General features: G+C 45.0%; 5 protein-coding genes across 12 annotated transcripts; 2 read left to right on the top strand and 3 right to left on the bottom strand.

The window, feature by feature from the left end:
- Positions 1-601: 601 nt before the first annotated feature.
- RNF168 (ring finger protein 168) lies at positions 602-25870 on the bottom strand. 5 transcript variants are annotated; one of them, XM_065556236.1, is made up of 9 exons: positions 25351-25480; positions 16491-16598; positions 12538-12881; positions 10394-10475; positions 8706-8782; positions 6736-6912; positions 5910-6034; positions 4607-4694; positions 602-3890 (listed from the first exon to the last, which is right to left on the bottom strand). In XM_065556236.1, the coding sequence occupies exons 3-9, from the start codon at positions 12643-12645 to the stop codon at positions 2805-2807; spliced, it is 1743 nt and encodes a 580-aa protein (XP_065412308.1). In that variant the 5' UTR covers positions 12646-12881; positions 16491-16598; positions 25351-25480; the 3' UTR covers positions 602-2804. The 5 variants fall into 5 exon arrangements, with proteins under 5 accessions (XP_065412308.1, XP_042709337.2, XP_065412309.1 ...); XM_042853403.2 differs by lacking the exon at positions 10394-10475 and adding an exon at positions 21171-21325 and having other exon boundaries at positions 25351-25428; XM_065556237.1 differs by lacking the exon at positions 16491-16598 and having other exon boundaries at positions 25351-25585.
- A 4150-nt stretch (positions 25871-30020) lies between these two features.
- Positions 30021-53073, bottom strand: SMCO1 (single-pass membrane protein with coiled-coil domains 1). Its single transcript, XM_005303623.5, has 3 exons — positions 52871-53073; positions 34319-34468; positions 30021-30922 (listed from the first exon to the last, which is right to left on the bottom strand). The coding sequence occupies exons 1-3, from the start codon at positions 52924-52926 to the stop codon at positions 30499-30501; spliced, it is 630 nt and encodes a 209-aa protein (XP_005303680.3). The 5' UTR covers positions 52927-53073; the 3' UTR covers positions 30021-30498.
- A 2441-nt stretch (positions 53074-55514) lies between these two features.
- On the bottom strand, positions 55515-68236 carry WDR53 (WD repeat domain 53). Of its 3 annotated transcripts, none has more exons than XM_042853405.2 (3): positions 68096-68236; positions 63679-64174; positions 55515-58551 (listed from the first exon to the last, which is right to left on the bottom strand). In XM_042853405.2, the coding sequence occupies exons 2-3, from the start codon at positions 64156-64158 to the stop codon at positions 57964-57966; spliced, it is 1068 nt and encodes a 355-aa protein (XP_042709339.2). In that variant the 5' UTR covers positions 64159-64174; positions 68096-68236; the 3' UTR covers positions 55515-57963. The 3 variants fall into 3 exon arrangements, with proteins under 3 accessions (XP_042709339.2, XP_005303676.2, XP_005303677.2); XM_005303619.4 differs by lacking the exon at positions 68096-68236 and adding an exon at positions 67475-67818; XM_005303620.5 differs by lacking the exon at positions 68096-68236 and adding an exon at positions 65989-67451.
- On the top strand, positions 67866-74618 carry FBXO45 (F-box protein 45). Of its 2 annotated transcripts, none has more exons than XM_042853406.2 (3): positions 67866-68263; positions 69447-69874; positions 72005-74618. In XM_042853406.2, the coding sequence occupies exons 1-3, from the start codon at positions 68012-68014 to the stop codon at positions 72006-72008; spliced, it is 684 nt and encodes a 227-aa protein (XP_042709340.1). In that variant the 5' UTR covers positions 67866-68011; the 3' UTR covers positions 72009-74618. The 2 variants fall into 2 exon arrangements, with proteins under 2 accessions (XP_042709340.1, XP_005303737.1); XM_005303680.3 differs by having other exon boundaries at positions 67870-68263; positions 69447-69803.
- Positions 74619-108560: 33942 nt separating this feature from the next.
- Positions 108561-119738, top strand: NRROS (negative regulator of reactive oxygen species). The gene is made up of 3 exons (XM_042853407.2): positions 108561-108822; positions 112162-112285; positions 116057-119738. Exons 2-3 carry the CDS (start codon positions 112178-112180, stop codon positions 118028-118030), a joined length of 2082 nt encoding a protein of 693 aa, XP_042709341.2. The 5' UTR covers positions 108561-108822; positions 112162-112177; the 3' UTR covers positions 118031-119738.
- The last annotated feature ends 2158 nt before the right edge of the window (positions 119739-121896 follow it).

The raw sequence follows: 121896 nt of genomic DNA, 5'->3' as shown, positions 1-121896 counted from the left end.
CTGATAACTCAGACTATGGCTATGTCTAGATTACGGAGGCTATTGGCATAGCCCCTTAGCCTAGATGCAGCATATACCAACAAAAGTAGCATTTTGGCTGATGTAGCAACACCACTTCCCTGAATGTTAGCTATGCTGACAGAAGCCCTCTTCTGTTGGCATAGCTGTCTCTCACACTGGTTGTTTCGTCAGCATAGCTATGTCACTGGGGGGGGTATGGTTTTTTCACATCCCTGACCAATATAGCTATGCTGGTGTACATTTTTAATGTAGATCAGGCCTATTTCATCGGCAAAGCTAAAAAGCACCAATGGAGACACAATGCTGTAACCAAAAGAGAACAAGGGAACAATAAAGTTGCAGAAACGCCATCAAAACTGGATAAAAAAATTTGCCAAGGCAGTAGAGAGCTAGACAGGAAACTTCTTTTCTGAACAAAGTCAGAAGGAACGGAAACAAAACACTGCAGAAGGTATTAAGGCATAGGCAGTTGGCCTTCAAATGGAGCTGAACTACCAGTGCCTCAAAGAGAAAAACATCTTTTGAAAGCTGGAGGAATTACGGCTTGTGCATGCTAGGAAGAGCAGGAATCCAGTCAACATTTTGTTTTTAGAGAAAAACATTTTAATGTAGGAAAGGGTTAACAGCTTTGGGCAAAGGTAAGATTAGTAATAGAGTAAATACATATCTAATAAGTATAAAAGTTGAAAGGAAAAATTAAGGACTGGACTGGGATAGAATATAAGTTATGGTATCTGATAAAGAAAAATATAGTGAGTGAAGGCTTCTGCACAAGGGCTGAGAAAGCAATAACCTGGGCAAAGTGGCGAAAAGTTTTGTTTTGGGTCTGGTGTTTTTTTGTTTTTAAATGTATCATCTCACTTATTGTCTTTGTTAGACTGAAAAGCTCTTCTGGGAAAGTACCATTTATGCATGTAATGCTCATACCATGCTGCTATTGTTATTGTCATAAACATCAGAAGACAAAAAGTCATGCACAGGTTTTTGGCTTGTCCCACTGCTTATGCTTTCCAAAAATTACTTTAAAATGCTGTTTACACCAGGGGTTGTTTCTCAACCAGGGGTCCAGGGCCCCCTGGGAGGCTGTGATCAGGTTTCAGGGGGCCACCAGGCAGGGCCAGCGTTAGATTTGCTGGGACCCAGGGCAGAAAGCTGAAGCCCCACTGTGTGGGGCTGAAGCCCAGGACTCCCAGCCCTGCCACCTGGGGCTGAAGCGTGAGCAACTTAACTTTGTGGGGACTCCTGCAGTGTGGGGCCCCAGGCAACTGCCCTGCTTGCTACACCCTAATGCTGGTCCTAGCTTTTATATGCAGAAAAACAGTTGTGGCACTGGCAGGCCATGGAGTTTTTGTAGCATGTTGGGGGGCCTCAGAAAGAAGGTTGAGAACCCCTGGTTTACACCCAAAATTTAAACACAAGTATTTTTAGTCTTCCCTAGGAAAAAAATGGCAAAATAATTAATTCAAGTTACATAGTGATGAAAGCCATTTTAATTGATAGAAAGTCAGAAGAAACAGCAGCTGTATTGTGGCTTGGGAACGTCTCGCACTTAAACCATGAAAAGTGCTTGACCTTAAAGAATAAACTCAGAGCCAAAACACAGTTTTTAGTTTTTGTTTTGGAATTTTTCATTCCAAATACACCCAAACTAACTGTTGTTCAAACAAATGTACAGATCAAAATAGGATCCAAACATTTATTGTAATACTCATCCACTAAAAATGTGAATATACATAGAACAGCTTCATCAGTATTACTGTAGATTAACATTTAGGTTAACATTTGGCAAGTCCAAATAAAATAAAATTGTTGATTTTTGTTTCCTCACAATGCAAACAAAATAGTAAACTGGGAGTTTCAGAGAAGTAACGAGGAGGAAGCAATGTGGGCAAATGAGAACCCTTCATCTATCATTTGTAGCCTGCAATAACTTCTCACAGGCCTGAGGTTTCTCGCATTCTAGACAAAGAGCAATTCAGATGAATTATAAAGCTCTGATATTATTTGCTTATTTGAACAAAAATATTTAACATGTACCAAAACAGCAAAGCAGGAGGAAAATGGTTACTGACATAAAGGGATGATATCCTACAAAGATGACAAAAAGAAAGGGTAGTCTTATAACCAGACAAACTAACTCAAAACTGGGAATAAACGTAGTCCTTATTCACACTTGTTGATTCATTAATTATAACTTACTCCAAATTATAGTCTGTTTATCTTGACTTTTCCCGCCCCCTCCCCACCTCTTTTCCGGTCTGGTGATTTTGTAGATTATATACTTTTGATGAAATTCAACATATTGTTGTAGAAAAAGAAGTAATGCTAATTTAGCCAATATTTTCAATAGGAATCTAATTACAGAACTGTGAGAGGAAAAGAGTACAATAGACATGGTTAACGGTCATATCTTCACCAGCCAACACTAATCAAGCATGGTGAGGTTAGAGTCCAATCCTTCAACATAACGCACAGCAGCTGTGCTGATGGAGGCCTGTAGTGCTGTAGCCCTGCAGTGAGCAAATAATTGAAGATACAGACTCGTTCTGTATTTAGTTAAGAAATTAACTAAAACTGATAAGGTCTGGAGGAAAGAAAGGCATTAGAGGCTCCTTGGCTCAACAACACTGTATAATTCTGAGTGCATTTATGCTCTAAATTGATCCTCCCTTAATACAATCAACTTAAAACTAGCTGTTTACAACAAGCTTTATCTGATACAGGGAAGGATACTGCTTTATTTCCCATCCACCTCACTGTGCCTTCATAGTTCTACTGATCTTTTACTTTGAAACAGACCTCTTAAACATCTGAAGGATTGTCTTTTGCTTATTCTTGGTCAACAGTGATTGGATATCCTTTGAGTCACAGCTGTTGACACAGTTCAACACTTTTCCTCCTCTGACACTCGGTGATTTCATCTGGAGGTTGCTGGGAGGCTGCCAGTTCTCATTGTGGGAGCTTCTTCGCGGTTTCCGATGACTCGTTTCAGTCTGGCTCTTGGGAGATGGCGACTCACTTGCCATCTTATTACTACCTGTACCAGTTGGAGATTCCTCCAGACATGGAGATGCTTTAGGACGCAGAAGGTACTCATCTGGAGAGCCTTTCTTTCGGTTTAATGTCTTTTGCTCCCTGTTTATCTCTCTCTGAAGTTGCAGAGCCAGGAGCCTGTCTTGCTCCTCTTGCTTCCGCCTCTCATAAAGCTGCTTCTCCAAATCTATATGCATTTGCACATTAAGATCATTTACCTTCTCCTCTTGGTCTTCATAAGTTTCTGGAAAAGTTTTCCTCCTTTTATCAATCAAGCATGCATCAACTGCTGATTCAGTTGGAGATTCTTGAGATTTTCTTTTTGGTGTCTCCTTACTGTTCTGTAACACATTTTGTTTCTTTCCTTCAACTGAGCAGTTTGCAGCCACTTCCATGAGATTATGGGATGCATCCCTGTTTTCTAATTTGCCAGATGTCACAGAATCAACTGCTTCCTGAAGAGAAGAGCTAATTTCTGCACATTTTTCAGAGTCTATGTTTTCTGTACATGTAGAGTTATCATTTTCAAAGGCACTTCTGGCTAACTCTCCACTGGAAGAAGAAAGTCCAGTATCAGGCCTTTCCTGTTTTGTGACATTGCGAAGTGCATTTGTAATTTTATCTACCTTATAGTTTGCTCCTGACAGACCTTCCCACTCAATGGGATGAGACCCCACTACAGGAGAGGTATTTAAATAAGTCAGACATGATTCTAAAAATGAATCCTTAACATTTCTGTCTTGAACAGTGGAGAAAGTTTGTGGAGACAGTGTTGGCATTTCCTCTCTATCCTTTTCTTGCCACATTAAGATGTCATCTTCAGTGCTATTATTTTCCTACAGAAAAGATAAGGCAAAACTGAAAACAAACCGATCAAATACAGCTTGGTGAAAAGTTAATCTTCAATAAACTTTTACTTCTGTTCAGAAATGTTTATTGTCCTCTGATGAGCTTTTATATAAATAGAAAATTTGATAAAATAAAAAGCAAGCTTCATTTCTGTTGGCTGCATTAGCTCTGAAAGCTAGAGGGTATTAAGCTGGATTCTTTTCTGACCTGTGCACCAACTGTACTATTAACCAAGTCACCATTGTATAATACTTGTTGGGGATGATGCACAAGTCAAAATGTAAACAAGCTTTCCTTCCAGATGCCATATTGAGTTTGCAGTTAGAATATTTTTTTTGGTCAGAAAAGTAGAGGCCTCATACATAAGGAGAAATTACTCCTGCTTAGCAGACCTTAACAGTGAATTTTTTGGCTCCAATACTTGGTATCAGAGAATCAGAATACATATTCAGATCTTGCAATTTTTCACAGAGTAACAAAAATATATTTTGCCTAGTCAGTGATACAGATTGGATGAAATGCTTTCTAAGGCCATTTCTGAAATTCTATTTAAATACAACCTTTACCTTTTTAAGATGACAGTATGTTCATTTTTATGGTTATATAGGTACTTCCAGTCTATATACCCTCAACAAAAAGAAAAGAACATGCAGCTACTAATAAATAGTGCCATATATAACTTCAATATGGAGACATAGATTACCATAGAAAAGGAGTTATTCCTGCGTTTCTCTGCTTTTTTAGAGAGCGACATTGGTACCGAGGCACAAGGTGGCTTTGGAGATAGATACCTTAAGGAGGAAAAAAAAAAAAAAAAAAAAAAGCACATATTAAGACAAAACTTTAAGCATCAAATTAAAGTCTGAGAGTCCTCCACATTTCTCTGAACCTTCAGATCAGTGTAGGTGAGTGTCCCACTATTATCTTCCACATTATCCTGTGCTGAAATACTGTAACATTCAGTAGCTTCCCGTTACCATAGATTACTAAAAAAAAAAGAAAAAAAAAAAGTATGCCAAAAAAGTAATGCAGTTCACCACTTGAATCCAAAGATTAAATGATAGCTTATTTTACAAATGAAAAAATCATTTACGTATAGTTATTTTGAAGACGATTTGTTGCATCAACAAGAAACAAATGCTTGGTATTATACTTTCCAAGCCTCCTTGAAGCCAGGAGAAATAGTTCATATTTACTTTAAGAGGCAACAGTGATTACACAGTGTGGCTACCAGCCACAGCTGGAGGACCATAAAGGGTCAAGTTCTCTGATCCTAACTGGAAGACTGGATGGCATACAAGTCTATAAGGACTGAATAACACTTCTCTGAAAAAGTGAACTTAAAAAAGAAAAAAAAAAAGTTAACAGAAACTGATCTGCCAGGAACAGAACTAAAGTTGAGTAACAAGAGGGGCCACAGTGATTAAATTTAAAGAATATATCAACATAGAATAAATTCAGCCTAAATAGGCCAATGGGACAACAACAGGATATTGAGGCAGAACACAGTGATCTTAAAGTGAGGTTACAGTCGAAAGAGTCAACTATGCAAAGGCAGCACTCTTTATTCAATAGATCTACCTGTATATGTCAAATCTTATCTGTTTACTGACATTTTCACTATTTGCCTTGCAGCTACAGGAGAACAAGAATGATTCTATTCTTGGCCATACATCAACAGAATTACTAACTGAGCTCCAACTGCAGAATCTCTATTGCTGTGTCATCTCAGAGGAAGAACACAGCTTGACTTTCAGATTCCAGGTTGAATTTGCTCTCCTGACAATTAGAAAATCCATCTTTTTATCTGTTACCTGAGCAAGTTTGATAAGAAAATAGTTGAGAGAATCAACACAGAATGCCAGTGTGCTCTTTTACAGTGGTACTTTCCAAATTTTAGCCACACTTAGTTCTTCCCAAACTAAAAACCATATTTCTCCTTTCACATGCTGTGTATGTTGTGGAAGTGTACCAACAAATCTTGGACAGAAAGGTGGATTACTTACTTTTGGATGTCTCCAGAGTTGCTTGATTTGTTTTTTGTCTTGCATGAACTAATTGGAGATGGGCCAGACGTGCGACTGTTTGCACGTAAAGGAGTGCTGAACATGTGTTCATCAGTAGACTTGTTCTTTAATGACAGGAAACATACAGAAATTAGACAAAATTGAAAATAAGCGTGCTTCTATACACAGAATTAGTTATTTGCATGAATTCTTTGGAGCTAACAATAAGTATAGATAGGGAACTGCACTCAGCATGCATTAAATTTATCTGGAGGCAGTGGTATCAGGAGAAGAGTTTTTCATTAGTGATAAATTCATTGTTTTTCATTAGTATTACCACAAAATGGCAGGTTATATCAAATACAACAGAGCTATATACATCCCATATCTATATATATTTCAATGGTTAGGATTCTTCTATGTTACTCTTCCTCAAACATTGCCATTGCATTTTCCACTCCCAAGCACAGGCTACAGACATTAACCTCCTCCAAAAAAACATTTTTTAAATGATGGCAGAAGAGAGGAGCTCCTGATATCCAAAAAGGTGGTTACTATGGAGGAGATTTTAAATCAACTACTGGTAAACACTTCAAGTGTATTTTAAAAGTGGAAATTTTTATTTTCTCCTCTCTTTTGTTGGATTTTAAAACATAATGCTCAATAAGTTATTTAAGCATTGAATATTTAATGTTGGGTTCCAATCTAAAATTTGAAGAATTTTTTTTAAATTCTTCATAAGGATTTTTGCATATGCTCTGGAAGATATAAAGATCACTCACTTCGAGAAACACATTGCTCTAATGCCCCCTAGAGCTAAACTCACCAAATTGATACTCAGCTCCCATGCCAGCTCTTCATCTTGTTTAAGCTGTTCCTCCATCTCTCTCTGCCTTTCTTCTGCCAGCCTGTGCACTTCTTCTTCCTCTGCTAATAGCCTTTGAATGTACTCCTCACTTGCTTTGCTCTCCTCTTGTTCGTGTGCCCACCTCTCTGCCTTCGCCTATAAGAGAAGTTTTTAAAAGATCTCAAATTAAATTTCAAGTGAACCTGCAGACAACACATTATTACACTAGAACCTCTCTATCTTACACTTCATTAATATGAACATCCCGTAATTCACAAAAAGGCACTCTTCATGTTTCTCAGCAAAAATTTAATAGCAGAGTGCTGTGAAACTTCACTAGTAAGACTTCACTAAATTTAGCATATATACAGGATGCAATCTAGGATACTATTAAGTATTAAAGCTTCAGTAATCAAAAGAATAGAGTACACTAATGAGCTACCTTTTGATTCTTAGAAAACTGCATTTGTAAACTTGCTAATCTGCAAGATTCAGTGACTTGCAAAGGGTCTCCCAGTGAGTGTGAAAAGGTTACTTACCTGTAGCTAGAATTCTCCAACTATCTGTATCTACAGAGAACCTTGAGAAAAACATGTGCCCTTGATACAGCAGACTGGAAACCATCCATATTGCAATGACTGCTGAAGCTGTTCGTTCTCTCATACAGCTAATCATTTAATGCAGGGATATGGAAGACGGAATAGCACTCATCTCTTTCAATTCCTTTCTAACCCTTTAGAGCGTCAAAAAAACTAACATAGTAGGGTGGGTGAGTATGGCTCTCTTGATGCAATATACTGAGAACTCCAGTTATGGGTTAAAATCTTTTTTTCCTTTAGGAATTACCTCTCCAGACTTTCTTTCTTTGGAGATCAGCCAGCAGAAACCACCCCAGTCAGACTAAAGGCATTGTGATTGTTCTGCATTACCTTGACTACAGACTGGAAAAGCTTGAACTATAGAGTGGAGGTGTAGAAGTGGCCGAGGGAGGAATGTTTTAAGGTGCTCATGAGTGTCTGACCCTGGCAAACCCTCGCAGGGCTCTGGGCCGAAGACCGGTGGAGTGGGAGGGCCCAGGCTCCCCTACCACCCTCTAACCACTAGGCGCCATCTCTTTCAAGTGCCAGCCATTACAACCCTTCTCCATTCTTCCATCAATGTCAGCCTTGACATCCCTATAATCTCCTTCCACACATGCTGTAAGAGGAAGGTCACACATGATCACTCAACTTCCTTGTTACCGTAATGAAAAACAATGCAGCCACCAGGAAAAGGTGGTACAAGAGCATTCAGACATTGGTTCAAATTGAAAATCTATAAGCATTATTAGTACCATGTTTAATTCCATTTAGAAGGTTCCTAAAGTAGAGAGTAAAAAAGAAGCAAGTGATCAAATAATTCCTGCACTGATCCTGACAATTTGTGGTTGAACAAGAGCATGTCTTTAGAGAAACATCTAATCTTTATTGAAAGATGAAGAGTGAGAATTAGTCACATTCCTTGGTAAACTATTCCAATGGTCACCTACACTGACTTAAAATTGTACACCTTATTTCTTGTTTGAATTTTTATAGCTTTGACTTCCAGACGTTTGATATTGTTATGCCCTTGTGTGCTATATTAAAGAGCCCAGTAGTATCAAATGCCCTCTCCCTGGGTAGCTTCTTGTACATCATGATCAAGTCACCTCTTAATCTTCTCTTTAATAAGAAAAACTGAACTCAAGTCTCTCACTGTAAGGTGTGTTATCAAACCTCAAACCATTCTTGTAGCTCTTTCCTCTTCAATTTTCCAGTACAGCACTAAACTTACTTTCCTCTTTCTTTCTTTTAAAATAGAAAGTTATTCTAATTAAATAGTCAAATACTGGAGTCATTCTATACATACAAGATTCAAATAAATCCATACTCAAGGCAGTTACTACTTTAAACAGGATTTTCTAGACTTACCTTGCTAATCTCTGCCTCATATTCCTGTCTCAGTTCCCCAGGCTTGCTTAGCTGATGCAGTGGTTGGGATATACAAACTAATCCAGAGAAAAAGAGAAGGGGAGTGTGGGGAAAACAAAATGATCACTTTAACTAGCTCAGATTTGTATAGATTCTTTTCATACCACAGCGCATTACAATTTCATATTATCCTAGTTTAATTTAAACCTAAAACATGCAGAACACAACCATATCCAAGACTGCACCTTAACTCAATTGTGTCCACCTAGTGGGAACATGCAGTATGTTCCAATTCATTGAGAAAGCAAATGCATCTCTCAATCACTTCCAGCTTCCCTCACCCTCTATGAGGAAAATGACCAGGCTTCCTTACACTGTAGGATAGTGCAGCATGAAATGTAAAGATCTTAAAAGCTGACCTTCAAAGGAGGGGGGGAAAAAAAGTCTGTACTCTCTTTTGTTCTTTATAGTATATAAACAGCCTGAAATGTGTGTTGCTCTGTTGCTTTGAAGCTATTTAACAGGATTCTCACTCTTGGGTGTAAAAAATTCTTGACAGGATAGAACTCTCAAAGCTAATGTGTTGCAGGGCTTCACCTCCACATATCAACAGAGGGAACATTCCCATCCTGGACTGGCAGTGATACAGTTCACTGGTGTCCTCAGATGTCAGTTTCTTTTTCAAACAAATGGAAGAAATTTATCAATTCACAGCTGTACAAATAAAGCCACTCAAACTCTGATGATGCCACAGCACAACTGGTTGCTGAGTTCTGTGACTTTATCTTCACACACAACTATTTCAAATCTGATGACAATATATACCTCCAGACCAGTGGCACCGCTATGGGCGCCTGCATGGCCCCACAATATGCCAACATTTTTATGGCTGACCTGGGACAACGCTTCCTCAGCTCTCGTCCACTCATACCCCTTCTCTACCTATGCTACATTGATGACATCTTCATCATCTGGACCCATGGGAAAGAGACTCTGGAAAAAATTCACCATGATTTCAACAGCTTCCACCCCACCATCAACCTCAGCCTGGACCAATCTACACAGGAGGTCCACTTCCTAGACACCACGGTGCAAATAAGTGATGGTCACGTTACCACCACCCTATACCAAAAACCCACCGACCTTCATGCCTCCAGCTTCCATCCCGGACACACCACACGATCCATTGTCTACAGCCAAGCACTGAGATTCAACCGTATCTGCTCCAACCCCTCAGACAGACACCAACACCTACAAGATCTTCACCAAGCATTCTCAAAACTACGATAGCCGCATGAGGAAATAAGGAAACAGATCAACAGAACCAGACGTGTACCCAGAAGCCTCCTACTGCAAAACAAGCCCAAGAAAGAAACCAATAGAACTCCACTGGCCATCACATACAGTCCCCAGCTAAAACCTCTCCAACGTATCATCAGTGATCTACAACCCATCCTGGACAACGATCCCTCACTTTCACAGGCCTTGGGTGGCAGGCCAGTCCTCGCCCACAGATAACCCGCCAACCTGAAGCATATTCTCACCAGCAACCACACACAGCACCATAGTAACTCTAACTCAGGAACCAATCCATGCAACAAACCTCGATGCCAACTCTGCCCACATATCTACACCAGTGACATCACAGGACCTAACCAGATCAGCCACACTATCACCGGTTCATTCACCTGCACGTCCACCAACGTAATATACGCCATCATATGCCAGCAATGCCCCTCTGCTATGTACATCGGCCAAACTGGACAGTCCCTATGTAAAAGGATAAATGGACACAAGTCAGATATCAGGAATGGCAATATACAAAAACCTGTAGGAGAACACTTCAACCTCCCTGGACACACAATAGCAGATTTAAAGGTAGCCATCCTGCAGCAAAAAAGCTTCAGGACCAGACTTCAAAGAGAAACTGCTGAGCTTCAGTTCATCTGCAAATTTGACACCATCAGCTCAGGATTAAACAAAGACTGAATGGCTAGCCAACTACAAAAGCAGTTTCTCCTCCCTTGGTGTTCACACCTCAACTGCTAGAAGAGGGCCTCATCCTCCCTGATTGAACTAACTTCGTTATCTCTAGCCTTACTCACTCTTGCTTGCATATTTATACCTGCCCCTGGAAATTTCCACTACATGCATCCGAAGAAGTGGGTATTCACCCATGAAAGCTCACGCTCCTATACGTCTGTTAGTCTATAAGGTGCCAAAGGACTCTTTGCTGCTCAAACTCTGATGGCAGTGAATGGACAAGTGAGATTCCTGTAAGAATATTATTTTCAAAGAAGCAGAATTAAGCATGTCTCCCTCCTTCTTGATGAAGGATATGATGCCCAGATTACTTGTTTGAAATTTCTGGGATATCAGGCTCTGAAGGTTCTCAGAGCACTCAGAACTGTCCTTATTTTGCAAACACTAATGTGCAGGTTTTATCAGTGGAGCAAGTTCATACCATGTGCCTATAATTTTATCACTGCTTGATCTAGTGTGTATTGTTAGTCTTTTTATTAAAATGGGACATTTCTTGAGCTACTTACTTTCCAAAAGTAAGAGTCCTGTAATTTCCTTTTTTAAAGATACCATTATTATTATTATTATTTTTTAAAGCTACCGCTCTTGATTAAGTAGCTTAAGAGATGTCCTATTTAATAAAACATTCTCACTAGATCAGACAGTGATAAAATTATAGGCTCCTGCTCAAACAAACCAATTTGATCTTTTTAAATAAAGAGAGAGAGAAACCAGGCCCTTTCAACTGCATAAGGTAAATACAAATATTTCAAGGATACTCTACCATCACAATATATTTTCAAATTTGGCTCTCTCTACACTAATACTTTTAGTCGCAAAACTTTTGTCGGGCAGGGGTTTGAAAAAAAAAAACGCACACCCCTGACCAACATAAGTGTCAGTGGCAGAGCATCTCCTGCTGACAGCTACTGCCGCTTGTTTGGGGTGGTTTAATTATGCCGGCATACAGCGGCTACACAGGAGACCTTACTACTGTGCTGCTGTAAGATCTACAGTGTAGACATAGCCTTTGGCTCAGCTAGAGAAAAGACACTGACAGAGTGGGTTATGACAATATCAAAATTACAAACTCTATGTTGTAATAGAATCCTGTTGTACTGCATTCCAGACAGCTGCCCTAATTTGGGAAAGGTGTATAATATCTTATTGAAAGACCATCACTAAAACCAATCTGGGGCCACTGACTCAGAATAAACACTATGGAACAATGGTCTCTACACAAAGGTCTGCAAGGGAGGGGCCCAAACCTGAGAGTCAGATTTGGAGTTTCTGAATTTGAGCACATGGCACAGAGACAGAGGCCTTATTTAAGAGCTGGGTTCTGCTCTGAAGAAGGGGCTGACAACACATATGGAGGACTTACAGGAGAGGTGGCAGGAGGGACTCTGCCCAGCCTGAAATGCTGATGAACCATGGACTCACAAGGGGTGAACTCAGACTAGGGGCGAGTGCATCTCCATACTTTTGTTATTTTCAAAGATATGTAATGCTGGAGTGCTTTAAGACTAAAAGTTACTGTGGCTAAGAAATTCCTTTGCTAAGCTTGTTTTCTGCCATGTTGTCTTTGAAGAAGTTAAACTGGAAGCCCAGAATACCCACAGTCATGGAGTGTGTGTAAGCAACTACCTTACAAAGGTAGTAGCAAATTACTTTTAATTTACCAGATGATTCAATAATTTAGCTGCGCCAGCAATTATTTTATGATCTCACTTCATGACATCCAAGCTCACTAATACCAATTACTTTCCTACAGCACAAACAGATACAAGAGAAATGTCATTTTACTTACTGTCCTCTTCCAGATCCTGTCCATTAACTCTGCGCTGGCATTCTTCTGGGTAATTCTTTTGAATCCTTTCCCACAGTTCCCAATTGATAAGAGTATTTTTGCGGGCATTATATCGCGCCCAAGAAGAGACCCACCGGCGGCAAAAAGGGCAGTACAAACTTGCCTTCTCTACTGTCAACTGGAAACAAGAGTTACAGAGTGTGTGGTTGCATGGCAGGGTCACTGGCTCCACAAAAATGTCCATGCAGATCTGGCAAAGACAGTCAGTCAAGGAAAGAGGAGCCTCAGATTTCTTTGACATTTTGATTCCAAGCAAAAGAAGGAGGTTAATGCAGCATCAATACCTGCAGCCAAAACAAAAACCACATTTCTTACTTGGTTCTATCAAGAATACAATTTAACACAGAGTTTAAAATGTTTGCTGAATAATGTATAAAAAGGCTTGAGCTATCAAAATGTATGCTTAATCAGCTATTTCTGTTCATCATCCCCAAGATTCCAGATTTGCAGAGTAAATTAGAAATCCTTCTCAAAGTCATTTACTATCCTGAAATGACTAAGACTACATCAGCAATCCATGTTACACAAAATGCTTGGAAACGAACTGCAAAGTTTTGAACAAATCCTGAATGCTCTATTATAAAATTCCAAAGTAGGGGGGGAAAAAATGTATGCAGGGCTTGAAAATTTACATGCATTCACTAGCTAGGGTGAAAAATACCTTTCCCAACACACCCCTTTTCTCCTACAAAGATATGCCCCTTGCAAGCCACTTGTGGGATGGGGAGTATGCTTAACACGCAGGTGAAAAGCCAAGCCCATTGGCCCTATTTCCCCAGCCCGTCAGTTCAGGAACAGGGAAGGTATTGGGATTTCTACCAGAGTGATTCTTTTAATTAAATGGCAGATGAAATTCAATGTTGATAAATGCAAAGTAATGCATATTGGAAAACATAATCCCAACTACACATACAAAATGATGGGATCTAAATTAGCTATTACTAGGGCCCAACCAAATTTATAGCTATGAAAAATGATTAACGGACTGTGAAATATGATCTCCCCTGTGAAATCTGGACCCTAGCCAGCAGCTCCTATCCTGTGCAGGGCTCCAGATGCTCCCCCACCAGGGATTGAAACAACTTCTTCCCCTGCAGGGCCGCTCCCAGGGAAGGTCAGACACACCTCTGGGATTCTCCCCAGCTGCAGGAAGCACCACAGCTCCAGCTGTTACACCCCTCCTCCCTGCCCAAGAGGCTGCAGTTCTAGCTCTCACACACACACCCACACACCACCCAGGGAGGCTGCAGTTCCAGCTGTCACCATCCCCCGCCTAGGGAGGCTGTGGCTCCAGCTGTCACCCCTCTGTGTGGAGAGGCTGCAGCTCCAGCTGTCAGCCCGCCATGGGGGAGGCAAACTGCCAGAACCAGACCAATGGAAACTCACCCCCCAATACCGTGCAACCCTCACTTCTTTGCTGCTGCTGCTGGTGGCTTTAGAGATGGGTGCCCAGGCAACAGCCTTCCTCACTGGTTGCCCAGCTCTGAAGGCAGTGCTCCTGCCAGCAGCAGGGCAGAAGGGTGGCAATCCCATGATCCCCCTACAATAGCCTTGCGACACCCCCTCCCCAACCGCCTTTTGGTTTGGGACCTCCACGGTTACAACACCGTGAAATTTCAAATACAGTAGCTACTCGCTTAATGTTGTAGTTATGTTCCTGAAAAATGCTACTTTAAGCGAAATGAAGTTAAGCGAATCCAATTTCCCCATGAGAATTAACGTAAACAGAGGGGATTAGGTTCCAGGAAAAAAAAATTTCAACAAACAAAAGATTATTATTTATTTATACACACACACACACACACACACACACACTATAACTTTTAAACAATTTAATACTGTACACAGCAATGATGATTGTGAAGCTTGGTTGAGCTGGTGAAGTCAGAGGGTGGAATATTTCCCAGGGAATGCCTTAGTGCTGAATGATGAACTAGCACTCGGCTGAGCCCTCAAGGGTTAACACGCTGTTGTTAATGTAGCCTCACACTCTACAAGGCAGAACGAATGGAGGGAGGGCAGACAGCATGGCAGAGAGAGACAGAGACACACACAGTGTGTGTGTGTGTGTGTGTGTGTGTGAGTGAGAGAGAGAGAGAGAGAGAGGCGCATTGCCCCTTTAAGTATGCTGACCCCACTCTAAGTACACTGCCTTTTTAAGTAGATAAGCAAGTTGAGACAGCAGCTGCAGCCAGCAAGCGCCCTCTGTCCTGAGCCCTGTTGTGTCCCTCCCCTGCTCTGTGGAGATGGGGTAAAGGAGCAGGGGACAGGAGACGGGTGGAGGGGGACACCCTGACATTAGCACCCCTCTTCCCCCTGCACAACAAGCAGGAGACTCTCGGGAGCAGGTCCAAGGCAGAGGGCAGGCAGGAGCAGCACACCGCAGTGGGGGGGAGGGACGGCTGAACTGCCCGGCAATTGATAGCCTGTTGGGTGGCTACTGCACAAGGAACTTAGGGGAATGGGGAGCTGATGGGGGGCTGCCAGTCCACCCTGGTTCCAAGCCCCCATCAGCTAGCTCCGACGGGCTGCTCTTCCTACAAGCAGTGGACAAAGCAGGCGGGTGCCAAACAACGTTATAAGGGAGCATTGCGCAACTTTAAACGAGGATGTTCTCTAATTGATCAGCAACGTAACAACGAAACAACGTTAACTGGGATGACATTAAGTGAGGAATTACTGTATAAACACCTGAAAATGTGAAATTGACTAATTTTAAACAAACACACACACAGGCTCTGAAATTGACCAAAATGAACCTTGAATTTGGTAGAACCCTAATAATAAGACTGTAACTATCATAATGCCACTATATAAATCCATGGTACACCCACATCTTGAATACTGCATACAGTTCTAGTTGCCTCATCTCAAAAAAAAAATACATTTTAGAAAAGGCACAGAGAACTGCAACAAAAATGATTAAGTGTATAGAACAACTTTCACCTAAGGAGATATTAAAAAGACTGGGACTATTCAGCTTGGAAGAGATGACTAAGGGGGTGTATGATACATCAAGGGTTCTCAAATTGGGGGGGGGGGTCACAAGGTTATTACGTGGGGGTCGCAAGCTATCCGCCTCCACCCCAAACCACACTTTGCCTCCAGCATTTATAAAAATGTTAAATATTAAAAAATGTGTTTTTATTTATAAGGCGGGGGGAGTGTTGCACTCAGAGGCTTTCTGCGTGAAAGGGGTCACCAATACCAAAGTCTGAGAACCACTGAACTAGTAGGACTATATATTTGAAGCCACCTATTCCACACCATTATTGGAAAAGATGAGCATTCTCTCCTCCCTCTTGCTGTATTTCCAAGTTTCTAGCTGATGAGGTTGGTGATGGGGAACATTTCCAATACTGTACATATTTTCCAGCCTCTGGGTTGGGGTCCTCTTTCTCAAACACCTCCATTAACTGCATCATGAAATTAGTCCATTCTTGTCTGTTTAACTGTTACCGACATGATTCTGAACACTAGTAAAGAAAACTGACAACAGTCTGGTCAGATTTTACTGATTTCATCTGGCAAAGCTCCGAACAGAAGCATAGGCAATGGGATTATCGGTAGACTTAGGGAAGCAACACTATATCTAAGACATGTTTGGAATGTCATTTTCACAACTATAGAGAATACTTTATTTTGCAAAGTTTAGGGAACTCTCCTTGCTCAAGAAAGCTGGACGACTTTAAGTGAGGAGTTACTGTACAGGACCTCAGTTTTATTATCACCTGAAGTTAACCTTCAATATTGTTCTGTAGATCAACAGTGGTTCTTGCTCAAAAAGATAGTTTACTTGCATTCATCTGGTTGACTAACCTAGGGCTAAAAAGCTGAAATGAAGTAATCAAAACTGAAAAGCCTGAAAAAAAGTGAAATGATATGCTGCATACCTTTTGTTGTCCAATATGATTTTGTGATACTTTTATGGACCATCCCATACCTTCCTCACAGCATTTTCTGTCTGCTCTAGTAGTACCATGAAATACATTTCACAGGCCCTGATTTAAAAAAACCAAACAAACATATAGATAACTGATACTCAGACTCTGAATACTGCATACAGTTCTAGTTGCCTCATCTCAAAAAAATACATTTTAGAAAAGGCACAGAGAACTGCAACAAAAATGATTAAGTGTATAGAACAACTTTCACCTAAGGAGATATTAAAAAGCTCAGGAGCACAAGCAGCTCTCCTGCACCTCTGTGCAGCACATGATATTAAAGCACCATGTGATTTAATTATTAACCAATCAGGATGCACTTTTACTATGTTATTAACCAATTGCAGTTGATAAAATAATAACTTGGTCAGACATTTAGTTGTGAGAAAATATATCTATATATTAAAAATAGTAAATGAAATTCACACTACAGTGGCTCTTTTGGGTAATGCTGATTGCTAATTTGGCTCCTGAACCACTGAAGTCGGAGTATCACCGATATAGATCAGAGCAGAACAAGTGACAATATATAATAATGAATATGTATTTTGTAAATGCTCCAAGTTACAAAAGCTTAAGTTTAAGAAAGCTCTCCCAATGATCTCCTCAGAAATACAGGGAACATTTATATAGGTAATAGTTAACCTGTTCAGCTTGGATCCAGGACACTCTGGCAACTAAAAAGGAGCAGGTAGAGACTGTTGGAGTATGCAGTCCAATAACCAAGCTTTGGACATTCTGGGATGCATGTATGAAATGCAGCACTCACTTTCAGAAAACATTATTTCAAAGACATGGAATGGACAACGATGGAAGAGACTACCGACCACCTGACCAGGATGGTGATAGTGACTGCGAAATGCTCAGGGAGATTAGAGAGGTTATAAAAATAAAAACCTCAACAATAATAGAGGATTTCAACTATCCCCATACTGACTGATATGACATGTCACCTCAGGAGTGGATGCAGAGATAAAGTTTCTTGACACCTAAAATGACACCTTTCTTGGAGCAGCTAGTCCTGGAACCCACAGGATGAGAGGCAATTCTTGATTTAGTCCTAAGTGGAGCACAGGATCTGAACCGCTTGGCTAAAAGTGCCACCAGGGCTTAAAAAAAAAAAAAAGTAAAAGAAGCAGTGAGAGGCAAAAAGGCAGCCTTTAAAAAGTGGAAGTTAAACCCTATTGAGGAAAACAGAAAGGAGCATAAACTGTGGCAAGTGAAGTGTAAAAATATACACCTCTACCTCGATATAACGCTGTCCTCGGGAGCCAAAAAAATCTTACCGCATTATAGGTGAAACCGTGTTATATTGAACTTGCTTTGATCCACCGGAGTGCGCAGCCCTGCCCCCCCGGAGCACTGCTTTACCCTGTTATATCCAAATTCATGTTATATCAGGTCGCATCATATCGAGGTAACGGTGTAATTAGGAAGGCCCAAAAATAATTTGAAGAACAGCTAGCCAAAGACCCAAAAAGTAAGAATAAAACATTTTTTAAGTATATCAGAAGCAGAAAGCCTGCTCAACAATCAGTGGGGCTACTGGACGATCAAGATGCTAAAGGAGCACTCACGGAAGATAAGGCCATTGCAGAGAAACTAAATGAAATCTTTGCATTCGTCTTCATGGCTGAGGATGTGAGGGAGATTCCCAAACCTGAGCCATTCTTTTTAGGTGACAAATCTGAGGAACTGTCCCAGATTGAGGTGTCATTAGTCAAGGTTTTGGAACAAACTGTTTAATTTAACAGTAATAAGTCACCAAGACCAGATGGTATTCACCCAAGAATTCTGAAGGAACTCAAATATGAAATTGCAGAACTACTAGGTATGTAACCTATCATTTAAATGAGCTTTTCTACCAGATGACTGGAGGATAGCTGATGTGACACCAATTTTTTTTTAAAAGGCTCCTGAGGTGATCCCAGCTATTACAGGCCAGTAAGCTAACTTTAGTCCCAGGCAAATTGGCTGAAGCTATATTAAAGAACAGAATTGTCAGATTTCAGAGTAGCAGCCATATTAGTCTGTATCCGCAAAAAGAACATGAGTACTTGTGGCACCTTAGAGACTAACAAATTTATTTGAGCATAAGCTTTTGTGGGCTACAGTCCACTTTGTCAGACACATAGATGAACATAATTTGTTTGGGAAGAGTCAACATGTTTTTTGTAAAGGGAAAAAATGCCTCACCAATCTATCTGAATTCTTTGAGGGGGTCAACAAGCATGTGGACAAAGGTGATGCAGTGGATATAGCGTACTTAGATTTTCAGAAAGCCTTTGACAAGGTCCCTCAGCAAAGGCTCTTAAGGAAAGTAAGCGGTCATGGCATAAGTGGGAAAGTCCTTTCGTGGATCAGTAACTGGTTAAAAGATAGGAAACAAAGGGTAAGAATAAATGGTCAGTTTTCAGAATGGAGAGGGGCAAATAGTGATGCCCCCCAGGGGTCTGTAATGTGGCCAGTACTGTTCAACATATTCATAAATGATCTAGGAAAAGGGGTAAACAGTGAGGTGGCAAAATTTGCAGATGATACAAAACTACTTAAGATAGTTACGTCCAAAGCAGACTGCGAAGAGCTACAAAAGGATGTCTCAAAGCTGGGCAACTGGGCAACAAAATGGCAGATGAAAGTCAACTAAATTCAATGTTGATAAATGTAAAGTAATGCACATTGAAAACATAATCCCAACTATACATATAAAATGATGGGGTCTAAATTAGCTGTTACCATTCAAGAAATTGATATGTATCAAAAAAGTATTCTTGCCAGCAAGTTAAAGTAGTATGGATTGGATGAATGGACTATAAGGTGGATAGAAAGCTGGCCAGATCATCGGGCTCAACGGGTAGTGATCAACGGCTCGATGTCTAGTTGGCAGCCGGTATCAAGTGAAGAGCTCCAAGGATCAGCATCTTCATTAATGATCTGGATGATGGGATGGATTGCACCCTCAGCAAGTTTGCAGATGACACTAAACTGGAGGGAGATGCAGATAGGGTCCAGAGTGATCTAGACAAATTGGAGGATTGGGCCAAAAGAAATCTGATGAGGTTCAGCAAGGACAAGTGCAGAGTCCTGCACTTAGGATGGAAGAATCCCATGAACTGCTACAGTCTGGGGACCAACTGGCTAAGCAGCAATTCTGCAGAAAAGGACCTGGGGATTACAGTGTATGAGAAGCTGGATATGCGTCAACAGTGTGCCCCTGTTGCCAGGAAGGCTAACGGCATATTGGGCTGCATTAGCAAGAGTGTTGCCAGCAGATTGAGGGAAGTGATTATTCCCCTCTATTCGGCACTGGTGAGGCCACATAGAATCAATCATAGAATATCAGGGTTGGAAGGGACCTCAGGAGGTCATCTAGTCCATCCCCCTGCTCAAAGCAGGACGAATCCCCAACTAAATCATCTGGATTACTGCATCCAGTTTTGGGGCCCCCACTACAGAAAGGATGTGGACAAATTGGAAAGAGTCCAGAGGAGGGCAACAAAAATTATTAGTGGGCTGGGGCACATGACTTATGAGGAGAGGCTGAGGGAACTGGGGTTATTTAGTCTGCAGAAGAGAAGAGTGAAGGGGGATTTGATAGCAGCCTTCAACTACCTGAAGGGGGGTTTCAAAGAGGATGGAACTAGGCTGTTCTTAGTGGTGACACATCACAGAACAAGGAGCAATGGTCTCAAATTGCGGTGGGGGGGTCTAGGTTGGATATTAGGAACAACTATTTCACTAGGAGGGTGGTGAAGCACTGGAATGGGTTACCTAGGGAAGTGGTGCTATCTCCATCCTTAGAGGTTTTTAAGGCCTGGCTTGACAAAGCCCTGGCTGGAGTGATTTAGTTGGGGTTGGTCCTGCTTTGAGCAGGGGATTGAACTAGATGACCTCCTGAGGTCTCTTCCAACCCTAATGTTCTATGATTCTATGATCTTGGAGTCATTGTGGGTAGTTCTCTGAAAACATCCACTCTATGTGCAGCAGCAACCAAGAAAGCTAACAGAGTTGGGAATCATTAGGAAAGGGATAGATAATAAGATAGAAAATATCATATTGCCTCTACATAAATCCATGGCACACCCATATCTTGAATATCGCATGCAGATCTGGTCCCCCCTCCCCTCCCCCATCTCAAAACAGATATTGGAATTGGAAAAGGCTCAGAAAAGGGCAACAAAAATTAGGGGTATGGAACGGCTTCCATATGAGTAGAGATTAAGACTGGGACTTTTCAGCTTGGAAAAGAAACAACTAAGAGGGATATAATAGAGGTTTATAAAATCATGACTGGTGTGGAGAAAGTAAATAAGGAAGTGTTATTTATTCCTCATAACACAAGAACTAGGCATCATCAAATGAAATTAATGGGCAGCAGGTTTAAAACAAACAAAGGAAGTATGTCTTCACACAACACAGTCAACCTGTGGAACTCTTTGCCACAGGATGTTGTGAAGGCCAAGACTATAACAGGGTTCAAAAAAGAACTAGATGAATTCATAGAGAACAGGTGCATCAATGGCTATTAGCCAGGGTAGGCAGGGATGCAAACCACGCTCTGAAGTGTCCCTAGCCTCTGTTTGCCACACGCTGGGAATGGGTGACGGGGATGAATTACTTGATGATTACCTGTTCTGTTCATTTCCTCTGAAGCACCTGGCATTGGCCACTGTTGGAAGACAGGATACTGGGCTAGATGGACCATTTGTCTGATCCAGTATGGCCGTTCCTACATTCTTAAGTGCAAAAGATAATCTGCCAGATCTGCTAGGCCTCTTTTCATTCTATGATATACAAGGAGAATATAAGAATATATAAGAACCTGAAGAATCCCTACACTACCATTAGAACAGCATTGGAAAGCGCCTAGAGCAGTGGTTCTCAAACTTTTGTACTGGTGACCCCTTTCACACAGCAAGCCTCTGAGTGTGACCCCCTTCACACAGCAAGCCTCTGAGTGTGACCCCCTTTATAAATTAAAAACATTTTTTTATCTTAAACATTATAATAAATGCTGGAGGCAAAGTGGGGTTTGGGAGTGGAGGCTGACAGCTCGCGACCCCCTGAGGGGTCACAACCCCCAGTTTGAGAACCCCTGGCCTAGACAGTCCATAGGTCTTTCTGTGGTACTCTCAGCTATTTCACTTTTGTACACACTGACAGAAGCAATGTATTGTGAGCCTCAAAGCTTCACATCATATTAAATGTGAATTGTTATAATTGGCTTAAGCCTCTTCAAGCTGGTGAAAAGCTTATACCAGTGAGCAAGGACACTGTCTCCTGTCATTTGATTCTCCCTTTGTTAAAGGAAACAGATTTTGTATGTTTTTTCTAGTAAACAGGGCTGCATTCAAGTTACCTGGCTCCATCATCAATTTCTCCTCCTATCTGTAATAACCTGCAAGACCCCAAATCTTTGACTAACTGCTCGGGTCAAAAGGAGTAATAGAATGCTCAAAAAATGATGAGAAGAAAGGAAAAATAAGGTCGGAAGATTGTGCAAAACCTTCCCTGATGTGATGCCAGTGCACTTGGCACTGCACAAAGAATGCAGCCCTGGCTCCATAGATTATAATCTAAATCAGAAAAATAACTCAGCTTTGACTCAATACATAGTCTCACAGTGGCACTGATTAAAAATCCAAAAGTAGAATAACCAATAGAAGGCTTCAAAGAAGACATTTTAAGGAAGAATCAGAAAACAAAGGGAAGTAGTAGCTTGGCACATAAGGAGAGAGGAAGAGTTTTCTGAGTAAACGGAAGCTTAAAAGAGAGGGAAAACAAGGAAAGGAAAGTTGCTGTGCTGGGACTTGAAGAAAATAAGCTTGAACTTGATGCAGAATGTGAGAAAAGGACAGTGAACAGGGAAGTGACACAATCAGAGCAATGAAAGAAGTGTAATTTTCACAGCAGCATTTTATACAGACTGGAGGTGAACAAGGTGAAGTCTGGTGTGGAGACTGTAGCAGATGATGCAAGGGATAACCAACACACGGACAAGGGCTCTAACAGTAGGTGTTAAAAGCGACAAAGAGTCCTGTGGCATCTTATAGACTAACAGAAGTATTGCAGCATAAGCTTTCATGGGTGAATAACCACTTCATCAGACGCATGTAGGTGTTAAAAGATTTGAGAGATGTTGTAAAGGAGCTTAGCTTTAAGGATACAGATCCAAATATTTTGGGGACTGTTCATTTTTTTAGCAGGATAAATAACTTTTATTTGATCTTTTAAGTGCAAGCTGTATTTTATGTTCACGCTTCAATAGTTGAGCAGAGTTGTTGGTAACTATTCAGTTGATTCATTTACAGAAGACAGGCTTTAAGAGGCGTGTATGCACATGTTGCCATTACAGTGACTGAACTATTCAGTGCCAGGATACCTGAATAAATGGACTCTCTTTTCATGAATATTTAAATGGGCAAAGCAAGAGAAAAGACAATCTAGTTTTGGATTTATAAGGATTTTTCTACAAAAAGCACAGCTGTGTATCCGGTATGATGTTCAGATTTACAGGTGTAAGGCACAGAGGGGCACTTACACCACAGCACTGAGGGCTGCATTGGCATCTCACCAGCAGCTGGGGATCCGCTTTGCATTTTTCAGAACAAGTACTTGCCTGTATTTTTGCCCACATGAATAAGAATGGGATTTCAGCAGTTACCCATTCCACCCTCAACTGCTCCTCTTGCCCCCCCCCCCCCCCGCCTCATGCAGGGCCTCCTTCCCCCAACCTCAAAGTGAAATAGGGTTGCCAACTTTCTAACAGCACAAATTCGAACACCCTTGCCCTGCCCCTGAGCCCCACCCCTTCTCCAAGGTCCTGCCCCCAACTCACTCCATCTCCTCCTTCCTCCCCCATCACTCAACTCTCCCCCACCCTCACTCACTCGCTCATTTTCACTGAGCTGGGGCAGGGGGCTGGGGTGTGGAAGGGGGCAAGGGCTCCAGCTGGGGGTGCAGGCTCCAGGGTAGGGCCAGAAATGAGGGGTTCAAAGTGCAGGAGGGGGCTCTGGGTGGTGGGACCAGGGATGAGAGGTTTGGGGTGCAGAAGGGGGCTCCACACCGAGGCCAGGGGCTTGGAATGTGGGAGCGGGCTCCGGGCTGAGGCAGGGGGTTGGGGTGTGGGAGGGGGTATGAGCTCTGGGCTAGGGGGGTGTTCCAGGGTGGGGCCAGAAATGAGGGATTTAGAGTGCTGGAGGGGGCTTAGGGCTGGGGCAGGGTGTTGGGGCACAGGAGAGGGTGCGGGCTCCAGGAGGGGGCTCAGGGCTAGGGCAAAGGTGCGGAAGGGGGCACAGGCTCCAGGAAGAAGTTTGGGTGCGAGAGGTGGCTCTGGACTGAGGTGCAGGAGATGGTGTGGGATACAGGCTCTGGGAAGGAGTTTGGGTGCAGGAGAGGGCTCAGAGCTGAGGCAGGGGTTGGGATGCAGTAGAGGGTTCAAGGTGCAGGCTCCGGGCAGGCAGCACTTACCTTAGGAGGCTCCCCGGAAGCAGTAACATGTTCCTTGGCTACTAGGCATAGGGGCAGCCAGGGAGCGCTGCACGGTGCGCACTGCCTCCACCTGCAAGCAGCACTGGCCACAGTTCCCAGCCAATGGGAGTTGTAAAGCCAGTGCTCAGGACATGCCTGTCCCTCCACCTAGGAACCAGACGGACATGTCGCCGCTTCCGGGAGCTGCGTGGAACCAGGTAGGGAACCTGCCAGCCAGGGCCATCTCTACCAATTATGGTGCCCTACACAGTCCGAGCACTTGCTTTCCCTCCCCTCCCCTCTGAGGGTCTGGGCTGCGCTCAAGGCCTGGGGGACAGGGAGGCAGGAGCTGTGGGGGGCCACTTTGGGGGGCTCCACAGGCCCAGAATGGCCCAGCGGATTAGCAGGGGGCCTGGCGCGGGCAGCAGAACAATCCGGCATCAGTCCTCTCCGCTCCCCCCACCCCAGCCGCTTGGGGGAGGGGGACAAAACCCCCCACACACACACACTCACTGGCGAGAAGCGGAGCAACGCAGCTGGGAGCTGGTAGAGTGAAGAGGGCTGGGGCCGGGTTGCTCTGCTTCCCGCCTGCTGGTGAGTGTGGGTCAATGGGGGAAGAAGTGGAATGGGGGCAGGCCAGGGGCAGAACGGGGGGGGGGAGGGGCAGCAGGGGGATAAGGGCTGGCTGTCAGAGCTGCTGCCATGTATGCAGCACACAGCTGCCTAGGGCCCCATGAAATTTGGAGCAATTTGGTGCCCTAGACAACTGCATATTCTGCATATGCCTAGGGATGGCCCTGCTGCCAACCCTGCACCAACTGGACTTTTAATGGTCCACTCAGCAGTACTGACCACCAGGGCTAGCTTTATGAACTGTGGGGCCCGATTCAAATACCCGGCAGCACTTCGGCTGCGGGGGGGTCCACTCCATGTCTTCCTGAAGGACCCCCTGCCGCCAAAATGCTACCAAAGACCCAGAGCAGACCCCACCCCCGCCACTGCCAAAGTGCCACTGAAGACCCAGGTGAGTAAAAATACTTTAAAAAGGCACCTAAGGCACAGGGCCCAATTTCAGGGAATTGGCCTAAAGCCAGCCCTGCTGACCAGAACCACCAGAGTCTCTTCTCAACTGGGCTTTCCGGTCAAAAACCGGGCACCTGGCAACCTTAGCAATGGCTCCAGGGCCCAGAGCCCTCTTCCCCCAGGTCCCCAGGGCAGGGGCCCAGAGATCCCCCCCCTCAGGGCAGGGGCCCAGAGACCTGTTATCCCCAGGAAACAACATAAGCTGGGTCTGAGGCCTCCACTATCCGCCGCCCCAGAGCTACAGCCTGATACTCACCGCCCGCCTCAGCCCGAAGCTGCAGGACTGCAACGGATTCTTACCCCTCTCTCGGGGTCAACCAACTGACGTCATCACGTCAGGCGCGCGCGATCCGCACTTCCGGATCCCGCCGCTACCCGCCTACCCCTGGCGCGCCGGAGGGTGGGAGCCGCGGCCTGGCTTCCAGAAGCGCCTCACCGCTGAGACTCTGCGGCCGCCTCTCGGCAAGGGAGGGATGAAGGAAAAAGAGGCCAGGGCTATTGAGGGCCGGGCCCCGCCCTCTGCTTGCCTGGCTTCGGACGCCCAGCCCCGTGACAGGGCCTGGCCTGGCTGGCCCTGCCCTGCCTCGTCTTGCCTCGGCGGCGAGCAGAGACCTCTCATTCCAGGCAGGGCGAGCCCCAGGAAAGGGAACGCGGGGAGACGACGCGGGGCTGTTAGGTGCCGCTCGTGGGTCGGAAGCCTGCCCCCCGGCCGGCCCTGCCTGCTGCCGGGAGAGGCCTGGGCGCGGCTGGGAGCTACCTGCTGGGGAGGCACATCTGAAGGTGGCGGCTGCTGTTTGACAGGAATTCCCCTTCCTACACCCAGTCTGGGCCCTTAGCCTGCTCTCACACTGCTGGCCGGGGGGAGCGGAAGCCAGGCTATAGCTTGATTTTAGTCAGGTTTTTGGCGCAATCTCTCATGATATAATAAAGTAAATAAGTATAGTCATCACTGGTATCCTAACCTCCCTTGTAGTACAAGTACTACAAGTCCTCTACCGGCCCTTGCAACCCTAACTTAGGGTTACCATATTTCCACAAGCGAAAAAGAGGACACTGGGGGAGGGAGGAGCCCTGCTCCTGCCCCACCCCCATCCACTCCCTCCCATGTCCCACCCCCTGATTGCCCCCCTCAGAACCCCCAACCCCCCCGCTCCTTGTCCCCTGACTGCCCCCTCCTGGGACCCCTGCCACTAACTGCCCCCTTGGACCCTACCCCCTATCTAAGCCGCCCTGCTTCTTGTCCCCTGACTGCCCCCTCCTGAGAACCCCCACCCCATATTCACACCCCTGACAGACCCCCGGAGACTCCCATGCCCTATCCAACTGCTCCCCGCCCCCTGACAGGACCCCCAGAATTCCTGACCCATCCAACCCCCTCTGCTACCTGCCTGCCTTGACCCCTCTCCACACCCCTGCCCCCCTGACAGCCCCCCCCCCAAGTCCCAATCCATCCAACCCTCCCTCCCTGTCCCCTGACCGGGGCCGGCTTTAAAGAGCCCAGGAATCAGGCTGCACTCTGGCCGGGGTTGCGGGGCTTGGGGCTGGGCCAGAGGTGCTCGGCCGGTGCGCTTGGCCGGAACCAGGGCCGGCGCTGCTGGGGCCCGAGGAGCCGGGGCCGGCACTGCTGGGGCCCGGGCGGGGCCGGGGGTGCTTGGCCGGGGCTGGGCCGGCACTGCTGGGGCCCGAGTCGGGCCGGGGCCGGCGCTGCTGGCAGTCAGGCCGGAGCTGGCACTGCTGGGAGTCGGGCCAAGGGCTGGAGCCGGGGCCAGCGCTGCTGGGAGTCGGGCCAAGGGCCGGAGCCGGGGCCAGCGCTGCTGGGAGTCAGGCCAAGGGCCGGAGCCGGGGCCAGCGCTGCTGGGGGCCGGGCCGGGGGTGCTCGGCCGGAACCGGGGTCGCCGCCCTGGGGCCGGAACCGGGGCCGGAGCTACTGGGGCCCGAGCTGGGCTGGAGCTGCTGAGGCCGCCGGGCGTTGCTCGGCCTGGGCCGGAGGGAGCCGCTTGTCCAGGGCCGCGCCTCCCCGGAGCGCGCCTCCTCGCGCCTCCCTGCTCCAGCTTACCTGCTGCTGCCTCCCGCTTGCCCCTGCTTCTTTTCAGACTTCCCGCGAAGATCTGATTCGTGGGAAGCAGGGGAGGAGGAGGAGCAGGTGGGCGGAGTGTTCAGGGGAGTGGAGGAAGGGGAAGACAGCTGCGGGGCTGGACAGCGTGGTAAGGCTGCAGGGGATGGGGGGAGCCGGGAAGGGGCTTTGGGTGCCCAGTGGCGCTTGGCCGCCGCTTTTCTGTCTATAAATAACCGACCGGGGGGAAATCCTGGACATTTTTAGATTTTTAAAAATCCCCCCGGACGGCTATTTATAGACCGAAAAGCCGGACATGTCCGGGGAAATCCGTACATATGGTAGCCCTACCCTAACTACAAGGAAACTCTTCAATGCACCCCACACCCCCTGTTAACAGCCACTTAAAGTATCATCTTTAGCTGGAATTAGAAACTTTTAACATTAGAGATACCAGGGTATTATGATAATAATGCAAATTTTTAAATCCATGCGGAAAAACCCTGGCAGATTAAATTATTTTTCTAGTAATTGGCAAATCTTTAAAAAACCTGGCCATGACTGTCAAATACTGGCCAGATGTTAACCCTACCTGCAGGGGTCAGGCCTGGGTCCAATACTATTCAGTATTTTCATTAATTATTTGGATAATGGAGTAGAGAGTATGCTAATGAATTCTGCAGTTGAGACAAAGCTGAGGGGTTGCATTCACTTTGGAGGATGCGCTTACAATTCAAAATGAACTTGGCAAATAGGTAATTGATGTGAACTGGGATCAGTGCTATTAAACATATTCACTAATGATCTGTAAAAGGGGGTGAACAGGGCCATTTCAAATGACACAAAAGTATTCAAAATTTTTAAGTCCAAAGCTGACTGTAAATAGTTACATGGGGGAACTAACAAAACTGAGTGACTGGGCAACAGGGTGGCAGGCGAGCTTCAACAATGACAAGTGCAAATAATCTCAATCTCTCTCTATCTCTCTTTATATAAAAATGATGGCTTCTAAATTAGCTGTTACCACTCCAGAAAGATATCTTGGAGTTACTGTGGATAGTTCTCTGAAAACTTCAGCTGTGTGCAGCAGTGGTCAAAAGGGCTTACAGAATGTTAGGCACTATTAGGAAAGGAATAGAAAAGAAGACACAATATCATAGCACCAATATTTAAATCCATTGTGCACCTACACCTTGAATATTGTATCCAGTTCTTGTCTCCACATCTCAAAAGGGATATAGTGGAACTGGAAAAGGTTTGGAGAAGGGCAACAAAGATGATCAAAGCTATAGAATGGCTTCCATATCAGTAGAGCCTAAAATGATTAGGGCTGTTAAGATTAGAAAAGAGATGATTAAGGGGACATATGACAGAACTCTATAAAATAATGAACAGAGTGGAAAAAGTGAATAGAAACATGTTACCGTTTTCCACAATACAAAAACCAGGGGTTAGGCAATGAAATTAATAGGCAGCAGGTTTAATACAAACATAAGGAAGTACTTTTTCACACAACACACAGTCAGCCCGAAGAACTCATTGCCATGGGATGTTGTGATGGCTAAAAGTATAACTGCGTTCAAAAAAGAACTAGATAAGATCATGAAGGATATGTCCAGCAACTAGCAATGGCTATTAGCCAAGAGGGTCAGGGATATAACTCCAAGCTCAGTGTGACCCTAAACCTCTGAATGCCAGAAGGTGAAGACATGGGTGCATCTCTCCAAAATTGCCAGTCAGAGTCAGGATACTGTGCTATATGGACCATTGGTCTGATCCAGTATGGCAGTTCTTATGAAATCAACAAGATGACATTCAGTAAAGACAAGTGTAAAGTACTACCCTAAGGAAGGAAAAATCAAATGCACAACTACAAAATGGAATAACTGGCCAGGGTTAGTGCTGCTGAAGAAGATCTGAGGGTTATAGTGGATCATAAATTGAATACGAGTCAGAAGTGTGATGAAGTTGCAAAAAGGGCTAATATCAGTCTGGTGTCTATTAACAGGATTATCGTATATGAAACACAGGAGGTAATTGTCCTATTCTAGTCAGCACTGGTGAAGCCTCAGCTGGAGTAGTGTATCCAATTCTGAGTGTCACTTCATAAAAGATAGGGATAAACTGGCTCAAGTCCAGAGGTGAGCAACAGAAATAAGAAGTTTAGAAAACCTGACCTATGAGGAAAGGTTAAAAGAACTGCACAAGTGTAGTCTTGAAAAAAGACTGCAGGGGACCTGGTAAATCTTTAAATACATTAAGTGCTGTTGTAAAGAGGATGGTGATCAATTGTTCTGCATCTCCGCTGAAGGTAGGACAAGAACTAATAGGCTTAATCTGCAGCAAGGGAGATTTTAAATTAGATATTAGGAAAAACTTTCTAGAGTAGTTCAATTCTGGAATAGGCTTTTAAGGGAGATTGTGGAATCCCCATCATTGGATGTTAAATACAGGTTGGACAGACATCTGTCAGGGATGGTCTAAAGCAGTGGTCTCCAAACTTTTTTGATCGCGCACCCCTGTCAGTAAAAAATTTTTGAGCACGCACCACCTGCCGCGCTGAAGCAAAAAAAAAAAAGCCGCTCGGACTCCCGCCCGAACTGCCAAAGCAAAAAAAAAAAAAGAAGCCACTCGGACTCCTTCCTGACGAAGCAAAAAACAAAACAAAACACTCCTCCTGCCACGCACCCCCAAGGATCCTCTTGCACACCCCCTGGGGTGCATGCACCCCACTTTGGAGACCACTGGTCTAAAGTATGCTTTGTCCTGCCTCAGGATGGTGGACTGGTCTTGATGACATCATGATATCCCTTCCAGTCCTATATTCCTAGGATTCTGTGAAAATACTGATTTTCCACAGAGCAGTACACACATTAAATGATAAACCAAGGAGTTTTATTATAAGAAATTAGTTTAAGTTTCATACTACAGTTTACAGCTTTCATAGACATGCAATGAGAATACAAAGTACAGCAAAGCAGATTTTATGCTGGAAAATGTTGGCATTTTAACTCTTCAGCATTATGCAAGTGTCAAAATATTTTAGCTAAGAAACAGAAGAATCTGTGTGTCCCTCCCAGCAGCCTCTGGCTACACATTTGCATGTACGCGTGTACATGATGGTGATGAAAATCTTATATGACTGCTGTATTAATTCTGGGAATCTGCCTGGCTTTTCAGACTCATGATACACTTTAGTGTGTCATGGTTGAGAGCATTTGTACATATGGATCTGTGTGTTGATATACACATGCACAGGTATGTAATTGCGTCTTTATGTAGGAACCTGTTTAGGTTGTAAGCTTGTTTGTCCTAAGTGGGTAAGGGAGTTTAAGAAATCTGCCACATAAGTTATTTTTGGACAAGGGTTATTATCTTTTTTGGATCCCTCTGTGCTCTGCCATTCTCTACCACCTGGACAGCACACAGCAGGCTCTCTCGAAGGATCTGGTTCTTCACCACCTTGGTTATCATCGTGCTGATATCACTGGTGTACTTTTGCCTCTGGTTAGCTGGGTAATATTGTGCTTCAGAGCAATGTATGATGAAAAAGGTGCATAGAGCTAAGATATCTCCTTCTTGCAGCCCCAGCATCTCCAGCACTGCTTCCCACACCAGTCTAATTCTCTGGTTCTTGCCTTTGCGCCTCATGACAGAGGCTAATGTGGGGAGGCTTCCCACCAGATCTGGCAGCTTCACTCTGACACAGGAATGCAAGCAGCAAAGCATTTCACTGACATAGCTGTAGAAAAGATTTATCTCCACTGAAGTGAACCTGCCACAGAGATGGAGACAGAAACCATTTCTCAGACAAAAATACTTCCCGTATACTTCAGTTCATTCCCATTTAGGTAATAAGTGGAGAATTCTGGTGGTCTGTAACCCCAGCAATCCCTGGTAATGCAGCCATCACATCACAGTAAGCCTTCTACTTAAAAGGCAAACACAGAGTGTCTGAAGGGGTGTTGTCAGGTTTCTTATAGTGTAGGTGAACTTGAATTTGAATGAAAAAGTGGGTAGAATTTCCATTTCCCTGAAGTCATTGTTAAGGTCAATTTCAGGGATCATTAGTTCATTTTTCCCAATGTACTTTTTATAGCCTTTTACAGTTTGACTAAGAATCCTATTGCATCTAAAACTCCTGACCTGCGTTTAATTATTCAGCTGAGTCTAAGAATTAGTTGAATGAAGGCAGTCTTTTGAAACTAACTGATTGCTGCTGCAGCTGAGCTCTGACCAGATCAGTTACCACAATAAATGTGTATACCTTAGATGATTAGTGTACCTTTTCTAGTGTATACCTTAGACAATTTCCCTCAAGGCTTCCTGGAGGAAAAAGAATAAAAAAAGAAAGAAAAGATCGTTTTGCACTTGTGTAGTAACACTTATCTGAATAAGTGCTTTCACAGAATCATAGGAATGGAAGGGACCTCGAGAGGTCATCTAGTCCAGTCCCCTGCACTCATGGCAGGACTAAGTATTATCTAGACCATCCCTGATAGGTATTTGTCTAACCTGACCTGAAAAATCTCCAATGATGGAGATTCCACAACCTCCCTAGGCAATTTATTCCAGCGCTTAGCCACCCTGAGAGACAGGAAGTTTTTCCTAATATCCAATCTAAACCTCCCTTGATTCAATTTAAGCCCATTGCTTCTTAATCTCTGAGGATAGGACAAGAAGAACAATTTTTCTCCCTCCTCCTTGTAACAACCTTTTATGTACTTGAAAACTGATATCATGTCCCCTCTCAGTCTTCTCTTTTCCAGACTAAACAAACCCAATTTTTTCAATCTTCCCTCATAGGTCATGTTTTCTTGACCTTTAATCATTTTTATTGCTCTTCTCTGGACTTCCTCCAATTTGTCCACATCTTTCCTGAAATGTGGCACCCAGAACTGGACACAATACTCCAGCTGAGGCCTAATCAGCATGGAGTAGAGCGGAAGAATTACATCTTGTGTCTTGCTCCTGCTAATACATCCCAGAATGATGTTCGCTTTTTTTGCAACAGTGTTACACTGTTGACTCATTTGTTTACATATGTTTAGGGCCCTACCAATTTCACGGCAGTGAAAAACATGTCTCAGACTGTGAAATAATATAAAATGAAATCCATGAAATCTGATCTCCCGTGCTGCTGGAAGCACCCCAGCCAGGGGCTCCTAGCTGCTAGTCCCATCTGGCTGGGGAGGGACAGGATTTCCTCTTCCCCTGAATGGCACCTCCCGCTCCTGTTGGTGCTCAAGGCACCCATTTTTCCAGGGCCTCCCGAAATTGGTTGGGGCCCCTCACAGAGCCTGTGCATTAACCCACCACTGGCCAGGTCTAGCAGCCCCCGGCTAGGGTGCTCCCAGTAGCATGGGATGATCGTACCCACCTCCACCTCTGGGATCCTCCTCCAGGTGCAGGAAGTCCTGGGGCTGCTGCCCAGCCATGGAGCTTCCTACAGACTGGGGAGGTACCCGGAGGTGGGTCTGATCTCCCCCTAGAGGGGCCATGCAGGGAAGAGGAAGTCCTCTTCCACCCCAGCTGGCCAGGACTAGCAGCTAGAAGCCCCTGGCTGAGGTGCTCCTAGCAGCATGGGGAGATCAGACTCACCTCCACTCGCCGGGAGCCTCCTCTGACTACAGGAAGCTCCGCAGCTGCTGCCTTCAGAGCCCAGCTGTGCAGGCAATGCAGAAATGAAAGTGGTAATCCCGCCACCTCCCAACAACAGCTTTGCGGACCCCACAACCCCACTTTGGGTCAGGATCTGCACCACATTACCACACTGTGAAATTTCAGATGTAATCTGAAATTGTGAAGTTGACCAATTTTAAAATTCTGTCTGCAAAACTGACCAAAATGGGCCGTGAATTTGGTAGGGTCCTACATATGTTCTATTAAACTTAATACCACAACACCTAGAAGAAAAGAAAAAACAGTATTTGGGGGACTATTCTGGTTTTGTTTGGGTTTTTAGTTGATGTACAGCTCCTAGAGTAGTACATAGTTTTATTTCGGTTTCTGCAGTATCAGAATCATACACCCATTTTACTGATGGATAAACTGAGGCACAGAGAGGTTAAATTACTTGGCAAGGTTACACAGCAAACCAATGGCTGTCCGGTGTTCTCACTCAGCTCCAGTTCCTGTTCTAACTAAAGGCACCAACTAAGGGAGAGAAGCTTAAGGAACACTCCCTCCTAAAGGGACTAGAAAGTTCTGAAAAGGATGTAGAAGCTAATATTTTTTGTTTTACCTGATTTTTCTCCACCAGATCTATCCTGTTTCATCTAAAATCATTAGGTTCAAGTATGTGTTTTATGAAGTGCTATTTATTTTTGTTGCAGTTATTGATATTAATGTGATAGGCCTCCAACTAAGCAATTTGCATTCATTTTTGACTGCGATTAATTTATTTAGGCCAAGATTTTCAAAAGTGGGGGGGCCCAAATGTGAGCTCTGAAATCCATATTTAGACCCCAGTTCTGCAGAGGCTTAAGCATGTGTGTATTTTTACTCGAAAGTAGTCCCATTGAGTTCAGTGAGACTACTTATGTGCCCATAGTTACACAGCTGTAAGAGGCACCTAAGTAGCCTGTTTTTCAAAGCACTGTGCTCTTGCAGCTGTCGTTGCTTTCCATGGGAACTGTGAGTAGCTCGGGATCTTTAAAAAAAGCCTGTTATTTAGATGTCTAAATATGGTTATGGGAGCCTAACTTCAGGCACCAAAATGTGAAAGATTTGGCCTTATTTGCTAGCAAAACAAAACCAGGGCATTAATAAGATTCTGATTTTTACTGCTTATAGTGGGACACAGTTATCTGAAAGATTTTGAAAGAGCATACGGTGTCTCTGGTATTCTTAGAAATGGTGTGGGGTTTTTTTTAAGATATAATAATATTTAGTGCATATTTAAAATTTCTTTAGAAGTTTTTGCACTTGGAATGGAATTTGGCTTGCATTTGCTGAGATCAACAAACTGTATTCTCTTGTGGTAAAAGGCAATTCAAAGCCTACATCATTCCTGGATGTAGAAAGAAAGTTGTATTCTTTTCACTCAGTGTAGCCTAAACCCATTCATCTTCACCTGCACATATAGAATGTTACACAGGTTTCTCAATTCTCTAGTCTCCCAGCTGATACATGGAGGGGAAACAGCTGTTTTTTTTCTTCCGTGGCTCACCTGCCCTCCAGCAAGGATATCCACAACTCATCCTCGCCCATCTGCTTCTCCAGGGTTTTATCCTGAAACTGCAGTTTCTGTGTCAGTTTCTCCATGGCAGAGTTCAGCTCTTTGAACTGAGTCTCCACTGTCTGCAGCCTGTTTTCCACCCTGTGGAATATAAGAACCAGAGTCATTATTAGAATCAGCATATCTGAACTTCTGCACTGAAAGAGGGCTCCACTTCTGCTGCATTATGGCTAACTTCAGATCCAGTTTAAGATTCCTCCATTTTACTTGGAAGTCATTATGACTCCTTTTGAAGGTGTTTGCCAGTTGAGCTTCAGTTGCTTGATGTAGTCTGTGTACCTTTAGAAGTAGTCATCACATAGTCTTCTTCAAAGACAGTCAAGGTTATCTGAATTAGTTTATCAGACACCCTCATTCTTATCATAAGAGATTAAATGTCTACTAATAGTGACCTATCAAGCTCAGTCTAATCTCATTGAGAGTTTCATTTTAGGACCCAAATTGATCCTACATAACACTTAAATCAACCCTGTATAAAATCTACCACAAAAATATTATAATAGCTAATACTTACATAATACTATACTTAAAACCAGCCTTTTTCTTGCCTCCCTCAGTACCATGGCTGGTGACTTCCTAGTCCCTACTAACTCTTCCTACATAGATGCTAGAACTAGGAGTGCTACTACACCCCCTGGCTTAAAATGGTTTCCATCATATACATGATTTATAGGGTGGTTCTATGCCTCTCAGCACTCCTGTCTCCCTCTTGCAATGTTTTCCTTTTATAGGAACTTTTCCCCCCAGCTTTTCTAGAGACAGCTCTTTAAATATGGCAGAACCAAGTAGCTGCAGCACAAAAAAGACTATTTTGTAATTGGTAGCTGTATTGGTCTCTCTTCCAGCTAGTAAGTACTTATGATTTTCCTTCTGATTTCTAAGAAAGTAGTATATTTTCATATTTCCTATGAATAATATAACTAAATGAGGTATCATGATTTTGAAGTTTCTCCATGTGACCTCTATCAGAAAGTTTATTTTATTAGGGTTACCATATTGCAGTCCTGGAAAAAGAGGACACTCCAAGGGGCCCCGCCCCCACCCCAACTCCACCTCTTCCCCGCCCCAACTCCTTCCCCTCCCCTGAATGCTCCGCCCCCCTGCTCCTTCCCCTCCCCTGCTTCCCGTGAATCAAATGTTCGCGGGAAGCCTGAAACAGGCAGGCAGGCAGCAGGTAAGCTGGGGCAGCGGGGGGGAGTGCAAGGAGGTGCGGCCCAGTCCGGCACCCCCGGCCGAGTGGCTCCCTCCGGCGGCCAGCCAAGAGGCTCTGGCCCCAGCAGCTCCGGCCCGGCTCGGCTCGGGCCCTGGGGCGCCGGCCCTGGTTCCGGCCAAGCGGCTCCGACCCGACCCCGGCTGAGCACCCCCGGCCCCAGCAACTCCAGCTTGGCTCGGCCCCGGGGCACCGGCCCCGGTCCTGGCCGAGCGATGCCGGCCAGCGGCCGAGCACCTTCAGCCCCAGTCCCAGCGGCTCTGGCCCGGCTCGGCTCTGGCCCCGGTTCCGGCTGAGCGGTGCCGGCCGGTGGCGGCATCCAAGCTCGCAGCCACCTCCTCCCAGGCTCCGGCTGCTGCTGCGCTGGGGAGAGCAGCAGGAACCGGGAAAGTTGGAGCCCAGGGAGGAGGCGGTCCCCTTACCATGCCTCCCTATTTTCCCAGACATGTCCCGCTTTTTGGAAATTCCTCCTGGGCGGGGATTTGAGGACCAAAAAGCCGGACATGTCTGGGAAAATCCAGACGTATGGTAACCCTAATTTTATGAGGTGCTATTCTGTTGAATTTATGTCAAAACATGAGGAGGTAGGGAGCATGCTTTATACTCATTCACTGCTGTTCTGTAGATGTAAAGGAGTGGAATATGCTGGTCACTGTCCATTTTGATAGTGTTCCTCAGGAATAATTTAGGGTAATTTAGCTTAACTAAGATCCCAATTAAATTGTTCCCCTGAGGTGCAACTTTTGGGTAATTCTAGAATCTTGAAGCTGTTGAAACACTTTAGACTGAAAGGTTTTTTTGCCTAGGTTTCATACAGATAACAAGGGATCCCTGAATTGGCCAAGTATTGACTATAACAACGTTTAAAAGAGAACTGGATAAATTCATGGTGGTTAAGTCCATTAATGGCTATTAGCCAGGATGGGTAAGAAATGGTGTCCCTAGACTCTGTTTGTCAGAGGGTGGAGATGAATGGCAGGAGAGAGATCACTTGATCATTACCTGTTAGATTCACTCCCTCTGGGACACCTGGCATTGGTCACTGTCGGTAGACAGGATACTGGGCTAGATGGACTTTTGGTTTGACCCAGTACGGCCATTCTTATGTTCATCAGAAGGTCAGTTAGCCTTGATTTTTTTTTTTTTTTAACGGAATGAACTTCAGGCTATCTTGAAAAACTGTCTCTGGCAACTAACAGCTATTGAATTGCAAGACTCTGTTTCAAGCAGAGTGGTCCCTGGGTATTCTTACTACTGTTTTATTTGTTTTGTGATAGTGCTGAGGAGCCCAAGTCAGGGACCAGGACCCTATTATGCGAGGCACTATAAACACAGAATGAAAAGCCTGGCCCTGCTCCAAAGAGTTTGAGATCTGTTGCATTTGGTGAGCTTCCTAGACTAAAAGTATAATTTTTTGCCTTACAAATATTACATTTCCTGGTCTATCTTTTCATCTTTGTCTGATGTTTTTGAAATGCCAAAATATCCAGTAGTTTTCATGTCATTGGATAATCTCTCTCTCTTTTCACTTTAGATCGTAGGAACAGTGGATACTCAAACCTATTAAGAGCTGATTTCCACCCCCTTTTTTGCTGTAATATATAATGAGAATTTTTTTGGCGACTAACTTCAAATAACATTTTGCGTTAACCATGCTTACATCTCATTTTACCCCCTTGGGAATATTCATAAAAGTGTAAACACTTTCATATAAATGTTTGCCAAAAGGGAATTTTAGGCCAGTAACAGAGATTTGTTTAATCACAAAGGAAATTTGTTTAATTAGAAAATGAAATTTATGTTGGGCAGAAATAGAATTAGCTTACCAAGGTCAGTGTAACTCATTTCAGTACCGTGGATCTTTGGCCTGGTCTACACTACGAGTTTAGGTCGAATTTAGCAGCGTTAAATCGAATTAAGCCTGGACACGTTCACACAACGAAGCCCTTTTTTCAACTTAAAGGGCCCTTTAAACCGATTTCTTTACTTCACCTCCGACGAGGGGATTAGCGCTGAAATCGGCCTTTCCGGGTCGGATTTGGGGTAGTGTGGACGGAATTCGACGTTATTGGCCTCCGGGAGCTATCCCAGAGTGCTTCATTGTGACCGCTCTGGACAGCACTCTCAACTCAGATGCACTGGCCAGGTAGACAGGAAAAGGCCTGTGAAATTTTGAATTTCATTTCCTGTTTGCCCAGTGTGGAGAGCACAGGTGACCATGCGGAGCTCATCAGCACAGATAACCATGATGGAGTCCCAGGATCGCAAAAGAGCTCCAGCATGGACTGAATGGGAGGTACGGGATCTGCTCGTCATATGGGGAGATGAATCAGTGCTAGCTGAACTCCATTGCAATAAACGAAATGCCAAAACATTAGAAAAAGTCTCAAAGGGCATGAAGGACAGAGGCCATAACAGCAGTGCTGCATGGAAATAAAGGAGCTAAGGCAAGCCTACCACAAAACCAGAGAGGCAAACAGAAGGTCCGGGGCAGAGCCGCAGACATGCCACTTCTACGCTGAGCTGCATGCCATGCTAGGGGGTGCAGCCACCACTACCCCAACCCTGTGCTTTGATTCCATCAATGGAGAATCACGCAACACAGAAGCGGTTTTGGGGTACAAGGAAGACGATGATGAAAACAATGACGATAGCTCCCAGCAAGGAAGCAGAGAAACTGCTTTCCCCAACAGCCAGGATATGTTTATCACCCTGGACCTGGAACCTGGAACCCCCGAACTCACCCAAGGCATGCTCCCAGACCCTGAGGGCACACAAGGCACCTCTGGTGAGTGTACCTTTGTAAATATTACACATGGTTTAAAAGCAAGCGTGTTTAATGATTAATTTGCCCTGGCATTCGCGGCCAGTACAGCTAATGGAAAAGTATATGGGGATGGAGCGGAAAGCCTCCAGGGACATCTCCAGAAAGCTCTCCTTCATGTACTCCCAAAGCCTTTGCAAAAGGTTTCTGGGGAGGGCGGCCTTATTCCGTCCGCCATGGTAGGACACTTTACCACTCCAGGCCAGTAGCACGTAGTCTGGAATCATTGCATAACAAAGTAAGGCAGCGTATGGTCCCAGTGTTTTCTGGCATGCAGACAACATCCATTCCTTATCTCTCTTTGTTATCCTCAGGAGAGTGATATCATTCACGGTCACCTGGTTGAAATGGGGTGATTTTATTAAGGGGACATTCAGAGGCGCCTGTTCCTGCTCGACTGAACAGAAATATTCCCCGCTGTTAGCCACGCGGTGGGGGGGAGGGGTGAAATGATCATCCCAGAGAATTGGGTGTGAAGGGGAAGGGGGGTTAGTTGGGTTTGTGCTGCATGTTAACCCGGAAACCGCAGCCCCTCCTTTTACATTGCTAACCCATTTTAAATGGCCAACCCAACGGCCGCTTGGTATGGGAAATGAGGGCGCTGCTGTTTGAAACCATTCCCACATGTTATGAATGTTAAAAAAGCCAAAAGACTGTGGCTTACCGTGGCTGCCTGCAAGCCGAATTCTGTTGCCTGGCACTGCGTGAGTGATCTCTCACACCAAACCGGCAGGCCCTCAATATAAGAGGAAAAATGCGACCTTGTAACAGAAGCACATGTGCTGTGTAATGTGAACAGCAAAATTTAACGTGAAAGAGTGTACCCATTGTTCTCTAAAATGTGTCTTTTTAACCACCTCTCCCTTTTCCTTAACCAGCTGCAAATGTTTCTCCTTTGCAGAGGCTAGTGAAGATTAGAAGGAGAAAAGGCGGACTTGGGATGATATGTTCCCAGAGCTCCAGATGTCCTCCCATACTGACAGAGCACAGCAGAATGTGTGGAGGCAGACAATGTCAGAGTGCAGAAAAGCACAATATGAACGAGAGGAGAGGTGGCGAGCTGAAGAGAGCAAGTGGCGGGCTGAAGAGGATGTGTGGTGTCAGATTGCTGATAGAAGGCAAGAGTCGATGCTCCGGCTGCTGGAGCATCAAACTGATATGCCCCAGCGTATGGTTGAGCTGCAGGAAAGGCAGCAGGAGCAGAGACCGCCGCTACAGCCCCTGTGTAACCACCAGCCCTCCTCCCCAAATTCCATAGCCTCCTCAGCCAGACGCCCAAGAACGCCGTGGGGGGGCCTCCGGCCACGCAGCCACTCCACCCCAGAGGATTGCCCAAGCAACAGAAGGCTGGCCTTCAATAAGTGTTAAAGGTTTAAAGTGCAGTGTGTCCTTGTCCTTCCCTCTTCCCCCACCCCACCCGGTGCTTCCCTCCTCCTCCACCCCTCGTGGGCTACCTTGGCAGTTATCCCCCTAGTTGTGTGATGAATTAATAAAGAATGCATGAATGTGAAGTAACAATGACTTTATTGCCTCTGCAAGCGGTGATCGAAGGGGGGAGGGGAGGGTGGTTAGCTTACAGGGAAGTAGAGTGAACGGGGAGGGGGAGTTCATCAAGGAGAAACAAACAGAAGTTTCACACCGTAGCCTGGCCAGTCACAAAACTGGTTTTCAAAGCTTCTCTGATGTGCAGCGTGCCCTGCTGTACTCTTCTAACTGCCCTGGTGTCTGGCTGCGCGTAATCAGTGGCCAGGCGATTTGCCTCAGCCTCCCACCCCACCATAAATGTCTTCCCCTTACTCTCACAGATATTGTGGAGCGCATAGCAAGCAGTAATAACAATGGGAATATTGGTTTCGCTGAGGTCTATCCCAGTCAGTAAACTGCGCCAGCGCGCTTTTAAATGTCCAAATGCACATTCCACCACCATTCGGCACTTGCTCAGCCTGTAGTTGAACAGGCCCTGACTACTGTCCAGGCTGCCTGTGTACGGCTTCATGAGCCATGGCATTAAGGGGTAGGCTGGGTCCCCAAGGATCACGATAGGCATTTCAACATCCCCAACGGTTATTTTTTGGTCCGGGAAGAAAGTCCCTTCCTCCAGCTTTCGAAACAGACCAGAGTGCCTGAAGACGCGAGCATCATGTACCTTTCCCGGCCATCCCACATTGATGTTGGTGAAACGTCCCTTGTGATCCACCAGGGCTTGCAGCAGCATTGAAAAGTACCCCTTGCGGTTTATGTACTCGGTGGCTTGGTGCTCCGGTGACAAGATAGGGATATGGGTTCCGTCTATTGCCCCACCACAGTTTGGGAATCCCATTGCAGCAAAGCCATCCACTATGGCCTGCACGTCACTATCAGAGTCACTACCCTTGATATCACCAGGTCTTTGATTGCCCTGGCAACTTGGATCACAGCAGCCCCCACAGTAGATTTGTCCACTCCAAATTGATTCCCGACTGACCGGTAGCTGTCTGGCGTTGCAAGCTTCCACAGAGCTATCGCCACTCGCTTCTCAACTGTGAGGGCTGCTCTCATCCTGGTATTCTGGCGCTTCAGGGCAGGGGAAAGCAAGTCACAAAGTTCCATGAAAGTGCCCTTACGCATGCTAAAGTTTCGCAGCCACTGGGAATCGTCCCACATCTGCAACATGATGCGGTCCCACCAGTCTGTGCTTGTTTCCCGGGCCCAGAATCGGCGTTCCACGGCATGAACCTGCCTAAGTAACACCATGATTTGCACATTGCTGGGGCCTGTACCTTCTGTGAGGTCTATGTCCATGTCAATTTCCTCATCACTCTCGTCGCCGCGCTACAATCGCCTCATCGGCTGGGTCCTGGTTTTGCTTTGGCATGTCCTGGCTCTGCATATACTCCAGGACAATGCGCGTGGTGTTCATAGTGCTCATAATTGCCGTGGTGATGTGAGCAGGCTCCATGATCCCAGTGCTATGGCGTCTGGTCTGAAAAAAGGCACAAAACTATTGTCTGACGGAGGAGGGAGGGGCGACTGACGACATGGCTTACAGGGAATTAAAATCAACAAAGGTGGCTGTGCACCAGGGAGAAGCACAAACAACTGTCACACAGAATGCCCCCCCCCAAAAGATTGAATTCAAAACCCTGGGTTTAGCAGGCCGTTGATTTCACGGAAGGAGGGGGAAGCAAATGAATACAGAACAAATCTGGTCCATTTATTGTTTTGATCCACTCCATCTATCTTTTACATCTTAGGCTGGCAGCAGACGGTGCAGCATGACTGATAGCCATCGGCATCTTCTGGGTGCTTGGCAGAAGAAGTTGCATTACGATTGCTAGCCATCATCATCAAGATGGTGCAATAGGACTGCCAGCAGGACTGAGTCTCCAGGAGACAAAACATGTCTGCCCAGGCACCTCTGATCGAACTCACTGAGGAGTATGACGACGATGGCTACCAATCGTAATGCACCATCTGCTGCCAAAAGGCAAGGAGCTGCTGCTGTATAGCAATGCAGTCCCACATCTGCCGGCACCCAGATGACATATGGTGATGGTGAGCTGAGCTGAGTGGGCTCCATGCTTGCCGTGGTATGTCGTCTGCACAGGTAACACAGGAAAAAAGGCGCGAAATGATTGTCTGCCATTGGTCTCACGGAGGGAGGGGGGCCTGACGACATGTACCCAGAATCCCCCGTGACACTGTTTTTGCCTCATCAGGCATTGGGATCTCAACCCAGAATTCCAATGGGTGGTGGAGACTGCGGGAACTGTGGGATAGCTACCCACAGTGCAATGCTCCGGAAGTTGACGCTAGCCTCGGTACTGTGGACGCAGTCCGCCGACTTAATGCACTTAGAGCATTTTGTGTGGGGACACACACAATCGACAGTATAAAAACGATTTCTAAAAAAGCGGCTTCTATAAATTCGACCTAATTTCGTAGTGTAGTCATACCCTAAGTCTCCTTCTAGTGGCTCATTATCACACTTATTTCTTAATGTAATAGTCAGTACATCAGCTCCAGTAGTACAGACTCATGCTATTAGCAGTGAAGGTTCAAGAGTTCAAACCCTACTATTTATATGAAAGTATCAGGTAGAGAACAGGAACAATACTATGATTTAGTGACTAATCACACAGCTCACAGATTAGATACTCAAAGGAATAGCTGTCAGCAAACACTTTGTGTCTCGGTGGGAGTCACTGGTTCAATGCTCTGGAACTACTCCATATGAAGCCAGTCAGGACTCTGGGGGAGCATGCCTCCTCTCTCTGAGCATAATGTCTCCAGGACAAGAAGCTTACACAGCTTCGATCTTCCTAGGTCTGACCTTGGAGCATTCAGCATCCCCTTCCACACTGTGCGCTTCCCACAGCGAGTCTGCCCAGGCGGGGCTCCTGGGGAAGCCAGAGGGCCCCGCATCCCAACTCCGCAGTCAGATGTTACTCTCAGCCAGCCAGTAAAACAGAAGGTTTATTAGTCGACAGGAACACAGCGTAGGACAAAACTTGTTAGAACAGAAATCAGAGATTTTCAGCCAAGTGCATCTTGGGGGGAAGGGAACCCAGAGCTAGGGCTCTGGTCCTCCCCCTGAATCCCAAGCCAGCCAAGACTGACTCGTTTCCAGCTGTCTGGCCCCTGCCCTGCCCGTTGCTCCTCCTCCGGCCTTTGTCTCGCTTCCCGGGCCAAGAGTCACCTGGTCGCATCCCCCTTCTGGGTCTCAGGTTACAAAGGGGCGGCTATAGCATCGGTGCAAGCAGCTGGAGCAGCCTCCGCAAGTCACACCCCCTTATTCCCACCACCTAGACATTGGTGCAATACACAGGGAAACTCAGGTACACACACAGGGCTGGCACAATCCATTAGGCGACCTAGGCGGTTGCCTAGGGCGCTACAATTTGGGGGGCGGCAACTGCGGCGGTATTTCGGCGGCAGGACCTTCCGCCGCCTCTGTGGTGGCTGGCATTTTGGGGCGGGACCTTCCGCCACCTAGGGCGACAGAAAAGCTGGCAGCACTCCTGTACACACAGCATTCATGCAAAACAGTAAGACTCACACAGGCTCATATACAACATAACAAAGGAAAATCCCCACTTCATCACACTTTGTCAACTATCTACAGCCTGAAACTTATTTAGGTAACATTTGTTGGAAAAGATGAGCAAACATATTTGTAAGAGTCAGTTTTTGGACAAGTCAGAGATAAAAGGCTGAGTGAATTATTCATTACAGATTGTAATGGCTCATTGACCGAGCTGGGTGAATGAAGATTCATGGTTTGTTTTCACAAGCTTTCTTCTACATAAATGGTGAAAATGGCCAATAGATTTAATTATTGATGAAAATGGGTCACCACTGATGCAATAATTTTTCTCTGTTGCTTTTAATATTTAATAATGTTGCTTTAATATTCCCTGGCTTTTCCAGCCATTTTTGTTCTTGGGAGAAACTGCTCCCCGCCTTTAAGCTACTTGCAGATGTTTTAAACCACCTTCAAGCCAAAACTGAAACATTCACAAGTGTCCCCTCTGAAAATGCCAATTCACACTGCAGTGACCACTTGAAATTATGAAGTGGTTTTACAATATTATGATACATGGAAATGACCCTTCATTAATAGGAGCAAACCCCAGGAAAATTTTGCATCTTGAGCCTTTGGGGAATAGATTAGCTCTCACATTGCCCCAATATTCACTTTGCCAATGAAAATGTATTCCCCTCTCGTCAAAGGATGACGGTAGGTTATCTGACTTTTTAAATAGCTCACATTTCTTTGGGTTCCATTTCAAAAATAAGAATTATTACACTTACACAAACTGATGCAATTACAAATTTAGGCAAACATCAGGTTGGCATCCACATATAGCAAACAGGAGAGAAGTCCATTAGTGGCTATTATCCAGAATGGGTAAGGAATGGTGTCCCTAGATTCTGTTTGTCAGAGGGTGGAGATGGATGGCAGGAGAGAGATCACTTGATCATTACCTGTTAGGTTCACTCCCTCTGGGACACCTGGCATTGGTCACTGTCGGTAGACAGGATACTGGGCTGGGTGGACCTTTGGTCTGACCCAGTATGGCCATTATTCTGTTCTTAATGTAGGGCAGGATGGTCCTGTGTTTAAGACACAGGGCTGGCAGTCAGGAAAACTTGATTTTTGTTACCAGCTGTGCCGCTTTTTGGGCAAATAAATTAACGTTGTGCCTGTTTTTAATGTAAAATGGGAGTAGTTATATTTCCTAATCTCACTGGGGTCTTATGAGAATTTATTAATAATTGTGAAGCACTCCGATTATAGAGTAATAAGTTTCTTTACTTTTTAAAAGTGGTAACCAATGAGTTTACTACTAAATTAATACCACCTGTGACACACCCAGACCAGTGGGGTACAGGAGTCTGGTAGAAGGCAAATATACTGGTCACTGGATGAGTAGTTTTCTGTTCCCTGAGTGACCAGAGCAGGGGCTGCACTACAGTAATCAGGAACCTGCTAGAACCAGTTAAAGCAGGCAGGCTAATTAGGACACCTGGAGCCAATTAAGAAGCTACTAGAATCAATTAAGGCAGGCTAATCAGGGCACTTGGGTTTTAAAAGGAGCTCACTTCAGTTTGTGGTGTGAGTGTGAGGAGCTGGGAGTAAGAGGAGCTGAGTGAGAGGGTGTGTTGCTGGAGGACTGAGGAGCACAAGCGTGATCAGACACCAGGAGGAAGGTCCTGTGGTGAGAATAAGGAAGGTGTTTGGAGGAGGCCATGGGGAAGTAGCCCAGGGAGTTGTAGCTCTCAGGCAGCAGTTACAGGAGGCACTATAGACAGCTGCAGTCCACAGGGCCCTGGCCTGGAACCCGGAGTAGAGGGCGGGCCTGGGTTCCCCCCAAACCTCCCAATTGACCTGGACTGTAGGTTCTTCCAGAGGGGAAGGTCTCTGGGCTGTTCCCCAACCCACATGGTGAATCTCTGAGGCAAGAAAATCCGCCAATAAGCGCAGGACCCACCAAGATAGAGGAGGAATTTTGTCACACTGGTGTCAGGGGTGGGATCTTGGGGTGCACAGCACGGTGGAAGAAGGAGAGTGATTTTAAAAAAAACAAAACAGCAACAAAAACAGAGAGGGTTTATTTTTTTTCACCACAATAGGGGCACTGATACTAGCTACGGCGGCCCAGCAGGAGGCTACCTGTGTCCAGGCAGCTGCCCAACAGGAGGCAGTGAGGCTGCAGCAAGAGACTAATCGTGTGCTGATGGACCAGGCTGCTCAAGACCGAGCTATGTTGCGGGAACTGGTAAACCAGGTAAAGTCCCTTACAGAGCTGAATCGCAGCCAGGATGGGACACGGCTCATACGGGCCAGCCATTGGCTGCAGAAAATGACATGGGAGGATGATGTACAGGCATACCTTCTGGCCTTTGAGAGGACAGCCCTACGGGAGGCCTGGCCTCGAGATCAGTGGTCTGGCATCCTTGCCCCATTCCTGTGTGGGGAGGCCCAGAAGGCCTACCATGATCTGCCTGAAGAGGGTGCGGCAGACTACCCCCAGTTGAAAGCAGAGATCCTGGCCAGATCTGGGGTAACGACAGCAGTGCGGGCCCAGCAGTATCACAGTTGGAGGTACCAGGAAGACAAAACCCCGCGGTCCCAATTGTATGACCTCATCCATCTCGCACGAAAGTGGTTGCAAACAGAGTCCCGGAGTCTGGAAGAGATACTAGCGGTTCTGGTCATCGACTGATGCATGAGGGGACTACCACCTTCGTGCCTGGGTAAGCCAGAACGAACCCTCCACCTATGACGAGGTTGTCGCCCTGGTAGAGAGGCGAAGGACAGCGAGGGAGCTGACCTGACCAGTTAAGGAAGAGGCACCCCGGGTTAAACTAGCAGCACCAAGCCCTAAAGTTTGGGTGACTGGGCCACCAGGAGGGCCCAGGTGGAAAAAGAGAGAGGCTGAAGGCCCATCAGAGGCCACAAAGAGTCGGAGCACTGAGGGAGAAGAGGATCATGATGTTAGACTGCCCAAATCAAGAGCCCGGGAACACCTAGGGCTCCATACATATGTTATGCCTGTGGGGAGTGGGGACCAATAGCTGCATAGTGTCCCAATGCTGAGGAGCCTATGCAGTGTAACCTGGGGAACTGGGCAGATCCATGCTCCCTAATCCACCTTGTGGGGGGTCTCACTAACCCCACATATGTATACCAGACCAGTGAAACTAAATGGGGGTAGGGACCATGGCACTGGTTGATTCAGGGAGTGCTATCACGCTTATCTCAGGGAAGCTCGTGAAGCGTAGTCAGCTGCTACAGGCTAAACATACGGGGATAACATGTGTCCATGGGACAGTTAGTTACTACCCCACCATCCTAGTAAAAATCGAGATCCAAGGGAACACTACTGAGGTAGCAGCAGGTGTAGTCCCTAAACTCCCATACCCGGTGCTCATAGGGAGGGACTTTCCAGGGTTTGGAAACTTACTCCCAGTAGGGGGATTGGAGAAAGATGGGGATGCCTAAAATTAGTGAGGCATCCACAGCAGACTGTCAACCCCCAATCTTCTCTGAAATATCCCCAGATTTGTTCTCCACCCCCAGACAGGGTAGAAAGACAAAAAGGGAAAGAAGGGCAGCTAAGGCCTTGGGAACCCGAATACTGATCCAAAGCCAGAGGGTCGCTCTTGTAGGTAGGCGGACCTGCGCAGCTGAAGAGGAGGCCACGCAGGAGGGAGAAGCACCTGAATCTGACCCCCACCCTAATGCTTCTGAACCAGTAGAGGCAACAGAGACTGGTCCCCTAGATCTTGGGCAGATTAGCCCCGGGAGAGGAAATTTTGGACGGGACCAGGCAGAAGACCCAAGGTATGACAACATTAGGAAGGAGGTGACTGAAATAGATGGGGTCCCCGTGGAAGGGAAAACCCAGGGACCAGGACCCTACTTCATAATGAAGAAGGATCTCTTGTACCGGGTTGCACCAGTACAGGGGCAGAAGGTACAGCAGATCCTAGTACCTCAAAAACACCAGAATGCTGTATTAAGTCTTGCTCATGGTCATCTTTTTGGGGGGGCATTTGGGGGTAGAGAAGACCCTGGCATGAGTCCTACAACGGTTCTTCTGGCCCGGAGTACATGAAGAAGTGCGGAGGTACTGTGCCTCCTGCCCGGAGTGTCAGCTGCACAGTCCCCGTCCCCACTTGAGGGCACCTTTAGTACCCCTTCCCATCATAGAGGTCCCCTTTGAGCGAATAGCCATGGACCTAGTGGGACCCCTGGAGAAGACGGCTTGGGGCCACCAATATATACTTGTTTTGGACTATGCTACTCGCTACCCAGAAGCCGTCCCCCTGCGGAACACGACCTCTAAAACTATAGCCAAAGACCTGGTGGGGATCTTTGCCCGAATGGGGCTACCGAAGGAGATATTAACCAACCAAGGAACCCCATTTATGTCGAAGCTAATGAAGGACCTCTGTACGCTGCTCCATATACATACCTTGAGAACTTTGGTCTACCATCCACAGACTGATGGGTTGGTAGAAAGGTTTAACCGAACCCTCAAGGCTATGATAAGGAAGGTGGTAAGTTGGGACGGGAAGGATTGGGACACCCTACTACCCTACCTTATGTTCGCTATCCGGGAGGTACCTCAGGCCTCAACTGGGTTTTCCCCCTTCGAGTTATTATACGGGTGTCATCCCCGTGGCATACTAGATATCGCCAAAGAGATCTGGGAAGAGGACCCCAATGAGGGGAGAAATATAATAGAGCATGTAATGCAGATGCGAGACCGGATAGCCCGGGTTACTCCTATTGTACGGGAACATTTGGAGAAGGCACAGGAGGCCCAGCGAACCCATTACAATCGCCAGGCAAAAGTGCAACAGTTCCAACCAGGGGATTGGGTTATGGTGTTGGTACCCACAGCAGAAAGCAAGCTTCTGGCCCAATGGCAGGGGCCCTGTGAGGTGGCTGAACCCGTGGGGGAAGTAACCTACAAGGTGTGGCAGCCAGGACGCAGAAAACAAGAACAGATTTATCACGTTAACCTTCTGAAACCCTGGCATGCACAAGAGGCATGCACAATGGTCCAAAAAGACCTAACCCAGGAAAACAAGCTTTCCAAACAGGTGAGAGTGTCTCCCGATTTAACACCAGACCAGAAGAATGAGGTGTCTGAGATGATCTTCCGGAACCAAGATGTGTTCTCGACAAAACCGGGTCGAACAACCGAGACATATCACCACATCGTCACGAACCCTGGGGCCAGAGTAACAATGAGGCCCTATCGGGTGCCAGCGGCAAAAAGGGAGGAAATAAAAGCAGAAGTAAAAAAAATGCTGGAGTTGGGGATCATCGAAGAATCCCACAGTCAGTGGTCCAGCCCAATCGTGCTGGTGCCCAAACCTGATGGCACCACAAGATTTTGCAATGACTTCCGGCGACTAAACGAAGTATCCCAGTTCGACGTGTACCCCATACCTCGCATAGATGAGCTAATGGACCGTCTGGGTAATGCCCAGTACTTGACTACCCTAGACTTGACAAAGGGGTACTGGCAGATTCCCCTTGCAGAAGATGCAAAGGAAAAGACTGTGTTCTCTACACCAGAGGGTCTTTTTCAATATACTGTCCTCCCTTTTGGACTACATGGGGCCCCAGCTACCTTCCAGCGCCTCATAGACAAGCTATTATGCCCGCATAACAGTTATGCTGCTGCCTACTTGGATGATGTGGTCATTCATACCCCAGACTGGGAAACCCACCTGGAGAAGGTGGAGGCAGTCCTTGATACCTTCAGGTGAGCTGACCTTACAGCAAACCCTGCCAAGTGCGCTGTAGGGTTTACAGAAGCCAAATATCTTGGCTACATTGTGGGAAAAGGTTTGGTAAAACCCCAAGTGAACAAGTTAGAGGCCATCCAAAATTGGCCCCAACCAAGTCGCAAGAAACAAGTCCGGGTGTTCCTAGGTGTGGTGGGGTATTACCAACGATTTATCCCCCACTTTGCCACAAGGGCAAGCCCCCTGACAGACCTAGTGAAAGCCCGTGGACCTGATCTGGTGAGATGGTCTGACGCAGCAGAGGAAGCATTCACAGACCTACGGACTGCCCTATGCAGTAACCCTGTACTGATAGCCCCTGATTTCACCAAGGAGTTTATCCTGCAGACGGATGCATCGGAAGTAGGGTTGGGGGCCGTTCTATCACAGATGGTCGGGGAGGAGGAACACTCAATTCTATACCTCAGTCGGAAACTCCTTCCAAGGGAACGAAAATATGCAGTGGTGGAGAAAGAATGCCTTGCTGTAAAATGGGCCATGGAAACATTGCGCTACTACATGCTCGGGCGCAGATTTGTCCTCGTGACCGACCATGCCCCTCTTCAATGGATGCAGTGGAACAAGGAGAAGAACACAACGGTGACCAGATGGTTCTTATCCCTCCAACCTTTCCAGTTCCATGTGCAACACAGAGCAGGGAGCCGTCATGGTAACGCCGATGGCTTGTCACGTGTGCACTGTCTGGTGTCCCAAGCTGCCCAACCCCTTGGCGTTGAGCAGGGGGGAGGGATATGTGACACACCCAGACCAGTGGGGTACAGGAGTCTGGTAGAGGACAAATATACTGGTCACTGGATGAGTAGTTTTCTGTTCCCTGAGTGACCAGAGCAGGGGCTGCACTAGAGTAATCAGGAACTTGCTAGAACCAGTTAAGGCAGGCAGGCTAATTAGGACACCTGAAGCCAATTAAGAAGAAGCTGCTAGAATCAATTAAGACAGGCTAATCAGGGCACCTGGGTTTTAAAAAGGAGCTCACTTCAGTTTGTGGTGGGAGTGTGAGGAGCAAAAGGTGCAAGGAGCTGAGAGTGAGAGGGTGTGCTGCTGGAGGACTGAGGAGCACAAGCGTGATCAGACACCAGGAGGAAGGTCCTGTGGTGAGAATAAGGAAGGTGTTTGGAGGAGGCCATGGGGAAATAGCCCAGGGAGTTGTAGCTGTCATGCAGCAGTTACAGGAGGCACTATAGACAGCTGCAGTCCACAGGGCCCTGGGCTGGAATCTGGAGTAGAGGGCAGGCCTGGGTTCCCCCCCAAACCTCCCAGTTGACCTGGACTGTGGGTTCTTCCAGAGGGGAAGGTCTCTGGGCTGTTCCCTAACCCACATGGTGAATCTCTGAGGCAAGAAAATCCGCCAATAAGCGCAGGACCTACCAAGATAGAGGCGGAACTTTGTCACGCACCTCATGTCAATCTTGTTCTGTACAAGCACAAAACAAATCCTGATCCTTTACAAGAAAGCTTTTAAAATCTTCCTGCTGCTCTTCCTGTAAATATACAGCACTGCACTTATAACACATCCAGTAAAATCAGAGCTCACATTCTTATGAAGGTTATTGAACGCTATATGGAAAAAAGAGGCTTTTTAAAAATAAGTTATTTAATGCTCATGGCTTTTCTTTCCCTGAGTTTAGATCCTTTCCAGAACATCAGACACCTTCATTTTTATTACTTTTAGAGCTAAGCTATAAATGTTCATATTCCAGGTCATCACAGTCGCAAACTCGTGTATAACACTATGTCCCACACACCACCTCTTTATCCTATTTTCATGATACCAACCATACACTTATATCTTTCCTTTGCTTGCTCCTCACTTAAGACCTCAATTCTCCACAGGCTTCTAATCACCTGTCACTTTTACTGTAATGGGTAATGTTATTCACAGAACCATGGAACATCAGAATTTCCATACCAATCAGACCTATAGTCCAGTGTCTTGTCTCCAGTAGTGATTGGTACCATGTTTCAGAAGAAGGGCAAAATCCCCCATAATGAACAGTGGCAGAATACCCCACTCTAAGGAAAAGTTTCTTACCAACCCCATTATCTGGTGGCTGGTTTATGCCCTGAAGCACGAGGGTTCATAGCTCTATATAAATGTAAATGAAGTAAATAATTCCTAACCTTGTAAAGATTTATTCACACAACTCACAGCAGCTCCTTACACTTCCTACTGAAAAGTTACTTGCTCTTCTCTTTCCACATCATTCTCTGGTGTCTCTCTCAGCATGCATATTTCTCTGTATAGAATTTTATGTTAAGACACACTGTCCTCAGTCTTGTTCTTAGATATACAGGTGAATGCTGCCTTTTTGCTAATTTGTTACAGCTGATTTAATAGTACAGTCAGTGATCTTGTGTAGCAGGAAGATTGAAGCACTTGTTACAGCACTAGTTAAATCAGAGAAACTGGAGATCTCATGCTGAATTACCCAATTTTGCCAGTAGTGGCCACTGTGTTCTGTTCCTTTTGTTACCTCTTCCTCCCATCCCAACTCCACCTATATGTGTGTGTTCACACACTTGTGTCCTGACACGTAGACAGTCTTTTCTCCAGAGATCTGACAATCTTCTTTGTTAATTGTCTCTATAGTGTCTAGCACAGTGGGGCATTGATCTTTGGGGTTCCTTTCCTGGGCATTTCCATAGTATAAATAATGTGCATACAAATATGCAGATGTTGGGATATTAGAAATGTTAATTGAAATACTGCATCCCAGCTGCAATAATATATTTGTTTTACAACAGCCACTTTTACTACAATAATGTTTATTTAAGCAGACACCAGCTTTACACATACTCAAGCCTCCTTTGTTAGATAACATTTGCACAATAATGTCAGACCTGGGATTCCCGTATATATACTTTGTAGTAAAAAGGGACTATACTTTACCCATCTCCAGTAACTATAGGAGCATTTTCAAATCTTTTGCTTTCCTTCCCCTTTAATTTTAATATGAACTGTTAACTATTTAAATTAGAAAAATAGTCTGCAAATTAAAGAAAGTGGTAATATGTTACCAGGCAATTGATGAGAGACACAATATGAAATAGAGTTTCCTCTGTGAGCTGCCTTCCTTCCTTTCTTGTCTTTTGAATCCACTGGGTTCTAAGCTCTTTACTTCTAACCCATCCTGGGCCTGGGCTCACCTAAAAACACTTGTTCAGAACCGGACCTTATCAGAACATTAGCGTATGGTTGAATATGGAAACATTAGAATTTCCTGCTGGCCCATAATCAAATTGCAACTTTTTAAAAAAGAGATCATTTATGATTGGGGATCAAGTGGTTGCATTCAGGCTGATGGCAAAGCACTCATGCACCCGGGCCACAGGGCTAAATGCCTGCAAACTATACAAAGGCTTGTTCACAAAACAGGTGGTTGGTTGTTTTCAGAGATAAAGGAGAAACAAGGAGACTCCTTGTGATCTGAGACCCATCAGCCTCCAAGTTCATGTTTATACCCCCTCTATTTCCCATAAAGAATTAAGAAACAAGTACAGGCTCATCTAATATACAGACCTGTCACTCTGGTAGTTAGTTTCTTCCCTTGCCCCATCTTGCTATAGCCCCTTCCCAGCACAATGGAGCCTTGACTTGTTCCTCCTTGTAGTACTAACACATACAATCCTTTGTGACCTGTTTAATGTCTCATTCAGGGCGTGCAGAGATATGGCCTCTTTAGTCATCCTCATGGGGAACAAGAAGAGAAGAAATGCAATTTTAATAGGCTTGGATCTTCTCTCGTGGGCAGTCAGCAACAGCACGGACAGGAGATCTGACTTCTGCTAAAGGTCACTTTGCACTGAGGGCTTTTTATAGCCAGTACATCCAAATATAGTTCAGAAACACACAAACATATGTCCACAAACATGTTACTTAATGAATTATGAATTTGGTGCAGCTCCTCAAACATGAACACCCCACGTGTCTTTCTTTGTATATGAATTACTCTTATTTAAAGGTGATCTGAAAAGGGGCTTGTGCCCTGTTCAGCTTCTTCCTGATGTATTATTATTTGTATTACTGTAGCATTTATGGACGAGAACTCCATTGTGCTAGCTGGTGTACAAACAGAAAAAAAATACCTGGCTTTTATATAGAGACAAGGTGGGTGAGGTAATGTCTTTTATTGGACCAGCTTCTGTTGGCGAAGAGACAAGCTTGTCTTTTGCCAATAGAAGTTGATCCAATAAAAGATATTACCTCGCCCACCTTGTCTCTCTAATATCCTGGGACCAACATAGCTACAACAACACTGCAAATTGCTTTTATATAGTGCTTTTCCTATATAGCTCTGTAAGTGCTTTACAAAGGTAGTGTGATCAGCATCAGTTACACATGGGGGAACTGAGGCACAGAACAATGTCCCCAAGGTCACCTAGCAGGCCAGTAGCAGTGCCAGGAATAGCACTCAGGTTCCTGGGGTCACAGTCCAGTGCTGTTTCCACTAGACCCCACTGCCCCAAAGAGCTTACAAGCTATGTATCAGACAAGAGACAACAATGGATAGACAGATGGGGAAATACGAGACAGTATAGGTCAGCATAATAGGCGGAGTCTCAGCATATCAGCGGTCTAACTGCTGTCACGTTTTCTGTAGGCTCCATGACAAAAGGGAGTCTGACACAGATTTGGAGGAGGAGGACAGCTTTGTGGATGTTTACAGTGAGCTTCTCCCAAGTGTGAGGCATATCATAGGAGAAAACACAAAGGAGCTTTTTAGAAAATGAGACAGGTGGACAACAGGCTGGCATCATTGGCCAGCTGGGGGTGGGGATATAAAGAAGGCCTGAAATGTATTTACAAAACAAAGTGTGGCTTTATATCAAAAATGCACATACTATCTAGCTTGGAAAACTGATGACTGGATATCTAGTGAAATTTGACATCACAAGAATCAAAGGTTTGTTATTGCCAATCAACTTGTTAGCTAACATGTTTGTCCATGCTACTCTGGACACTACAAACATTTATGTGCTAGCAGACTAGCATCACTATATCTGAAAAAAAGAGAGAGAAATGTGATTTTTTTAAAATAATTTTTGATTAATCTCTGGCTCTCCTTTTCATCCTCAAACTGGAGGCTGGGCCCTACCATACCTGTCCCGCCAATGAACTGTGGTTGTGCAGAGAGACAGGAGGAGCCAGCATGGGGCTGGGTGAGTAAAGAGCCAGAAATGAACACAAATTGCTAGCCCTAACATTGTGCACCATTTCTTGCTCTTTTTCCTTTTCTCCTACCTGACTTTCATTGCAATGTCACTTCCTTTCAGTTTTTCTCCCTTTTATTTGGTTACCTCGTCTCTCCTCATACCACTTTCCTACTCCCCACCTTATTTCTTGTTCCCCCTATTCCCATAGCTTCCTATGTTGTCATGAGGGACTTTAACTCTATTTTTTGAAGTGGTGAGACACTTCCTAATTGTTAAAAAGTTAATTCCAGAAGTGTGTTGACTGTCTTTTTGCTCAAGATATGAGGATCACAAAGATGAGAGCAGCACAAAGATTCCCACTGCCATAGAGAAGTTACCCTTATACTTTGAAATGCACATCTGACAGTAGGCATTACTTTGTCACCATGGAAATGTTTGAGTGCTAAATATTCAAAAGCAGAGGATAAAAAAAACAAGATAAAGCATATACAATTGTAAGGAATCTTTTAATCTTTAAGTATCAGGGGGTAGCCGTGTTAGTCTGGATCTACAAAAACAACAAGGAGTCTGGTGGCACCTTAAAGACTAACAGATTTATTTGGGCATAAGCTTTCGTGAGTAAAAACCTCACTTCTTCGGATGCATAGAGTGAAAGTTCACTCTATGCATCAGAAGAAGTGAGGTTTTTACTCACGAAAGCTTATGCCCAAATAAATCTGTTAGTCTTTAAGGTGCCACCAGACTCCTTGTTGTTTTTTTAATCTTTACTGATGCATAAGTTGTTGTGATGGGTTCAGCCACAGCGACCCCCTTGAGACTGTCACCTACCTCTGAGCCTGTTTTCCCTGCCAGCTTGGGACTCCAGAACCCTGTCCTGTTGAGCCACACGCTACTCAGCTGCAACACAGACTCAGGGTCTGAACCACGCCCCCAACGCTGCAGACTTTAATCAAAACTGCTAAGCAGGTTTCCTATGTCCAGCAGCCAACGGGATCCAAACTCCCCAAATAAATCCGTTTTACTCTGTATAAAGCTTATACAGGGTAAACCCATAAATCGTCCACCCTCTATAACACTGATAGAGAAATATGCACAGCTGTTTGCTTCCCCAGGTATTAAGCACTTACTCATACACAAGTGATTTTATTTAGCATAAAACATGGGTTTTAAGTGGTTTCAAGCAATAACAGACAGAACAAAGTAAGTTACCAAGCAAAATAAAGCAAAACACGCAAGTCTAAGCCTAATACATTAAGAAACTGAATATAGGTAAATCTCACCCTCAGAGATGTTCCAATAAGCTTCTTTCACAGACTAGACTCCTTCCTAATCTGGGCCCAATCCTTTCCCTGGTACAGTTCTTGTTAGTTCCAGCTCAGGTGGTAAAAAAGGGGATTTCTCATGACTGCAGCCCTTTTATGGCTTTGGCACAAGGCGAGAATCTTTTGTCTCTCTGGCTCTCTACCCTTCCTTCTAAATGGAAAAGCACCAGGTTTAAGATGGATTCCAGTACCAGGTGACATGGTCACATGTCCTGTGATACCCCAAGCCTCCATTCTTTCCGGCCTGACTCTCATGAACACAGGAAGGCTTACAAGTAAACAGAGCCATTTACAGGTGATTGATTCTGAAGCACCTTAATGGCATCCACTTAACATGTTTACATCTTATTCTCCTAACTCGAAACAGAAATGATACATTCATACAGATAAGATGAACATACGCAGTAGATAAGCTTTGTAATGATTCCTTACAAGAGCATATTCCAGTTACATTATATTCACTTATTAGCATAATTTCATAAAGCATATGGAATGCAACATCACCAATGTACAGTGGATAGTTTTGGCAGCCAGAGGGGAATGTCTCCTAAGTATTTTAGTTATAGTTTGGCTCTTTTCTTACGATAAAAGGACAATCCATCTCTCCCATTATCTTACTGCTTGCCACCAAAAAAGCTTCTAATTGACAAACACAAATTAACTTTATTTTAGTAATGTCAGATTTAATACTTCAAAGTTCAGTGTTTTTGGCAAAGATCGCTCCTTTACATGTATAAACAATGAGAAGGAAATAATTTAATTGGTCAGATTAGTTCCCAAACTGTATAGTAGTGCACTTTTAGCACATTAGTGATACAGGACATCCTGGGAAAATAAACTTTCTGAATTATTTGCACATCCCATAAAAGCCGAGAGTTTATTAAATAACTTCAGAGGCACAGGATTCACATTTGGTCACCTCCCCCCACATTTGTAAGCTAACTCTCCACCTAGGGCAAGAGCCTGCTTTCCCTATTCATGCAAGGAGCCCTTGAAATCAATAATACTATGTGTGTAAGGAAGACAGCAGCATTTGGCCCTCTGTGTTTTTATTATTCTCTGCATTTAAGTTATAAAATCCTCAACTTCACATTTTTCACAGCATATAGGGTTACATAGGATAGTCATACAAGAGCTAGCAGGAGCACAAGTAGCACAGTGATGGAGAAAGCTTTTATTGAAACAGTTCTAAAACATTTTTTTCTTCTGACACATGAAATCAGAGGACAAGCCAAGTTAATAGCTGTTAACATTTCCCCCCATCCCCTAATGTTGTTCCAGTCTGAAAATCCCACTCAATGATGAACTTTAAATCAATTTAGCTATTTAACCCCTTCAGTAATTATTCTTAACTATATTAAATTAAAAATAGTTCAAACATGCTTGCAACCCACATTTCAGTTGTCACAGCTCAGATTTTTTTTTTAATTAATTAATGGAGATATCCCACCTCCTAGAACTGGAAGGGACCCTGAAAGGTCATCGAGTCCAGCCCCCTGCCTTCACTAGCAGGACCAAGTACTGATTTTGCCCCAGATCCCTAAGTGGCCCCTCTCAAGGACTGAACTCACAACCCTGGGTTTAGCAGGCCAATGCTCAAACCACTGAGCTATCCCTCCCCCCTAATAATCAGATAATCAGAATATATGTCTAATTCAGGCCTAAATTACCAGAAATGTTGAAATAAGGAAAGCAAAGAATTAAAAAGGGGAATTAGCAGGAAAATTAGTAGTTTTATTATTGTGCAGCGGTTTTGGAGGACTCCAGTCAATTACACCTTCAGCAAAGCTTACCACACCCATTGATTTAGTTTTTACAGAAAAGGCCACCATTTTTCTCCCAGACTGAATACCTTCTTATAATGTTTGCAGACTGAAACATAAAATGTTACAACCTGCAGCATGAGGCTGCCTCAGTGTCTGCTCATTTTTGAGCCTGCAATTCCTCTCAATCCATTTCAAACAAACTTACACCTGTATTCAAGATGCACCATCTTCCGACCCCACAAGAAAATATTTACAGTGAAGATGTGCCACGATTGAAAAAGATAAAGCATTGTTACTTATGTGCATAATGTGCCATAGCAAATTCCTGGCCACTTCTAAACATGCATGAGAGCTGGGAATTATTTAAGCTACAGGAAGTTTACTCTCTATGGTAACAAAGAGGAGAGTGCTCTGTAGGGAACCAGGTAGGCCAGCTCACAACAATCCAAAAAACTAGCTACTTGCCAAGATTTCCTTAAACAATGTGTCTAGGTTTCAATCAGAGGATATACAGATATACAGCTTCTCTGATCGGCAACTAATACCCTCCTGAAGCCTTTGACCTCTGCACATGAAATCCAGTTTACCTTCTCTCCATGTTCTATGCTTAGTTTTGGTAAAACTCTGGCATGTTCATTTGTAACCATTGCATTGGGCTCGCCATCTCTCTTGGTGGAAGCTGGTGTTCTGGCCTTCCTCCTGTGGATGGATTTCACAGGACTCTTCAGTTGCTTCCCAACTTCATTGCTGACATCCCACAGTAACACCTTCCCATCATTTCCTCCCGAAAGCAGCCAATATTCTTCTGGCAGAAAGAGGACCTGTGACACCCCCAAAGTGTGACCCTTAAACCCCAGCTCCTGTTCAAACTTGACACCTGTTACCCTGAAGATCCGGATTTTACCATCTTCACCTCCACAACCAAAGACGTTGCCACATGCTGCAACAGACAGAGAATGAGCTAGGGGAGGGTTAAAGAACTGGCCAGCTGATTGCTGTTCCGCTCCTTCTGCTTCGTTCTCCTGCAGGGTCATGGTCCACAGTGGGCGAGCTTTCTGCAGGTTCCACAGCATAACCTTCAAATCAAACCATAAAAAATGACTTAGCACTATAGCTGCTGAAACAGCCTTCCTATGGTTAGTTGAGACTCGACCCTTGAGAAGGTGGAAGTGGTGAAGAAACCACTCTGAATGCTTTCAGAGGCATCTGAGCAGCAGTAGCCATGACACACTGCCAGTTTTAACTATGTAACTGAAAAAGGAACACACCAGTGTAATGGGGAATGAGAACAGCATTGAGTCAGACACTTTCTCTGCCACCTTTGGTGACCCATTTTATTTCCTTATCTGTAAATGGGTAGAACGCCTACTTCATAGTGGGGGTTAATGACTTTTATAGATAATGCTGAACATTAAAACATTATATAAGAACTAACCAATTTTCATGATAACATACTAACAGTTCAGGGGAATCCAAGCCTCTGTGCTCTGGATCCCCAGGGCGTTTCAAGTTCCTGGAGCCTGAATGGAGTCCAGCCACTGCCCCAAATCTTTGAGTCCCTTGACCTTCAGGGTGCAGACCTTCTATCTGTCACCTCCTTCTAAGTGTTGGAACCTACTGTCCAGCTGCCTAACCCCTCTGGGTGCAGCACTGACCCTTCAGACCCCCTGATACTTAAACACACCCCTCTCCCAGAACTCGACCCAAAGTGTGAAGCTTCTGATTACATTTGAACTCTTCCAGGGGCAAAATTGTGAATACTTAACACATACTGGTAGACAGGCTTTGCACTGATTTTAGCACCATTGCTCTTTAACAGATAAAGCACAGGAGGCCACAGATCATACAAAACAAACATATGAAATGGCAAGATCCCTCACTTGCTATCTTGCCCTTTCCTTGGGGTACCACCTGGGTCCAGGAAGGCAGGGTGTTACAGAGTGAGTGCTCTCTCCCTCACAGACTACAGTAAATGGTCCCCAACCCCAGCTGAGCAGACCATCCTCTGCCCTTTTCAAAACTTCAGCCTCCCCCGTTAGGTAACACCCTTGCCAGGCAAACCCCTGTAAAGTGACTTTGTTGCTGTGACTTCCTCCGCTAAGCAGCTCTTCTGGGCTAGGACCAGTCTTTTGTCTAGAGTGAATAGTTTTCCTATTATTGGGTAGTCCTAAGTAGTCAACTGCCCTGTACTGTTGTTCTGCTCCCACCTTTGGAATTTTTAACCCAACATGGAAGCAAGTACACCATAGAGAAGTCAAAAGGCTGCATGTTCAAAATGGAGTTTGCAGCCTGACAGACACACAGGGTTTGTAATTTTACACACAATCCATGAATTATACAGATATATTCTCAATTTATCACACCACAGTATCTACAACCCTCAGTGTAGCACTGCGCTAGTGCATGAGACGTGAAACTGACTAGAAACAGGCCAGTCTAGTTTCACTAGCCAGGCTGAATAAAATATAAAAACGAAATATCAATTTTAACAGGTAGTGGCCCTTTAACAGTAACCTCCTAAATTTCCAAAACAGCACACAGGGATTTACCTGCATGGTTCCGATTATCAGTTGGGGGGAGAGGACCACAACTCAAATTCCATACTCACCTCATTGAACATTTGAGTTCACTTAGTTGAAGAGACAATACAAGATGCTTAGAACCGTTTCCTGTATTATCATAATCTGGTGAGAACACATCTCCAGATGATAAAACTTAGTAAGACTCTACCACCTGCAGAATCCCCATATTGCAATAAATATGCTTCCAAATGGAGCATTATTTGACTTCCAGTACTGAAAGTCAATTATGGATGAGTCACCCAACAGGGTTAGTGTGTGTGTTAGGTGGTAATTCAAACAAACGATGTTACTGAGCTACAGGAGCACAAGGAAGCTTCAGAAACTGTAAAACATCGATTCTCTTCCTCCACCCCACCCCCAGCATGTGAGGAAAAAGACACATAAAAGGACAAGACTTGGGCCAAAATTTTAAAACTTGGTGTGTAAAGTAAGTGGCCTGATTTTCAAAAGTCCTGAGTGCCTGCACCTCCCATTAACTTCAATTGATTTTTGGGTACTCAGCACTTCTGAAAATTATCTCTCCAAGTACCTAAATATAGATTTAGGAACTTTAGGCAACCAGGTTTCCAAATCTTAACCATTGTATAAAAAAGTCAGCCCTTACTGAATTACAGCTACATTATGAATTCTAAAATTGAGATTTATAATGAACACTATCACCTTAACTAGAACATGACAAATGGGACAGTGCTAGTGGGAATTAGTATATATGCAGCGGCACAATTATTTCAAATTTGGTGACAATATATACCTCCAGACCAGTGGCACCGCTATGGGCACCCGCATGGCCTCACAATATGCCAATATTTTTATGGCTGACCTGGAACAACACTTCCTCAGCTCTCGTCCACTCACACCCCTTCTCTACCTACACTACATTGATGACATCTTCATCATCTGGACCCATGGGAAGGAGACTCTGGAAGAATTCCACCATGATTTCAACAGCTTCCACCCCACCATCAACCTCAGCCTGGACCAATCGACCCGGGAGGTCCACTTCCTAGACACCACGGTACAAATAAGTGACGGTCACATTAACACCACTCTATACCAAAAACCCACCAACCGCTATGCCTACCTTCATGCCTCCAGCTTCCATCCCAGACACACCACACAATCCATCGTCTACAGCCAAGCGCTGAGGTATAACCGGATTTGCTCCAACCCCTCAGACAGAGACCAACACCTACAAGATCTTCACCAAGCATTCTCAAAACTAGGATACCCACATGAGGAAATAAGGAAACAAATCAACAGAGCCAGACGTGTACCCAGAAGCCTCCTGCTGCAAGACAAGTCCAAGAAAGAAACCAACTGAACTCCACTGGCCATCACCTACAGTCCTCAGCTAAAACCTCTCCAACGCATCATCAGTGATCTACAACCCATCCCTCGCTTTCACAGGCCTTGGGAGGCAGGCCAGTCCTCGCCCACAGACAACCCACCAACCTTAAGCATATTCTCACCAGCAACCACACACAGCACCATAGTAACTCTAACTCAGGAACCAATCCATCCAACAAACCTCGATGCCAACTCTGCCCACATATTTACATCAGCGACACCATCACAGGACCTAACCAGATCAGGCACACCATCACCGGCTCATTCACTTGCACGTCCACCAATGTAATATACGCCATCATATGCCAGCAATGCCCCTCTGCTATGTACATCGGCCAAACTGGACAATCCCTATGTAAAAGGCTAAATAGACACAAGTCAGATATTAGGAATGGCAATATACAAAAACCTGTAGGAGCACACTTCAACCTCCCTGGACACACAATAGCAGATTTAAAGGTAGCCATCCTGCAGCAAAAAAACTTCAGGACCAGACTCCAAAGAGAAACTGCTGAACTTCAGTTCATTTGCAAATTTGACACCATCAGCTCAGGATTAAACAAAGACTGTGAATGGCTAGCCACTACAAAAGCAGTTTCTCCTCCCTTGGTGTTCACACCTCAACTGCTAGAAGAGGGCCTCATCCTTCCTGATTGAACTAATCTCATTATCTCTAGACTGATTCTTGCCTGCATATTTATACCTGCCTCCGGAAATTTCCACCACATGCATCTGACAAAGTGGGTATTCACCCACGAAAGCTTATCTTACATACAAAAGTAGTCCTTTAACATCAAGGGCCTACTTGCATGAGTGAGTCTTTGCAGGACTACACCCTAATAAGCTATCAAAACCTGGGTATTGCAATGTTTGGAATGTTGTTTGCATTAAGTCTGTATGAGTCACCAGTGGATTATGCCTTCAAGAAAAAAAACAGACCCCGGCATCTCTATGCTCAAAGAATAACCTGAGTCATGTTTTACCATTAGAGGATTAGTAAAGGGTACATTGTCAAAGTTAGGGTATTCCCCAAAACTGACTTTCCTCCATCTTTTTGCAAAGTCCGTGTGATTCAGTAACATTTAAATATTTTTCATTAAAAAAAAAAAAAAAATCTAGTCCTAAATAGTAAACCTAAAATAAAAGTTGGAATTTGAAGTGAGGTAGAGGAAGGACAAATTAACAGAAGTAATTGATTTCATTTAAGCTTTCAAGAAGTTATTAAAGGAATAACACATGAAATTTTAAACAAACCTTATCATTGTACGTACCAGTCATAAATGTGCTTTTAACTAATCTGTACTAAATGTCAGAACAGTAATATCAAAAGTTAGCACTTTTTGCAAACCACTCACAACGTTCTGTTTGCAATATTTAATTGGTCCCCTGGGAAAAGTCAGAATGCATAAAGAAAAACAATAATAGTTGATGTAGTGCAAGCTTTCTACAGCTACCTTGTCATGATTTATCCCCTTTCTCCACACCAGACAGAATCTCTGAGTCTTGGCTAATTTAGGCTTTGGGTGATTTGACCTGTGGTCTGTTTGCTGACGATAGACTGAAGTTCTCAGCCACAACTATCCAAGGGCTGTCCCTCTCTGTCTTAGGCTAGTTGCTTCTTTTAGCTCTGCTGCCACTTCTCACACCACCCCCTTTGACAGAATACTTTAATTCAGTGACATTCAGACCCCAGTGGTTCAGGAGCCAAATTAGTGATCAGTTATGATTCTTTTGGCTAACGTAGTGTGAATTCATTATTTCAATTACTATAGTACTATATAGTCATATTTAAACAACATGATGGGAAATATTTTGGGTTTTTTATATATATATACAATTATCACAGCAAAATGAGAGACCAAGTATTATTTTATCAACTAAAATTGGTTAATAACATAGTAAAAGCACATCCTGATTGGTTAATAATGAAATCATAGTATTTTAATATGTGCTGAAAAAAGCCGCAGGGGCTGCATTAAAGAGCCACTTGCTGCTCGCGAGCCTCAGTCTGAGTATCACTGCTCTAATTCCTGCTTTCCCAACTCTTTTATAATAAAGGAAGGCAATAACAGAAACAATGTAACTGCTGTGCAGAAAACAGCATTATCGTCCTTAGGACACTGCTGGCTATTATGCTGGGGCCATATTAGGAGTGTTGGAGAGCCACATTAACTATCCTAGAATGGAAGAGAAGTATAGCAAATATCTAATTACTCATATCTGGTTGATATTTAAGTTCTCTAGCCATCATCCACCATCTACTATAAAAATCACCTTCATGTCCAGTCCACAAGACACAAGGCTTTGAGGGCGCTGAGGTCGAAAGGCTACAGAGGAGCAGATGTTTGAATGCCTCCTCAAGGACCGGCTGACTTTCTTGTTTTCCAAGTTCATAATTTTTATTGCCCCAGAGTCATCTGCAGCAGCCAGGACACTATCTGTCTCATTCACTGACAGGCAATTGATCTCTTCCTCATTCAGATGAAAGCATTCAACTGGCCCCTTAAGGGATCTGACATCCAATATGCTAATGGTTTCACCATGGGAGATGTATAGCCTGCTGGGGTAGGTGGGAGAGAACACAACACAAGTGACATCATCTGCCCTTGGAAGCTGTATCTGTCCTAAATGAATCCCTTCTTCATTCCAGATTGTGAGTTCTCCTCTCTCTGCTCCGGAAGCTACCAGCCCTTCTTTGTTTACATTCAAGCACAGTATAGAAGAGGAATGTCCACTAGTCCACTTGACTGCCATGATACTTCAAGGGAGTCTGTGAAGGAAAACAAATTGATGTTAGGGAAGGGTTTTTCCTACTACAGTAAAAAATTAAAAATGCAAGCACGCTTGGCTGACACAGTAACATGCAGTGGATGAGATGCTAGTGTCCCTAAGGTAAGACAGACACCTGTATAGGTAAGCACATTAACTGGGACTTGGGCTCAAACAGTATTGACATTTTGCATCATCCCCTTGCTGCTCTATTGTGAGAAGTGCTATGTCCGGTACATGAACTAAACTAAATCACCTTCTGCTAATCTTGAGTAGTTGTCTAGGTGGAAGTTACTTCAGCTGCAACCACTGCAGCAGGGACTGTCTTTTCAATATGTGCATACAGTGCTCATCACAATGAGGTCCCAGTCTCTGACAGGGGTATTTAGGTGCTCATCACAATGGGGTCCCAGTCTCTGACTGGGATATCTAGGTGCTATCACAACACATAAGTTAAACTTTCCATTGCACTTACTGAAAAGAGTAGGGGGGAAATTTCAGGGCTTGTCTATACTTTCAGAGCTGAAGCAGTGCAGCTGAACCACTGTAGCACTTAGTGAAGATGCTACCTACGCTGACAGGAAAGTTTCTCCCATCTGTGTAAGTACTCCACCTCCCTGAGAGGCAGTGGCTATGTTGATGGGAGAAGCCCCCCCGTCAACATAGCGCAGTCTACACTGGGGGTTAGGTCTGTTAACTGTCATTCAGGAGTGTGGTGTTATATTGACATAAGTTCCTAGTGTGACCAAGTCTTAATATCCTAGACAACAGTCCCTCTTCATAAAACAAATTCTTATGTTCCAAGCTGTGTGAAAAGCTACAATTTAGAGCATGACTACTTCCTCTGACTACACAGTCACTGAACTGCTTTGTAAATCACACCAATACCTAGAGTAAGAAAACTGCTCTGGAAGATAAAGTTCTTTTCTTCCTAAATAATAAGCTTATTTTGATAATGGTGGGGTTTGCATGAAGTAACATCATCACTGTAAGTAGAACAATGAAAATAGTTTAACTATATACAGCACTACCCACTTAAGCAGAAAGGAAACATACAAAGATGAGATATGGAAAAACTGAAATGAAAAGTAAAAAAGGACTCCACCAGGGGTGAAGGCAGAATGACGTAAATTGGTGGAGTTGGGAGGAACTGAGTTAATTGAGGGATGAAGTGAACAAGGTTTAAATATGAGATCAGAAGGGAGGAGGTAACCTGTGGTTCAGAGCATTTGAGAGAGAAAAGGTTGAGGAACTTTCTTTGGTGCTTTGACTCTTGCTATTGAATTTTCAGGTAAAAGAGACCAGCATCTAAAACTATAAAAATGTGATGTGCAAAAAACTGTGTTCAGCATTTTTCTAAAGTTGCTGGAAGCCCCAACAGAGGAGGAATTCAGCACTTGTGTAAGCTAAAACTTTTTGCTTGTTTGACCCTACTGATGAGAATTAGGTCCTAAAGTATGGATCCCACCAGTCCCCAGCTTCTTATGTGTGACACCACTGCCTGCAGTCTGCTGGTACACCTGTCCTGGAACCTCACTGCCAAATAATCCTCTCTATAGGGGCAAAGGAAGCCACTTTGAAAAAGTGTATAGTTTCTTTAAAAAAAAAAACTTGCTAGTATGGATAAACCCACACATTTTAAAAAAATGTAGGTCTGTAAAATATTTTACATTTTAGTATAATAGGATATAAAGAGAACTATAAAACCATGCTGAATTCCTTATACGTGGCATTTACTTTACTATGGGGTTGCAAGGAGGCACACACGTGCATGTGACGCTGCTAGCAGAATGCTTTTATGGACAATTCACATACCAGGAGTTGGAGATCTGTGGCTGGTCCAGACTTCTCAGGGCCTGAACTTTAATAAATTTCAAGTTAGCTAATGTGCTTGATGACCATGTTTCCCCTTATTAGTTGGGAGTCATCAGCAAGTACGTCTAAGGCTCTGCTCCAACAATTGGATCCACCTAGAAGGACTCTGGCACCTATGAGAATCATATTGTAGGCTGGGGCCTAAAATTGTTGAGGCTTTTTAAACAGCTTTACATGTTATGGTTGAAACAACACAAATATATTAAATATTTCAGCAATTTGGCATTCCAATCCAAAGTGTGGTAAGAAGCATTGCCTCTATTTTAAACCAAACATGATTTGTTCAGATTTTGTGGTGGAGGCAAGGATCAATGCTGTTAAATATATTAATGGTTTTAAATTGTAAACTCTTGGCAGGAGGGATTTTTTAAAAACTGTACAGCACACAGCACATCTAACAAAGCTCCTTATGTGCATGCAGAGGTAGGAAATGGCTGTAGTGCAGGTTTACAGTTGAGGGTGGCAGCCATAGGTAAAGCCCCCTGGTGACGGGGGGTGGGGGGAAGGAATGAGCAAGAGGAAGGATGGGCAGCTGTAGGCAAAGCTCTCCCCCACCTCCCCACCATGGGATGGGTGAGAGTGTCTTTGTGTGGAAGTGGCTGTAGACAAAAGCCTGTGGTGGTGACTGGGGGGGGGGGGATGTCGGAAAGGCCCAGGGGATAAGCAGGAAGAGGGGTGGCTGTATGAAAGGACCAGGCAGGTATGGCTGGACAGAAGATCAGGAAGGGGGGGTGTTTGGGGGTGGCTGTAGGGATGGCCCGGGGTGAGAGAGAGGAGGACAGCATGGGGGAGGTTAGCAGGGGGATGGTAGGAAAGACACAGGTGAAGGATTAGCAGGGGAGGGGGACAGGGTGGCTGGAGAGAAGGCCTGGGCAGGGTAGCTGGAGGGAAGGCCCTGAGGGGAGCAGGGGGAAGATGGCTCGGGGGAAGGCCCAAGCAGGGGTGGGATGAGTGGGGTGGCTGAAGGGAAGGCTCAGGTGAGGGGGAGAGGGCTAGAGATAAGGCCTGTGGGGCGGATGGGGAGGGATCGGGGTGGCTGGAGGGGACAGCTAACAGGAAGACCCATGTAGGGGAAGGGAAATAGCTATAGGGAAGGAGCGGATTAGGTGCTCATAGGGAAGGTCCGGGCAGGGGGCCTGAAGGGAAGGCCTGGGAAGGAGTGGGCGGCGCGCTGGAGGGAAGGCCGGGGAGGGAAAAGCAGGGGGTCGGGGGTGGCTGGAGGGATGAGCATGTGGGGCGGGGGTCTCGAGGGACTGAGCGCAGGAGGGGGTCTCGAGGGAAGGCCCGGAGGGGAATGAGCGAGGGGCGGGGTGTGTGCGGAGGGAAGGCCCGGGGGGGGGACTGGAGGGAAGGCCCCGGTGATAGGTAGATCCCACCGCGCCGCTCGCTCTCGTCCGTGCTGCGGGGTGAGGGGAGGGCGCGTTACCTCTGACCACACCAAGCACCCAGCTTCCCCGCGCGACCCGCCTGTTCCGGCGCAGCATAATGACATCATCTCAAAGTACTTCCGTGCGTCCTCTGAGGCCAAGCTAGCGTACGCTGGGGCGCATGCGCTCCCGAGATCCTATGCCAGCTCTACCCGTAACCAACATGGCGCTCCTGCTGTCAAGCTCTCCTCGTACAAAGTAGTAGTGACAGCTACTGTGGAGAAGGCGGGGTGGATGGTCTGGGCGTCGCTCGCGGCTATGTTCCCGGGGTAAACTGCGGCACTCTGGACTCTCAGCTGTGCCCCTCCCGCCCAACCGCAGAGCTCACTTCCGCCCGCACTTCTCCCCAGTCGGGGGAGGGCAAACAGCTCGCACCGCCCCCCGCTATACTGCCGGTTCCCGCGAGGCTGGGTAGTGTGGCTGGCGCCGCCTCAGGGGCTGGTACAGCGCCTCGCGCCGCCGCGGGGTCTCGCGGAGGGGGTGGTTGTTGCCGGCCGGCAGGAGGGGCGAGCGGCCGGTGCGCGCCGCCCTAGGCGATGGCGGCGGGCGGCGGCGGGGGTGCGGTGGGGGGTGCGGGCTGGCGGCTGCCCGGGCGGGTGCTGGAGCTGGTGTTCTCCTACCTGGAGCTGCGGGAGCTGCGCAGCTGCGCGCTGGTCTGCCGGCTGTGGCACCACGTCCTGCACGGCGATGAGAACAGCGAGGTGTGGCGCAGCCTGGCCGCCCGCAGCCTGGCCGAGGAGGCGCTGCGCACTGACATCCTCTGCAACGTGCCCACCTACAAGGGCAAGGTGAGCAGGGCCTCGCCACAGCTCCGGGCTGCTGAACCGGCGCCGCGGGGGGCAGGGCTGGCGGTCCCTGCTGCGCCGCCGGGATCACGGCAGGGCCAGGGCACCCCGCGCGGCGATAGCGACTGTGCAGGGCCGAGCGGCACCGGCCGGCGCTGTCCGCGCACCCGGGCATTGCGGGGAGGGACCCTCCTGCCGCAGCTGCCCTCCGCGCCCCAGCGCTGCCAGAGCCGTTATCTACTCCCTGAAATGACCCTTCTCCACCTTCGCCTTGACAATGGGACTGGCCTATGGAGAGCAGGTTTTCCCTGGCTGCGCCTCCCCACACCCACTGCCATGTTTTCCATCCCCCTGTTGGAGAATGGCAAGTAGATCTGGTGTTGCTGAACTGTCATCTTCTTGCAAGGAAGGCTTGTCTTAAGCTGCCGCCATCGGTCCTGCCAGCTGTTCAAAGCAAGTCTGGTCAACTGAACTTAAAATACTCTGCACAGCCAGCAGGCTGCCTTCATTGCTGTGGCCTGGGAAGCTGAAATCGGGTTGGCTATTTGAAAAATTTCCCTAATCTAGACTAGGCTTTTAATTGCTTGTTTTACAGGTGCCCTCCACTTCCTACCATTCCTCTCAGTCCTCTCTATTGCTGTCTGTCAGGGGCTCAGGTATTCTGGTTCGCTACTCTCTGGAGTCTTCAACCAGTAAACCCACTATCCTGCGCATAGGTGCTGACTCTGTGGGTGCTCTGGGACTGGAGCACCGACGAGAAAAAAATAGTGGGTGCTCAGCACTCACTGGCAGCCCCATGGATTAGCTCCCTCCCCTCCCCCACAGCCCTCCTGCCTGCCACAATCAGTTGTTCAGTGGTATGCAGGAGGCACTGGGGGGAGGGAGAGGAGCAGGGGCAGGAAGAAGTGGGGGGAGGGCAGGAAGTGTTGGAGGTGGGAGCTTGGGGGAGGGGGTGAAGTGGAGGTGGGGCCTAGGGGGGGGAACAGGCAGGGGGAGGTCAAGCACCCCTCGGGAACTCAGGAACTTGGCACCTGATCCTGCGTGCTTTTGTGTCTCTTCTACATTGTGTTTTTTTTTTTTAAAGTTCAAAATTTGTTGGGAATGAGGTGTAAGATGTTAATGAATTAATTCATTTTATTATTATTTCCTCCATTCAAAAATTCCATCTCTCTTTCTGTGGTTTTAGGTACGGGCCTTTCAACATGCTTTCAGTACCAATGACTGCTCCAGGAATGTGTACATCAAGAAAAATGGATTTACATTGCACCGGAACCCCATTGCTCAGAGCACAGATGGGGCAAGGACCAAGATTGGTTTCAGCGAGGGTCGTCATGCTTGGGAAGTTTGGTGGGAGGGGCCTCTTGGCACAGTGGCAGTAATTGGAATTGCCACAAAACGGGCTCCCATGCAGTGTCAGGGCTATGTAGCACTGCTGGGCAGTGATGACCAGAGTTGGGGATGGAATCTGGTGGACAATAATTTGCTACATAATGGAGAAGTAAATGGCAGTTTCCCACAGTGCAATAATGCACCAAAATACCAGGTGAGTGAGACTAAGCACCAGCTAGAGAGGCTCTACACATCTGTGAACAGCTGTCCTTCAAGAATTGTCAGGCAAGAAAAAGACTTAATTGCCTAATAAGCCTTAACACTGTTCTTTAATATGTCCCTTTTCTATTATAAAAATGTTTGTCTCCTAAACTGGTCTGACATGGCAATATATACAATATGTTTACCTTTTGAGGGGAAAAATTTACCTTATTATCTTTTTTCTAATTTACTGGTTTATTTTAGATTACATCCCTGTATGGTGTACAGATTCTGGATCCTACGTTGTCTCCTCCAGTTAGAATGAAATTAATCTTGTACCTTTCTTTTTTCTCAAATCTTATCTGATATTATCCTGCATTCATACAGTTCATTGAAAGGCAGCAACCTCTTTTGTTTAAAAAAAAAAAAGGGGGGGGGGCGGGGTACTAGAGCATCCTAAATGTTTTAACCAGGGATTTGTCAACCAATAACAGAGCTGTGTTTGATAAGCATTGTCTTTTTGGCGCATCCCAACGTTAAGTGTGCTGACTCTAGTCGGTAATTGGATAGGAATTCTCCAAGGAAGTCCTGGGTGATGCAAAAGTGATGTTTATTCAATAATTGATATTCTTCGAGGTGACATCTTTTGGATAAGACATAACATTGATGTTCAGATAACTTGCCATAATTAAAGAATGTGTGGCACTTTTTCCCCCCCAAAATAGTGGTATTTAGCTGTGGCCAAATTCCACTTTTGGATAACTACATTCTGTTTACTAGATTTTCTGACAGTACAGCTTCAAGTAAATACACAATACTTCCTGACTTACACTGTTATGTAGTGTTGTTGTGTGATGTGATCCACTTCAGATGTGGCTGCATTTTAGTGGGTGAACATTGTTTAATGTATATTTATATATAATATTCCTAAGTCCCCACTCTAAATAAAGTTAGCTGTCTGAGTGGTATAGCAAACATGATCTGTGTAATGGCACTTACATTTAAAAAATTGCACTTTTCTCTGAAACATGTATCTATGATTTTTTATGAGTAAAACATATTACTGTAATTTAAAGATCAGAAAGACGATTTTTTCTGTAGTTAATTTTGTGCCTTTGATAGCACTATGTATAGTCACTCTGCCTATTTACTTTGTGTGCTCAGTTTCCTTTGTTTGGGTCTTTCACACCCTAACAGGAAAGGAGGGTGGGGAAGAACTTAAAACTATATGGAGACTCAAGGATATGGTGTAGACAAAATTGCTTTGATCTTAGTTTTTAAATTGACTTGATTTCAAGTTGATGTCTCTTTAAAGTATGCTTGAATTAAGTAAAGCATGTGAGATGATCTTTCTTTTCATAAAATAAAGACTAAAAAGTATACATTCTTAAGTGCCCTCTTATAAGTTAGAGGTTAAAAGAGACTACATTTGAGGGTGGCTTGACTCTTCCACAACACAGAAGCTTGTGTAATATCATGTTACTGCTTGCTGTTGGGAGCTGTGTACTTATTTAAATTTCAAATCATGCTCTAGGTAAATGAACTGACACGCAATTTCATGTTTATATGCTGATCTGTGATTCTCCTGGTGCATTCAATGTTTATTATTCTCATATATCTTTTTTTTTCTTTTGGCAAAAACAAATGGGAAAAATCTACACATAGTTTTGAAATGTCCTGCTCTATTGGTAAATAAGAGTGTAATGCTAATGTTCAGAGTGCATGCTTGGCCAAAGAAGTGTTTTATTTCACCTGGCATACAGCACCTACTTTCTTAAAACCAGTTCTGTGGCTTTAAAACCTCTCTGCAAAGGCTTTACCTATTTAGCATAATAAAAGCTATATTCAGAGTCATGGGAAATTCAGGGTGAAGGCCATTACAAAATAGCCACATACTGCAGAACACTGAAGTAGATGTAATGCAGTGTATTAATTCTTATTGCCAGATCAGTCACATGTGAAGGGTCACATTTGGGGTATTTAGCATTGTGATTGTTAACTTGAAATTTTCTGTACAGCTATACAGAATCTTGTGAGCATCAGTGAAACTGACCCTCCTACAGAAAAATTAATTCATTTTTATTGAGAAACAGAAAAATGCCCTTCTCTTAAGGTCTCCTGTTCTACTGTCTAGGTGCTATATTTGTTTTATTTCCCTTTTAATTGGTCTCCCTTTGAATATTGCCTGACTCTTCTTCCTATCTCCATTTGCAGATAGGTGAGAGGATTCGAGTCATCTTGGACATGGAAGACAAGACATTAGCCTTTGAGCGGGGCTATGAGTTCTTGGGCGTTGCATTCAGAGGATTGCCAAAGGCCTGCCTATATCCAGCAGTGTCTGCTGTGTATGGGAACACAGAGGTGACTTTGGTCTACCTGGGAAAACCTCTAGATGGATAACATTGATTGTTTCATTGGGACATCAAGATGTGGAAGATCTGGAGAAGAAATCTGCACGTTGGTTAGAGGGAAAGATGAACTTGAAATAAAGTGTGGGTGCGTGTGCAAGAAACATCCAGGAAAACAAAGAATTGTGATCTGGAGAACCAGCCATACTGCAGGAATTGTTACATTTCCTTTTTCTATCAAACCAGAAAAATCCTCAGGGTTGGAGTTGGTTGAATGGGCAGTTCACACATGCATGTTGCAACATATTTCATTGCTAAGATGGCTGTGTGTGACCTCAAATACATAAGGAAAGATTTGATAGACGTGCTTGAGGAAATTAACCTGCGAATTTGTAGGTAGCGTGTTTTGTGAAAGACTCCCATTTTAAAACTGTTCCTTCCGGGCCAGTGTGGCTACCAGAGGGGAGAGAGTCTGGTTGGGTTTTATTTATATTTTTTAACATATTGAGAAGCATGGTCTGCCTGGACTGCACTTCTCTTATACAATGAGATATAAAATTTGTGCAGCTATTTTTAAGTGTATTTTAAAGGTTGTATATACAGAACATGTAAAAAAAAAAAATCCTGTTAAAAGGTTGGCTTCTTTCTAAACTGGGATATAATTTCTTAAAGGAAAAACCACTACATGGCATCAGAACAACCTCTGTTGAGAGATAGACAACATGCATGCAAGTGTTATAAAGCATCTTAGGATGCTTTTGTGGAAGAAGGTGCTACATAGGCTCATTTGGATGTGGAGAAAGTTTCCATGGCTAAAGCAATTTTTGTTTGTTTTCTGTGACAAAAAGAAGCCCCCCATGAGTTTTATTATGCCACAAATCCTGATCCCTATTAACAAGGGAATGCAAACTGATTTACTGGGTTGATCTTCCTCTTGATGCAGAAAAACTAATTCATCTTTAAGAAGTCATAAAGTTTATAATATTGTAAAATGAGGCTTTCAAAGTAATATGAAAAACAATGTTGAACTTCCTGGGTCTAGATTTTATTTTTCTGTTAAAATGTTTTAAAAGGATTCAAGGTTTCCTTTTATTTGACTTAAATTGGATGTTTAAAAGACAAACAACCCCCCAAATATCCAGGTATGGGCTCTGTCCACCTACAACCAAGAGTAGTAAAACTCTCACCTTCCTCTGACAGGAATTCTGGATCAGGTCTACTGTGTGGAGTTTTCACCCATTTCATTTTTCTAAAAACTATTTTTCACAAACTTGTCAGCATTACGGTACTCATGGAATCTGGTATCACAGCCTTCTCAATCAGTTGTGTCCTAAGGAAGTAGATGTAGGTGCTGTAGCAGCTGCTTTCCACAGAGGCTGAAAGCTCAACAGTGGTCTAGGAAACTGCCAGCTTCCACAATGAAAAATGCAAAGTTAGCCTCCAACCTGGCAGTAACATCTTAACCTCTAAGCCCTGAGGCCAGCCCGTGGTACTAAAATTTTATTTCTTTTTTTTTTTTTAATGTTTCTCCAAGCTACACAGAGCTATCTTAACTTTTTTCAGGATTATTATTTGAGGGAAGGGGAAGGGAAACATTTGTACAAACCCTTAATTTGTCTGTGCTAGAGAATCTGAATCATGTAATCTCAGACATATCTTTGAGTTCTCTGTGTATGGGCATGAGAGGAAATTCTTAAATTATTGATTTAATTTTTTTCTGTTATCTGATTAAGCCGGGGAAATGGTACAGGGAGCTGTCTGGAATAATTGGGGTGCTGTTGAAGAACTAGGTTTGGAATGCTTTTTACATAATATATAATAGGGTTCTGCTCTGGAACAGACTCTGTTGTTGCTACTTGAAGGGTTCTAAAATATTTATTTGTGTTATGTGTAGTCTGTTACTTAAAGGGAATATCTGTTGAGGTCAGTTTCTCTTGTTTGTTTTTGAAAACAAAATGCACATCAAGAAATGAAAGACCTTTTAAAACATTGAACTGAAACATGGAAGAGTTGAATGAAGTGAGACCTGTACATGTGAATAACTTTTAGAAAAATCTAATTGTTACAAACATTTACTATTTGTACTAGATTGTAAATTATATATCAATACAGCAGAACATTATGGCATCAATTTAAAAACTGTCCTAAAATGAAAGAAAAACTTAAGTTAGATTAATGTGCTCTTTAAATGAGTCTTGGAAGGCATGGTCTCTACACTTGTTTATGGAATCCAAGTATATATAGCTAATCCCAAGAACTGTTCCAGAGAATTTTGTTCATGAATTAGGTTTCACTTTTCTTTTTCAGGTAATGTCATGCCCTCTTTCCCTATAAATTAGAAGTGGTGGAAGCTGAACATTCCTTTCCTTGGAGGGTGGGCGATGGGGAACATCTTGCTTATGTAAACTTGTTATAACTTATTACTGGAGACCAATGCTAGTTGTACAAAATATTAAAATAAACTCTGCTACAACATAAAAGGAAATGTTTGTGTATTGTTATAACAGCATTCAGGGCATGTTGGTGGGGGAGTTGAAGTAGCAATTTTGAGAGTGTTGAATTGGAGAAATGTCATTAAGTTCAACTGCCAAAAAAGTGAGGCCGATTGTGATTGATTTCTGCTGTTTGATTTGTAGTGTGGGCATTTTAAAAAGAGAGAGCCCCTGGCCAGTGATTGTAAAGAGTTTGTAACTCAATGGTGTATATATGTGTTCTTGTGTACTCTGACACACAGGAAATCTCACAGGTGACTTTGACTCAGGGAGAGTGCTCCCAACTAAAAGCCAGAAAAATGTTGGTTCAAGTTTCATACCAGGAGATGAGTTGATATTTATTGCTGAGACTTCATTGCAGTGTGTGCAGTGCTGCACAGAGAGTTCTTTCTGCCACTCTGTGGCTCTTGATGTGAAAGTTAAAGGTCGTGGGTACCTTTAAGGAGAGTGAATAAATGTTTCCCCTCTTAATAAGAGGCTCCAGAGCAGGGGTTCTCAAACTTTTTTTGCTGGGCCCTTCTTTGAAAATATTTCACCCCCTAAAGTTACCATATTTTAAGTTCCCTAAATAGAGGACACTGCTGGAGGTACGGGGTTGGGGAGCTGGATACAGCAGCCGCCGCTCTCTGGCCACCCAACTCTGAAGGCAGCACTGCTGCCAACAGCAACACAGAAGTAAAGGTAGCAATACCATATCCTTCCATCCTTACTTCTGCACTACTGCTGGTAGTGGTGCTGCCTTCAGAGCTGGGCACCCGGCCAACAGTAAGGCTGTCCCTACGCAAAGTACGCAGCTGGCACTCATTTCCTTTCAGATCTTACCCTGGACAATTGACTTCATGGCAAGGGCATTCATTAGAAAAAGATTTTAGGAGTAATACATTCTCTCACCCTTTGACTGATAAGCATTTTGCTATTCAGTATTATACAAACATATTTATTTGTAGCTTTCTGATTTTTTTGCTCATCATTCTTAAAATGATACACTTACTAGATAGTATCACTAGGAATGGAAGATTTAAGGAACTATGCTGTCACCCCCAAACTAACTTTTCTCTATTATAGATGCTGCTTTTAAAATGGTTTAATTTGAGGAAACTTGTCTCAAATGAAAAGTTTTATCCTCTTTGGTTCATTACATTAGTGAAATATAGTCAGGCACTGTAAAGTTGAAAATATCTGAAAATAAATCTATAATCAAAAGGGGTGATTTGGGTTAACAGTTGGTAAGTAATTATGAGATCACCTTCCCCTTTGGCTAAGGTATTGGTGGCTTCTTTTAGATGTGGATCTTGCCACAGTCATCTGTAGCACCTCTAGCCTGGGTTACACTGGGTTAATTGAGGCTACACTTGCTGACACTTTTGAGTATTCTTCTAATAGAGAATGCAGCTCCTTGTTTATTACTGGTGTCTTACTTGTGGTGCATATTACATTGTTTCCATGGGGCACCCTTGCTTCCAGTTTGTTTGCAGAGGCAGTTCAAGGTGGTGTATTTGACTCAAGGCTCTTCATTTTTGGGGTCCTGGTTAGGATCAGAGAGCTGGGCTCAAGGGAATCTTCCTCAACTGAAATCCAACTTAGGTGATCTAACTTGGTATGTATTTTTGTATAGGTAGTGGCCTCTTAGTTCTTGAGCTCCTCCTTGGTCTTAAAGGGCCAGAATTTGAAGGTCTTTAGGGCAAAGCCTGTCAGTTTACTCAGATTTTCCCTGAAGAAGCAGTTTAGAGGGGAAGGAGTTCCATTCTATTTTGGAGGAGTAGGAACAGACTTCTTTCAGGATCATGAATATTTTATTAATAGATTTGTGTTTTTAAATCTTTCATTGTAAATGTGCCTAGAAAGATACTATGTGATACATGACCTTAAAAACCAGATGGCCATCTGTTTATCTTGTATGGAGAAGCCAAGAAGAGCTCAAAAACTTACAAAAGGGAAGAGCTACTTTCCCAGATTTGGGACCTATTCTGCTCAAGCAGCAGCCCAGCTGTGTGATTTAAAAAAAAAAAAAAAAAAAAAATTCAAAATTTGCTTCTCTGGTCTGGCAGGGGGCAGGGCTGGCTGGTCCTAAAACTTTCCTTTTTCTATTAGTGATTAATTTGGTTTGTAATTAATCTTGAATGTGATCCCCCAAATCTGTGTATTTTAATTCTAATGTTCTAGCTCTAATTGAATCTCATAATTTCTTTCCCCTCTTTTACTTTCTTGGATGTATGAATTCTAATAATCTTTTCATAAACAAGGAAAACATTGTGTCAAGTATCAGGGGGTAGCCATGTTAGTCAGTATCACAAAAACAACGAGGAGTCCGGTGACACTTTAAAGACTAACAGATTTATTTGGGCATAAGCTTTCGTGGGTAAAAAACCCATTTCTTCAGATGCATGGAGTGAAAATTACAGATGCAGGCATTATTATACTGACACATGTAGAGAAGGAGAACCAGTGTTGACAGGGCCAATTCAATCAGGGTGAATGTAGTCCACTCCCAATAATTGATGAGGAGGTGTCAATACCAGGAAAGGGAAAGTTGCTTTTGTAGTGAGCCAGCCACTCCCAGTCCCTATTCAAGCCCAAATTAATGGTGTTAAATTTGCAAATGAATTTTAGTTCTGCAGTTTCATAGTATAGAATCATAGAATACCAGGGTTGGAAGGGACCTCAGGAGGTAATCTAGTCCAACCCCCTGCTCAAAGCAGGACCAATCCCCAACTAAATCATCCCAGCCAGGGGTTTGTCAAGCCTGACCTTAAAAACCTCTAAGGAAGGAGATTCCACCACCTCCCTAGGTAACCCATTCCAATGCTTCACCACCCTCCTAGAGAAAAAGTTTTTCATAATATCCAACCTAAACCTCCCCCACTGCAACTTGAGACCATTACTCCTTGTTCTGTCATCCGGTACCACTGATAACAGTCTAGATCCATCCTTTTAGGAATCCCCCCTCACTCTTCTCTTCTGTAGACTAAACAATCCCAGTTCCCTCAGCCTCTCCTCATAAATCATGTGCTCCAGCCCCCTAATCATTTTTGTTGCCCTCCACTGGACTCTTTCCAATTTTTCCACATCCTCCTTGTAGTGTGGGGCCCAAAACTGGACACAGTACTCCAAATGAGGCCTCACCAATGTCGAATAGAGGGGAATAATCACGTCCCTCGATTTGCTGGCAATGCTCCTACTTATACAGCCCAAAATGATGTTAGCCTTCTTGGCAACAAGGGCACACTGTTGACTCATATCCAGCTTCTCATCCACTGTAACCCCTAGGTCCTTTTCTGCAGAACTGTTGCCTAGCTACTCGGTCCCCAGTCTGTAGCAGTGCATGGGATTCTTCCGTCCGAAGTGCAGAACTCTGCACTCGTCCTTGTTGAACCTCATCAGATTTCTTTTGCCCCAATCCTCTAATTTGTCTAGGTTCCTCTGTATCCTATCCCTACCCTCCAGCATATCTACCACTCCCAGTTTAGTGTCATCTGCAAACTTGCTGAGGGTGCAGTCCATGCCATCCTCTAGATCATTAATGAAGATTTTGAACAAAACCGGCCTCAGGACCGACCCTTGGGGCACTTCACTTGATACCGGCTGCCAACTAGACATGGAGCCATTGATCACTATCCGTTGAGCCCGACGATTTAGCCAGCTTTCTATCCACCTTATACTCCATTCATCCAGCCCATACTTCTTTAACTTACTGGCAAGAATACTGTGGGAGTCCATATCAAAAGCTTTGCTAAAGTCAAGGAATAACACATCCACTGCTTTCCCCTCATGCATAGACCCAGTTATCTCCTCATAGAAGGCAATTAGGTTAGTCAGGCATGACTTGCCCTTGGTGAATCCATGCTGACTGTTTCTGATCACTTTCCTCTCCTCTAAGTGCTTCAGAATTTATTCCTTGAGGACCTGCTCCATGATTTTTCCAGGGTCTGAGGTGAGGCTGACTGGCCTGTAGTTCCCCGGATCCTCCTCCTTCCCTTTTTTAAAGATGGGCACTACTTTAGCCTTTTTCCAGTCATCCAGGACCTCCCTGGATCGCCATGAGTTTTCAAAGATAATGGCTCTGTAATCGCATCCACCAACTCCTTTAGCATCCTCGGATGCAGCGCATCCGGCCCCATGGACTTGTGCTCGTCCAGCTTTTCTAAATAGTCCTGAACCACTTCTTTCTTCACAGAGGGCTGGTCACCTCTTTGAAGTCTGTTTTTGAAGTTTTTTTGTTCAAGTATGGCTACTTTTAAATCTGTTATAGAATGTCCAGGGAGATTGAAGTGTTCACCTACTGGCTTTTGTGTGTTACCATTCCTGATGTCCGATTTGTGTCCATTTATTCTTTTATGTAGAGACTGTCCAGTTTGGCCAATGTAAATGGAAGAGGGGCATTGCTGGCACATGATGGCATATATCACAGTAGTAGATGTGCAGGTGAATGAGTCCCTGATGGTGTGGCTGATGTGGTTGGGTCCTCTGATGGTGTCGCTAGAGTGGATTTGGGGACAGTAGGCAACGAGATCTGTTACAGGGATTGGTTCCTGTGTTAGTGTTTCTGTGGTGTGGTGTGTAGTTGCTGGTGAATATTTGCTTCAGGTTGGGGGGCTGTATGTAAGCAAGGACTGGCCTGCTTCCCAAGGTCTGTGAGAGTGAGGGATCATTTTCCAGGATAGGTTGTTGATGATTTGCTGGAGAGGTTTTAGCTGGGGGGCTGTATGTGATGGCCAGTAGTGTTCTGTTATTTTCCTTGTTGGGCCTGTCCTGTAGTAGGTGACTTCTGGGTACCCGTCTCACTCGGTCTGTAAGGAGGCTATGCTCGTCTTGTAGCCCCAGTATCGGGCGGCTATGCAGGGGAAGCACCAGCGGGCTGGGCCCCGCTGCTCTGGTTCAGCTCCAGGCGGCACCGGACTGGGCCAGCAGTGGCTTCTGCCTGGAGGTGCGGGCTGCACCCAGCGAATCGGCGCCGGCACAGAGGCTCCCGGTTGAGGGGATGCCCCGTTTCTCTGTAACCTTCGGGGGGCGGCCCCGGCCCTGCTCTCCCAGCAAAGTCCCGGGCCCAGGAAAGGGTGCTCAGGTACCGCACTGGCAGGCAAGCCGCTGGCTGGCCTGTGTCTGTGGCACAGAGCCCCAGAGCCGGGTTGGCGAGCGGACATACGGGAGGGGACACACACAAGAGCTACAATGAAACTAGATGACTTTTTGGTTCACATTTCAGTGTTCGGAGTGCTCATTTCAAGGCAGATGCAACATTAAATATTTTGTAAAGGAAGTAAAGCTGGTTTTAGAGCATTTATTAATTGTAGAACATTAGTGCAGACACACTGGTTCTAGACCAGAGGTTCTCAGGACAAATATTTTGGTGGCGTCAGAGTGCGGCCACCAACCCTTACTGGTGGTCGCTCTCACACGGTTTCTTAAAATACTTAATTATCTTTAGGAAAAACATAAATATGCACAAATCATTGTAATTTATTTATTGCTAGCTAGTAAGTCTGCTGTGAAAAGTGATATTAACAAACATACAAGTATCACTTTTCACAGCAGCCTTATTTAGCCCTCCCAAGCCTAGGGACAAATTAAGCCCTGGATGGGGAATCGGGGGTGGCAGTGTGGGGCTGGAGCCTGAAACCCCGTGGCCAGAGCCCGAAGCCCTGTATCCGGAGTCTGGGGCCTGCCGCCACACAGCTGGAGCCTGGGGATGGAGCCTGCTGCCCCTTGGCTGGAGCCTGCCGCCCCGCCACCCCAGGGCTGAAGCCTAAAGCCTGAGCCCCATCGCCCCTGGAAGGTGGGGAACTCACCGGCTGCCTCGTCCTCCCGCATTGTGACCCAGGTGTCTCCAGAAGGGTCAGGACCCAACCCTGCTGGCAGCCCCAGCAACCAACACCAAGGCGATGCATCCAGGAGCAACAGGAAGAGGGAAGGGGCTGCTACTTTGCCTCCTCCCCCCCAATCACAGCCCAGGAGACTGTGGCTGCAAGAAAAGCCCCTGGTGGCCTCGTGCGGCTATGGTGGCTGCATTTGAGAAATGCTGTTCTAGACAACTTTTGTCTTCTACAAGCAATGATAGGTTTTGAATAGCAGAGACCTGAAAATGGCAACGTCCTTGCAGCTGCGAGTGACTGCACATAACCATGTGGGAGTTGTAGGATGATGTGGTCATTTCAAAGTGTAAAAATATTTGAGCATTGCTGATATAACGGCAATAAAATGTAATGGGCATTTTTATAACAAATTGTGATTACAGTTTAAAGAAATTAGACATCGTTTCCATACTTGTACCTAGTTATCTCTGATAACTAGTTTGCTTTTGTATTTATTCACCATTTTAATTAAGGCCTCAAAATAGAGTTGACTTCTATCAAGATTGTTGCTACTTCTCTTGGCAAATTGTCTTTGGAAAGTTGCTCTGTCAGACAAGCGGACGTTGTCTGTGACTTAATGTAATAGCATAGGTCATTCAAAGTCACTTTATCCCAGTGGTTCTCAAACTTTTGTATTGGTGACCCCTTTCACATAGCAAACCTCTGAGTGCACCCCTTTATACATTTAAAACACTTTAAAAATATATTTAACACCATTATAAATACTGGAGGCAAAGCAGGGTTTGGGTTGGAGGCTGACAGCTCGTGACCTCCCATGTAATAACCTTGTGACCTCCTGAGGGGTCCCAAGCCCCAGTTTGAGAACCCCTGCTTTATCCAGACATTTTCCGGCCCTTGAAGTGTTTCATTTGCTGGCTGGGCTGTTTTGACTAGAGCTTCCCGGGAAATCTAGTGTTGCCAAATATAGGTTGAGTGACTAAGATAAAATGGGTTTAGGCCAAGGTGGCTTAATTTACTACAACTCTAATTTTATACAATATAATCTTCTTTTCCTCGTTACTATGGTATTTGGACACTTAAACTAAGCATGAGTACAAAAGCTACTCCCAAGGCTAACTCCATTGAATTCTGCCTCTGTAACTCACTAACTGCCTTCACCTACAGTGACCTGAAGAAGAGCTCTGTGTAATCTTGAAAGCTTCTCTCTTTCACCAACAGAAGTTGGTCCAATAAAAGCTATTACCTCACTTAGTTTATCTCTCTAATATCCTGGGACTAACATGACTACGACAATATTGTCCCTCTGTGGGATGGAGAACTCACACTTGTGCTCTGATAGGTAGACTGTTAGGGAAAATAAATTCCCCAGATGACAGTGCTTCTATGGCATTACTAACTTTGGGATATTTGGCCTGGAGGGGAAAGGTCTTTTGATGTAGAGAAGGAGGTGGTACTGCGAGTCAATGTTGTTACTCGTATCCATGAACAGTAATGGATACGGTAAGACACTGAGACTGGGAACCGTTTTAATAAATGGACATGTATCAACATGTAAACAAACCTTCCTCCATCCCTTCTTTCTGCCAGTTGTTATGCTCATCTTCTCTGGACTGAGCATCTGCTAGTTCTCTTTTGCTCACTCTGTATCTTAGTCAGATGATAAATAAAGTAGGGAACATGGCTTTTCTGCTATAAATATCCATTATACACTGGCTGAAACCGTTATACCTCGGTGGATAAAAATCAATGATTTTTTCATCTTAAATCCAAAAAAAATTGGATTTTTTTATAAAATACTTTTTGAGGAAAAATCTGATCTAAAGATAGATACATTATAGTTCAAAGATATTTCATCATGGAATAGGGATTATAATTTCTAATTCTATGGTATGAGATAATAGATTAATGTAATGATTAAGAAGTTTTGTAAATGAGGTTCCAAGGGCTTCTGTATAGATTATTTAGGTTAATCTTTCTATCTATCCAATGGGACTCAGTGCTCAGTCTAGAAGATACCATCAGAGATGCTTAGTTTTGCGGTTCTCAAACTGTGGATTTGTGTCTCCAGAGATAACATGCTTGTTAACAGCAAAAATGTTTTAAAATAAATAAACAGAGGTGAGAAATAACAGACCTCAACACTATTGTCCCTCTGCAAATTTGTGTACACAGAGTCAATCCCTTACCTCTCTCTAAAAGTGCAAAATTTCAAAAAGTTCAATGAATAGAAAATTGTTGGGGGCGGAATAGATCTGGACAAGGAGAAGAAGTCTGGAGATAAATGTGAGAAAGGAGGGACAGGCGGCAGAAACAAAAGTGAAACTGTTTGAGCAGCATATTCCAGAAGTCTTGAGGTCTTTCTGAGTGTAGTCTTCGTTGATTTGAGATCTACCTACCTTCTCTCACTAGAAGGGAAAACCTATAATGGCAGCAGGCTGTAAAAGAGACCCAATTTGGGAATATTTTAATGAAGTTCCTCTACCTGTGGGTAAGACAGGCATGCGTGCAAAATGCAAACAGTGCAACAAAGAAATGCAAGGCCTGGTTGCCCGAATGAAACATCACAAGAAGTGTTCCTTCTCAGGAGGAAGCTGCGTTGAAGATGATGAAAACAACATGTCTGAACATGCAGGATCTTCAGGTTGGTCAACTTTTTTATTTCATACTTCTTTCTTATGGACTGCCTGTCTTCCTTCTCAACTATTCTTGAATTCTCATGTTTGAGCAAAAAATATAGTTGTTACTCTATGGTAATATCATTTTAGATGCAGTTGTGATTAAAAAAAAATAGCTGAAATAGGCAGAACTTCCTTTTACAATTTTACCATTAAAGTAGTACTGAGTGTTAGTGAATGCAATGAGTAATACTAAATGAGCAGTATGGTAATAATAAATAACTGCATTGACTTATTTTGTCCATCGTCAACATACAGGATTCTGAAGACTATCCACCTTCAAGATCACCACCATTTTCTATAGTTTCAGAGTTATCTGCCAATGATAGGGTTTCAGTCACACCATGTAAGTAGTATAAGGGGCCTACCGTCAATCAAACCCTAACCCCAACCCTTGACCCCTTGGTTCCTCCCACCTGTCACCAGAAGTCCTGCCCCATGAGGGTATTACTTCCAGGGTCAAGGTGCCACCTGACCGGAAGCAAGGTGTGTCATGTGACCCCCTCTAAGAACGCCCACCACCACCCTCTACCAATCAGGAGGGGGTTCGTCCTAACAGGACCTCCCCGAAAGTAGATTTTGACCAATCGGGGTGACTTCCGGGTTGGGGTGACCCCTCCAGAAGTGAGTCGTGTGATCCCACTAAGAACTCCTCCCAAGGCTCTCTGCCAATCAGAGTGCAGCACCATTACCCCATAAGTCTCTTACCAATGACACGTGTTTTCGAAATCGTGGAAAGGCTGCTGAGAGGAAACATGGACTCCTTCACCACCCCCGTGAGAACTTCGGACTTTTTTTTAGCCCTGAGGGTCTTTGACCATCCGCGGAGAAAGTGCTACATCAGTGACAGTTCCGAGGAGGAGGAGGGAGTGACCGAGGGGAGCCCTTTGGCCCAGCCGTTGCTGGATACACCGGAACCCGACCCCAAAACCCTCGTAAGACACCCCGATGAGCATGGCAGTCTCTCTTTGTCCACCCCCTCAGAGGTGGAAGGCGATTGCGGCTCGGGGGAGTCACCGGCGGACAAGGCGAACGGAAAAGACGGTGCTCAAGTAAATGAATGATTAAGAAGCGGAGGTCGAGGAGGGGTGGGTAATGGGTTAGGAACCGGGGGCTGCATAAATTAAAAAAACAAGCAGTGGGGGTGCTTACACGGTTTCTTTTCTGAAAATCTCTCAACAGCTCGACAATGCCTTTCTAGAGGACTCAGAGGCTCTGGACAGCATTGCATCAAGCAGCGAAGATGAACCGGGCCCACCATGTTTTTGCTCAACGCCGATACAAGTTGTTGAAGAGGACTTTGAGGATGATGGCTATGAGGAGTTTAGGAGGCGGCTTGGCATAGAAATAACTGAGCCAGTGCCACGTCGTGAGCGTAAAAAAGTCATGCGGACTATTGTACGCGTTGCTGTTTATGCTATCCTTAAACACTGCCTTAGGGAAAAGCTTTTTGAAGATTGTGAGGGCTGTGTCATAGATGCGCCAGGCCAAAGGCACCATGACTGTGACTTGAACTTCAGTGGATATAAACTGCAAGCTCCGGGGCCTGTGTGCTGAGCTGTGTTTGGAAAGCTTATTAAACACTGTTATTGCCATAGGTTGTGCTATGCAATGTCTGTGCCTAACCCAAGAACATTTAGCGCAAGGGGTGACCTTGATAAATGCTGTGCAATTCAGTGGAGACCCTGACCGTGTTTTAAAGAATATGACCAAACCGGAAGATACCTGCTTACAGTGTTATATTGACCGTCTAGTCCGCACAAAAAGTTACAGAACCCTGCTTAAGAAAAAGACTATTTGTAAGAAATCTAAAAGGATTAAGGTAGAGAATGGTGAGGGGACAAACATGCGATATAAAACTTGGTAGCTGTAAATTTTTTTTTTTTAAAGGGGGGTTTGTGACTGTGTTTTGTTAGAAGGCCTTTAAGTGAGCTAAAAAGTTTTAATGAAGCATCTTGGTTTGTTTTCAAGGAGCTGTATGTTTTTTTTAAATAAAAAAAATTGTGAGAATTAGCTCTTGTGTTTTTGTGTGTGTAAAAGAGACCTATTTATAGCAAAAAGCTGAAATGTATGTTGGGGTTGGGGGGGAAATCCTAGAAATGTGCTTACAATAAAACAAACAGGGCTAGTTCAGACATGTGTCTGAGTACAATAGAGTTAATATGGAGATATACCTATCTCATAGAACAGCCTTTACTAGCAGGACCAAATAGTGATTTTGCCCTAGATCCCTGAGTGGCCCTCTCAAGGATTGAACTCACAACCCTGTGCTTAGCAGGCTAATGCTTAAACCACTGAGCTATCCTTAGTCTGGTGAACTGAATGGGTTTAACCACACACACCCCTCACTGAATAGCCAGGGTGACTGCAATTACCCTTGTTGCTATAGGGTTACATTTGATGGGAGTGCACCCATAGTAAGGGGTGGGCGGGGGTGGATGGTGAGTTCTGCTTAATATGAAATGAAATTAAACCTCAGGAATTCACAGATGCTATTGGACAGTTTAAATATAACCCCGGGGGTTGGTAGAGCACTATTGGACAGTTTAAAGGACTCAGGAGTTGGTGGAACACTATTGAACAGTTTAAATATGGCCCAGGAGTTGCTTGAATGCTATGGGGTCATTCTTTCTAGGAAACACCCCCCCCCCCCAAACTTTAAGAATGAAAGAAACATGTTTTAAAAAACAACCAAGCCCCAAGATATTCATTGATATCTGCAAAGGGCCCCCCACTTGGAAATGGGTACTGTTTAATACTATAAGAAAGCCACAAATGTATTTTAACTTAAAGGAAAAAAAAAAAGTCCTGTTGTGGAGACAACATGGTTTCACTACCCCAGATCACAAAAGGGAATGCTATGGGAGGCGTGATTAAATTAACCTGTTAGCAACTGTGTTGAAGTCTGTTTGAAACAATGGGCTAAGATAGTATAAAAACCTCAGGTATGCTGGAGCTTGTCCTTTTCAACAGAAAACTTTCTTGGATAGCTGCTGGACTGCAGTTGCTGTCTTTAACTCTGAAACTATATATTATATAATGCCACTCTTTGCCCATGCTGTCTTAATAAATAATGGTGCCTATGTTTATTGCAATGTGATGTGTTTAGCATGGAACCAGTAACTTTAAACTGCATTTCACCACCAGGCCAAGGTAAAAACCATTTTAACTATAGTTGTGCTTAATACTTTTTTTTTTTTTTTTAATTCAACAATATTACATAGGCTGTATAGGGATTTGGTGGTAATACTAACTAACATTTTTGCTTGTTCTTGAACCTGAAGGCCCAAACACATGAGGGGGAACAGAACAAGTATGTGCCTGCAACACTTTATGCATGTGGGTTTAATGAAAAGTATTTGGTTGCAAACTGTGGGTTTTAAACTGGTGGTATGTGTGTTTCAAACTAACAAGGGTTTCTGTGCAAAATGGATTTTAAAAGCAGTTTTGGTTTTTATTCTGCAAAATGAGATGTATTTAAAAACCTGTGTTTGTTGTACAGCCTGAAATGGATTATTTTGTTGTAAAGCTATGACTTTTTAAATAGAAAAACACCCTAATGAAATGTGTGTGTGTGTATGTGTAAAATATATATTTATATTTAAGTTTACAAGACGGTTTCATGTGTTTTATAATAATGTTGTTGTTTGCTCCACAGTACAGTCAAAACATGAGAGATCCTTAGACCAGAGGGAAAACAAGCTGAAAAGGAAAGAGACACCTGAAAAGGAAAATTCACCAGCATCAGTGACTGATGGATGGATGAAGCCCTGTAAATATATTTTGCTTATTGGTTTGGTTGTTCTATGAGGTTTTGTATTTTAAGTAAATACATAGGTGTGGGTGAGAGAGATGGTAAAGTTCAGTTTTGTAAAATGTTGTTGTTTTTTCCCCCTCATAGGCCTGGACAACTTCTCTGACAATGCTTTAGTCAGAGCTACAAGGACACCTCCTCCAGAACTGCCAACGAACCAGGAATCTTCTTTGAGACCTTTAACAACGCAAAACAGCACAAGAGTGCAGCTGAAGCATCCGGGCAGTCCAAACCTCATATATGTCAAACCCAAGGACAAAACAAAAGACTCTGGTAAAAAAACAACCATGCCACCACAACTCCAGTTCCTCAGCGGCCACCACCACACCAAGCCCCGAGGAAACTGAGTGAAAACACCCACATTCACAAACCCAGAGCACGCACTCTAGGGGTTCTGAATGTGCACAAACCCGGAGCATGCGCTCTAGGGGCTACATTTAAAAAACCAAGGACTAAAAGCTTCTGTGATGCTGAGGTATTGCAATCACACAACCAGCACTCTAGTTCCTCAGCGGCCACCATCACACCAAGCCCTGAGGAAACTGTGAGCAAAAATGCCCACATTCACAAACCCGGAGCATGCGCTCTAGGGGTTGTGAATAAAAAACCAAGAACTGACAAACCATTCTCCCAAAACCATAAGCTCGTCACAGCTCCCCCATATTCTAGTATTTGGGAAGAGTTTGATGCTTCCCTCAGAAAAGTGATGGATACTATATCCTCGGGGAGTCTAAAAGAACGGGAGTCTAGAAAGAAATGAGAAAAATGTGATGCTTTGTTCAGAACCATGCTGAAAGACATGAGGGCTGGAAAGGGTGGCTCTGAGCAGGCATGACTAGGTAAAAGGGGCACCCTCCAGGGTACACATCAGCTCATGTGTAAACAAAAGCGGGGACAGCGCTTGAGAGAGAAACAGATGGCTGCCAAAAAGTTCCAGGCCTGGGTCGTTGTAAAAATGTTAAAAAGGGCTAAAGAGGTAATGAGGGGAAAAAAACAAAGAGATGCCCCCTACTGGATGCTCTCAAACTAGCTTGTCTGAAAATGGGGAGGCGGAATCAGACTCTGGTTTAGCAAATTCCACAGAGGGCTCTCTAGACGGGTCCCGTTCTACTCCCAATGACCCTCATGGAGGCGCCTCAGAGTCTGACTCTCAAATAGCATCTGATGTAGAAGATGCTGCTAATGATCCCATAGAGGAACCCCCAAGTAACCCCGAAAATGCAGAGGTGTATATGGAGAGAGTGAGAAGCTGGCAACGTGAATTATCTAGATTTGGGGGGTCGGTGTATTGTGAGGAATTTCGTTTTGTCAATCTTGAGCAAACAAATTCAGCTCAGCAGGTAGTTGAAGCCATACACCAGGGAATACAGTTAGTGCTCGATGATATTAATGGTAGGGTAGGCCCTGATGATTATGTTCAGTTACTTTTAGAGAGCCGTAATTTAACTAACTCTTTGTTTTCGGTCAAAAGAACTAGGGATGAGCTGTCTGCTAAGGATTTCTTAAATCAGACCTCAAAGCTGCTACAGAGCAATAGAGAGTTGCATGTCAATGGGACATTGCGCCTCGTTGTGACAGTTGTAAAAAACTGGGGCGCTCGTAGAGTTTTAAATTCTATCCTGAGTAGTCAAATTATTCATAAAAAGAGACCGTGTTTAGTAGACCTGACTTACACCGGTACCAACTTGTGTTTTGCGGGTGGGCTCTTGGCTGTCATGTCCGATCGTAAACCTACGGATGCGGAATTGTTAGCGGAGGTGAGAAAGTTACATGAGAAATTGGGGTGGTAGATCAAAAAAAGGTTATGCTCAGTGATGTAGCAAAGTTTGAACAGCATTTAGGAGTTAACATACAGGTGGTGCTGTATACAGTGAAAAGCGGCTGGGGCTTTTTTAAAACGGGGGGCACAGTGTACCCCAAGGCTTATTTCATCCTGTTGCACGATAAGCATTACTATGGGGTTCTGTATGTAAAAAAATTGTTCAGAGCGAAAAATTGTGAGTTTTACCATACGGTGTAAAGCCACGACCACTCTTGCAGGTATCGTTGCCGCCTCTGCTTGAGCGTTACGTGCTCAGACAGCGTGGGCGTGCAGCAGCGGTGTCCTAGCTGTAGACTGTATTGTCGGTCCAAAGGGTGTTTAGACAGACATATCGACTGTGCATCAAAAAACCAAGCTGAATGCCTGTCTAAAACTTTGTGTGATAAGTGTCAGTCTTACGTGGATAAGCGGCATAGGTGTAAAGGGAGGCGGTGTAAGCAGTGTCAGGATTTGATCGTTGGTGATGTAGACGATCACCTCTGTTTTATGGACAGCCTTAGAAAGCCCGAATCTTCAGAAAAGTATATTTTTTATGATTTTGAATGCACGCAGGAGACCGGGTTGCACTCTCCCAATTACATTTTTGCTACGTCCCTAAAGCCAGAAAAATCCTGGGAATTTAAGGGTGATGAGTGTCTTTCTGTGTTTAAGACCTTTATTGGCAAAGAGTTTCGGGACTACAGGTTCCTAGCACGCAATTCTAAAGGTTATGATGCGTACTTCATTGTTAGACAGTTACTCAAGGAAAAGATGGGCCTAGAACTGATCACTTAGGGTAGTAAACTAATGTGCATGGAAGTTAAGGCCCTGGGCATTCGTTTTATAGACTCTTTAAACTTGCCCATGAAGCTTAGCAAGCTACCGCAGGTGATGGGGTTTGAAGGGTGCAAAGGGTATTTTCCACACTTTTTTAACATGTTAGAAAATCAAAATTACGTGGGGCCTATGCCCGGTATGGAGCACTATGGTGTAGAAAGCATGATGCCCAGAGAAAAAACAGAGTTTCTTGACTGGTATCAGGACCACAGCTCTGAGGCGTTTGACTTGCAGATAGAGTTCGCGTATAACTGTCAGCAGGATGTAAAAATTTTGACAGGCCTGTATCCTATACAGAAAAGAGATTATGAAAATGACGGAGAAGGGAGATGTAGTAGAGAGAGCAACAGAGGGTCCTGTGGCACCTTTAAGACTAACAGAAGTATTGGGAGCATAAGCTTTCGTGGGTAAGAACCTCACTTCTTCAGATGCAAGTAGTAGTAGAGAAAGAACCTGGTAAATTCACCAAGATAAAACTGTGTATAGATCCATTCCAGTACATAACACTGGCATCTGTCTGCATGGCTATGTACTGGTTTGTTTTTGGAGCCTAACACGGTAGCTCTTCTCCCTCCAGACAGCTGTCACAGGCAGAAAAAGAGATATTCGACCCCATCTATTCAGTGGCTGTTGTGTATATCTCTCACAAAGAAAATATACAAATACGGCATGCTTTACAGGGTGGGGAACTACAGGTAGGCCCCTACTTTTTAGACGGTTATGCCGATGTTGATGGGGTACGCACAGCCTTTGAGTTTAACGGGTGTTTTTTCCACGGCTGTGTCCCCGTCCTAGGATTTTGTGCTTTTTCACAATAATAGGTGACATCTTTTGGGTTTCTTTATTACAAGACGCAGCTCAAGACCGACTATCTGAAACGACTTGGTTTTGTAGTGAGGACTCTTTGGGAGCACGAGTGGGAGGTGATGAAAGAAACAGACAGGGAGCTTGCAGACTTTTTAAACAGAGCTCAGTTACCCCATCCTCTCATGCTTAGGGATGCTCTTTTTGCGGGGAGGACAAACGCTATCTGCCTATATTACAAGCCTAACCCCGGGGAAGAAATCCACTATTATGATTTTACCAGCCTGTACCCTTTCGTAAACAAAACCAAAGAATACCCTATCAGACACCCCGATATAGTCTGACAAATTTGGACCCCTTGCAAATTATTTTGGAATTGCAAAAGTTAAAGTGTACCCCCCGCGAGACCTCTTTTTCCCATTGTTACCTGTCAGAGTGGGTGGCAAGCTTATGTTCCTGCTATGCCGAACCTGTGCGGAAACTGAGCAGCGGGAGACATGCACCCATACTGATGAGGAGCGGGCCATTCTGGGGACTTGGTGCATGGTGGAATTGAACACGGCCATAGCGAAGGGGTATGCGGTGGCTAAGATCTATGAAATCAGGCATTTTAATGAAAAATCTGATAAACTTTTTTCAGAGTACATAAAATTACACCTACGCCAGAAACAAGAGGCTTCAGGGTATCCCAGTTGGTGCACAGATGAGGAAAAACAAAATAAGTACGTTAGCGATTTCTACCAGAAAGAAGGCGTGCATTTACACCAACATGAGATCAGATCAAACCCTGCTTAACGCCAAATCGCTAAACTGTTTTTAAATTCTCTGTGGGGTAAATTCGGCCAAAGATCCAACCTACCCAATACCAGCATCGTGAGAGACCCTGACGAACTCTTGAAGTACCTGTTCTCCCCCAATTATGAGGTTTCATCCTGCAAGTTTATCGATGATGAAACAGCGTGCATGTTGTGGAAGCACGCAAAAGAACGGTACTCTGTCTCTGGCAATACCCATGTTTTCATAGCCTGTTTCACCACCGCTTATGCCCGCTTAGAATTATACAGCCTCCTTGATGGTTTGCCTGTACCACGACACTGACTCGATGATATTTGTGAAAAGGGAGGGTGACTGGAATCCCCCTCTGGGGGATTATTTAGGGGACCTCACCAGCGAGATCCCGCCAGATCAACACATCACCGAGTTTGTGTCGGCAGGCCCGAAAACCTATAAGCTGTCGGTTGGAAAGGCCTGTATGAAAGTCAAAGGTATTACCCTAAACGTAGCAAACTGTGAAAAGATCAACTTCAACAGTTTGAAAGATCTAGTCCTGGACTATTGCACGGGTCTGCAAGAAAATACCTCAAAGATAGAGGTGCAGCAGCCCTCTATCATAAGAAACAAAAACCAGTGGCAAATAGAGACAAAAACCCTTAAAAAGACACAAAGTGGTTTACAACAAGAGGGTCCTAGGAGAAGGTTTTAAAACCTTGTCCTACGGCTTTTGAAAAAATGGATAAGAGGTAGAAACACCCCTTTTCTGCAATTCTCGCGGGGCCTAGCAACTGCGGGAAAAGTTACTTTATAAAAAACGTGTTAGATAATGCCAAACACACACTGTCTGTTATGCCTGAGAATATCATGTGGTGTTACAGTTGTTGGCAACCTCTGTATAAAGAACTGCTTTGTAAATATCCCTTTATCAATTTTGTGGAGGGGCTCCCTGATGCTTTTGACGATGACAGTTTGTTTCCTACTAATAAAGTAAATATGATTATCATAGACGATCTGATGAACTCTGCTTCTGCCGAAGTCTGTTCTTCAAAGAACTGACTTGGCTGAATACGAAAAGGCTAAACTTTACAGCGCCGTGCTTCAAAGGTACCTAATGTACATGAAGCAGAGCGATGCGGATAAAGGGAAAATAAATCTGTTTCTACTGGAACAGGAACAAAGTGTGACTGCCAAACCCCCAGAAACAACAAAGAACTCAGACTCTGTTGCTCAGGAGGTGTTGGACAACGTGAATAAGCGTTATAAGAAAAATGCAATAGTATTGCTAAATAAGCTGGGCCAGGATAAAAATCTCTCTTCATGGAACGATAAAGGGTCTTTTGTGTACAAAGGCTCTGTGGTTAATGGTTCTAACATGCTCGACTTAGTCAGGGTCGTCACCCAGACTCGCTCTGTTCCTAGCAGACATGTACCTAAAGGATGGGATGTGTTTATGAATACCATGGCAGAACTGAATGTACCATCTTCCGTCATGGGCAATGTGGCCAACAGAGATCTTTTGGAATGCCTCAAGGCCTCGACTGCTGACACCGGGGTGGATCGAGAAACCGTGACCCCTTTTTTGCCATCTAAAAAACGAAAATTGGCTAAAAGAGCCGAATGGCTCAGTTGTAATATTTTTCACATTCTAATTTTTTTTTTAAAACTGGTAATGTTTTGCTTTAAATAAAACATTTCTATAATTTTAAAAAAAATGTGTACTTTTTCTCAATTGGTCATTGTTTTTGTTTGTTTTTAAAAAAAAACACACCAAACATCAATTGTTTTTAAACCCCTCACCTGGGATGCTTTATTGGGTAACATGGCTATGAAAATCATTGCAAGATACACATGTCTGGGCTTGTTGAAACATGGTTTGAGCAAGGCTAGGCATGCCCAAGAATTTAAATTTATTTTTTACAAAATTCATCACCATCCAGTCGTTTTGCACTAAGTTGTTAGAATACAATTTTAAAATCCGGTCTAAAGATAAACCCTTACTACGATGATGTAAGAAAAACACGCAGTGATAGCCGCATGCGACGGAGCGGGGGTCTTGTAATTGTCTATTGTGAAACACCATGTCTGTGGCATTTTTGTTTAAAAATTTCATAATGCTTTTAGGAAACAACACGCTGTTCAGGGGGTGCCCATATGAGTCAAAAAACTCTCCATGGTTATGCTCCGCCAGATACAAGGCGAGCCAGTGTTCACCCAGTTGGTTGTGTTGGATGCGTGTTCACCACCAAGCCTAGGGGTCTCTGAGACAGCTTGCCTCCAGAGAGCCAATCACAAGGGAACACATCTAAGAAATTCTTTTTCGTGTAAGGGTCTGTTGATAAGACACGTGAGAGCTGCATGGTGTCCATGTTCACATGTAGTCAAACAGAACGTTTCTCCTCTGATTTATTTCTATGACATTGTCAAAAACCCTATACACAATCATATTGACGGTGACCATTAAAGCCTTCCCAAAACGTATTTCTGCTCTCAGGTTCCCAGTTTTAATCAGGGAATAGTGATCAGCACATTCCTGGTCGGGAGATAGGTCAAAGGCAAACAAGGTGTAACCCTGTGCAAACTCCTCACGGTTGATTAACAGAGAATGATCTTTCATGTGTTTACCAGCTGTCTGTACCAAATTCATGTATTCTCTCACGCAGCGTCCTGTCTCGAAGTCCAGTTGCAGAGGCTTGGTCGGTATCTGTTCACCATCCACATACAAGGCCACAAAATTAATATCGTAATGTTTAAAATGAAAAGGATTTTTAGCGTAACTTCCGCTAAAGGCATCGTTATCCACAAACCCTAGGACAAGCATTTTGGGTAACTGTCCCAAGAACAGGTTCTCCTGGTTACTGACCCTGCCGCCCGCGGAGATGCTAAACACTTTCATTCCCACACGGTCCACGGGGTATTTAGTATTAGCGGTAAGCAGGGCCTCCGCGTGCCCCATGCGTGGGAAAAATCAGAGGGAACACTGGTAGTGAAGTGAATGAAATCAGGATTTACTCTCCAAAGTGAATGTATTTAGTGGCTTTTGTCTGGTACCCATTTGTTCATGTCACTGCTTACAGCTTCAGCTGAGAGACACCCAAATGGAATGAAATATTAGGGGGTTTGTAGGTCTGCATTATCAGATACAAGTGAAGAAAATTTCCTATTGCCTGGTCAGACCTGCCTAACTGAAGTAAATGGCATATGGCTGCTTGTGAAACAAAGGCTTAAGGATCCACCCCCTTCAAAAAGTTGCTGTATCTGATTTTTCATTTTTTAAAAAAAGCTCTAGATAAATATGTATATTCTAAAATTAATATTGGCTAGTACATTTTTTGTATTGTGGACTGAATGCTGTGCTGATCAAACGCATTTTCAGTTTAGTCTAGGTCCAACAGCAGAGGGCAGCAAGTTACCAAACAGATCAGAGAAGGCTAAGAAGCCGGAGCTGTGGGGAGGAGGGGAAGAAACCATGAAGCATTCACCAAAACCAACCTCAAAGCTTAACCAGTGTAATGTGGCATGTACCGCTACACTCGTTCCTTCTCCACAATGATTTTTTTCCCCTTCCTTTTACACTCTGGGTTGCAGAGAATGATAACTTCACATTAATCTATAAGTGTTTGACACCAGTCATAATGTCGCATCAGAGTGGAGTTTATAGCTAAATTATGGTGCTTTGTAGCCTGCTAAATTATAGCTTTCTTTTGGTTGAGGATTTAATTTTGTTTTACACTAGAAAAAATTATTTAAAAGCAATAATTCCCAATGTAGAGCCAGATTAAATATTAACTAGAGAGAAACAGGGTAGTATGAAATCTGAGAGTGGTTCGCTGTTAAATGTAAAGCTATGCTACATCCTGGTTCTTGCTTTGCCTTCAATTCTGAACATAATCTAGCCAGATCTTACAGTGTTCCTGGGATGTGATGTCTATTGACTGACAGATTACGTTGCCGCTCTTCTTTGAGCACTATCCAGCAGACCACATCATCTCATTTTGGATGTATTTTTGATCAGCGTGGCTGTTTGAGCTCTCTACTTTTTCTTCTGCCATTTGCATATGTTAACTATTCACTACTCCATGGCTAAGTGAAAAATAGACACTAGAACCAAAACAAGTAACAGCTTTGTTTTGATCCTCTTTCAGGTATGACGTCAGTGGCTGGCTCTCCAAGACACTACAGGGGCCATGTCATACTGCTTTAAAAAAAGAAGAGGGGGAAATTACAGAAGTTCACAGGGTGACTGGTATTCCTGGCCATTTTTGTTATGATAAAGAGTGTGTCAAATAAAATATGATGCCTCAAGTTCATCCATTTAAAAAATAGTAGATTGGCTTATCTTGACTCTGTGGAAGTTGATTTCAAAGCAGCGTGTGATAGGGTGTCATGCTGACTGCCAGAGGTGGAAGTGCTGGGGCAAAGGAGGGCTTTAGAGAGTGAGCACATCTAACTTACTTTCTCAACCTATTCTAATAACTTGATTTTTAATCCACCATAAAATCCTATTTGTCTGACACAATGTGTAGCCATATGGTTGGCCATCTTGGCCAAAGTGGATAGGTTGCTTGGGATGTATATAGGTCTGTGGGAGGACTCGCTATAATACTTTCTCTTCCCTTAGCATTAATGACTCTCTTCTCCTAAAGAGAAGTGAGAACTAAGGGCTGGTGTATATGGGAAAGATGACCAGAATAAACTATTCTGCTTCATGAATTAAGCAAAATGGGAAAAAGGCACTCTTATTTTGGAATAAGAGTGTCCACACAGGGAGCTATTCTGCAATAGCTATTCTAGTCAGTTTCCCCAGGTAGACAAGCTCCAAGTGCAGGAAAAAGGTATATGTGACTCTGCAGATGGGAATTGCTATTTTGCCACACTTGCATTGCTGAATGATGTTAGCAACACTGACTTGTCATTACATTTTGATTCTTGATATTTTAGTATCCAGAGCTTTGCAAATTTTACATTAGAAAAATTAACGATGTGTTCCTGCACTAGCATAAATGGGGTTCAGGAGTTGTTACCACTGTTGTGAAAAGCTGCGCTGAGCAGCTTTAGATCACAGTGGTAAAAATGCCTGAACTCTGTCTATACTAGCACTTTCACCACTGCTAGAAAATTGATCAAAAATTTTCTAGTGTAGATGCATGCAACCAGAGACCAAAATATAGGATGCAGCAGATTACCTCTGAATTTTTCCTCAACTCTGGGTAGACCAGAGTGTATTCTTTTCTATCTTGTACCTTTAAAAACTTTATGTATTCATATAAAAATGAATTACTAACAGCTGTCTAGATTAGAACATCTAAATTTCCAGTACACCTTACTTTGGTTCACAAGTTATAAGGAAGTGCAAATACTAGCTTTCCCTTAATATTGGAATGTAAGACATGGTTAATACATTTAATGTTTGAAATTCTGGGCTATCTAGTCTTGTTACATACAACAAATGGGGCAGGAAATTCATCTCAATTTGTCACATTCTTATATTAAGGGAATGGGATTTGCCTTTCTGAGAAAAGTGGGAGCTTCATCCAATAGAACCAGGGGATTCCCTTGTGCCTCTGCACTGATTGGGATGATTTAGTTGGGGTTGGTCCTGCTTTGAGATGGGGGTTGGACTAGATGACCTCCTGAGGTCTCTTCCAACTCTAATCTTCTATGATTCTATGATTGCTGACCACTCTTCCTCCTTCCAGCCTGTGGCTGGACTTATAGGGGCTACTCTGTTGATGGCTGGTCCTACAGCTCCCGCTGCCAACGGTGTGATGGGGAAAGGATGAGTAAGTGAACACTAGCAGAGGCAGCATTATCTAACTTGGAAAAATTCCACATGGGTCGGGTATATTTATGGGGAAGGAAATGATGTCACCTCTGTGGATATCTCCTCCCTGACCCACTTCCTCCTCATTTACATTTCAATTTGTGTTCTTGGAAAAAGGAAGGAAAGATGTCACTGAGGTAGCACTGCCCTCTTCTGAGTCTCCCAGGCAGGGAGGGAGCTACTGAGTCGCTGGACCCTGAAAAGCGGTATACCTAGCCTTTTCACATCAGTCGGTAAAGCAGATGTGGCTAAGCCATTGACCAGCACACACCCGAATGCTGCTGTGGTCCTAGAAGCTTGGTTTTGCTTTCTACTAAGACCTAAATCTGACTTCCTTCTGATCTCCTTGTGGAACTCTTGCTGCTTTTATATGGTAAGACTTGAAGGGTTAAAGGGTGAATCTAGTCTGAGAAGTGACTGTAAAAATGGTATTGTGGAGCTCTGTCTGTCTCTGTGATCCCAGATCAAGTTTGCTCTGTATGGATATGACTGGTTCAGTCAGAGACCCACTTGGGACTGTCACCTGATGTGCTGAAATTACTTCTGAGCCCATTTCCCTTGCCATCTTAGCCTCCAGAACCTTGTCTTTTTGAGCCAGACACGCTAGCCTGCTGCAACACAGACCCAGGGTCTGAACCACGCCCCCAAAGTTGCAGGCTTTAATTGGAAATATCTCAGCAGGTTACCTGCCTCCAGCAGCCAGTCACTCACCTCTCAATGGGATCCAAACCCCAAATTAAATTTGTTTTACTCTGTATAAAGCTTATACATGGTAAATCCATAAATTGTCCGCCCTCTATATCACAGATAGAGAGAGATGCACAGCTGTTTGCTCCCCCAGGTATTAATCACTTTCTCTGGGTTTATTAATAAACGAAAGTGATTTTATTAAGTATAAAAAGTAGGATTTAAGTGGTTTCAAGTAATAACAGACAGAACAAAGTAAGTCACCAAGCAAAATAAAAAAAAACACGCAAGTCTAAGCCTAATACATTAAGAAACTGATTACAGGTAATATCTCACTCTCAAAGATGTTCCAATAAGCTTCTTTCACAAACTAGACTCCTTCCTAGTCTTGGCCCAATCCTTTCCCCTGGTACAGTCTTCTGTTAGTTCCAGCAGACATCTCAGGTGGTTAGCAGGGGTTTTCTCATGACTCCTTCCCCTTTGTCCTGCTCCACCCCCTTTTTATAGCTTTGTCACAAGGTGGGAGTCTTTTGTCTCTGTGGGTCCCCACTGTGATGTTCCACTCTATATGATTTTATAAATATATGCTAATGTGTGAATATAATGTAACTGGAATATGCTTCATGCAAAAGGTCTCTTGTAAGGTATTACAAAGCTTATAATCTACTGAGTGTGGTCATCCTATTTGTATAAATGTATCACTCTTGTATCTGAAACTAGAAATATGAAATATAACTCGAGGGCCTATTGTAATTATGCAAAGTGTGGGCCATTAATGGTGGTTTGGAATCTTGATTGCTCCCATCAACCAGGACAATTGACTGTGGATGGCTCTGTTTGCAGGCAAGCCTTCCTGTGAGTCAGGCTGGGAGGAATGAAGGCTTGAAGTCTTACAGTGACATGTGATCATATCACCTGAACTGGAATCCATCTTTAACCTGGTGTCTTTCCATTGAGAAGGAGGGGGTAGGAACCCAGAGAGGGACAAAGGATTCCCACCTTATGCAAAAGATATATAAATGGGTGAAACAGAACAAAGGGTAAGCCATCATGAGGAATCCCCTAGCTACCACCTGAGCTGGAACAAGAGCTGTACCAGGGGAAAGAATTGTGCCCAGGCCTGGAAGGTGTCCAGTCTGAGGAAAAAACTTACTGAAGCATCTCTAAGGGTGAGATTATCTGTATTCAGTTTGATTAGACATAGATTTGCATGTTTTATTTTATTTTGCTTGGTAATTCACTTTGTTCTGTCTGTTACTACTTGAAACCACTTAAATCCTACTTTCTGTATTTCATACAATCACTTTTTCTTTATTACTTAACCCAGAGTATGTATTAATACCTGGGGGTGGGGCAAACAGCTGTGCATACCTCTCTATCAGTGTTACAGAGGGTGAACAATTTGAGTTTACCCTGTATAAACTTTATAGTGTAAAGCATATTCCAGTTATGTCATAAGCATATTTCCATAAAGCATATGGAGTGCAACATCACAATGGAGTCCAACTGTATTTTTTCCCAACTGCAAACTCATCTTGGATTTTTTGCTGCTTGTACACTGTCAATTAAAAAAAAAACAGTTCTGTGGGTAAAATTATACCATCAGTGATGGCCCCTGCGTTACCATTGCCTTCAGAAGGTGTGCCAAGGTCAGGGCCGGCTCTAGGTTTTTTGCCGCCCCGAGCAAAAAAAATTTTGGCTGTCACCCAACCCAGCCCTGGGCTCTTCCTCCCCCCCCCAATGCCCTCCCCCACCCGCACCCCGTGCCGCCCCAGCCCCGTGCAGGCAGAGCCGAGAGGACAGACACTGACCCCCAGGTGCCCAAGCCGTGGGGGTCCCCCGGTGGGGCAGTATCCCCGGCTGCCCCGCTCGGAGCCGGGCTCTGCCTCTCCCCACCCCTGGCGCTGTGGGGGCCCGGGGTAAGCAGCATGGGGCTGAGGCGGGGGAGGTGCGTGGCGGGCTGGGTCCGGGGGCAGCTCCCTGGCAACTCGGGCTGCCCAGCCACTCACCCCATCAACGCGCGAGCCAGGATCCGCGTCCCCTGCCCAGCCCGGCGGCGCCCTGCACAGCCCACTTTGGCGGGGAAACACCGCGCCGCCCGGGGGAGATTCAGAGCAGCAGCGGTGGCAGCAACGGTGGCGGCAGCAGGACCCCTCCTCCCTCCCTGCATCCTGGGCCCTGCTTCCCTCCCTCCCTGGCGCCTCACACACTCTGGGAGCCCCTCTCGCCGCCGCAGCCCGGGCTCGGCTCCCGGGGACGATGCTCTGGCTCTCCAGCAGCAAGGCTCTGGCCAGGGCCGGCTCCCGGCTTTTTCCCACCCCAAGCAAAAGAAAAAAAAAGGGTGTGTGTGTGGAGTGCCGCCCCTTGGAAAGTGCTGCCCCAAGCACATGCTTGGAGTGCTGGTTGCCTAGAGCCGGCCCTGGCCAAGGTGTTAATGTAGAAAGGAAGTAAACAACTATAATGATGCACAAGAAAGGATAGAACCTATTTCATGCTCTCAGGTGTGCTGGTTTTGCAGGGCTGATGGGAGTGAAAAGCAGTACGTTATTATTAAATGATTGACAGCTTATAGCTCATTTGGTTAGGAGCTATACAAACATGGGAAGATGCAATCCCTGCTGCAAAGTAATAATCTTAAAAAAAGACAAAAGGCAGATAAAGAGTGAAGGAAATTGTTTTTTTACTCAAGCCAGCAGATGTGACTGAATATACATAGAGCAGCAATAAGCACTTTTCAGAGTAGAAATGCACGTTAAAAAGGAAGGTAAAGAATTAATGACTTCTTTAAACCTTGACCTTCAGACCTTGGACTGTAGTTTTTCCCAATGGCAAACCCCTCAGAAGAAAGAACTATTGATCCATGAGTTGCTGGAAGCTCCAGAAGCAAAACTGAACACACAGAGCATTTTCTCCTCTGTAAACGTTGAGATTTGTTGTATTAATGGGGAGAAAAACATGGACAATAAAATAGGTGTAACAGGGTCAATCTAGCTGCATGTGAACAGAGATGCAATCATAGGATAAGATGGCCACTGTGGTCCCTGTTCAGGCTGCATTGGTGAAGCAAGTGCTTAAAAGTGATCATAGATTGAAATCACTGGAGCAGTTAGCCCAGATTTAGAACTCTGAATATTGGGGATCCCTGAAAGCTCTGAAACTGGAGACATTTGTAGCACAAAGTTCCACTCTGGATAGGCGTAGAAGTATTAGCACACACGTTCAGCAAAAAGGCTTGGAGCAAGGAAAAAGTGCTGTTGGATAGATGAACAAAGAGAGAATTCTGGCTGCAGCTGGGGAAAAAAGACACTCTGAAGTTGCTGGCATTGATAGAGCTCAGTTTAGGCAATTAAATAAGTTTTTCTTGGAGAGGGAATTAAGGTACCGTATCCCCGGTCCCTGTAAAGCTCCAGATAAACTGACAAGTCCCTGATCTTGCGAAGACTTACACACTTGCTTAACTTTAAACATGAAAGTCTTTGCAGGATCTTTAATTTTGGGGACTTGGACTCCCATTTAGTAAACGGACAAGATAAAAAAGAACAAGGTAGCAAATAAGGATCCTGAGACATTCAGCCAGGAGGGAGAACAGTACCAGAACTCTAACTTAAAATCAAGCCATTATTTAGGTCTAGTTTTAACTGTTTTCTCTTAGCTAATGAACGACTTCTTGTTAAATTTGACTGCATGGGAATATGGTTTAGAGAAAGTATATTTAAATCCATGCTTCATTTTAAAATACATCTGGCACCTGTGATTAGAAGTGTTTCCAGCTTTGGAAAAATGGTGGAACTTTGGTTTCTTTTTAAGATATATCTCTTAATAGTATTACTTATAATATGACTCCATAAAACTATTTTATCATGAGTAGAAGTATTTTATAAATAATCTCCTTTCCTTAGTGCTCAGATACTATGGTGATGGGCAGCAATATAGGATCCTAAGATAGGCTTATTGTTGGAATGTAAAGTGATGAGTTTTACCATGCATTGTAATAAGTTATGCTATTTTTCCTATAAAAGATAGCTCAAAGTGAAAAACATTAAATACAAAGGTTAATTACAGAAATATTAATTTACTTACATTACCTATACAGTATACATCAGTCAGTAGTAAATAAAAATATGTGATGTAGATAAGTTGAAGACCAACTTTGATTTTTTTTTCATTTGGATGTTTCAAAACATGCAAATGATGGTGAATATATTTAATATAGTTTTTGACAGAAAAAGCCTTTCCCCCCCTCTATAGTAACAAAATTGCTGAGTTTTGGTCAAATTTACTTTGGATCAGAATTAAGATGGGGAAAAAATAAGTGATGGTAGTTTCCCAAACTCTGCCTATGTCACAAACTTGGCCTCCTCATGATGCTAAGATAAGATAATACAGTAGATGTGCAGATCTTCATAATGATTGTTCCTCTTTCTTGCAGGCTTGGATCTCAGTAGTAAAGTAGTTAACAATACTGACATTAAAACGATCAGTGTTTGGTTTCTGAGTGAGCATCCTATTGAGGTATGAGAGATTTCAGGTTTTCAGAAAAATTGTTCCAGGCTGTCTGCAGACTCTGGTAGATATCACTGCATCAAGTAACACTTGGATCACATTTTGAAGGTTTTCTTTACAACCGTAATGGCTAAAAAACATAATGTTTTTAAATGAAAGCTGAGATTTTAGACCACAAGATAAGTGGCCCCAACACAAAGTATTGTGTGGCCAACCAGATCCAACCTGACATCTGTCTTTGAGCTGGAATCAAACATGAAAGCAGGGGCCTACAATGGGTACTGTTGGAACTACACAGCATTTCCAGTAACTAAAAACAATTTCTCTCAAATCTAATGAGATGCTGCTTAAAATCCTTTTTCTTTGTCTCTGAAATGTCCCAGGATCTTCAGTATCATAGAATCATAGAATAACAGGGTTGGAAGAGACCTCAGGAGGTCATCTAGTCCAACCCCCTGCTCATGGAGCTGTCAGTTCTCTTATTCCTTCAGCTTTGTTTTTCCAATGGACTCTATTCACAGCCAGTTGCCAACTAGAACCTCGAGACATGCCCATAATGTTTTGCATATTCTGAAGGCTCTTGTGCTGTTCTGTTGGACTTCTCATGGATTACACTGTTCTCAGTACTGAAGTCAATTTGTGAGTAGATGTGGCTTGTCGATAAACATTTCTATGCATCTAGCTCTTACTTACGTGGGGAGATGCTGATCTGCTTTTTTGCAGCAGCTACTTGAACTATGGGTGACCCTTACTACCAGAGGTTCCACTTTAGAAGAAATCATGTTCCACACAGGAAAGAAAATAACACATTGAGGCCTGCTAATCAGCAAACAAGGGGCTGCTTCTCATCCAGCCACTTTCTGTTGCAGTTTTACCAGCCTATCTGCCTCCTACTCAGCGGTCTTGGTGGGTACCTCACCACAGTGTGATCACTGGGATGTATGCCAGGAAATTCAAACTCCACTATCTATTGGGGTTGTGGTTTTCTGATCTGTTTTAAGCTAGAATTCTGGTAGCTCAGAAGATGTGAAAGCTCCAAAGAACTTGAGTGTGGAGCACATCAAAAGCAGACTATGACTAGTTTTCAACCCTGTTCAGCCCTTGTGTAACTCAGAGCAGCCCATGGTCTTTGCCCAGCACTGAGGCCTCTATCACAATCTCTGGTACTTTAGACAACAGATGAGTGTCTTTTTTCCTTCTTGATTTCTGTTCTTAAAACTTCCTTGAAAATGAAGGAAATGAAACCACAGAACACTGTACTAAAATGACAGGAGGGACCTGACTTATACCAAAAAAGAAACAAAATTCAGAGTAAAGGCAATAAAACAAACAACTTCCCCCCAACTTAGACACATGCTCTGGCTTAAGCCCATTGGCAGCAGTTTTGACAGACCCAAGGTACAATCCAGACCAGTGAGCAGCTGTTTCACCCCTGCCCTGCAACCTTGGGTGCCTTACAGTGCTCCCACCTGGGTCGCTCACAAACAGCTTGCCAGCATGCAAGTGTAACACTGACAGACCCTGGTCGTTGGTGGGCAGGATCAAACCTGGGAGTTAAATGCATGAGCCTCTACTGCATGAGCTAAAAGCCAGAGGGCTAGTAGCTAAGGCTGTACAGCAGTCTCATTAATCTCTCTCTCTAAGTGGTCTTGGTGCCACTAGATGGGACAGAACACGACACCCAAGAGGTGTGTGGGTTACATACTTCCCCTAGCTGAGGAAGCATGTCCCGAGCTTCAGCGACTTCCCAGTTAAAATCCCGGATGAGCCCCCACTTGTAACACCTACAGACCCCGGTTGTCAGGATTGAATCTGGGACCTTTGGAGCTAAATGCATGAGCCTCTACTTGCACGAGCTAAAAGCCATATGCCTATTAGCTAAGGTTGTAGAGAAGACTCATTAATCTCTCTCTCTAAGCGGTCTCAGTGCCACCAGATGGGACAGAACACCACACCCAGGAGGTATGTGGGTTACACAAGCACACCCTGAATGTCTCTGTGTAACTGCAGCCTGCCAGCTGCACCCTGGCTCTCACCAGCCTTGGTTACACTGCAGGGTGACCTCAACACACACCCAGTCTTAGATTTCCCCCCAGAAATGTATGTCCTGTACTGCCCAGTCTTCTCCTGGACAATATAGGTTATATTAGATCTGTTATTTCTTTAAAAGGAATCCTAGAAGATTAGAGTTGGAAGAGACCACAGAAGGTCATTGGAGCAGGACCAACACCAACTAAATCATCCCAGCCAGGGCTTTGTCAAGGTAGGCCTTAAAAACCTCTAAGGATGGAGATTCCACCACCTCCCAAGGTAACCCATTCCAGTGCTTCACCACCCTCCTAGTGAAATAGTGTTTCCTAATATCCAACCTAGACCTCCCCCACTGCTATTTGAGACAATTGCTCCTTGTTCTGTCATCTTCCACCACTGATAACAGCCAAGCTCCATCCTCTTTGGAACCCCCCTTCAGGTAGTTGAGGCTGCTATCAAATCCCCCCCTCACTTTTCTCTTCTGCAGACTAAACAAGCCCCGTTCCCTCAGCCTCTCCTTGTAAGTCATGTGCCCCAGCCCCCATGATCATTTTCGTTGCCCTCCACTGGACTCTCTCCAATTTGTCCACATCCTTTCTGTAGTAGGGAGCCAAAAACTGCATGCAATACTCCAGATGTGGCCTCACCAGTGCCGAATAGAGGGGAATAATCACTTCCCTCAATCTGCTGGCAATGCTCCTACTAATGCAGCCCAATATGCAGTTAGCATTCTTGGCAACAAGGGCACGTTGCTGAATCAAATTCAGCTTCTCATCCACTGTAATCCCCAGGTCCTTTTCTGCAGAACTGCTGCTTAGCCAGTCAGTCCCCAGCCTGTAGCGGTGCATGGGATTCTTCCATCCCAAGTGCCGGACTCTGCACTAGTCCTTGTTGAACCTCATCAGATTTCTTTTGGCCCAATCCTCTAATTTGTCCCTCTGTATCCTATCCCTACCCTCCAGCGTATCTACTACTCCTCCCAGTTTAGTGTCATCTGCAAACTTGCTGAGGATGCAATCCACACCATCCTCTAGATCATTAATAAAGATATTGAACAAAACCGGCCCCAGGACCAACCCCTAGGGCACTACACTTGATACCGACTGCCAACTAGACATCGAGCCATTGATCACTACCCATTGAGCCCAACAATCTAGCCAGCTTTCTATCCACCTTATAGTTCATTCATCCAATCCGTACTTTTTAAACTTGCCGGCAAGAATACTGTAGGAGACCGTATAGAAAGATTTGCTAAAGTCAAGATATATCACATCAACTGCTTTCCCCATATCCACAGAACCAGTTATCTTGTCATAGAAGGCAATCAGCTTGCAGGCAAGACTTGTCCTTGATGAATCCATGTTGACTGTTCCTGATCACCTTCCTGTCCTCCAAGTGCTTCAAAATGGTTTCCTTGGGGACCTGCTCCATGATTTTTCTAGGGACTGAGGTGAGACTGACTGGTCTGTAGTTCCCCGGGTTCTCCTCCTTCCCTTTGTAAGGATGGGCACCATATTTGCCTTTTTCCAATTGTCCAATAAATATGCCAATTTATTATTTCAAATAGATATTTAGACACTCCAATTTAAATACATTCGATTAGATAAAACAGTAAAATTAGTTTATTAATTACAAAGGAGATTTTAGTGAGTACAAGTAATGAGGCATAAAAATCAGAATGATTACAAGAAAAATAAAGCTAAAACACTTACTAGTGTCTAACTTAACAAACTGTGTTAAATTCAAAGCAGTTTTCTCATCACGTACTTTCAGCTGTCTCACTGACCAAACTTCTTAGATTAGGACCCCTTCTCTCAGAGTCCGACGAATGCTGCCTTTGTCGCTTCAGGTACAGTGAATGCAATGGGCGGGGGCGGGCGGGGAGGGGTGTACCTTGGGGTATTTGCCCCTTCTTAGTCCTGTCCCACTTTGAGAAGCATTTCCAGCTGGAAGCAAGGCCACAGGGAGTCTACATGGAAGGGAACTCTTTGTGAAGATGTAGATTTTTTTGCCCTGCCTCCTTTCCTGCCAAAGAATGGCTGCTTAGCAGGTAATTGTCCATCAGCCTTGTTCACACCTGGTTGAGGCCTCAGTTTGCCCTTTGTCTCTGAGGAACTGGTTTGGCCACTCCGCAGACTTCTCTGGAAAACCTACTTTTAGGCTATGTCTACACTAGCACTTTTGTCCGGCAGGGTGTGAAAAAAACACACACACGACCGACATAAGTGTCAGCAACAAAAGTGACGGTGTGGACAGCGCTATGTCGGCTAGAGAGCATCTCCTGACAACATAGCCACTGCTGCTCAGTGGGAGTGGGCTAATTATGCAGATGGAAGAGCTCTCTCCTGCCGGCATAGAGTAGTTACACTACAGACTTTACAGCAGCGCAGCTGCAGCAGTACAGCTGTGCCACTGTAAGGTCTGTAGTGTAGACATAGCCTTAGTCATGATTTCAGCTTGCTTTTATAACTTCATATATAATGCTGCTACATGCATTTTGCCATGATATTATTTATCAGCAAGTTATGAGTTTTTAAATACCACCTCACAAAACATGCCTTGTGCAAAAATTATTACAATGTGTAGAGGGTGTGAAAACACCAGTATATTCCGTCACAGGACTTATTTATGGAAGAGGAGAGCAAGTGGGAAAGGGAGCAGTAAGGTTCATTTTCTTTCTCTGTTTTCTTTTGTCCTAAACTGCTAGAGATTTGCTTTATGCCTCATTGCAGTGTAGAACTACTTGATTGATTAAAAATGCATTAAAATGCATGGCAGAGAGTGTAATTAATAAGTCTTCTGTTTGTGCTATGTGAGGAATGAACTGAAGATGGCCTTCACCACCACTACATTGCAGATATTTATAACAAGGGCCCCTGTATTCCATGACAACATACATTACACCCCTTGCTGCAGAATTCTGCTCCAGAATCTCCTTTTTTATTTTAAAAAAATTGTTTCTAACCCTAATTGTTGCAGAGAGCCTTAAAAACATGAGCTGGCTGTAGCTACTGCAGTGCTGTTTTCCTGATTCTGCACCCAGCCTGAAGCTATCTTTGAGAGTGTTGCAAACTTTCCCATTGCCCCACTGAAGTGTTAGCTCTGAAACCTAATGATGCCAACATAAGGTGAGCACTGTTAACTTTTTCTGTACTGCTTGTTTTTGCAGAAAGCACACAACTAATGTGCTTATCTCACAATCCCAAACTGCCTCCTCTGCCAAAAGCTCCAATTTTCTTTATGCTGCAGCCCAATCTCCCATCACTCCCAATGAGTTTCATTGCATGGCAGAAGTGAATACAAAGCTCTGCAGGACACTGAAAATTTAAAATGTGAGGATGGCTTAAAATAAATATAATTTAATATCAAAGAAAGTAACATGGGGAATGTTGCACTGATGGTATTAGCATTTTCGTACTGAATTCCATAAAAAATTCCATTTTTAATATTTAAATGAAGCTGCCATAGAATTTCCAGCTGCCATGCTCAATGCTATAGAAACCTTGGTCTTTGGGGGTAGAATTTGGGTACATGGGATCGTCTTTATAACATAATTCCTAGGACTTGCTTTTAGAACTCTTTAAATGAGGCTCTGAGCTGGCCCATTGGCTTGGTGTAACACAACCATGTAGGAGGTGCAGATTTCTTTCCAGGTCCTGGTCTTTTGCTCCCAATTCAAGGGCTAGGACTGTTAGAGGCTGGGTTCATATCCTGTTGGAATGAATGGAAAAAGAATCCCTTTGACTTCAGTGGGAGTTGGATTGGGTCCCTCGTGAAGGGACTGCTCCCCATAGTTTGATAGTGATCCTTGAGTTAGCCTACCTGAGGAGCGGTATTGATTGGCTCTGCAGAGAATATTCCTCAGCCAGAAAGATGGTCATCACAACGTTAAGAGGAAGGTTACATTGGAATCAGGGAGATGGGGTAACCTCTGAGCACTGCAGAATATGGGAATGTTGTGTGTCATTCTGTATATAGCCTGCAGGTTGTTGTAGTGGGATAGCTTTAAAATGGGCTCCAGTTTGTCTGATCAGACTGAAACTGTGCTGTCTTTGCTCCCTTGTTCAAACAGAGAATCCCTGACACAAATGTCATAGCTAGTGTGACCAGATAGCAAGTGTAAAAAATCAGGACAAGGGGTGGGGAATAATAGGAGCCTATATAAGAAAAAGCCCCCAAAATCGGGACTGTCCCTATAAAATCGGGACATCTGGTCACCCTAGTCATAGCAGAGTCAGACCACTCATACAGTCTGTCCTCAGAAGAGGTCCCAGAGCAATTAACAGGAGTTCAGCTAATGGCTTCATAGCCTGGACCTCGGCTAGTTCCTCCCCTCCCCTCCCCCCGCTCCTGGTTCCTTCTTGTTTTTAATTGACTTGCATGTGCATGACCCTTGGGTAAGTGCTGATATCAGTAAGCAGAGTGGCTTGCAGCTAACTTTGCAATCCATGTGACTGCCGTTTCCGTTAGTTCCTTCCGCAAGATCTAAATTAACCTGATGCTAAGTGAGAGGAAGAAAAAAAAAAAAAAAAAAGGCTGCAGCTAACGTTGCCTTTTGTGAAGCAGCTGAGAGAGAGCAGGAGAGCGGCTGTGTGCAGCATGAGTGCCCGCGATCTGTGCACGCTGCCCCGAGCGGTGAGTAACCCCCAAAACTGGGGTCTGCGCTTCGCCCTGTCCAAGATAAAGTTCAGAGGTGGGTGCAGGGGAGGGCAACATTCGGAAAGAAACTCCCAGGTGGGTGGTCGGTCGTTACGACAGCCATGGCACCCATGGTTTACTGTGTGTGAGCGTCTGAGTTCTGGGAGCGTGGAGCGTTTCCAAGCATTGTATGCGGCGATGTGCTGCCGGCCGGCATGCAGAAATATAGCGCAGTGTCCTCAGTGGTGATCAGGGCTGTGCCAGCGTCGGGGAGGCAACGCCCTTAAGTTCGCTCTCCCTTTGGAACGCTCACCACCACCCGTGTTTGGAGGATGCTGCAAAAGCCACGCTTTGGCCCCCATCCCAATAGGGCAAGCCGGGAGAGAGCTGGAGGGAGGAGGGCTGTCGCTGGAGGGAAGACAGTTAATACTGGGCAGACAGCTTGGGAGAGAGCAAACACGTCGGCTCCGAGAGAAAGGCTGAGTCAGAAAAGAGAGAACCCCCTGAAAAGGGAAAGAGTTTGAGGTTAAAATGCATTGAAACGTTTAATAAAGGTGAAATACGGTAGAAAAATCAGTGTGAAGGAAACAAGGACCCTGGAAAAGGCTGAAATAAAGATGCATCAAGGTTGGTCTGTTTTAGGTTTCAATACCGCATCTGTTCCGGTGGTTATTTCGGCACCGCTCGAGGCATGGAGGGCCAGATCCTCAATTGCTGCAAATGGCTTCAGTGGAGCTATACTGAGCTACACCAGCTGAGGTTCTGTCCCAGAGGAAATATAGAAAGAAGAGTGCGAACCCCCAGGGAGACGCAGTAAGCGATCTCTTTGATAAGACATTGGCTTTATACTGTTTGAATCTGTGATTTAGTGGTGGTTTGGCTGGTGGTAAAAACAAAAATTAAAAAAAATCTGAAAATTGCCCCAGGTGTGTCCAAGACTCTAGATCTAGCCACTTCAGCTGCCAGAAAGACTCTTCCATTTCTTTAGTTCACAGATTTGAAAACACTGCTCATAGAGTGCGAATTGTGAGTAGTGTAATCAAGGTCTCCCGGCATGGTTGCCTTAGGTTTATCATTCTCCTGCGTGCAAATGTTATAAACTCTGATGCCATGAATTGCCATTATTATCTGATTTCACTTGATCGAAAAGCAGCAAGTTCCATTGGTCTCCATCACTGGAACCTTAATTTAGGACTGGATCTTCAGGGGAGTTCAGGGCTTGGTTTCTGTTGGAGTTGTGGGTGCTCAGCATGGCTAAAAAATCAAACCCCTTGTTTGCTGGTAAGACACATAAAGAGAACACTTGATGTATGGGATTTTGCAACTTATAATATAGAGGGAAACTTCTTTATGAAACATGTCAGTTAATCGATGTGGGCAAATAGCTATTCAATTAGATGCTGATGTTCCTTTAAAAAGGATTTTCATATCCTAGCGTCAAAATGTAGCATATTTCTACACACATTGTCTACTCCTCTATTAAACTGTGTATGAATTTGTGTTCTGTATATTACACCAGTGCCAACAACCCCAGCTGAGCTCAGGGTCCCATTGTGCTTGGTGCTGCACAGACACACAGTGAGAAACTGTCCCTGCTCCAAAGAGTTCCGCCTCAGATCCTCAAAGGCATTTAGGCTCCTTACTTCAGTTGATTTCAGTGGGAGTTAAGTGCCTAAATACTGTTGATTATCATGTTAATAGGTGTGATAGACAAAGGGTGGGAAAGGAAACAGAGTCACAGAGAGGTAAAATGACTTGCCCCAGGTCACAGGCCCTGACTCCCAGTAGAGTGCCCTAGCCACTGGACCTCAGTGTAAATGCGTGTGAGGTTACGTCTCTATTAGCATTAGAGAGCCTCCTGAGTGGCTTAGAATTGGACTACAGAACCACAACATTAACCTGCCCTATTCTTACCCCAGAGGCTGGACTGTGCAACAGAGCCCATCTTGTTGCAATAAACCTCAGAGTAATTAATAAAGTTGGGGCCAGAAGATGCCTCCAGTCAGGGCCGGCTCTAGGCACCAGCACTCCAAGCATGTGCTTGGGGCAGCACTTTCCAAGGGGCGGCACTCCACACACACACCCTTTTTTTTTTTTTTGCTTGGGGTGGGAAAAAGCCGGGAGCCGGCCCTGGCCAGAGCCTTGCTGCTGGAGAGCCAGAGCATCGTCCCCTGGAGCCGAGCCCGGGCTGCGGCGGCGAGAGGGGCTCCCAGAGTGTGTGAGGCGCCAGGGAGGGAGGGAAGCAGGGCCCAGGATGCAGGGAGGGAGGAGGGGTCCTGCTGCCGCCACCGTTGCTGCCACCGCTGCTGCTCTGAATTTCCCCAGGGCGGCGCAGTGTTTCCCCGCCAAAGTGGGCTGTGCAGGACGCCGCCGGGCTGGGCAGGGGACGCGGATCCTGGCTCGCGCGTTGATGGGGTGAGTGGCTGGGCAGCCCGAGTTGCCAGGGAGCTGCCCCCGGACCCAGCCCGCCACGCACCTCCCCCGCCTCAGCCCCATGCTGCTTGCCCCGGGCCCTCACAGCGCCAGGGGTGGGGAGAGGCAGAGCCCGGCTCCGAGCGGGGCAGCCGGGGATACTGCCCCACCGGGGGACCCCCACGGCTTGGGCACCTGGGGGTCAGTGTCTGTCCTCTCGGCTCTGCCTGCACGGGGCTGGGGCGGCACGGGGTGCGGGTGGGGGAGGGCATTGGTGGGGGGGGAGAGCCCAGGGCTGGGGTGGGTGGCAGCCAAAATTTTTTTTGCTTGGGGCGGCAAAAAACCTAGAGCCGGCCCTGCTCCGTGCAAGTTTTCCTGTATAGGACTCAAACTCCAAGGGACCAGTTCCCCAGTGCATTGGAACGGCACTGGACACACTGGGAAAGGGGGGGACACAAGTGGCTTCACTCCCTAGCTGGAGCCTGGGGCAGAGTTTGCCCCCCAGGAGGCATGTTATGCTGTCTTGTAATAGCCCTCTAGGAACTGTTAGGTCAACTGAGAGCCACTGAAGCCCAATGTGCTCCACCCACATCTCCAGTGTCATCCCTATGCCATCGTGCAAAGGGTGCTCCAGTGGGGCATTAGTCCCACACTGTATAGCTAGGCCTGGTAAGGGCAGTGGATCCAACACCACAGTGTGAGGGAAGTGCTGCCGAGAAAATGTTTAGAGCCCAAGTCTGATCTTGGGCTGACAGAGGATCTAAAATCCTGGGTCCGTGTAAGAAGGTTTGGGAGGCAGAGATTGTCTTGTCTTATGTTTCCTGGGAAATCCTTTGGTGTGCCAAAAAATAATCATGAATGAAGGGGAAAAAAGCAGAGTAGATCTTTCAAATGTGTCTTTATCTTTGGTTTCTCTCTTTGCAGGACCGTTGCTGTTGAGATGGAGTCAGTGTTTCTCAGTCTCTCCCTGAGTCTAGTCTTTATAGTAGCAGGATGGGGAAACAAGACTGGAATGGCCCTGGCAACGTATCACAGGACCTGCAAACTAGTGAGTCCTCTTATGCAAACCTGTGAACTTGTTAATTGTTCACTTCTCGCTGCACACTGCCTTGAGAAAAGCAGGTGTATACTCTGAGTATGTACTCTAGAGGCACTGGCAGTGACTGCTCAGTGTAGGCCCTATTCCATTGTTTTCATTCTAGCCTATGACTTTCACCATCAGGCTGCATTTTCCAGACTTGATCTCAGCCCAAAGTTGTTGCATTTTTTTAAATGTGAGCAAAACCTGGTTTGCCATTTTTGAATATGAGACAAGAGGCTTATATGGTGCACAGTGAATGAAGCAGGGCATCTCGTGGAGTTGATTGATCAAGTGGAATAGGGCATTGTAATGGTGTCGAGATAAATATTGCCATAGGAACAGCATTTATTCACTTTGTCTTTGAAATCAATAAAAATATGGAAATGAGGTGGAGAGGGACGTGATGCCAAATGAAGAAGCTGGGTAGGCTAGAGATTGTGATTCACAAATAGGAGGGGCGGGGGGAGTTTGGAAATACTGTGTGTACTCTCAAAAGTGGCCACTGATTTCTAGGTGCCTCAGTTTTTGGGTAACTTCTGGTATCGTGGGCCTGATTTTCAGAGGTGCTGAGCAGCTGCAGCTCCCTGTCTGGAAATGATGCTTATTTGCTGATCAGTGAAGTGTGCTTGAGGCTATACGGCAAGCAGAGGAAGATGCCCCAGGAGCTTTTACGCTAAGGGATAGATTTTCAAGTGCTCAACATCAACAGTTGGGGCCAGATTTGTAAAAGAGCTCAGCTGCACCCAACATACTGACCAATGTGCAGAGCTCTGCAGAAAATCCGACCACTTACTTAGGTAAATAGAACTCAGGGCCACCCAGAGGATTCAGGGGGGCTGGGGCAAAGCAATTTCGGGGACCCCTTCCATAAAAAAAAGTTGCAATACTATAGTAACATGTACTTGGAAATGTAAAAAATAACCAGTGAAATACATTCAAAAATTAATTTTTAATGATTCGAAAATACACAAAATACATTATTTAAAAACATTAAATGCTTTAATGGTATGTATACATTTGCAATTACATAATGGGCTGTTGCTGGGTGATGGTGATGGTTGGTGCCAATGGGCTGTCACTGCCTGGGGGTGGCGCTGCTGTTGCCCCGGGCTGGGTGGGGAGCTGGGCTCTGGGTCAGGGGGTGCCCGGCTCAGAGGGGCTGGGGTCGGAGCTAAGGGTCAGGGCTGTGGGGGGATGGGGTCGGGAGGTGCGCAGCTCAAAGGGGCTGGGCTTGGAACTGGGGGTCAGGGCTGTGGGGGGCTGGGCTCGGGGGGTGCCCAGCTCAGAGGGGCTGGGCTCGGAGCTGGGGGTCAGGGCTGTGGGGGGCTGGGCTCTGGGGGTGCCCAGCTCAGAGGGGCTGGGCTCAGAGCTGTGGGGGGGCTGGGCTCGGGGGGTGCCCGGCTCAAAGGGGCTGGGCTCGGAGCTAGGGGTCAGGGCTGTGGGGGGGATGGGGTCAGGGGGGTGCCCGGCTCAGAGGGGTTGGGCTCGGAGCTGGGGGTGAGGGCTGTGGGGGGATGGGGTCGGTGGGTGCCCGCTCAAAGGGGCTGGGCTTGGAGCTAGGGGTCAGGGCTGTGGGGGGGATGGGGTCGGGGGGTGCCCGCCTCAGAGGGGCTGGGCTCGGAGCTGGTGGTCAGGGCTGGGGGGGGAGTGCCCAGCTCAGAGGGACTTACTATGCCGCTAACCCCCGTCTCAGCGAGCCACGTCCAGGAGCCCCTGCCGCTCGGCCCGCCGGAGCTTGCACCCTAGGCAAAACTTCCACCTTGCACCCCCCCCAGCCCTGCGGCAGCTCCCCGCCCCCCCTCCGCCCTGAGGCGCCCCCCCTGCGGCAGCTCCTCCCCCCAGGGAGCCGTGCGGCAGCCCCCCACCCCAGCTCACCTCTGCTACACCTCCTCCCTGAGCACGCAGCCCCCCGCTCTAATTCTCCTCCCCTCCCAGGTTTGCGGCGCCAAACAGCTGATTGGCACTGCAAGCCTGGGAGGTGGGAGAAGTGGAGCGGCGACCGCGCGCTTGGGGAGGGGGCATAGGAACGCTGTAAAAAAAATTGGGGGCACCGCCTTTTGGCACCCCCAAATCTGGGCGCCCTAGGCAACCGCCTAAATGGTAGCACCTGCCCTGGCCCCACCCCCTTACCACGTGGCTCCGAGTGGGAGGACCTCGGGCCCCGCCCCAGCCATGCCACTGCAGCGCTCTCCAGGGCTGCTACTGGTCGCGGCGTGCTGAGACGCTGGAGTTATGGGGGAAGGCAGAGGCGGAGGGAGCCTCCGACATTCTCGTGGGAGCCCCTGCGGGGCCTGGGGCAAATTGCCCCACTTGCCCTCCCCCTCCCCCGGGCGGCCCCGATAGAACTGAGCTTGAAAATTTGGCCCCTATTGTGGGTGCTGAGCCCTTCGGAGGATCTGGCCTGGCATGTGATACCAAACCAAATGCAATGCTTCCCCTGCTTTATTTTCACCATTTCTTAGCCTTAGTCCTTTAAGCCAGGCTAGGTGATTTCAGTCCTTCTGTGCTGCTTTCTGCTGACAGAACTGGTTCTGCTCCCTGCAGCCAGCTTCTGTTTGATAAGAGGCGCTGATTAGAACAGGGTGGATTTTTTCCAGTTTCTCTTTTGTTCTTTCCTCTTCTCGTCCTGTTTTCTCCTCTTTTTGTTTGTACTACATTAGTGCCTATAGCTCCCAGATGAGACCAGGGCATCATTGTGCTAGATCCTGTGCATATGCAAAGTAAGAGACAGCCCCTTCCCCAAAGATTTTACAGTCTAAGTAGAGAAGACAGGAGAGGAAATGCTGCTGTTCTGTTTTACAGATGGGGGGGGTTGAGGAAAGCATAGAGAGATTGTGTTTCAGCCAAGGTCTCACAGGGACTCTGGGGCAGAACTTGGAGATGAACCCAGAATTTGAGTCCCAATCCAGTGTCTTAACCACAAGATCAACCTTCATCTCCTCTGTGCTTTGCACCCTTAATTTCTCCTCCTCTTCCTGCATCCCCAAACCCTCTTCTCTGCATCATTCCAAATCCCTCTTTCTTCTTGATTGGCTCTTTCCCCCTCCTTGGTGGGAAGTCCCCTTTCTTTCTTCCTGGTCCCTCATTTGCTCGATACTCTGTGATCCTCTTTCTCATCTGCTCAATGATACTGACCCCCACATACAATCTCTTGATCCACATCCACTGAGTGGGAGCTCTAATAGCAGGTCTGCTCTACCAGTGCTCTGCGATGTGTTGCTGCTGCCCGTGGAACCACGAAGGGTGCAAGTCAGCCACTCAGCCTCCAGGAGCAGGCTGGCTGGTGCTATTCCAACAGGGTAAGCAGGCTGGGAGAATGTTGGAGCAGGATCATGTCCAGCCCTGATTTACTCCTGTAGGCAGGCTCTGCTTTCCAGTGCATCCCAGCAGGGAGTCCTAAAGGGAGATAGGGAACATAGTTGGTCAGCTGGAAAGCAGACCCTGGCTGTAACTTCAGAGTAGGCCAATCTGATCTCGTATGTCTTTTGAGGGGCAGTTATTGTCTGCCCCCAGCTGCCCACAGGCTTCACCATATCAGTGATTCAAGCAAAAATTACTGCTGCTACCATCTGATGTTTGTCATCTGGGAGAGGCGGAGAGGTCAGGATGATGGCAGAAAATAAAGAATCAGATGTTGTGCACCCTCTCCCATCTGAACTCTAAGCCTTTTCCCCCAGTTTCACTATTTCCAGTGTTGTTTATATATAGATATAGATATATTCGTATTCTTTGTTTCAGATGCACAGAGCTGTGGATTGCAATGGGAGATGGCAAGGCACAGTCCCGGCAGACCTCCCAGCTGACATAGAGGTGCTTTTCCTGGATCACAACACTATACGGACCCTAAAGAATACCTCTCTGCAGCAATACCAAAACCTGGAGACACTGAGCCTACGTGAGAACAGACTGGAACTCATTGAACCTGGGGCCTTCCTTGGCAGCAGAGACCTCAAAAATCTCTCCTTGGCAGACAACACCCTCTTTACAAACTACTCTGTGACGGCTGCTGCTCTTCGCTCCTTACCAGCCTTGAGGAAACTGGACCTGTCTGGGAATCATCTCACTGAGGACATGGTGGCTACCATGCTCTGCAACCTGTCCTCCTTGGAGTCCTTGTCGATGGCCAGGAACATCATAATGCGCTTGGACTCCTCTGTCTTTGAAAGCCTGAACCAGCTGCAGGAGCTGAACCTGGAGAAGAACTACATCTATGAGATCGAGGGGGGCACCTTTGAAGGCCTGCAGGGCCTGCAGATGCTTAATCTGGCCTACAACTACATTCCCTGCATCGTGGAGTTTGATCTGACCCAGCTCAAGATACTTAATGCCAGCAACAACATCATCGAGTGGTTCCTGGCTGTAGAGGGTGATGCTGTCTTTGAGCTGGAGACGCTAGATCTCTCCCACAACCGGCTCCTGTTCTTCCCGCTACTACCAAGACAGAGCAAACTGCGCTCCCTGCTGCTGAGAGACAATGAAATGAGCTTTTATCGCAAACTTCCCAATGCTACGTCCCTCATGGATGTCACAGTGCAGTTCCTTCTCATAGAGGGCAATACCACTAATGTCACTACCCTCAGTCTCTGGGAAGAGGTCAGCCTGAGCAATCTCTCTTCCTTGAGCTTTCTGGATATGAGCCAGAACCAGTTCCGGTACCTCCCTGATGGCTTCCTGGGAAGGATGACTTCCCTCTCCCATCTGAAGCTTAACCAGAACTGCTTAGAGACCCTTCACATCCAGGAGAGAGAACCCCTGGGCATGCTCACGGACCTTGATCTCAGCGAGAATCAGCTCTCAGAACTGCAGGTGGATCTAGGTTCTGAAGGCACCCTGCCAAACCTTAGATCGTTTAATCTGAGTACCAATAGGTTGCAGAGGGTGCCGCCTAACATTTTCACCCACACAGAGATCACTACAGTTGACCTCAGTCACAACCACATAGACCTCTGTCCCCAGCAAGCTAATGCAGATGGGGCTGAATATCCCATCTGCATAGACTTAAGGAATGTAACATCCCTCAGGAAACTTTACTTGGCTGGGTGTGGCCTGGAAATGGTGGCCAGCAATACTTTCAGTGGGACACCACTAACACACTTAGATCTGTCTAACAATCCGAGAGCACTCACTAGGGGCCTACAACCTCTAAAAGATATTGCACTAATGCTGCAGGTTTTATCTCTCAGGAACACTGGCCTCTCTTCCGCCATGGAAGACATTGACTTCTCTGGCTTTCAGAACTTGGTAAGTTTGGACCTCTCTGAAAACTCCCTGACCAACTTCTCAGAGTCCTTGAGTGGTCTGAAACTGCATACCCTGGATCTCCGGAGAAACTGTCTTCCCTCTCTTCCACAGCACTCAATGCAGAAGCAACTTGGGAGGAGTCTGAGTGTGCTCTACCTCAGCCACAACCCATTTGACTGCTGCAAGCTGGAGTGGTGGGACTTCCTTCACAGTCTCAGGACAGTGCGTGTTGTGGACAGGGGGCAGGTCACCTGCAACTACTCTTCTAATATTATTAATACAGTGGGGCTGCCTGAGTCTGTGCTCCAGAGCTGCAGGCGGATGACAGTGAATATGGCTTTGTTGTACCTGGTGCTTACTCTCCCTGCCTGCCTGACCCTGCTAGTTGCCTTTGCTGTCATCTTCCTTACTTTCAAGCACAAGCTACTTCAAATGGTGAAAAACCAGTACAGAGTGTCCAGCCCATACTGATCTCTGTGGGCAAAGGGGTAGGCTGCTGGCACACAGAATGCAGGCAGAGTAGTAACTCTGTGATCTCTGTGAGGGGCCGAGAGCAGAGTGAGCAGGGGTGCTTTGGAGAGAGCGGCCAGGATTCTGGCTCTCTGATGTTCTCATTGCTGCATTTTGAGTGCATTGCTTCCTGGTGCATGTTCTCCCTTTGCTCTGGGCAGGGGTAGGGTCTTCTGCCGGGAAGCACAATGGAGGCACTTGGAGTTTAACACTGGGAGCACAGGGTTCAACATGGAGTCAGAAGGCAAGAGAATGGAGAATTAGTGATTGGAGTAACGAAAATGGATTTTAAGACACTGAAAATGAGTAAATGGGAGAGAAATTCAGAAGGGAAAGGTGAGGATCATGATGAGGAAGAGCTGAACATAAAATTAGAAAGGACAAATATTAAGAAAAACCAATGAAGCTGCTGAAAAGTGGACTCATTGGATGCCAGGGAGTGAGAGGCAGGTGAGGTCTATCACTCTTTGCTAGAGGCTTCACTGGTGGCTAAGGAAGGGAGTTCAGGGTATATAAGTCCTGTGAAATATAAAGCAAATATGCATATGTATACACTATAAATATAAACCAATGAAGCTGCAGTTCTGAGTTAAGGCCTACAGGGATCTATTTTCTCCTAATTGGAAACATAAATTCCCATTCATGACAATTTACTTGAATTTATGTTGAAATTGAACAGTCTTGGCAAATCAGAGTGTGAGGATGTACAGTTGCTTTTCCCTCCCCATTGTCACCCTCAGACATTATACATTTATTCATCACCATAGTATCCAGGAGATGTATGGTTTTCTGTTATACAAAAACTGTTTTACATGTATATAATCCCCTGAATGCTGATTAGCAGAATGGGGATTCGTTTGCATAAGGACTAATTAACTCTCAGTTGAGTAAATGAAAATATTGTATATGTATTATGTGCAAAATAGAATATGCGGGTTGAGTGTGAGAGTGAAAATCCTCATTCTATATATTGCAATGTGGTTATTGCTCAACCAGTATTTCAGAGTTAAATATCTAGCCCATTTAAAATAATTTGGTCATCTTTGTAAATTAACGATCAAAATTAAACTGCATAGATGTCCCCTTGTTAAACTTTACTTTTTTAATCAACTCATTTTGAGCTGTGTAATGTAAAAAAAAGTCCCCATCATCTCAATGATTAAACTTTGAAGTACACACTTTAGTTAATGTTTTTTGAGGGTGAGGCTTTATTAAAAGAAACAAACCCAGAAATGTTTTTCCCTTGGATATGACTTAATATGTCAAATTTCAATCTGTGATTGTTTCAGATTTTCACCTCTTAAAAAAAAAAAAAGCTCAAAAGAGATTTTAAACTGGAACCCATATCCACAGCAACAATAACAGCAGTGAGAGAACACATCTAACATATTTACATTTTGGTCTCTATAGAAACAAGCACATGACAACTGAATGGAATTGGCAGCTGTTCTTGACTTACAAACACATACAAGTGATGATTAGATTTGTTTGATAAGATGTGTAGAACAATACAGTTGAACATTTCTAGGCTATCCACTGTGGTGTCATTAATTATGCTTAAGTAGCTATCCCAATTAAAGAAGAGGCCATTTAAAAAAAACAGGTCGGGAATAATGTAAAATTGAATGCAAGATACAAAAATAAATTATATTCACTTTATTTTTATTAACACTTTGCTTCTGTAAATTTTCATTTGGCAACTTCTGTATTAAAACACAAGATAAAAATTGTAAGTGGAGTCACAACCCCCTTCCCTTACCAAGTTTATGTGGAGTTGTGGTAAAGCCATGCTGATGCTGGCACTGAGCATGGTACATAGTAGAGTGCTGTCTGCAAGCTCCTGTACTACAAGCCAGTACCTGCATCTGGTCTGCCGTGGGATTCCCAGAGTAGTTAGATAATGCAAGGAAGTATTTGGCTAAATCTTCATTTATCCAAAGAGTTAGTATGGGTGTGTGACGGGAACCCCGGGGTGCAACCTGGAACTGGGGTACCGCTGTGTCCCCTTAACTCTCCAGCTTGGGCTGTCTCTCACAATACTATGCTAGTGACAAGGAGCAAACCCCTCCGGGTGCTGTCATCACTCAGCACAACAGCATGTGGATCCCCACACTCAGCTAGGTTGCATGAATGTTCCCAAAGCCACTCATGAATCACACAGAGAAAGGCACCAGCCAATTTCCCCCAGCTCCCCAGCGTTGCACCCCAGAGCTATACTATCTTGCCCTGATCAGAAGCCTGACTAGTGTAAGTTTATTACCCAGTCTGCCCAATGTCAAGAGGACATATACAAGCTTTTGTAAACTGAGTTGAGATTTCCCAAGCACTTCAACCAAAACACAGTTTTAGGTAAAATATAAAACAGATTTATTAACTACAGCGAGATAGATTTTAAGTGCTTATAACTGGTAGGCATAAAAGATCAGAGTACAGTCTAAATCTTAAATATTGTTACACTAGATAGTATTTAGACCAAGCAGTTTTCTCACCCCACCGGACACACAGGCTTCTCTCTCAAGCCTGGGACCAGTCTCCTCAGTTGAAATCTTTGTCTCCCAGTGTTCTGGTTGCTTCCTGCGTAGGTGTGGGGGAGAAAGGCAGAAGCATGATGCTATTGTCCCCTGTTTTATATCCTCAGTCCATGTGCCTGGAAGATGCTAGGCCCACCAGGCATGCCTGGACTTGCTGAGTCACAGGGTTGAGCAACCCTGGTGTGGTCTTGTGCAACTGAGTCATGGAGTTGAGCAGTCCCCATTGTGTGGTGCTTGCGCAACTATTTTTGAATTGTAAATCCCTTGTTTACTGTTCCCTTGCTGATCAATGGCTGGTGATGATTGTTCAACACCCGCTCGGATGTTGGTCACTTCCTTTGTCATTGTCACTGGAGAACTAGCATTAGAGATTCTCAAACTTATAACATATTTCAGTAATAGCCATCCAGCAAAATCTCATAACTTCATGCACACTAATGATATACATATTTGGACAGAACAATGGGTTTCAGCAGATCATGACTTTTCATATGATATCTTTCATGGCATGCTTTGTATGAAATATATCATAACTATATGACAGGAGTCAGGGCCAGCTCCAGCTTTTTTGCCACCCCAAGCGGCGAAGCAGAAAAATAAAAAAAATAAAAAAAGATAAAGCCGCGATCGGCGGCACTTCGGCGGCAGCTCTACCACGCTGCTTCATTCTTTGGTGGCAATTCAGCGGCGGGTCCTTCGCTCCGAGAGGGACTGAGGGACCTGCTGCCAAATTGCCACTGAAAACCCGGACGTGCCACCCCTTTCCATTGGCCACCCCAAGCACCTGCTTCCTTTGCTGGTGCCTGGAGCTGGCCCTGACAAGGGTGCATATGGGGGTTCCAGGGTGCTGTTTTGAGGTACACAGTGCCACAGGGTGGAAATGATCATGTTTATCTGGGCATTTATTGTAATTCACACTAGCTATTAAGTGCTCATCACCATAGTATCTGAGCACCTACCTGTTCCCCTCAGGCCACATTTCCTGGTCAGGAAGCTGTGTGAAGAGTGGCATTGTACTTGTCCCCTACACTAGGATGGTCTCAGCTCACTAAGTTGGTTCTGAAGCCACTTAGCTGTGCTGGAGCCATACAGGCACCATAGTGGGAGTCAGGATCTGACCTAAAGCATTCTTGGTCAAGAGATTTGTCTGTGAAATGAACTTCCTGAGATTAGACTAATCCAGGGCCTCATCACATTCATGCTCATTCCAAGACTCTTCTCTTCCATAAATCTTTCCCTCTGTAACCAGTAAGGGGTGACGGGGGGTGGGAAAGAGAGTAGGGAAGGGGCTGAAGA

This window comes from Chrysemys picta, chromosome 9 (genome assembly GCF_011386835.1).
Source record: "Chrysemys picta bellii isolate R12L10 chromosome 9, ASM1138683v2, whole genome shotgun sequence".
Taxonomy (NCBI): domain Eukaryota; kingdom Metazoa; phylum Chordata; order Testudines; family Emydidae; genus Chrysemys; species Chrysemys picta.
Note: the sequence above shows the minus strand (reverse complement) of the source record. Positions and strands in the feature narration are given on the sequence as shown.

Excerpts from the sequence above, each read along its gene's own strand:
- RNF168 (XM_005303617.5), bottom strand. The coding sequence starts at position 12,838 with ATGTCAAAGAAATCTGAGGCTCCTCTTTCCTTGACTGACTGTCTTTGC. Across the intron at positions 8,783-12,537 it reads ACAGGATCTGGAAGAGGACA|TTTGTATATCCCAACCACTG; the intron begins GTAAGTAAAATG and ends TCTCTGGATTAG. Across the intron at positions 3,891-4,606 it reads GGAATAACTCCTTTTCTATG|GAAAATAATAGCACTGAAGA; the intron begins GTAATCTATGTC and ends TCTTTTCTGTAG.
- SMCO1 (XM_005303623.5), bottom strand. The coding sequence starts at position 52,926 with ATGAGGATGACTAAAGAGGCCATATCTCTGCACGCCCTGAATGAGACA. Across the intron at positions 34,469-52,870 it reads CTGAATGAGACATTAAACAG|GGTGGAAAACAGGCTGCAGA; the intron begins GTCACAAAGGAT and ends TATATTCCACAG. Across the intron at positions 30,923-34,318 it reads ATATCCTTGCTGGAGGGCAG|GTTCACTTCAGTGGAGATAA; the intron begins GTGAGCCACGGA and ends TCTCTGTGGCAG.
- WDR53 (XM_042853405.2), bottom strand. The coding sequence starts at position 64,158 with ATGGCAGTCAAGTGGACTAGTGGACATTCCTCTTCTATACTGTGCTTG. Across the intron at positions 58,552-63,678 it reads CTTGTGGACTGGACATGAAG|GTTATGCTGTGGAACCTGCA; the intron begins GTGATTTTTATA and ends TTTGATTTGAAG.
- FBXO45 (XM_005303680.3), top strand. The coding sequence starts at position 68,012 with ATGGCGGCGGGCGGCGGCGGGGGTGCGGTGGGGGGTGCGGGCTGGCGG. Across the intron at positions 68,264-69,446 it reads TGCCCACCTACAAGGGCAAG|GTACGGGCCTTTCAACATGC; the intron begins GTGAGCAGGGCC and ends CTGTGGTTTTAG. Across the intron at positions 69,804-72,004 it reads ATAATGCACCAAAATACCAG|ATAGGTGAGAGGATTCGAGT; the intron begins GTGAGTGAGACT and ends CTCCATTTGCAG.
- NRROS (XM_042853407.2), top strand. The coding sequence starts at position 112,178 with ATGGAGTCAGTGTTTCTCAGTCTCTCCCTGAGTCTAGTCTTTATAGTA. Across the intron at positions 112,286-116,056 it reads ATCACAGGACCTGCAAACTA|ATGCACAGAGCTGTGGATTG; the intron begins GTGAGTCCTCTT and ends TCTTTGTTTCAG.